The sequence below is a fragment of the Xyrauchen texanus genome, chromosome 9, assembly GCF_025860055.1.
Source record: "Xyrauchen texanus isolate HMW12.3.18 chromosome 9, RBS_HiC_50CHRs, whole genome shotgun sequence".
Lineage (NCBI taxonomy): Eukaryota > Metazoa > Chordata > Actinopteri > Cypriniformes > Catostomidae > Xyrauchen > Xyrauchen texanus.
This window is the reverse complement of record NC_068284.1, coordinates 44,468,494-44,570,294: the sequence shown is the minus strand read 5'-3', so window position 1 is coordinate 44,570,294 and position 101,801 is coordinate 44,468,494. Positions and strand designations below refer to the sequence as shown.

Genomic DNA, 101,801 nt, shown 5'->3' with positions numbered 1-101,801 from the left:
AATGCTGCCCGTATGGTTATTGAACATGCCTTCGGCATTTTAAAGTCAATGTTTCAGAGACAATGATGTGTGCATATGAAGAATGTAAAGAACATCAGCTTGGCAGTCACAGCCTGCTGCAGTCTTCACAACATATGTTCAGAGACAGGTGAGCAAATTGTTGAGGATGAGGAGGCAGCAGATTTCAGTGAAAAAGTGAGTTGAAGAAGTAATGTTAATTTTTGAATAACTTATTTGTAACATACCCAATTTGCTTTATTGCACACAAGCTGGAATGGACACCACAAGTTTGTGCAAAACCTGATGATTCATGATTTGAGAATGTTCCAAGGAGCATCTTCTTTGCTTAAGTGGAAGCAAGGAAAACAGACTTTTTATAGCCAGCAGCCATATCACCCTGCATCTCTTGCCTGGTTGCCAACTAAAGCTAAGTACATGTTAAACCGAGGTCCTGACTCTCTGTGGTCATTAAAAATCCCAGTGCACTTCTTGTAAAAGAGTAGTGGTTTGTCCTGGCCAAATTTCCCCCATTGGCCCATATGGGTTACTGTCGTATCATCTTGCACACTGGTGGTGGTTGAGAAGGTTCCCCCTATACTATGTAAAGCGCTTTGAGTGCCTAGAAAAGTCCTATATAAATGTAAGGAATTAGTATTAATATTTGTTCAAAGATCAATGGTCAACGGTCCAAATTTGCTTACACTTGATTAGTGACCAACAACAAATAATGCACAATCTGAAATAACTCTTATTTGGCGCAATGTGTCTTTATGCTTTGTTTTAAATTCACAAGTGTATTCACTGGTTTAAATGGATTTTACAATCCCAGATTTTCAATGGGGACTCAGAACTTTGAACCTGATTGTGCATTTTATTGGGCTGGTGGATGGTATCCCACAGGGTGATGTGAAGCACTTAAGATCAAATGATTGACAGTACTCCAGCCTATACTATTTTGTATTAGGATTGGCTGCAAGGCATCCTTTGATTTGAAGTGCCTCTTTATCATTATGGCTACTTCTGTGTCTCTATGTGGCTGCTCACGGTAACTGGGTGATTGAAGCACAAGCATCAGCAGGAGATTTCAGAGTATCAGTTGTCCTTCGAGAATGACTTACAAGATGAGAGTGTGGCCAACCAACAACTACCCCTACGTGTTTTGGACTAAAATGTAGCAGTGCTTGGATTTTACGACATATAAAGCTTTAGAAAGAAGCACACAATCTGAAAGACACGCTTTGGTACTAGTGCTCTTTATTTTTTTTAACAGATCAATTATCAGTTCTGTAGGGCAGTGGTGGCTCAGCAGTTATGGCTCTGGGTTACTGACCAGAAGGTCAGGGGTTCAAGTCCCAATACCACCACGACACCACTGTTGGGCCCTTGAGCAAGGCCCTTGAACCTATCTGCTCCAGGGGTGCTGTATCATGACTGACCATGATACGGCTGCACTCTGACCCCAGCTTAGCTGGGATCCAGAGCCATATAGAGATATATATATATATATTATTTATAGAGATATAAATAAATGCATTTATTTTATATATTTATGTAACACACCGACATATGTATGTAGCATGAGTATGTTGTTACAGCGATGTTGTTTTTTTAAAGATCAAATCAGCTAATATTTGAGGATTAGTGTTTGCTTACCGTTATTTGCCTCAACTTATTTCAGGCTAGGGTTTCTGTTGCCTTCTTATGCTACCTCATGTTCATTGTTTTCACTAATCTCATGGTAACTAATGTCATATTTATGACTTTTCAGATAGTACAGAGACAGGCTGGTGACAGGTGATTTCCAGCTCGCACCGCACAATGGGTCAATGAACTATTAACTATTAGCAGCAGTTACGTAAATGTAAAATGTTGTGAAATGAAGCTTATTGTTTACAATTCTTACAATTCTATATATAGTAATATAATTATTTATGTATTATAAATATTATATAACAGGATAAGCGGTTGACGATGGATGGATGGATGGAAATATTATATATCTAATGTATAATTCTTACAATACTTATTCATATACACAATATATTCAGCTTTAAAACAACTTAAGCATACTCGTATATAAACTGCCATTCAAAAGTAATGAGGCTGAAAATTCAGCTTGGCATCACAGGAGTAAATTACATTTTAAAATACATTAAAATAGAAAACAGTTATTTTAAATTGTAATAATATATTACGATATTACTTTTTTTTGTATTTTTATTCAAATAAATGCAATAACTATTTACAGCAATTCATGAATACATTTCTAATAAATTAAATAGCATGCCAAGCATTTTGTATGTGTCCTTTCTTTCATGTTGTCGTTGCATTGCTGCTACTTCCACGAGCCGCCATTGCTGTAAAAAAAACGTTCCATTGGAGTCAATGGAGTTGTCGCAACTCTCTCTCTATATGGCTCTGACTGGGATATGTGAAAAATAAATAATTTCACCATGTATATGCAGAAATGTATGTATAATGTGTGACAACTGATCTATTTATTCTTGTGTTTTCCCAATTTATTTGAGTTGTTCACTTCTCTTTTAGCCATCTCCACCGCTGCAGGTCAGGCCACACTGGTGTCTCCAGGGCTGCAGTTCTCCTCTCTGAATGGGCCTCGTTAAGTTCCTGAATGGATGGCCTAGCTGGTCTTTTTCTCTGGTTCTTTGTCATTCTCATTGAGGGACCTGGCTGCTCGTCAGGAAGAGGCCGTTCGGGAGCTGCTAGCATGCTCAGATGAAGAAAGCGGATCTGCTGTCTGGGATGAGGTTGGATTGCTTTGAAACAGTGGTGTAGAATATATGGTGCCTGGTGGAGCACTCCCAACCCAAGATATGCTGAACAAATCCTCCATTTGCTGTAAGGTTACACATTTAACAAAGGAAATAGAGAATTACAATGCAATTACACTTAATTGCAGTGCATTTGCAGTGAGATTAGAACACTTACCTTATAATAATCCCATGTTATCTTCTCCTAACCTGTTGCCCGACTCCGGTTGTTGAAAAGGCTTGCTATGCCTATATAGAGTCATTAGTGCCCATTGTGACTGTGAGACGAATTACATTGATAACTCAGCATTTTCCCCTTTAACAGTCAGTATTGACGAGACGCAGTTCGGAGAGCATGTATAGCTGCTTTGTTAGTCCCGCTGTTGTTGTTGTTGTTGTTGCGGAGTGAGTTCATATACAAAACCACTCAGACTACTTTACAATCCAAAGTACTCTGTACTACTCTACTGTACCCTCTGCTACTTGTACTACAATTGTTCACTCAACAAATTCTATGAGTGTAAATGCCTCTACAAGCTTCAAGCCACTTCTTCCTTATACCGATCTTAGGCCGCTTAAAGTGCATCTGGAAAGTATTTACAGCGCTTCATTTTTTCCACATTTTGTTATGTTAGAATTGATTAAATTCATTATTTTCCTCAATTCTACAAACAATACCCCATAATGACACCGTGAAAGAAGTTTCGTTTTAAATCTATGCAAATGTATTAAAAATAAAAAAACGGAAGTAAAATCAAATATAAATCACATAAGTAGTCACAGCCTTTGCCATGACACTCAAAATTGAGCTCAAGTGTATCCTGTGTTCCACTGATCATCCTTGAGATGTTTCTACAATTGATTGGAGTCCACCTGTGGTAAATTCAGTTGATTGGACATGATTTGGAAAGGCAACGGGACTCTTCCTAGAGCTGGCCGCCTGGCCAAACTGAGTGATTTCCCAGCTTTTTCCTCAACTTATCGTTGTAAATTAAGTTGTAAACTCTCTTTGAAATTTTGCTCTAACTTTTTATAGAATGCAGTTTTATTCCTGTTATATACGTTCATGTACATTCTTGTCACGTCAAGCAGCAGAAGTGTGGTCCTGTGTGTGAATTCTGCGAAGATGTCCATTTATAACTGAGTAAAATGTTGTATTTTTTAGACACTTACATTACATAATAATAGATATTAAGATATTGAATACCTAATTGGTTCTCCTGACATTCTGACCACATTGATTGTGGAGGATTGCAGTCAGTAACAACTTTCACTCTTGGGTAGTGTAATGGGAGCCAGCTGGTACAAAGCCTTTAGCCTCCTTGTTAGCGCACCCACCTCCCACGCCAGAGACGCCGGTTCGAGTCCCGTTCGGAGTGGGGCGATCAGGACCGGTTACAATGGTGCCGTGACCCGGATGGGAGTGAGGTTTAGGGGGGTGAATGTAACGGGAGCCAGCTGGTAGATAGCTGTGCAGTGTGTAAACCTCACTCTCCTGACCTCAAGCGGTGCACTAGCGACTGACGCTAAAGGCTGTAGCCTTTAGGCTCCTTGTTAGCGCACCCGCCTCCCATGCTGGAGATGCCGGTTTGAGTCCCGTTCGGAGCGGGGTGACAGGGGTGGTTACAGTAGCAGCAGAAGAGAGGGATGATTGGACTGTAATTTGCAGGTGATGTGTTTCTCTTGAGGCTTGCCAAGTTGAATGCATTACCCATTACCCACCCTCGGATGTAGCATAATTTCAAATCAATAGTTTCAGTTTCAGATGCCATTGTAGAAGTTTAGTATTCGCAGTCAGCCATGATTAATTTAATCATTGAGTGAGCATGTCCAATAACAGGACGGTTACTGAGATTAAGCGAGTAGTATTCGGCTGGTCATGCGGACCCTCTCCATGTAGAATAAAACAGCTTTTATAAGGTTACTGATATGACTGGAGTCTTCATTTTAATGTGGTCATGATTTCCTACATATATTGCAAAATTACAATTCATGTCTTTTGGAGTTAACATTTTTAAAGGAGAAAAAATTAATGAGTGCACCTTTAATGTGCATGATTGTAAACTAACTGTGGTTCTCAACCTTCTCCAGTCCAAGGCCTCCCACTGACCAAGACACAGGTCCCCTTCCACCCCAAAAATAAAATAAAATAATTAGAGTGACTGCTCACCAGTGCATTTTCCCAGTGTAAGAGATATAACATCAGTTTAAATGCATTTTTTTAAATTACGTTTTTTTTTTTTTTTAATGTAACTGATTTTAAATAATAATTTATATATTTCCAATATATTTTAAGTAATTTAAGGTCCCCTTCACTAAATAAGTCTATTTTCAAAATAGACTGGAATAGACAATATAGAAAATAAATAAGCTGAAGTAAAAAAATAAATAAATAAGCATAACTATATAAAGAAATGGAGGGGGGGAAATTAAGATAAATAAAAAATGTAAGGTAGCTTATGCAATACAATGGAAATACATTTAGATAAAATATTTTTAAGAGTAAAAATGACTCATAGATGGAATAATTTTTTAAAAACTTTGATTATTGATTATATAAATAATAATATGTTTTATAAATACAATATATGACTATATAAACTATATACTATAAATCTATTGAATTTGTATTTATATTATTTTATATTAATTAATAGAACATAAGATCAGACGCTAATCAAAATTTGAGTAAAATATTGAGTTAAATAAATTAAAGATAAAGGAATAAGGAAAGTCAATTTAAAATGAACAAAAATAAATTATATGTAAAGAAAACGTGTAGAGGCCAAAATAAAAACACAAAAGGAAACAGGCTAAAATAATGCAGTGTAATAAGTAAGAGCTTATATAGAGAATGCACAGAAAAACAGATGTATTTTCAGACCACATGGACTTCATTGTGGCCAGCAGAGGGAGAGGTTGTATAATCAATACATTTCTGGATGGGAAAGCGTTTTGTATGTTGCTTTCTCATGGATTTGACATTAAATTGCAACCTGTGATAAAAGTGTCATTTATAGGAGATCCTTCGCACTTTGAAATGACAACATGTTTCAAAAAGCTCATTATTACCTACACTAAAAGCCACAGCAAGAAATAGAAAGGAAAAAAGAGAGATTTTCCTAGATTTACTCGTCTCATCTTGGCGATATGATGGAGACTGGAGACACAAATACTTACTTTAAAGGACTAACCATGTTCAAGTTGTTGACTAGACACATCTACACACATTTCAATCAATAAATGCAACGAAAGAGTCTTACATTCATATACTATATTATTGCTTTTGTAACTCATTTCTCGTGCGCAAATGTCTGCCTTTGATGTGCGTAATCCTCTAGCTCAGTTCAAGGACGCGCACGGGGTGTTTGGCAGCGCAGCATTTTCTGCGCACAGAGACCGATGCTGCGCGCAAAATAAGAGGACGATCATCGCAAACGGGCAGAAAAAGTCTCCAATGAGGATCACAGACATTGTTTGGATACTTCTATTGATATGAAACGTTACATTTGGAGCGCGTAAAACTATTAACGGGAATTAAAACGCGTAAAATTAGCGTCGCGTGATTTAAGAGTAATGCACCTGCGTGGCATCTTGATTTCAATTGACAATAGTTTGCTTAAAACATCAGAGGCAATCTAATCTTTACGGAATAATTTTATCTGGGATTGGGTTTGTAACCATCATGGATCAGTTTTGGATTTTGGATTTACACCAACGTAATAAATGGAAAAGGCGCGGACGCAGTGCTGCATTTAATGGAGTTTACATGTAAGACAAATACTTTTTTTATTTTTCTTTAAACTATAAAAGTTTATAAAATTGCCTTTATTGAATACATTTAAGAGTTTAAATTTGGTAATCTGTGTTACTGAACAATTCCGAATAATTCTACTTTTCTATTCTTTATCCGATTATGACGAAAAGTGTGGATGACAGATGTATGTGCAAAGATAGTTCCTATTTTATAGGAATATTCTGGGTTTAATACAAGTTAAGCTCAAACAACAGCATTTGTAGCATAATGTTGATTAAATGAATTTCGACTTGTCCCTCTTTTTCTTCTGGGTTACAGTGAGGCACTTACAATGGAAGTGAATAGTGGCAATTCTTAAACATTTAAACACTCACCGTTTCAAAAGTATATCCACATAATGTAAACATTATACACGTTAACATGATATTAGTGTGATAAAATCGCTTACTGACCATTTCTGTGTAAAGTTATCTAAATATCACAACTTTGTTGCCATAAATGAACATACAAAGACAGTAAAAACAAACATTTTAACAACTTTAAAGTTTAAATAATACACACGTTTTAACAGAACAGAACAGTTAATGTTGGTGCTTCTATAAAATTATCTGTCTCTAAACCCTTCAAAAATTGGCCCCATTCACTTCCATTGTAAGTGCCTCACTGTAACCTCGATTCTTGCTTTTTTGAAACAAAAGGAGGGACAAGTCGAAATAATATTTTTTGGTTAGCAACATTATGCCACAAATGCTGTCGATTGAACTTAACTTGCACTAAACCTGGAATATTCCTTTTAAAAACAAAGGTTGTTCAATGGTTCTTTACAACAGGTTCAGCAATGATGCCAATTCTCATCAGGACCCAGTTTTGCTGAATAGAGTTGAGCTATATGGTTCGCTGGAGAGTAATAAGTTAAAGTTATAGGTTCTTCATATAAGTGTATTCGTTTCTGGGCTTTTTGAAGCACCTGCAGAAACAGTTGGGTTCACAAGAACTGAGTTATAAAAGAGATTTGACTATAAAAAAGTTAATAGGCAACAAAACAAATCTGTAAATAAAACACACACACACACACACACACACACACACACACACACACACACACACACACACACACACTTGTTGTGTTTCCATGTTTTATGGGGACTTTCCATAGACCTAATGGTTTTTATACTGTACAAACTTATATTCTATCCTAAACCTAACCCTACCCTAAACCTAACCCTACCCTAAACCTAACCCTACCCCTAAACCTAACCCTCACAGAAAACTTTCTGCATTTTTACATTTTCAAAAAACATAATTTAGTATGATTTATAAGCTGTTTTCCTCATGGGGACCGACAAAATGTCCCCACAAGGTCAAAAATTTCGGGTTTTACTATCCTTATGGGGACATTTGGTCCCCACAAAGTGATAAATACACGCTCACACACACACACACACATATATAAGCAGGTTTATGAGTAGTGTTGCTTATGAAACACAGTAAATGCATCTTTTTAAAAGAATTTTCTGATAATTTTAATGGAAAACAATGCAGAAATTCTCATCAAAAATAATATTGTTGCAGTTCATCTTCGCCATAACTTTAGTGATCTTACTAGAGATGTTTTTTTAATCATCTAATGTGGATTTTCTTTATAGAAAAAAATGTAATTATGCTTGATAAGAGGTGCATGTAAAAGGGCTACAAATAGCATTTTAGCTTAGCATAAAGCTAAGTGTTCACGTCAATTTACACAAAGTTAACCATTTCTGCTGCTCTAAACTTACATCAAAACTGAGTATACACCACCACATCTTCTTCTGAACATCATATCCACCTTTTCATTCATAACATTGTGAAAGCGCCATCTTTCTGCTTGTATGAATGTTAAACATCATGTGAAAGTGTTTCACGGCTGTTTAAACAGTCATCAGGCACCATTTATAGCCTATGGATGTATTCCAGCGGAGCAGATTAACAAATGACAATATAATGTAATCTCTTCTAGAAATCAAAATACTTCTTGAATATAACTTGTGACAGGGCGAAGGGCGGGGCAGGATCGTGATTTTACACACCCGGCCCCTTATCAGGAGTGTAAAGCAGTTCAATGGAAAGAAGGAGGCGAGAACCGGCTTGATAATGTAAATAATAGTTTAATGAAGAAATAAACCAAAAGACACAAACACACACATAGGACGGACATCTGCCCATAAACGCTCTCTCTCTGTCGCACCACCATCCGCGGTCTGCCTTTATCACTCTCGGAGGCTTAATTAGCCTGAGAAGGGGCCGGGTGTGTAAAATCAATCTAATATCTTATATTTTAAATACATAACACTGTTGTACTAGCAACTGATGCTAGGAGCTGTAGCCTTTAGCTCCTTGGTAGTGTACCTGCCTCCCATGCCGGCGACGCCAGTTCGAATCCCACTCTGAGTGGGTCAAGCATGACCGGTTACAGTGGTGCCATGACCCGGATGGGAGTAAGGTTTAGGGGGGTGATTGTAATGGTAGCGAGCTGGTAGGTAGCTGTTCAGTGTGTGAACCTGACTCCTCTGGCCTCAAGAGGCGCACTAGTGACTCACCTTAGAGGCTGTAGCCTTTAGCCTCCTCGTTAGTGTGCCTGCCTCCCATGCCAGCGACGCCGGTTCAAGTCCTGCTCAGAGCGAGTCGAGCAGGACTGGTAACACATACATGTTGTTGCATTGTACTTACATTTAAAGTAGCTGCATTTATTTAAATCTATAATTTCACCATTCACCTTACCCCTAACACAACCCTAACCCCCAAACCCTATCCCTAAACCTAACCCTACCTCTGCTTCTAAACCTACCATAAATCAACCAGGGCTGGACTGGGAAGAGAAATCGGCCCAGGATTGGCCCAAAAGTATGATGTCCTTTTCTGCATATCGCGGCGCCATTTGTGGTCCGTTCTGCATAACGCGGCGGCTCATTTTAGCTCATTTCGCGGCCGACCCACCGGCCCGCTCGGTTCTCCCGATGGCCGGTCCGCCCCTGAACCAAAGTGCGTCGGCCCACCGGGAAAATGCCCGGTATGCCAGATTACCAGTCCAGCCCTGACCTAAACCTGAGTAGCAGCAAATGTGTAGTTTTGCAGAATAACATGTAGTTACACAATAAATACATTGTATTGTATGTATTTTAAGGTTAAAACATTGTTGTTCTAGACACCTTATGTAGAGTGGGACAGAACCATAGAACATTAAAAAGGTTCTTTAATTGCTTCAGACACCAAAATCCTTTATGGAATCTTTATTTTTAAGTGTGAACTTGAATATGAATATAAATAGTTTGCTGGCCACTTGTTGAATTTTTGGGAGAATACGTTTCTCATGCAATGCTTTGAAATATGTGAATAGTTCTCTGTCCTTACTTTTACATATCGGTCCGAGTTTAGCAGCCAATTCAGATGGCCTGCAGGCTGGAAACATAATGCATTATGGGTGACCAGTGTACGTGACACCTCCCATTTAACCATCCTTAATGGATCTGTTGCTTTGATCAGAGAAGCCTGACCTCAGACCACAATGAATGTTGACACTGATGTTGAACAGACTTTTCGTGCAACTCATTTGCATTTGATTAGTTTTATTTTCATCTTTTCATTTAATTTCATACATTTTGTGTAATGTTTACATTTGTATGAGAATGTTTTTAAGATTTTAGTTTTTTTCTTAATCATAATGATGAAGTTGTGAGGTTTTAATCAGGACGTTGTCACTTTGTTTGTAGTGATCGCTATGGTAACATCAACAACAGGTGTGTGCAATGTTTTTCGACTAGAACATTTTTACATTGAAAATCAATGAGAAAAAAGGTCAGATGGACACAAAAACAGATTCGTAAATGAATATTTTTGGGTGAAGTAATATTTTATTTGATAGATTTTCTCTCTAACACAAAATCATCCAATCCAGTCTCAATTCCATTTAGGAAAAAATATCAGGTGCCTTTTTGAAATGAAAGAAACAAGTCACGATTTATATTTAGAGTTAATTTAGGTTAAGATGTGTTTGTCATGGTCACAATGCCCTGCCTTAATTACAAAAGAATGACTAATGATTTGTGAGTAATGAGCCAGTGTCTGGTCGGTGGAAAATTGTTGTTCTTCAAAAAATGTGTTACTGAAAGAATTGCTCATTAAATTTGATTAAAAACTGATATGTGTCTTTTATTAGATCCTTGATATTTTTTGAATTAGCTTGCAACAATGTTCTGTTTGATTTTTAGAACTTCTGGTGACCTTCTGTGAAAACAGGGTTCTTCTGAAAGGCAGTTTTATGTCTGTTAAAGGGATAGTTCACCCAAAAATAAAATTTCTTTCATCATTTACTAACCCTCATGCCATCTCAGATGTGTATGACTTTTTTTGTTCTAAGGAACACAAATGACAATTTTTAGAAGAATTATTCAGCTCTGTAGGCCCATACAATGCAAGGTATGTTACCAAATTTATTAAGCTCCAAAAAGAGCATAAAGGCAGCATAAAAGTAACCCATATGACACCAGTGGTTAAACCAGTGTCTTCATAAGAGATATGATAGGTGTGTGAGAAACAGATAAATATTTAAGTCCTTATTTACTATAAATTTTCCTCCCTGCCCAGTAGGTGGCGATATGCATAAAGAATGTGTATCGGCAAAAACAAGAGAAGAAGTATGTGAAAGTGAAAGTAGAGATATAGAGTAAAAAAGGACTATTATTTTTTTTCTCACCATATAACCATATAGAGGTACAATTAGAAAGAGTACAAACAGAGAGAGCATGTCCAAGGAGAGAGAGAGAGAGAGAGAGAGAGAGTAAATGACTAGCAAAATCCTGACTACTTTGATTGTATTACGTTTGAAAGAACATGATGGTCATTTAGATTTAAATCAGCAGACAAAAAACAAAACAGAAATAATGACAAACACACACACACACACACACACACACACGCACACACACAAACACACACACTCAAACAAACGCACGCACGCACGCACACGCCACGCACACGCTCACACGCACACGCACACACACACACACACACACACACAGAAAGAAAGATTACTTTTATATTTACATTAGGCCTATTAGCTGAAGAATGCGTCTAAATTATAAATACAGGATTTTAGAAACTTTCATTTTAGCACACATTAGCTTGATCAAATGTCAGTAAATAATATGGCTTTAGGTCTGTATTAAGATTCAGAAATGCAGGTGGATTGACGTGATTTTTTTTGGCAAACAAAGGCAAGCAAGATTATGATGCTGTGTTACTGACATTACTCTACATGCAGGTTATTGAGGCGACTGAAGAAATCTCTTTCATGCACAACCCTGCTGTAAAAAAAACATCGCCAGCCTAATATGGTTTGCTAGTCTTAGCTGGTCTGTTGGCTGGTTGTATTTAGGCAATTTTCAACTGGTAAGGCTGGGAGACTGTATTAAACGAGGCTAAGCACCAGCTTGTCTAGGCTGGGGACCAGCTTAGACCATCTTAAACTAGCTAAGACTAGCAAACCATCTTAGGCTGCTTTAAACTCTAAGCAACCTAGCAACCTGCCAGAACACCATAGTAACTACAACCCCAATTCCAAAACAAGTTGGTGTGAAAAATGCTAATAAAACCAAAAGGAGTGATTTGTAAATTATATTCACCCTTTGCTAAATTGATACACTACAACAAAATTTTATATATGGGGCGGCTGTGGCTCAGTTTGTAGAGTGGGTCGGCCACTAATCGCAGGGTTGGTGGTTCGATTCCCGGCCCACATGACTCCACATGCCGAAGTGTCCTTGGGCAAGACACTGAACCCCAAGTTGCTCCCAATGGCAGGCTAGCGCCTTGCATGGCAGCTCTGACATCGTGTGTGTGTGTGTGTGTGTGTGTGTGTGTCACAGTGTAAAGTGCTTTGAATACCGTTAAGGTTATAAGTGCAGCCCATTTATATGATGTTCTACTTCTTGAATTTCATAGTTTTTTTTTTTTTTAAATGTACAGTCATTTCTAATCAGATGATTAGAAAACTGTCTAAAAAACATCATTAATCTGTAATGGATATCATGAACATGGGCTTGGGACAACTTTAGTAAACCATTTAGTGCACTCACTGCTGCATCCACAGATGCACGTTAAGACTTTACTGTGCAAAGCAGAAGCCGTACATCAACACTGTCCAGAAGCGCTGCCGACTTCTCTGGGCTCGGTCTCATCTTAGATGGAAAGTAGAACAGTGGAACTGTGTTTTTTGGTCTGATGAGTCCACATTTCAAATGTTTTTTGAAAAGCACAGCCGTTGCGTTCTCCAGGCCAAAGAGGAAAACGACCACCCGAGCTGTTATCAGTGTCCGGTCCAAAAGCCAGTGTTATGGTATGGGTAACTCGCACATCTGTGAGAACACCATTAATGCAGACAGATATGTAAATATTTTGGAGCAACATATACTGCCATCCAGCACTGTCTTTTCCAGGGATGTCCCTGCATTGTCCAGCAGGAAAACTTCAAACCACATACTGGCTGAATAAGCAGAGAGTGCGGGTGCTAGATTGGCCTGCCTGCAGTCCTGACCATCTCCAGTTGAGAATGTGTGGCACATTATGAAGTGCACAATGCAGCAACGAAGACCTCGTACAACTGTGCAGCTGATGACCAACTTAATGGATGTTTGGGGGAAAATTCCACTTTCTAAACTTAACAAACTTGTGTCTTCAGTGCCCAAATGCTTACTACATAGAAATGCACAAAAAAAATAAATAAATAAGAAAAGCTTATCAACTCCTTGGCAACCACACACAATACCCTAGTATTGTGGCGATGTCTTTTGCACCACTCACATTTTCTTTTTATAGATGTTTTTTTATGCAAAGCGACAGCACACTTTACTGTTCACATTGCAAGTTGGAATAACCTGAGGTTAAGTGTGTTGCACAAAGGTACAATAATAACAGATTAGCAGTTGACACTTGTTAGGTTTGAACCCACGACCTTTCAGTGATCAGTCTATATCTTAAACCACTAGAAACACTCAACTTAAAGCTTGGTTCTACATTGTTTTTCTGCGTTCCGCATTCCGAATTGGATTGCGCCCTGCCAACCTAATTCCTTTGAAAGGAATACACTTTTCTGACCACAAGATAATACGAACATGTTCGACGCATGTGTACTACTATGGTTTGTAATACTCTTTTAGCACAGTCAATGGCCGGGACATGCACTGACGATGTGCACAGACACCCTGTCTACACCGGGCACGTCCGTTGATGCAATGCAACTGCTTGAGGCTGTTTACACTGGACGCATCGATACGAACGTGCTATACCATTTATTTGTGTTGTTGGCAGTGTAACAGTAGCCAGCTGGTATGTGCTGTGCAGTGTGTGTAATAATCACTCCCCTGGCCTCAAGAAGCGCACTAGTGACTGTAGCCTTTAGCCTCATTGTTAGTGTGTCCACCTCCAATGCTGGAGATGCTGGTCCCATTTGGAGCAGGTCAAGCAGTTTACAACCAGTTACAACAGCAGTAGCGCCAATGTATGCAGTGTAAAATTGAACGGGATACATGTTTACTATTGGCTCTACGCGATGCAGTGAAACGGGCACTTCCAGGGTAGACAGCATCATAGATTATAATGGGTTCTATTGCTTTTTGACATGACGGCCACCCATGTCCGGTGTATACAGGGTGTTACAGTTTTTAACAGTTGTCATTTGAATTCAGCCCGTTTGAACTTTCCGTTAATGTAATGCTGCGATCATGTCCTTTTGGAATTACTGTATTATGAAATGACCATTCGAAGCTGACTGAGAAATTATTTGTTTTTATGGCATAATGCTCAAATTGCTCCAGATAGGGGGGGCCTGGGTGGCTCAGCAAGTTAAGATGCTGACTACCAAACCTGGAGTCACGAGTTTGATTCCAGGGCGTGCTGAGTGACTCCAGTCAGGTTTCCTAAGCAACCAATTAGCCTGTTTGCTAGGGTGGGTAGAGTCATGTTGGGTTAACCTTCTTGTGGTCGCTATAATGTGGTTCTCACTCTCTGTGGGGCACGTGGTGAGTTGTGCGTGGATATTGCTGAGAATAGAGTGAAGCCTCCACACGCGCTAGGTCTCCGCGGTAATGCGCTCAACAAGCCACGTGATAAGATGCGCAGATTGACGGTCTCAGACACGGAGGAAACGGAAATTCGTCCTCCGCCACCCGGATTGAGGCGAGTCACTACGTCACCACGAGGACTTAGAGCGCATTGGGAATTGGGCATTCCAAATTGGGGAGAAAATCCAAAAAAACCTGGTAATTACTAAACAGTATATATGAAACCGAAATATGTTTAACTACCTTTTACTGCGGAGGTTGCTGCCATATTGGATCTTTTTACATTATGTCAGAGCTCATAGAATTCTGTGCTTACTACTTGGAATTAAAAATTCTACGAAGACATTAATGGATGTTACAAGTCGGAATCTCATAATTACGGTAATTCCCACATGTCGTGATCGCAACATTAGTGCAAGAAAACCATTAGTCCAATGAGTTAGGAAAATCATAGCATGCTATTCTAGAACCTGAAAGTCTGTGCCAAGTTGTGTATGTAGCTTGAAAGCTGTAGGAGGAGTTGTCTAATAATTGCTCTTTTATTAGGGATTTTGGAAAAGCCATAAAGTGTAGAACTTGATTATTTTAAACAGGCTTCCCCCCTTGCCATTCATTGAACAATATAATGAACGCATTGGCTGAGTCAATGTTGCTGTGTCAATGTTTTGATAGCGCCACAAAGCCAGTATTTTCCCCTTTCAGGGGAATCGACCCAATAATGGCTTATAGTTGTATATTCAGCCAGGATACGAGAACGTTTTTTAACACTGAAACAAATTACATCAGCTTTAAATATGATTATAAATGTCTAATCGGTTTGTCCACCAGTCATAAACATACTAAATGTAAATTAGTAATTTGACAATTTTATTAAACCTACGCTTTTGTCATTGTCTTGTGTTGTGTCCTGATCTAAGTAGATGGAAGGTACAGACAGAGGAAATCTGTGTCGTCATTATACAGGTCACAGAAACATCTGACCCAGCAACCCTGTACAAGCCATTATCTATGTGCAAATCTAATCTTCATTAAAATCCATTTCATATTTGACATTTGAAAGTAGACAACCATGTGTGCTCAAAGACATAATGCATTTTTTTTCCCTTCATTTTGATGGCAGTGGCACTCAACTTAAATACCCCATGTGGAGATATTTTAATGCCGTTTTGTTGTATTTTGTTGCATCACTTTCTCAGAAGGCATGCATGTCAGGTATTTTGGGTTTGTTTAACAGTAACTCAGCTAAATGTCTCATTGTCCCTCTAACTCTAAAATGCAATGAGTAAAAGTAAAATACAACAAGTATATGATGCTGAACATCAATAATGCTCTCTCATGACCTGAGAAAGTTTGAAGAATAGGAGCATGTCAATAATGAAGAATTTCACCCTTAATGTGTGTCTGAAATCAGAACAGCTGAAAATTACAAGTCAGATCAAGCCGCTGTAAGCCACTTTGAGGCTGTCGGTTAGATAACAGTTTCTGGCTCTGGTCTGCATTGAAGAATTTAAAACATGTCTGCCTTGAGAGGGACAGGGACTTCCGTCTCCATCCTAATCTAGACGTCACTCCAGCTTAGGGTGAGAGTGCAATAAAAAGCAGAGTTATTGATATTAATAATGAGTTATTAATTTGTACTTATATCATGCCTGGTACAAGTAGTATGGAACCGTACGAGTATGGTACAACTGATCTTTTAGTTTAAGAGATGTAGCAGGAAGTTGAGAAGGTCAAGGCTGGATAATCTTTTGTTCACACTGGATTTAGTGGATGATTCTTACACAACATGTAACTGTATTCAGCAACTCCAACTGAATGTTGCTTCTTGACAGGATAATTTTTTATCCTGTATTGCAGTATCTAATGCAAATCATCTTTGAAAACAAAGAGAATTATGTACCAAACTCAAAAGAAAAACATCTGGACATGTTACAGCAATGAGAACTTGAAAGGAAGTGCTAAATTGTCAATAAAATGATGCCACAAAGCCAAACAACTTTATGTTCCTAAAATATGCTTAATATTCTTTATGCAAAATGTTCTTATTTTTCTCCCTTACATTTTGGGGTGAAATGTGACCCTAGAGTTTATGGTGTTTCTAAAGAAACATGTTTGCTTGCTTCAGTTCATGATGAGCAAGAACATGTTACACAGTATCTCTACTAACACACGTTGATTAACAATACAAATTGCATTTATCAAACATTTACAACTGTACATTTACCACATCATTTAAAGACCCCATGCCATGGCCCCATCACTCGCATATGTGACCAAATTTCACACTATGCAACTAAAAATGTCTGTGATTAGCCACTGGCTATTAAATGTTCAGATCTCTCTCGCCAGTGATTGAGTAGTATACTGGAGAAGAGAAATTCAGGTTCAAGATCATTTCACTGTGTGTTGAGAGTTAAAGAGTAATGCGTGTCCAAAGATGAGATCCGAGCAATTAATTTGTCATTGAATAAGTTCTCCTTTAATACATCTTCATCAAACACAACAAAAATAGAAACATTTCGTTCTAATCACACATAGCAAGGATGCGGTAATGATGCGATGGGATTTCACTGTCATTAATGTGCACTCAGTTGAAAGACTCCTGTAAAACACACACACACACACACACACACACACACACACACACACACACACACACACACACACACACACACACACACACACACACACACACACACACACACACACACACACACACACACACACACACACACACACACACACACACACACACACACACACACACACACACACACACACACACACACAGCACATCTGTGTCAGTGATAAAGTGATAGGGAAAGGAGCTCTTAATGCTATTTGCTATACAAAACAAGCCAAGATGAGAATTGTGATAGAAATCCAGTATTTTTCAGCCTATGTAAGGCACATTTTAATTACCACAGAAGCATGTCAAGTCTTAAGTATCACTAAAATGCAGAATGAGACATTTACGCTTGACACTGGCATTGACGCCTTGAAACAATCATGAACACGGCTTCACAATTGCTGTAACAAAGTACAGTAGATCTACCGGCAGATTAATATTGTGGAGGATGAGAGCTTAAGAGATTTAGTGCCCATTGCAATGAAAATGCAACCTATGGAGAGACTAGTTCTTTCAATTAGTCAAACTCCCAATTAGACTTTGGGAAACGATTAATGTTACTTGAATAGGTGTAATTTTAGTGCATTTCTATCTTTATACAGTGGAAGGCTTTGTTTGGAAAATGTTATTAAAGCATTACAGTACATTGTTACATATTGCTTTTTCCCCTAATATGGAAATAAATGCATGTTGACAGGAAAACAAGTATATTTAGAGTCAAATGTATGCACTTTTAAAGGGGTTGTGAAATGCTCTTTTTTATAGTTTTTATTATCTTCTTTGAGGTCCACTGATAATGTTTTTAAGGTGTTTTTGCTCCAAAACAGGCATCATTTAATAATATAACATAGTCTCTGGCCCTCCGACTGAAACGCTCAGTTTTGGTCTAAGCACCTCCTTAAAACTTCATTATTACAGCCCACTTTTAACAGCCCTCTTTAACATCCTGCAGCCCCCCGAAATCAGCCATATTCGACACTCAATGGGAAGAGAATGAATATGCTCCACAACATTATAAAACTAAATTTCAGGGTTTACACATAACGCACATCCAACACATTGCATCCAAATATATTAAACTGTTTATCTCAAGCACAACAGTTAACACTCAGCACCATAAACTTTTAAAAAGTTATGACATTTGAAATATTCATGAAGGAAACCATTTACATCAGGTCCAAGTGTTTTAACTGCCCCATCCTACACACTAATTTGAGCAAAAAAAAAAAAGCAAACCATGATGAAATACAACAAAGACACGTCCACATGATGCACACATTGTCCAAAGCACAGTGTGAACTAGATGCACACATCGCTGTAAATGTTTAAAAACGGTCAAAGACGTCCATATAGCATATGCTTTCATACATCAAAAATAGTTCAAAGGGGCGAAAGAATGCATGCATGATGTGTTTGTGCTCAAAACAACAAGAGACAGAGCAGCTGAATGAAAGATAATTGCATATCCTCTTCAGAGTCGTAACTTGACACCGCATCTTTTTAAAGCAGACCGAGGTAAACGAAGTCCAGATGGGTCCCCTTTGGTGTTCAGGAATATTTAGCCCACAGCTTGTTTATCATCCTCTCATTGTGAACGAGTGGAGCGCAAGTGGGTGGGGCTAAGGGTGCATTGATGTAAAAGTAGGCGTTGATGTTATTGAGCTGTAGAGGTGGTCATGAATCAATGTACCCCTAGTTACGTAGGGTAGTCGTGGAAGTAGAGAACGAGGCATTTTGCAGCTTGGTTTCAGTTAATGATTTTATTGCTTTGGGGAATAAGTTTCGAGTTCTGAAATTAACAGTATGTTTTTATAGTAGAAAATGTGATTCCTCATGACATGACCCCTTTAAAATGTTGTTTTAATGCATAAAACTTTACTAGCATTATCAGTGGACCTCAGGGAATATAATAAATCTATAAAAAATGCATTTTACGACCCCTTTAAAATCTGCAATTAATCATGATTAACTATGAAAAATGATGTACCAAGTTAGAAGTTCCCCTGTATAATTAGCTAAGAAATAATTTTATATGTAAGCAACATTTTAACTGAAATATACTCAATTGAATCAGAATCAATTCAAGAGGTTGCGAATTAGCATTAAATCGATATCAATACCCAGCCCTAAAAGACACATTTAACAATTTGTCCAATGGATGAAAGAAATTAAGACACTTTAAAGACAAATGCATTCTAGAGACTGGTTGATGATTGAGAAAGGAAACAAAGTATGAGTGTTAGCTCAAACAAAGACACAAGACACATTGAAGAACCATGATTTGCTACATGGTAGTCAGAAGCAGGTGTAATTTATACTCTATGGAGAGGGACATTTGGATTCTAGTGAGGGTTTTATTGGACAAAAATGTGTATACGCCCCTGAGTGCAAGATGAGTCATCAATACTTGTGGCCCATTTTGCTGTATGTTTTAAATGTGTACATATGCTAAAAGATAACTTTTTAGGGGTACACTATCATATAGATCAGGGTTTTCCAACCGTGGGATCGTGATGAAACTCCAGGGGTTTGTTAGAGAGTGAAAATGAAAGGGGAATTTCCACCATTTACAGACTTTTAAAAAAGTGAAGGATAATTCCAAACATCCATCATTTGACAAATAAAAGAGCAAAAAAACACAACTTAAAACAAGAGCGTCAATTTTCCTTTTAACCATGCGGCTTCACTCTTTCTCTTCTTGCGTGTGCTGCATATGTGTGTGCGACAAAAAGTGAGAGAAAATGTTACTTTTTAACACAGAAGTAAATTGCATGCTACTCTCCATACAAAGTTATGACATAACATAATTACTTTCATTATCAGCAATGCAATCACGTTTTAAAAGTAACCTTAGTATCATAAACCTGACATTGTTTTCCTGCTTGTGCGCTGGTTCAGTTCACTGACAGAGGCTTCTGTTTTTAGTCGGCCGGCCACTATTTCCAAATGCAATATAATGTATAACTTCCTAAAAATATAAACAGAATGTTTCATTTCATAAAAATATATATTGAAGGGGACATGTCCCCCCACACCAGCTTTGTTACTTCTATGAATAGTTATTTTTATTTATTAAAAATGTATAATGTTGGTTAAACTTAATTCAATTGTGGACACTGGTTCCACATAATGAAAATGAGTATCTTTGATGTGAAAATTAAATGTAGGCTCTACATAAATGAATTGAGTCTACCTAACGCAAATTTTATCTGTTCAAATAACTCTATTAAACCTGGCAGATTGTTGCTAGCTAGCAACAAACGCATAATACACTGATGCAACAAATGTTATTCACACAGTCAAAACACAAAAGGATTGAGTATATATAGATGGAGTGTACACAATTAAATTAAGTTGCAACTTAATGCTAAATAACTGTTGCATTAGCTCATTTTAAATAAGTAAATTGAGCAAGCAGTAAAAATCATGTTGAGTGAACACCATCCAGGGCTGGACTGGGAAGAGAAATCGGCCCGGGATTTTACATGGCAACTGTCCCAAAAGTTATTTAGCGGGGGGAGTTGATCCAAAAGTTTTAGTCGCTGTCCTTTTCTGCATATTGGGGCGCTTTTTTGTGGTCCGTTCTGCATAATGCAGCGGCTCATTTTTGCTTATCCCGGCACATTTCACGGCTGACCCACCGGCCCGCTCGGTTCTCCCGCTGGCAAGTCCGCCCCTAATCGGCCCCAAAGTGCGTCGGCCCACCGGGAAAATGCCCGGTATGCCAGATTGCCAGTCAAGCTCTGACACCATCCGTTAGAATTCTGAATCCATTTGAACATTTCATAGCAATGTGATATATCACTTTTTTACTTTACGCAATATAATTATGTTCTCACCTCAAACATAAATGTATAAGTTGATTTCAAGTGTACATTTTTAGTATTTTCAATAGAGCCGCTTTTCCATTTTTCAGTGTATTAATTGTTTATATCAAGATATCAAATGTACATACACAAATTGAACGATATATATGTTTATAAAAATATCAGGGAAATGAAAACAGATATTAATTATCTGTATGATTATAAAATAATTACACAGATTTTTTGTTGTAAATTTTACAATTGTGATGGATAATGATTAAATGTAGCGCAATCTTTGATTGGGATGGAAATTCCAATGGTGAATTAAATCAAATAAAATTGATAAATATTATAAAAAGTACAATAGATGTAGTAAATGGTCAAATGGATTCAGCTGTCAAAAAAGTTTGGGAACATCTGATATACAATAGATGGCTGCAAAGCTAACAGACATAGACTAAAGGCCATACAATTATTTTATGATTTTATAGGGTCTTTAATAGTGGTTGCATGTCATTACAAACCTTCACAGACTTTGGTGATTTATGATTAAAGCTGAACTGGAGATTTAGATGTTACAGATCTGATCCCAAGTACATTGTATGAACTTGAGAGTTACAGAAAGAACAGCAATCTGCCCTTGAGTAATAAGCTACAACGTTAATACAAATGGAGTCATTGTGCTTTAAACTGTATTAATGAAAAGCATGCACTGTGTATAATGAAGTGACTTTCTAAAAAATGTTTTTCTCTTTGACTTATGGCCACCTCCATCCAGCTCTGAGTAACTTCTAGGACAGGACGATCAGGATGAAAAGATGGCAACCGTGCTCTTACCAGCGGGTCCTGATGGCTTGCGGCCGTTCACTCGAGAGTCTCTGGCGGCCATCGAGCAAAGGATCAGCGAAGAGCGAACAAAGAATGCGAAGGAATACCAGGCGGACCCTGGGAACACGGAGGAGCCCAAACCACGCGTCGATCTGGAAGCAGGGAAGCAGCTGCCTCGTATCTTTGGCGACATCCCCACAGGATTGGTCGGAGTCCCGCTGGAGGACATTGACCCATTCTACTTCAAAAATCAGAGGGTGAGTTGGTCTAACTGAGACTGACTGAGAGGAAAACATTTGAATTACATTAAAATGTATTTTTAGGCTTTAGCAATCAATATGAATCAAATGGAGTCCAAATGTTCTTTTATTTATGTATTGTTTCTGGAGACCCCCAGGGAGCCACTAGGGGGTCCCAGTGTGAAAACACCTTTTTCAGTGTATCTATAAGTAGAGATGAGTACTATAAATGAAGTCTAATGGATGTGCAGTTCATGTTTTTAGTTAATAATTGCCACAGTCAAATTTCAAAAATTCAGATTATATATAGTTATATGATAAGTGCATATGAGTACTTTATATTGCATAGCAACATACTGGTGCATTTTTAAGACTATGGAAAGACTGCAGCTGGTTCTTTTGCGGTTCTGGCATTTCCATTATCAAAAAAGCTGGTAGGTATTAATATTATACCAACAAACCTTTTACTAATAGATAGGATACATAAACAATGTGAATATGTTTGTTTAAATGAATGCTTTTAAGAATGCATCAATAAATACATTTGGGAGGTTATTATATTTTTGTTATGACCAATAACCAATATGACTGGCAATATTATAAATCTATATTGTGTTTGGATTATTCATTATTATTCTTGTTTGTACATTGCTTTAGATAAAAGTCACTGCTAAATGAATTAATGTAAATAAAAATAAACAAAGTTCACTCTAAAGCTAAATTTGAAATGCTCAGGTCTAATCAGGCATCACTATTTCATCATTATATTGTACAAGAGAAAGTATGTTGGTGAAATAGTGCTTAAAAGATTTGCATGTGTAGAGTGAGTTTGTAGCTTAAATGATGATACAAGTGTGATAGAAAGATTTGCGTGCAGATTTGTGAAAGTAAAAAATTGCATGCACACAGAACGTTTTGTAAAGGTGTAAATCAAGTTGCAAGATTTGCAATATTTTAATGCTTTGCATGACTTTGATTCATGTGTTTTGAATCTGTAACTTCATATCAAGTACTGTAAATTGGGTCTGTATGCTTCTGACAATTTTGGCACTTTTTTTCACCTCAGTATGGCCAAAAACATCGCAAACCTGCAATCAGCGACATTCAAACAAAGAAAGGGTGTCATGAACGGCAAAACAAATGAACCGCATAGAAACACTCTGTAGGTGTAAAAATGACTATTGCAAAATTATTTCCAGAATAAATCTGATATACATTGTTCCGTCTTTCCTTTTGTTGCGCTCACACCTTTGGCATGACTTAAAAGAGTTTTGCAAGCATGAGGCATGGGATTTGGATGGATGGATATTTCTGCCACAAACACAAGTCATTTATACTTTTGCAATAGTTTATTTTTACACATACTGTATATACTTATTCTATGCGGTCAATCTGTTTTGCTGTTCATGACACCCTTTCTCTGCTTGCATATCGCTGATAGTGGTGGAGCTAGGGGGTTGCCAGGGGTGGCCATGGCCACCATGAACCAAAGCCTGGCCACCCCATTGGCCACCCCACTCACAATTGCTGTTTAAGTAAATTTTGGGGTCATTTTTGGGCACAATTTAGTTCTTTAGAGGTGAAATCATCTCTGTACCAACTTAACATGTGCGCACACCAAGGTCGCCGCACCTCTCCGTCCCAGGTGTCATTGCATACAGATATGGTCACTGATATATGGTGCATCTACAGTACGTTTGATTGAAACAACTACTTCATTTGGTCAATGGAAAATTTTAAATCAGCTCTGAGGAATTTTCTTTTTAATTCAGTTTTTGTTCATTTCTGTGTAAAAATGTTGTGCATCTCTAATGTAAACATCTGGTCCCTGCCTTTATACTTTTAATCCACTGATTTAATGAGTATTTCATTTTGGACTTTTATATAAATGTAGCTGCTGAATACTGACAATGTGTCTCTCTTATCTCTGTTTCTCTTTTTGCAGACCTTTATAGTACTAAACAAGGGAAAAGCCATCTTCCGCTTCAGTGCCACATCTGCGCTTTACATATTTAGTCCTTTTCACTGCATTAGAAGAATCTCCATACGAATTCTTGTCCATTCATATCCTTTTCACAGCTTCTTACGAGAACATTTGTCTATGTGTGCATGTTTACATGAGAAATGCCAAGGAGAGTACATTAGAGAGATATTTGGCATGTTTACAACTGTTTCATAACTCATGCAGATATTAGTCCTTAAGACCACAATCTTTTCTATAAACACAGTTGCACTTAATAAGTGTCGTACAAGCAAACCTACAATTTCTCATTGGGTTTCTTTTTTTTATTGGTGCTAGCAAAGGCTTCAAATCTTGTGGTATGGAATTACATTTTTAAAATATAATCACAATGCATTAAAAGCCAAAAATGTCATTGAATGGTGATATCTAGTTGCACACACTGTGTGATGAAGTTAAAACATCTACCACTTCCGCTTCATCAGAATTCTGTTGGATTTGGTCTCATTTTTGAAACAGCTGGGTAATGTTCTTCCCTGCAGAGCATCGCCAACCAAATCCTCTAATATTTCTCTTCTAATTCCCCAAATAAAATAAGAGCAAAGTGATTTAGCGTCACGTGACAGCTGCATGCACAGATGTTTGAGTGTCCCTACTCGGTCACTGATGCACGCATGTATCCAGTGGCCACACAGATGTGTTCGTACTGTCACACCTAACAGGATGTGAGCCTTTTAGTGTTTCAACAATAACAGCCATTACAATTCAGTAAAAAATGAATACCCTAACTTATCACAATGAGTGAAATCACACAATAGCTCTGTCAACATCCTTTACCTATTTCTATATTCATTTACATTTATGCATTTGGCAGATACTTTTATCCAAAGCGACTTACAGTGCACTTATTACAGGGACAATCCCCCCGGAGCAACCTGGAGTTAAGTGCCTTACTCAAGGACACAATGGTGGTGGCTGTGGGGATCAAACCAGTGACCTTCTGATTAACAGATACGTGATTTAGCCCACTACGCCACCACCACTGTATATTCTATACAGTTTTTACATAATTATACATAATTTAAAATATATAAATAATTATATCAAATAATATTTTTTATTGATTAATGAATCATACATTAATGAAAATTACTTTTTGCTAATTACTTTAATGATCTGTTTAACCTAATTTTACACAAGGTCACGCTAATTGTAGGACTATACACATAAATATAATTTACTATTGGCTGTCATGCTCTTTTGTCAGTGGTTTAACATGGTTACCATTGATTAATGGGAAAAGGAACCTGTTACACCACTGATGAATTTAACGATAATGTTGATTTTCACGATGAAAATTAAATGGTTGACATTCATTTAAGTGTTTAAAAAAATTATTTATTTTAAATATTTCTGACATACAAAATAATAACAGTTTAAATTAAATTAAATTAAATTGTTTCAATTAATTATATTGTAATCTAATTTGAAAATAAACAGTTAATATAAAGACTATTTAAAAAATATATATATATATATATATATATTTGTATTATTTACAATATATATATATATACACACAACTGTTTCTACTCCAGGTCATTTAAGTGGTGACAATTTTTATTTTCATGTGTTAAGTAATTTACATCATAAAAGTATGCAAAATGTTAATGATACGATAATTTAAAATACTGACATTGCTTTTAACCTCCTGAGACCCGAATGTGACCGCTGTGTGCCAAAAAATAAAAAAAAGAAAGAAAAAGAAAGAAACGCTCTAGAACAAATGGTTTTCCTAAAAATTGATGTCCACATTTGGGACTAAGTTGTAAAATTGTAAATAATACCAAGCTATAGAAAATAGAAAGAAAAGAATTTTAATCAATTTTTTTATTATGTTTCAGGGGTGTTGATTATTCATGTTTTTGAGACATTACATAAGAAATTAGCATAATTAATTCTGATTCAAATTAATGTCCAGCATCATCCAATCACTGCCAACCATGTTAAAATATAATTACACATTATTAATTCCGAATCTATGTACTGATTAGCATCGTCCCATATCTGCCAAACATGTTGAGTGATCCAAACATCATCTGCAGCCTGAAACTGAACATTTGATATGAAGTTAGGTTTGAATGCTCCCTATTTAGTGAGTGACTTAACCTCCAGTGTGCTGTCTGTCTGCACTGGTCTAAGAACAGTTTCAAATAAAACGTATTTTCATCCAAAAAATGTTCCGTGTTTGGATGAACCCATTGATTCTCAATATGATAATGCACAGTAACTATAGGATTTCTAAGGAAGAAATGTGCTAAAGTACACAGTAGTGTACACCGTGTTTAGCAGCGTGGCGTTTCGTGAAAAATCGCTCATATTTTAAAAATGGCATATCGGATGAAACTAGAGACTCTAATCTTTTGACTCAAACAGGTTTCAATATAAAACCTTAATTAGGTTTCTTACCAGATGTAGTTTTGTTGCCACTTCTGCAAAAGACAAACTCCGCTGTGATCAGCACCATGTTGTTCTGTCAAATGAATCCGTCGAAAGTTTAACCCTTTACTGACATCACAGAGCCTCCAGTTTAAATTATGCGTTGCGTATATTGAAGCCAAAATACAACGTCCACGCATGTGTATGCAGTCACACGAGTTTAGCATTCTTTTAAAATTGATATGGCGATATGTTTAAATAGAAAAAACTATTAAACAGCAGTGCAGATGTACGCAAAAATGCATTCAGTGTGAAAGGCACTTTAGAAAGTACATTTACTGATACATCAGACCCTATATGGGAGTATTCCAAATATTTCATGACTTAAATAAATGAGTGATCATTTGCCGACGCAATTGTTCAGTGTCCCATTTATGAAGTTAAGTGAAGCCTTCTCTAGCAGCATTGGGTGTATGTAAGTCAGTTCAGTTTGGGCCAGTGATATCTTGTTCTGTCCTCAAATGCCACAGACTCCAAAAATCCCCCTACTGAGTCCAGGTTGCAGCTCTATTAAAAACTCAAACAGATAATACCGAAATTAGAGTTAACAGAACAGCTGCTTGCCTCTCATTGGGGTTAAATTCTTCCATATTTTTCAGCAAGAGTGAACTGAGATGACATCATGTCCTGTTTTCGTAAGCATTTAAGGACAGAAAGTTCTTACATCACTGTATTTCCTTAACTGTCCTTCACGTTGTTTAGCTTGTTCATCATGTGCACAATTTTGACAAATTGCTGCTTCATGGCAATGTCGGATCCTCCACTTTGGGCCAAGTACCTTGAGTAAGTAGCATCTTTATTCTCTTTGCAAGAGTCAGACAGTTTACAGGTGATGTGTGTTATTTTGTATGTAAAATACCTTCTCATACACAAGTATATCGTAATATGCAGAGACAAAATTAAGTAAGCCATTGATGGGTTTATTCCTCAAAAAGTGTAAACACAGTGGCTCTTTTTGAGCATCCCGAACAGCCCAACACAGCAACATTGGCTCAATTAATGGCTTGAGTTTGGGAGCGGAAATATATATATGTTTGTTTGACCAATTGAAGGTGGGGGAATAGTTCAGGAAACTTATTTTTGTAATTCCGATTGGTGATGTTAGTAGGGAAGAAATTACACACTTCACCATAAGGTGTCTAATGTATGTTTTTTTATTTTTTATAATTGAATATATTTATTTTTACTGCTGATATCACAATGGCATTATTTTTATGTTTTCTAGAACACGTCTGTATAGATATATTTATTAATATCAAATGGTCTGTATTTACAGAATTATATATATGCTTTCTATTGAACGAATTGGTAATTGGACAAATTGCACAATAATAGAATGTTAACATTCATCATAAAGACACATAATCATTGATTAGTGCTTCAAAATGTGTATTGAAATGCTAAAAAGAGTTTTCATCTTAATTTAATGCTTTTCTAGAGTCCTGATAACAGCGGTGGTAAGAATTGCATCTTAATAAGCCTGTTGTCACCACACTGCCTGCAACATCTGAAATGCCACATTCCCATGATGTCATTTCTTGTTATTTTTAGAAGAGCTATACTGTAACAATACAGCACACTCCCACAGGAGCGTGACATTGTCAAATTTAAGCTAAAGCTGCATCGCGCTGTTTTCTGGTGTCTAAGCCCTGGCCTAGATTTTAACAGATGACCAGAGGTTTCATATTCAATGATTATGCCACTGGATATTCTAATACAAAGCCATGATGACCTAGCTCTCATAAAACATCATATGCATGCATGCCAACAGACCGCCAAATGCAACTAAATGAAGTCACTGGGGGAATTTTTATGCATGTTTTTCTTTCTTTTTTTTTAAACAAATCTCACTTAGATAATTTACCAAGGGCTAGTCTTGACTGGTTCATGCATAACATTAATAAAGGGTGGCCCAGGGTCCAATATTAACATGGAACCGCAAAATTAATATTTAAATCGAATTGTAAGAATTATAGGCTGTGTCTCGTTTCGAAGGCTGCGTGCTAGGTAAGACACGTCCTTTAAAGGATGCAGTATATTGAACGTCCTCTTTCAAACAAGCCTCATTTGAACGACCTTCATTGGACAAATGGAAACGGACCGTATCATGGTTGCTATGACAGCACGCCACTCTTTAACAAGCAGGAGCGCTCTGAGTGAGATGAGAACAAAGTCCCTTTGGAAGGGAATGTATGAGAAACATTTTAGGTGAGATATATATGATGTAAAGAGAAAATAAAAATATTTTACAGGTGTACTTTTAGTCCAATACTTTATTTTAATTATATATTACTATAATTATACATATTATATACTCTGCACCCATCCACTGAGGTACTTCAACTTGGGAATTAACATTAATTGAGTTTGAACATCATATTTACGGGAAAATTGGCGTCATTGTTTTTTGTTTTTTTGTTGAAGCAAAGTATTGTGGGTTGTGAGTGCCCACGAAGGATACCCCTCATGCATCCTCAGAATTCCCGTCGCATTCGAAGGGTGCATTCGAAGTGTCCTACTCGCTTTTATTAAACGAGACTGCCTCAATGACGTATGCGGCCAACAAATGGAGGACGCATCCTTCCAAACGAGACACAGCCATAGTCGTACTTCTTACAATGGAAGCGGATTTAAAGGGATAGTTCACCCAAAAATTTTAATTCTCTCATCATTTACTCACCCTCATGCCATCCCAGATGCGTATGACTTTCTTTCTTCAGCAGAACACAAACAAAGGTTTTTAGAAGAATATCTCAGCTCTGTAGGTCCATACAATGCAAGTAAATGGTGGCCAGCACTTTAAAGGTCCAGAAAGCACATAAAGGCAGCACAAAATTAATCCATAAAACTCTTAAAAAACCCTTAAAAAACCCTTAAATCCATATATTCAGAAATGATATGATAGGTGTGGGTGAGAATCAGATCAATATTTAAGTCCTTTTTCACATTCTTCTTCTTTTGTTTTTGGCATTTCACATTATGTTTGTGTAACTGGAGCCAGCTGGTAGAGAGCTGTGCAGTGTGTAAACCTCACTCTCCTCACCTCAAGAGGTGCACTAGCGACTGACGCTAGAGGCTGTAGCCATTAGCCTCCTTGTTAGAGCACCCGCCTCCCCGATCACCCCTCTCCGAACGGGACACGAACCAACTTCTCCGGCTACTTCTCCGGTTACAGTGGTGCCGTGACCCGGATGGGAGTGAGGTTTAGGGGGGTGAGTGTAACGGGAGCCAGCTGGTAGAGAGCTGTGCAGTGTGTAAACCTCATTCTCCTGACCTCAAGAGGTGCACTAGCGACAGACGCTAGGGGCTATAGCCTTTAGCCTCCTTGTTAGCGCACCAGCCTCTCACGCCGGAGACGTCAGTTTGACTCTCGTACAGAGAGAACAGGAGCGTCACATGTGATGGTGCATATCACCATCTACTAGGCAGGTTTAGTAAAAAAGATTATACATTGATCTGTTTCTCACCCACACTTATTATGTCGCTTCTAAAGATATGGATTAAACAACTGGAGTCATATGAATTACTTTTATGCTGCATTTATGTGCTTCCTGGACCTTGAGAAATTCTGGCCACCATTCACTTACATTGATATTATAAAAAAATAAAATATTATTCTTTGTTTGTGTTCTGCAGCAGAAAGAAAGTCACACATCAGGGATGGGATGAGGGTGAGAAAATTATGAGAGAATTCAATTTTTGGGTCAACTATCCCTTTAAGTGATGTGCACAATTCAAATCAAATGCTCTACTAAAGACAAATGATCTGTTGCAACTCCTGTGCCTTCTTTCTTTTACCTCAGAAGAAAATTTGTCAACACACTCCTGTAAGAAAATGGCAGTCATTTTGGTGCCTGTAAATCTTACTGTTTACTACCATATGTATCATTAAATGATATAATGTTAAAATACCAACTTGGAAGAATATTGCAAGAATATTAGCTAAATAATCCTATTGTCATAGAAACAAAAATATATTTTGCATAATTTGTATTTATCAATGTAGCTTCACAGCCAGTAAGAATTATTGGCACCATTAGCAGGTGTGAGAAAAAGTTAAATTTGGACCCTTGGGTGGCCACTAACACAAATCAGCTTTTTGTATAGTTACATTTCTTTCTTGTACTCCTGTAGGTGTACATTCACTGGCATTTACACATTTGAATCATTGATTAAGATCTTGGCCAGAGGATTCTGCACAGAGCCCTTCACATTCCTCAGAGACCCATGGAACTGGCTGGATTTCAGTGTCATCGTCATGGCGTGAGTATGAGCTTTTAGTTTTGATAATTGCCATGCTACCAGATAGGTTAATGGAGAATGTGAGGACAAAGCTCTGTGTATTTGGAAATCAAACATATTAAAGGATTAGATCATCCGAAATAAAAACAAACCAGAGTTTGGAGTCTTGATCTGGTGGTCTTGAGTCCTCTCGAGGTCAAATGTTGAATCAAATGGACAGCCTGATTTTAGTTAGGCCTTGGTCTGGATCTGGGCCTCAGGGGGGGCTAGTCTTCGTGTAAGTCTGGGTCTTAGGGGGTCTGGTATTGGTGTGATGTCACACCAGATTCCTAACATCTCCATTTGTCTTCCAAGGAAGAAAGTCATACGGGTTTGGAACAACATGAAAATTATTACTGGAGCTGTCAGTGGTGCTGAAATAGAGACCCAGGAGAGGTCTATAGTTCATTGGGAGGTCACTGGGAAGAAAGAGAGAAAACAAAGAAGAAAATTATGTTATGCTGGTATTCAAAGGGATTTGTCAGGTGATCTAAATATCCATCATTACAGCTCAACAAAATCAGAGGATTTAACTGAAAAGAGAGAAAGAGTTAGGGCTCTATTTTAGAACAGCAGTGCTATGAACTGCATTATACTGTACGTGAAAATTCGGTATGTTGGTATGTTGGTGCATTAGTTCATGTCATGTGGGTTGGTGAAATAGCATGAATGCTGGTGCAATCTCCAAAGAGACTGAGATGAGACTTTGTTCTGAGAATAGACATGATTCTTAGATGTCTAAAGCGCAATGACCTATTTCTCACAAAAATAGCTAATTAGATTTTGCACCGCTTCATTTACATATACCTCCTATATATATACACCCTCAGATAGCACAAGAACTCCCACCTGCGCCCTTTTACGCTTTTCCCTGACACAAAAATTGCCCTTGGATTTAGTCCACCAAGATGAACATTTTCCTTTATTAGCACTCAAACTGCACTAGTTTGTCCTTCCAAGCTGTTTCAAAAGTTTACAGGGTTTATTGCTTTTTCATACTTTTCATCTGAACTTTTGTAGAGATGTTGGTTGATAATAAAAGGTTTTACTTTAGTTGACGATAAGAGATGATATACTGTTATACATAAACTTCCTGGCAGGGCACCACTTAAAGGAATATTCCGGGTTTAATCAAAGTTGAGCTCAATCGACAGCTTTTGTGGCATAATGTTGACTACGAACTTTAAACTTTACAGCTCAAATAATACACAAGTTGAAACAGAATAATTAATGTATGTGCTTTTACAAAATTATAAGCTTCACATTTCTGCTTTTAAACCTCCAAAAATGTTCCCCATTCACTTCCATTGTAAGTACCTCACTGTAACCTTGATTTTATTGCTTTTTGTTTGGGTTTAGATAATTGTTTGAGTAAATGATGGCAAAATAGGTGAACATTTTTGGGTGAACTACAAGTATAGGTGTGAAGTGCTCAGGAGAGATAGGGGCGATCTTTATGCGGTGTTGCCATGTGGTCTGGTATTCAGGTACTTGTTGTATCTTGGATTAATTGTGTGAGAGTCAAGCTCCCAAAAGGACACAAATGCACCATAAAAGTGCCATAATTGCTGTACATATGATGCTCTATTTTTGCGCTATATTAAAAGTCTTCCAGAGCTTTGTGAAAGGCACAAACCGTTTTTTAGTAGTTATTCACTGAAAATCTTAACTATGCCTTTAAAATCAGCATGAATCACAGTCTGAATGCACATTAAGAAATGTTCATTGGTTCCACTCTTCTGAAGATGTGAGCTAGATTAGAGAATGACTGCTTCTGGCTTTCACTTTGTAGGTATGTGACAGAGTTTGTGGATCTCGGCAATGTATCAGCGTTACGGACTTTCAGAGTTCTGCGTGCTCTAAAAACAATATCAGTGATCCCAGGTAAGAGAAACCATTTTCAGTCCCACAAAGCACTTTTATTTCATGCAGACACTAATACAGCAAATTCATTGAGAAGTTAAAGGTGAAGTGTGCCATTAGTATTGCAAAAATAGTTATTATTTATCTGAACAATGATAGACAGGAGCAGTGTTCGGGAAACCTGTTTTAAACAGAGTTATGTTTGGTTATTAGTATTAACTTCATTAAACAATTACCTCATAATATTCTCTTTCTCTCTAATTTTTTTCTGTAGGTCTAAAGACGATTGTCGGTGCTCTCATCCAGTCGGTTAAAAAGCTAGCAGACGTGATGATCCTTACTGTATTCTGTCTCAGTGTCTTCGCTCTGATTGGTCTACAGCTCTTCATGGGCACCTTACGACAGAAGTGTGTTCGTAGCCCCGCCCACTGTGTTAACTCCACCTACCCCGGCAATGGAAGCTTCGTTTGTAACAACAGGACCTGGCTTTCCGTGAAGGACTTCTTAACGAATGAAGGTTCAACCAGTTAACAAGATATCATGCCTCATATGCATTGTGAACATTAATGCATACTGTAAATGTTAACGTCACTTCATAGGTTGATGATATTTAAAGGGATAGTTCACCCAAAAATGATTATAAAAATGATCATAATTTACTCAACCTTAATGTTGTTCTAAACACCAAAACAAAACAAAACACAAAAGGAGATTTTAGGCAGAATGTTAGCTTCAGGCACCATTCACTGTATGATCACTGTATGTAATGAAAGTGAATGGTGACTGAGGCTAACATATACATTGAAGGAGACCCAAGCCATAGAGGCCTGGAGGATGTCTCTATTAACTTGAGCCAGTAAGCAGCCATGTAGAAACTACCTAGAACATCCTAGCAACACGCAATCAACCACTCAAAACACCTTAGCAACCACATAGCAACACCCTAGCAACCGCCCGCTACATACCTTCGCATGGGTAAGCACCACTCATATATTCTTGAGAAAATAAAAAAATATCAGTTGAATTTGACTGTTTTTATTTGAATTTTTTCAGACAATTTCTACAAAATCGAAGGATCCAAGGATGCCTTAATATGCGGATACAGCAGCGATGCTGGGTAAGTCATCTCTCTTCTTACACTGAGAAAGTCATTACAAAATACAAAAAGATAGACAGTCGATGGAAGTGGAGCGTAGTTCTAGCGGGAAGACCAGCAGGTGTACATCACATCATTAGCTGGATAACTCCTAGCCAATCGCATGTAAGCCATTGCTTTATAAGTCCGCTCACAATCTATCACATTGCTGTTTCAGTGTGCTAACACTGCAACCTCCACCTCCCCACCACCACCAGTTGAGCCCTGTCCCGCAGGGGGGTAGGCTCCTCGCCCCTGCCTCCTATCTCCGGCAGGACATGACGTTCCGGGTACAACTCCCTCGGACTTCCGGACGGGGCCTACGCCAAAGAGAGAGACATCACCTCCCGTTTTACATCTATCAAATTAATGGCATCTCAAACTTCACTCAAGCCTGCGTGTCTTCCCAATAGAACTAAACTTATCTATGAGCAATCATTCTCATATATTTCAAAGTGGCTGAAAAGCTACATTTCCAAGAGAACAGGGTCAAAACCAGGGATAAGAGCAACAATGTCACTAAATGAAATAAATGACTAAGTTCAGGCATGAAACTCTGAATGGCGCAAGCTGATAGATTCTTTGAACTTGTTATCTGTTAGCCAGTGTGCTCACTCACATATGATACATCAAGCCAATTGGCTCACATGATGTAAGCATGTAGGTCCTTTGACGTGTAATCTAGTAGCCAGTGAACTTGTGTACTCTCTCTTTGCCTTACATTTATATTTGCTCAGTTTGCAAGTAAGCCGTTTTCACGTGATCTGTTGTGAAACAGAGCTGTGGCTCAGGTGGTAGAGCGGGTCGGCCACTAATCACAGGGTTCATGGTTCGATTCCTGGCCCACATGACTCCACGGGCCGAAGTGTCCTTGGGCAAGACACTGAACTCCAAGTTGCACCCAATGGCAGGTTAGCGCCTTGCATGGCAGCTCTGCCATCATTGGTGTGTGTGAATGGGTGAATGAGACACAGTGTAAAGTGCATTGAATACCGCTAAGGTTAAAAAGGCGCTATATAAGTGCAGACCATTAACATTTATAATTAATGTTAAATACACTAGGCACTAAAAACATTAAATACCTATTCGTGTCCAGTGGGCATTACAGGATAGCAAAGCCAAAGCGTGATATGAGCGTGAAGCGATCGTCTGTGTACCGCAATGGCTTTTGGGTCCTTGAATAATGTATAACATGCTAGTAAGGGCAACCGATGGACTTTCTGGTGCCCTACGCAGGAGTTGGTGCCCCACGCAGACTGCATAGTATACGTGTAGGGAGAGGCAGTACTGACAATAGATTATTGCACCATATCAAAGAAAAATAAATAACAGTTTGCAAAACTGCAGCATCCCACAAATTGAAATAAATGTAAAAAAGAAGGATGCTATTTCACATGTGCATTTAAAGTATAACTTTTTAATGTATGTAAACAAAGTGTAAAATTTGTTCTTTGAATTAGTTAATTCTATACATTTAAATCTTTTGATTATTCATATCTTAATGTTTTTAAAATATTTTTATTATTAGATCCGGCTCACCTGATACGCAAGCCGGGTCCCAGTGTTCACCTACAATGTCCGGCTCTTAGAGCCGACTCGTTTGCGAACGACCCATCACTACAACCCAGCATCTGGATAACCAAGAGCATTAAAGTGCCAATATGAAATACGATGGCTTATTTACAATTAATTACACACTTATAATGTATTGTATTAAGTTTATAATAATTTTGGTGTCTAATACCTAACAAAATAAAAGAAATCCAAATAAGTAAAGCATAATAATTATTCATAATATGATTTTTTAATGTTCTGTTATTTAGAACAGCAAACCAGAGGTGCAAAAATAACCTTTTTTCCCCCTCAACATAAATTGTTGTGTTATCTATTTTTGTATCTTTTTATCTTCTATTTATCTTTCATTGTGGCTTTCATAAACATTTGGCTTGTCATGTGTTCAACAGATCCAATCCATGTTAAATGGAAATGATTTATTATAGAACAATAAAATAGCTTTTTGAATAAGTGGTATAATATCTGTATCGGCATATAGTTGTTTTTGTTCAGATCGGTATCGAATCGGCCTAAAATGTTCATATCAGTGCATCCCTTATTATCTGGAAAATATTTAGCTTACTTTGTAATATGTTGACAGTGCAGCATATCTTTTATTTATTTTTATTTATTAAAAATGCTCCTGAAAATTAACCCCAGAGGACACTTTCCATAAAAATTTAACATTTCTGACAATTCAACCGACTGCTTTGAAAATCATACGAAGCAGGTGAAAAGTCATTTTTTGGGTATTTTTGGCCAGTTCTGTCTGTAAACTTCACAAATGTGTGACAAAGCTCCAGGTCAACCCTACTGTATATGAAAAACTGCTATGATTTCATCCTCTCTGTTGCAGACCATTGTCATGAATATGACATGAAACGCAGCCGTGGCACTGGAGCCACTGGCTATAATTTCTATAATTCCTGAAATTGATGATGGTTAATCTGAGAGAACACATAGTCGTCTCTGCGTGTGAGGAGACAGAGCGGTCAGTGTGGTGGCATGTGGCGTATAATCGGATGTCTGTGTTAGGGATAGTTAAACACAATCCCTCACGATATGACTAAACAAGCAGATGTCATTAGGAGAGTGCTTCAGTTAAAGAGCTTCATAATGTTAGGAAAAGTTTGAGAGGGGAATTCACTAAACAGCTGGGATCACTTTTGCCATTGGTTCACTATATTTCCAAAACAATTCGTAATCCAGGTGCTAAATGCAGGTGAGTATGTAACTTAAAGGGATAGTTCAGTCAAAATACAAATTAGTCAAAGTCATAATTTACTCACTCTCATGTTGTTATAAACAAGTGTCATGTTCCACGGAAGAAAAGAAAGTCAACTTTGCACTTTTGTCTGAACTAACCCTTTAAGTCATTGTCATTCTCATGTATCAGGAGCCAGCTGGTATGTAATAGCTAAGAGGTATGTGTAAACCTCTCACCACTGGCCACAAGAGGCGAACTAGCATCTTTGCCCGCCTCTCATGTTGGCTGACGCCGGTTCGAATCCCACTCAGAGCGGGTTAGGCTGGACCGGTTACACTCACATCAATTTATTATGTATGCAAGCCTGATAAATTATGTTAATTAATGTTTTAGAATCTGTTACACTATCTGTTTACCTGTGGTGAGAAGAATATCGTCAGAATGCTATTCTGATATGCGGGTTGGCGCTATTTTGGCGGCACTAGGGGGACCTACACAATATTAGGCAGGTGGTTTTAATGTTGTGGCTGATCGATGTAAATCATGCCTCTGTGTTTGTCCTCTCAAATACAGCTCAATCACCATGTGACACCTAAAGGTTACTCAGTCCAATGCAATCTAGTAACTGCTGCCTTAACTAACGTCTAAACTAATGAGCATGCAGTAAATCTGCTAAATGACTAAATGTATCTTCCATGAGTGAGAAAGATTACCAGGTAATTTGCTACATGTCTCAGATTACACTGATGCATTGCATATTAGTATAATATAGGATATTATGATCACTGCTCAGCTGCCAGTTTTTTTATTGCAATTACACAATGTACTTCACTTTTATTAGGCAAGCATCACTTTTAAGATTGCTAATACTTTGAATTAGGGATTTGAACATACCCCCTTTGCTGTGAAACCCATTTCACATAATTGGATATACAATATCATCTGACAGACTATAAAACAGGTGAAAAAATCCCATAGATTCAAATTGAAGAAGGGTCCCAAGTCATATCAGAATGCCAATATTGAGACATTAAGGTTGGCTATTTTTACTTGAACCAGTAAGAAACCACCTAGCAACCCTTCAGAACACCCTAGCAACCACCTAGTTTAAGCACCTTCTTAAGAAAATTTAAAAACCTGGTTCCATTTCACGATATACCATACTTTTATAATGGATTTACTTCTATAGAATAGTGGTCAAATTTCAGCAAATGTATTGATTTATAAGGCTGGGTGCGGGCTATTTACATGAGCTAAATAATCAGAGGTAATTCATTAAAAATTAAAGGGAAATGTATTAAATTTAAGATATATACTCATAGTGTGCATTTGTTAGGGTATTGTATATGGTCTACACATTATGAATGCACAGTGAGGACTGTTGTTTGTGCATAAAAAATCCCATGCCAATAATCCACTGAATTAAGAGTGAAAGTCATTCATTGTATGTCTGGCTAACTGTCTCTCCCCCCATGCATTTCCTCTGTAGTGCACAGGGATTTAATCCCACAAATCCCTGAGGAACAGGGCAGTAGGCTCTGAAGAGCGCCATGGATGGGAGATGTTTACTGTGCCAAAGATGGTTCAAAACTACATACCCACCTTTGATAATATTCAGCAGTTTAATTAAAACAGATGATTGATTATTGCGAAGTATAGAAAAGGTTGAAATAAACTGAAAACAGAGAAGTGAGATTAATGAAAAAAATGGTGACCAAACATTGTTGTCAGCATGGGTTGCGCCTCAGTGGGGCTCATGTTTTAACCATCTTGTAGGTCAAAAGTACCATTGCTCAAGTCTCTGTAAACAGCAAACAAAAATGTATCTGCGGGTCGCGGTCTCGGACGCTTCTGACCTGTCAATCATTTTGCGCGTTCTCATAGTATTGCAGTTGCAGTGAATTATTGAGGCTTAATGCCATTTTTATGCCATGTTGCTTATAACAGTTGTCAGTTGAGGGCGCTATTTTGCTGCTGTTGTTTTTAACAACCGTTTCTGCACTATGTCGGTCTCAATAAAGCTAATTTGGTGCATTTGGAGTGCAGGATTTTTAGAAAGAGGGGGCGTGGCTAATTCAATGGCTCAGTCTCATGGAAGTACAATGCTTTAAATCGCTTACAGCACTTTTAAGGTTCATGGCACCAATTTTAGCCTATTTATAGCCTGTTAGCTCCTAACCTAACTAACACCTTGCGAATTAATGATATACTGTAAAACTGTCATTTGTACACAATGTGTGTTGAACTATGGAAAGCTGAAAGGGTCAAAAAGAGTGTTTTTAAGTTACATTTTACAGTGCATAGTGCACTTTGAGGCTGAGACAAAAGTTAGTGGGACCTTTTAGTTTTAGTTCCAGCAATATTTAAAGATTTTCTTTATATAAATGTGACCTCACCAATGTAACATTTAAACATTTAAAGTGTTTATTTTCCAATGTTTCATCAAAGGATGGCCCCATACATATTTGTCAGTTACAAAACGGAAAGGTAAAAGCTGTTGTAAAATTTGCACACCTGTGACCACACATTGACATTCTGTATTAATGCACATTGTTTGGCAACTGAAATTGTAGTGGCGGTGGCATAGTGGGCTAAAGCACATAACTGGTAATCAGAAGGTCGCTGGTTCGATCCCCACAGCCACCACCATTGTGTCCTTGAGCAAGGCACTTAACTCCAGGTTGCTCTGGGTGGATTGTCCCTGTAATAAATGCACTGTAAGTCTTTTTGGATAAAAGCATCTGCCAAATGCATAAATGTAAATGCAAATGTTAATTATGCTACGGTAAGGTTCATGAGCTATATAACTAGGTGAGTGATTATTCTGATCATTATCATTATTTAACTTTTAATAAAAACATTTTTAAAAGCAATAGTAAATGTAAAGAGGAAGTGTGTAATTTCTGCAACCCTAGTGGCACCGAACAGAATTGCAAAAATAATGAATGTTTTAACAGTTTTCCCCAAACAATCACCCTGTCTGCCATAGGTGGAACAATCAGATAGTCCTACCCCAAACTCATGCCATTGGTTGAGAAGATGTTGCTGTGTTGGGCTAGTCAGGATGCTCATACAAACAGAGTAATGTTATGATAGCAACATAGAGCAACAGTGTTTTTGCTTTTTGGGGATATGAACAAATAGCTTACTTGTCTCTGCATATAAAGCTGGGTTAGAAAAGGATTTTAACATAGACAATTACACACATCCAAAAAAATACTCTTTTCAACAGGATCAATTCCATTTTATTTCAATAGTGCACGTGATAATGGTATTGTCACGATTGCTTTAAAACAAAACCTATAAAATAACTCAGTAACTCGGAAGTAACATGTTAAACTGTTTTTTCTAAAAGAACAATCAGAGCAGGATTAAATAAATGTTGAATGAGAGTATAACTGCTTCCTGACCACCTGTGGTTTGTCAATTTCAACATCCTAAAATATGGATGTATAAGAATATACATTCTTAAAATACAGATATTTCAGAGAAAACCAATGAAATGCTATAGTTGTTTTTATTTTATTTCAATTGTTTAATGACCAACTATTAACTGACATACTTTTTTCTGATCAGCCGAAAAATATATATAACATAAAAATTATTGAGATATATCATCAAAAACTAGGCACACTACAATCTTACAATAAACCTGCCTTTATTAGACTTGGTTATTTTATTGTAGAAACAATTTCAAAGACAGTAAATAGATTCCTCGGTTTATTGCTAACAATAAAACAGAAGACAATAAAATATTGAAGTTTACATGCACTAAGTTTACTGTGATGTCAAGCCTTTAGACAATTAGCCAATTATCTTCTGATAGGAGGTGTACTGAATTGGAGGCGTACCTGTGGATGTATTTTAAGGCCTCCCTTCAAACTCAGTGCCCCTTTGCTTGACATCATGGGAAAATAAAAAAGAAAGCAGCCGAGATCTCAGAAAAAAGATTGTGGAACTCCACAAGTCTGGTTCATCCTTGGAAGCAATTTCCAAATGCCTGAAGGTACCATATTATTCTGTACAAATAGTACGCAAGTATAAACACTATAGGACCACACAGCCATCCTACCGATCAGGAAGTATATGCATTCTGTCACCTAGAGATGAACGCAGTTTGGTGCGAAAAGTGCAAATCAATCCCAGAACAACAACAAAGGACCTTGTGAAGATGCTGGAGGAAACAGGTTGACAAGTATCTATATCCACAGTAAAATGAGTCCTATATCGACATAAACTGAAAGGCTGCTCAGCAAGGAAGAAGCCACTGCTCCAAAACCACCATAAAAAAGCCAGACTACAGTTTGCAAGTGCAGATGGGGACAAAGATCTTACTTTTTGGAGAAATGTCCTCTGGTCTGATGAAACAAAGTTGAACTGTTTGTCCATAATGACCATCATTATGTTTGGAGGAAAAAGGGTGAGGCTTGCAAGCCAAAGAACACCATCCCAACTGTGAAGCATGGGGGTGGCAGCATCATGTTGTGGGGTGCTTTGCTTCAGGAGGAACTGGTGCACTTCAAAAAATAGATGGCATCACAAGGAAGGAAAATGATGTGGATATATTGAAGCAACATCTCAAAACATCAACCAGGAAATTAAAGCTCGGTTGCAAAAGGGTCTACCAAATGGACAATTACCCCAAGCATACCTCCAATGTTGTGGCAAAACGGCTCAAGGACATCAATGTCAAGGTATTGTAGTGGCCATCACAAAGCCCTAAACTCGATCCAATAGAAAATTTGTGGGCAGAACTGAAAAAGCGTGTGCGAGCAAGTAGGTCTACAAACCTGACTGAGGAATGGTCAAAATTCCAGCAACTTAATTTGAGAAGCTTGTGGAAGGCTACACAAAATGTTTGACCAATTGACCCAGGCAATGCTACCAAATAATAACAAAGTGTATGTAAACTTCTGACCCACTGGGAATGTGATGAAAGAAATAAAAGCTGAAATAAATCATTCTCTCCACTATTATTCTGACATTTCTGATTCTTAAAATAAAGTAGTGATCCTAACTGACCTAAGACAGGGAATGTTTTCTACGATTAAATGTCAAGAATTGTGAAAAACTGAGTTTAAATGTATTTGGCTAAGGTGTATGACTTCTGACTTCCTCTAAGTTACAATAATGAACCAACACAATCTGTTTTAACTAATAACACACACATGCTTTTATTGTTCTTGTGCATATTGAATACTGATGTGAACCCCTAGGCTAAAACATCAACAAAAGCAAATTAGAATCAAGAGTTCGAAAAACTGGCCTCCAATTAATTAAATGAGATTGGAGGTGTGGATTAGAGCTACTTTGACTTTTAAAAAGCACTCAAACATTTAGAGTTTGCTATTCACAAGAAGCATCTGCTGACGTGGACTAAGCCTTGAAATAATGAGATCTCAGAAGACATAAGATCAAGAATTGTTGCATGGCATTAAGCTGGAAAGGTTTACAAAGTTACCTCGACCCTAGAGTGACAGCTAAAGCCTTGAAGTAATCATTGCAACTGGTGAACATCTCTGTTCATGAGTCTACTTTATGGAAAACATTTAACAGGCATGGTGTCTATGGCAGGACAACACGAAGGAAGATGGTACTTTCCAACAAAAGCATTGCTGCGCACCTGAAGTTTGCCAAATACCAACTTGACACTCCACAACGCTACTGGGAAAATGTTTTGTGGACTGATGAAACTAAGCTTGAATTGTTGAAAGAAAACGCAGCACTACGTAGAGCATAAAAAGCGCATTGCAAACCATCATAAAACATCGTCCCAACTGTGAAATACGACATAGGGAGCATCATGATTTTGGGCTGCTTTGCTGCTTCGGGGCCTGGACCTCTTGTCATCATAGAGGGAAAAATGAATTCCCAAGTTTATCAAGATATCCTACAGGATAATGTCAGGGTCGCTGTGCACCAGCTCAAGCTCAGTAGAAGTTGGGTGAGTAAGTCCACTACAAAATGGCTTCAAAAAAAGAAAATCCTTCTGGAGTGGCACTTAATGGACCTTAACCCAATATTGATGTTGTGCAATGACCTTGAGAGAGCCGTTGAAGCAGTTCTGTAAGGAAGAATGGTCCAAAATTATTTCTGAACGTTGTGCAGGTCTAATCTTTATTAGATACAAACCTCATGCTCCAAGCCCTAATATAAAACTAATGTCATCCTAACTCTGAAACTATTTTGTTTCTCTTTGCCATCTTGTACAGTTAACACTTTGAGAACTCCCATCACTGTTCTCCTCGGCTGATGCTACACGCACCAGAGAGGATTTCCCCTCTAAATTCATATCTGATCCTTTTGATCCTGTAGGTTGGTTAATGGATGTTTTGATAACAACAGAACATTGGGGATTACGACTGTTCTTGTCTTTCTCTCCCTCTCTCTGATATTTAGAGAGAATGCAATGAAATAAGATAAAAACAGGGAACGTTTTATGGATATGTTGGCCAAAGGTGGGGGACTCGAGTTACATTACTTGACTCAAGACTGACTTGCGTCGGAAATTTCAAGATTTGTGACTTGCTTGATTAAATGCAGAAAAAGACTTAACTTTGACATGAGGAACGATGAATTGATGTGGAATTAAAGTGGATATTAATATATATATATATATATATATATATATATATATATATATATATATATATATATATATATATATATATATTAATATCAGGATCAGAATGAGCTTTATTGCCAAGTATACTTACATATTCAAGGAATTTGACATTCACATGAATAGCTGGACCCAGGGTTTCCCAGAACATTGCCTGGAGCATCACAATCCCTCCACTGGCTTGTCATCTTCCCACAGTGCATCCTGATGCCATCACTTCCCTAGGTAAATGGCACACACATCCATGTAAAAGAAAACAGGACTCATCGGACCAGGCAACCTTCTTCCACTGCTCCAAGTCCAATTCTGAGGCTCACGTGCCCATTGTAGGCACTTTCGATGGTGGACGGGGGTCATCATGGACACTCTGACTGGTCTGCAGCTACGAAGCCCTATTCACAGCAGGGTGCGATGCACTGTGGGTTGTGACACATTCCTCCCGTAAAAATTCATTAACATTTTCTGTGACTTGTGCCACAGTAAACCTGAGCCTTGGATCGATGAGCCTTGGGTGCCCAACACACTGTTGCCTGTTTATGGTTTATCCCTCCTCGGACCACTGTCAGTAGGTACTCACCACTGCTGATCGGGAGCACCCCACAAGCCTTGCCATTTCACAGAAGCTCTGACCCAGTCATCTGGCCATAACAATTTGCTCTTTGTCTTTACTCCTGCCCATTTCTCCTGCATTCAACAAGTTGACTACGTGAACTGATTGTTCGCTTACGATCTACACAGACCTTGACATGTGGCCATGATAGGAGATGATCAATGTTGTTTGCTTCATTATGAGTGGTCATAATGTTTTGGCCAAATTAATTACAGAATTAATCTGTGAACCTCTGCCATTTAACTGGCTGTAGTAGCCAGGCCCGGCTCCAGCTTTAAGTTGTAAGGTGGGCCAAGTGGCCCATCATCTCTTTAATTGCTCAATGGCTGCTCCTAGACAACAATGAGTGTGTTTACATGCACACAATGCACTGATAAAACAGAACTCAGACAAGGAAAGAAAACCACATTTACATGATATTTAACCTCATCAAGTTATTCTCTGCTTTTGACATTAAAGTCTAAACAGTCACGCACACAATACTTGCACACACTGGATAAACCGGTAAAAAAAACATGCAGAAATGTCTAGAGCTTCAGAAGAGATCTCAACAATATCTGAACCTCTGCTCAGATTTTCCAAGATTAATCAAATCAAAGCTATCTTATATTTAAGCTTCATAATTTCAACTTTCAGTCTGAACATTTGACAGATGGTGTGAATGAAACATAACTGATAACTCCATTAAGTCATCTGATCAATGCAATTTATCTTAAATGGAGTTTCTTTGTTTTTATTTGTTATTTTTACTTCACTTCCCCCCAATATTTCATTACGGCTATGTCTCCGACATATTTTAGGTTATATTTCCACAGTCCATGTTGTTTTACTGTACTGTATTATATAAACCAGTGTGTTTGTGTACACATTGTCAGGGAGATCATGATATACGGTCTCTTTCTGCCGCTGGGTGAGAGATTTACAGAGATTTGCGGCTCTGCTGTCCAGCTGTTGGCTGTTTCATTACTAAATGATTCCTCTGTTAGAATGATATGCGTCTGTCCTCTGCTTGGCCTGTCACTCAAACCTTATGTCACCATGGTAACGGAGAGAAAGAGAGGACGGACTGAGGGGATGGGGGGGGTTGTGGAAAATAACTGCAACTCGATACCCATCTGCTTCCTTTTAATCTTCTGTTTTGGGCCACAACGCTTGTAACTGTTGTCTTACTTTAATATACTGTCTTTATTATTACTGTTATTGTGTTTATGAAAGTGCAACGTTCAGGACAATAATGTTTCATGTAATTACTTAATAATAATATTTTTTAGTTCTACATCTTTTTCACGTCTTGACCTGTCAAGAACGTGTCCAAGTTTTTACCCCCAAATTATATTTTGCTTAAATAAAATGATGCCTATTTGTAGGACCATTAAGAGATTTTGCTTTGTGACATTATTTGACATATACAGTATTTTTAAATATATACTTACACTTATGGGATTGAGTCTTAATTGTCATGAAAATAATGTCACAATGCAAAAAATATTAGTGACACTAAAAATATGGGGGCGAAATCTAAAAAAAGTGAAAGTATTCGTAAGATTTACCCATGTTAACCCATTGTTTTTTGATCCTTTATTTCACATATGTAGTTTCCGTTGTTAAATATTTTCACATTTCTTCCCAATACAGGAAGTGCCCTGATGGGTTTGACTGTTTGAAAACGGGTCGGAACCCAAACTATGACTACACCAGTTTTGACACCTTTGGCTGGGCCTTCCTGGCTCTCTTCAGACTAATGACACAAGACTACTGGGAAAACCTCTACCATCAGGTACAAGTCCTAACATTAATGGAGCATTCAGGGTTAAATACAATGAAAGTTGTATTGACAGCATCTGTGGCCTTATGTATTACAAAAAAATAACAAATGCATAAACATTATGTCTTAGCACGAGAACGCTGAGACATGATCGCTCATCATGGTGGAGTGGTGGTGGCGTAGTGGGCTAAAGCACTGAACTGGTAATCAGAAGGTTGCTGGTTCGATCCCCACACCATTGTGTCCTTGAGCAAGGCACTTAACTCCAGGTTGCTCCGGGGGAATGTCTCTGTAATAAGTGCACTGTAATTTGCTTAAATGTAAATGTAAACCCTGTTTGTGCAAATGTTTACCCAATCTTTTAACTCTTGGCCAACTAAAGAGTAAACTCGGTTACTTTCGCTTGCACGGATAAAAAAGTAATGTCAACACGTCTCTCATTTATTTAACGTAAAGCAAGAATGGCAGTTTCAGTAAGGCACTTGCGTTAGAAATAGAGCCAGTGGAGATATGTTAAAATCAGGGACCGAAAATATTTCAAGGAACAAAAACAAAACGGAAAACGAACATTTGACGGTTTTTGTTATTTATTTATTTTGTAACGATTTTTGACACAAAACGTAACCAAAAACGGGAACTAAATCCCTCTTAATTGTTCCGGAGTGAAAACTTTACTTTTAAATGTTGGTAGCTGGTTTATAACTAGTTCATTACGTTTTGATATATATGAATTGTTTTATGAAACCAGCGGGTTTTCTCATTTTAGTGCATCGCACATTTCTTGCCTTAATGCACATTCTGGATGTAGCCTTCTGTGACATGCTGAAGACCTCTTTACCTATATATAATTACTACATATACTGTACATGCACAGTTCATCCAGATAATGCGGAAAAAAGTACATTTATCAGTAGTTTCCATGTCTTCACTGAATTATTGTTAGATATGATGCATTGATACAGATTTGATGCTGCCGGGTTCTGACCATGAAGCAGATCTGTAATTAAAACAAATAATTAAATAATTGTTACATGTTTAAAATAAAATAATTTGGCCCGCAAAAAACTGCAAACAAGCCCAAGCAGTGTGTGCATGCATGCAGGAGAGAGAGATTTTTGGCTATTAATTGATTTTAGATGGCCAGATGTATTTTTGAAATATTTTCAATATTTTGGGGGATATGTATAATATTAAGAAAACTTTTATTAAAAAGACGTCATTTTATAAATGCTACTATATATTTTTTTTGTTATGCTGTGTGTTAACAATTTTTGTTTATCTTCTGTTTCATCAGGGAAGGTTAACAACAGTTATGGCTGGTGTTAACAATTTAATATTCTTTTTTTCTTAATAATTTTAATCATAAAAAAAACCTAATTTATTTTATTAATTTTTATTCTTATTATGCATCTTTTATTTTCTTTAAAATGTATATGTAAAGCACTTTGAGTTGCCGTTGTGTATGAAATGTGCAATCTAAATATACTTGCCTTGCCTTATGATTTCTATGCTGATAATTCCCCATTTATTATAAATATTTTTATTTTATTTTGTGGTAGTCAGCATTAAGCTACAAATACTGTCGAATGAGCTTAATTTGTGTTGAACCCTTGAAGTTCATTTAAGAGGAGCAAACAACTAGATGTTCATCCACCTAGAAAAGTAGTCCCATCTGCTCTGTTGGACCTTACCGTGTTTTTTCTACTGTAACAAACTGGCTACACTGTTGCCAGCAAGTTGCTGTAAAAATCTGATAATTTTAAGCTACTGCAATTGACGTGTACAGTAATTTACAGATTACTGTAATTGGTAGCTGAGGTATATTACTTTAAAAATATAAATTGTACAGTAACTAGCCGTAAATATCCTCTACATGATTATGTTTTATATTTTGTTACTATTATATACAATTTATTAATAATAAAGAAAAAAAACCTGTATTTTATTTTATTAATGACAAGAATAAGGTAACTGGATCATGACATACAGTAATTCTATATAGTAAAACATTAAAGGGATTGTTCACCCAAAAATAAAAATCATGCCATCCCAGATGTGTACGACTTTCTTCTGCTGAACACAAACAAATATTTTTAGAAGAATATTTCAGCTCTGTAGGTCCATACAATGCAAGTGAATGGTGACCAGAACTTTGTTGCTCTAAAAAAAAAACATAAATGGTGCATAAAAGTAAAACATAAGACTTTTTTTTTTATATATAAATCTCCACCTTTGACCAGCCCCAAACAGTAGGAGTTATAAGCACAAAGAATGTGAATTGCCAAAAAACAAAAGAAGATGAACCTGGAAGTGAAAGTGGAGATTTATCCACTGGAGTCATATGGATTACTTTTGTGCTGCCTTTATTTGCTTTTTGGACCTTCAAAGTTCTGGTCACCATTCACTTGCATTGTGAGGACCAACAGAGCCTAAATATTCTTCATTGTTTACATTGATCATGGTATACATACTGAGGGGTTATACTTGCTTGTTTTGATTCTTGGGGGTACCTCCCACCCCTCCAGAATCTATGCGCCTGCACCGGTTCTTAAGAGTCATGTGATAATGAAAATTATTACTGGAATTTCTGAAGAAAAAAAAAAAGTGTATGAACACAGAAAGACGTAAACCCTTAGTTACCGTTTGTTACTGTATTAATTAGATTAAAAGTAATTTACTGTTATTAATGAGTGATGCCACAGAAATTACCCATGATGCAATGCATACTACTGTATGATTATATTATAGTAATTTAAAACTTAATTTTACAGTTATTTACCTGCTAAACTACTGTAAGGGTTAACTGTCTAAAGGGCAATTCAGAAAACTTTACAGTTCATGTGACGAAATTTTATAAGCACTTTAAACAAAAACAAGAGTGTTGCATTTCTGCTTTAAAAAACCTCTGGTGCACTTGCTACATAGACTTCCTTTTTAAGCGCATCACTGTGAACACAATTTTTGTTTGTTTTTACAAACTCATTAGCAGCATGCCAAAAATGCTTAATATAGAGATTGTGTTTAGCCCATGAAAGTTCTTTTAAAAATAAATTTCAACTCTATTATTATTATTTATTTTTTTGTGACGTTGTTCCATGAATAGATCTGAGGGAGCCATATTACCATTTATCATAAAGTCATATACTTCTCTTTCTTCTCCTTGGCAGACTTTGCGGTCAGCAGGCAAGACCTACATGATCTTCTTTGTGCTGGTGATATTTCTGGGTTCGTTTTACCTGGTAAACTTGATCCTGGCAGTGGTGGCCATGGCATATGAGGAGCAGAACCAGGCGACCATCGCAGAGGCCTGGGCCAAAGAGAGAGAGTTTCAGCTGGTAATGGAACAGCTACGCAAAGAACAGAGGGTATGACTCCTATAAACTAACGCAATCTGAAATAATCAGATGGGTAAACATTGTAAAGTACAATGGGTTGTAAACACCACTTCACGCTGACCTTAAGCTAATACAATTAATGATCAAATACAGCTAATATTTAAAATGCATTGCTTTACGCCTCAATTAAAATATATGTGGAAAGGTGGTAATAATTCTAGGGGCCCAAAGGTCCAGGGGGGCCCACAACAAATTCAAAACTGTATTTTGTAATATACAATATACAGTCACAAATCTTTGCTAGGCCTTGTTAGCAGCAGATACAATTATTACAATTCAATTTAATGAGTAAAATGGCAAAATTAACCCATGTATATGTGATTACATTTGTTCTCTTTGGTGTATTTTAAGGCATTAGCAAAACAACGTAGAAAAGAAGCTGAGCTTGCCCAGGAAGCGGAATTCCCCTCGTCTCCTTTCTCCCGGAAAGACTCAATAAAACCATGTCATAGCAGAACAAGATCGCACAGAATGCTATCTGAGGAGATAGAAGACGACTCAGATCTCCGGTCACTCAAGTTTGATCCGTTTGATGAGAAAGTAAGTGTTGTGGTCTTTTTGGGTATAAAGGTGCACTCAGTAATTCTCTCAATGCACGTAACTCATTAAAGGTGCTTTGTAACAGTATGTATTGTAAAAGTCCCATACAAATAAAATGTAAGTGAATACATTTTTCTTTCCAGTCAGCTCACCCTCTCCTAGCGACTCTCTCGTCTCATCCTCTGAGCACTCGTCGCGGAAGCCAAATCAGCATGTTCACCTTGCGCCCGCGGAACAACTCTGAGGCCGACTTTGCCGATGACGAACACAGCGTCCTTGATGATGGGGGGAGCAGGGCAACACCATGGCACAAGCGTCGTAGGGGCAGCATCAGGAGTCACTCATCACAGGTGTTGATGCCAACCCTTGCCCTCAATGGCATACTAAATTTTTCTCTGGACCAGAATGGCATGACCAGCATCAGGCCGCACACACCCACCACTATGCCTGCGTTCAGCATGGAAAGGGTGAACGAGGACATGGTCAGTAAAGCTTATGGTTTTACAGTAATAACTCTAAATGTTTGGTATATTTCATTGGTATAAGTCAGAAATGACGAAATGCATGACTTGCAGTTCAGTTCATTTTTGATTCACTAAAAAGAGTGTTCTGATATGTGTTGCTCCTTTCATAGGAAGCATTATATGTTTCATGCTTTTGATTCAAAAGAACTGGCTCATAAGGGTCATTTGTTCGGGAATCAGACTGCATTGGTTGTTCTGTATGTTTCACGCTGTAGATTCAAAGGAACCGGCTCATAAGAGTAATTCGTTCGGGAATCAGACTACACTGGTCAAACAGTTTGTTTCACGCTGAAGATTCAAAAGAACCGTCTCATATCAGTCATTGATTAGGGGATCGGACAACACTGTTCAAGCTGTATGTTTCACGCTGAAGATTCAAAGAACCAGCTCTTAAGAGTCATTCATTCGGGAATCAGACTAGATTGGTCATGCTGGAGATTCAAAAGAACTGGCTCAAAGAGTCAACTGTTTGGGAATCAGACCACGGTGGTCAAACAGATTTTTTCACGCTGAAGATTTCACGCTATGGAAAAAAAAAACGGCACTTAACAGTTATTCATTAGGTAATCAGATTACATTGGTCACTCTGTGTGTTTCACGCTGTAGATTCAAAAGAACCAGCTCATAACAGTCATTCGTTCGGGAATCAGACTGCATTGGTTTTTCTGTATGTTTCATGATGTAGATTCAAAAGAACTGGCTCATAAGAGTCATTCTTTCGGGAATCGGACTACACTGGTTGTTCTGTATGTTTCACACTGTACAATCAAAAGATCCGGCTCATATAAGTCATTCGTTCGGAAATCAGACTTCACTGGTCAAGCTGTGTGTTTCACACTGTAGATTCAAAAGAACCGGCTCTTAAGAGTCATTCATTTGGGAATCAGTCTCCATTGTTCACGCTGTGCTTCACGCTGTCGATTCAAAAGAACCGGCTCTTAACAGTCATTTGTTAGGTAATCGGACTACACTGGTTGTTCTGTATGTTTCACGTGGTAGAATCAAAAGATCCGTCTCAAATGAGTAATTTGTTTGGGAATAAGATTGCACTGGTCGCGCTACATGTTTCATGCTGTTGATTCAAAAGAACTGGCTCAGAAGAGTAATTAGTTCAGGAATCAGACTACACAGGTCGTGCTGTATGTTTTACGCTGTAGATTCAAAAGAGCTGGCTCTTAAGAGTCATTATTTGGGGAATCGGACTACACTGGTCATGCTGTATGCTGTAGATCCAAAAGCAACGGTTCTTAAGAGTCATTCATTCGGGAATCAGTCTACATTGGTCACACTGTATGTTTCACGCTGTATGGCTCATACGAGTCATTGTTTAGGGAATCGGACTACATTGGTTGTTCTGTATGCTTCACGATGTAGACTCAAAAGAGCCAACTCATACGAGTCATTTGTTTTGGTATCAGACTACACTGGTCGTGCTGTGTGTTTCATGCTGTGGATTCAAAAGAACCAGATCATAAGAGTGATTAGTTCAGGAAACAGACCACACACTGGTTATGCTATATGTTTCATGCTCCAACATCAAAGGAACCAGCTCTTAAGAGTCATCTGAAAGGGAATTGGACTTCATTGGTTGTGCTGTATGTTTCATGCTCCTGATTCAATAGTACTGTTGAGTGACAGCAGGAAACTTTGTCAGAGAATTTTAGCACGGTGTTGCATCCACATAAGCAGTAGAATGCACATTCAAGAACCAAAACTCATGAAAATCATTCGATTTCCTTGTATTTTTTTACAAAATGTAATTTTGATTAACAGGAGCCAGGGTGTCAGCACGACCAAACCACTGCAGCTCTCAAGCCAACTACTGACGTGCAGGATGAAGTCCCGTCACCTCGTAGAAAGAGAGGCATGAGCTCTGTTAGCTTCTTCAGTGATGCCATAGATGGTGAGATTCTCTTGGTCTTAGTCTGTCCAGCCATTGCATAATCTTTCTTTCTTAATTTTAACTCTGTTTCAAAGTACAAAGTTAGAAAACTAACTCAAAATTTCATGGTTTGTGTCATGGCTCCATGGTTGCTCATGATCTTCATCTCTCTGGTCCCTCTTAGAACTCGAAGAAGCTCATCAGAAATGTCCTCCATGCTGGTATGAATTTGCGAAGAAGTATCTAATCTGGACATGTTCTCCAGCCTGGTTAAGACTGAAGGTGAGAGTTAAAGTCATGGTGATGGACCCCTTCCTGGACCTGGCCATCACTATTTGCATTGTGCTCAACACATTGTTCATGGCGCTGGAGCACTACCCCATGACTGAGGAATTCAACAGCATGCTTAGTGTTGGAAACCTGGTAAGAACAATTAAATTTACGGACCAATGTATCAACCAGGTGTGCATTTCCCGTTTGTGATGAGGAGGAGGGCGTGGCCGGGCTGTGATGGAGCACTGCCGGCGCTGAATCAGCTGATCAGTGGGAGAGCGAGATAAGGGGCAGCCGGAGACGCTGTTTCAGGAGAGATAGTGTCTCCGGCTGCTCATTATCACGCTCTCATGCTGATCAGCTGATTCAGCGCCAGCCATACTCCAAAACAGCCTGGCCACGCCCTCCTCCTCGTCACACTCCTCCCCCACCCAATTCAGGCTGGGCACCACCGGTCTGACCTAACCCCTCTTGTATGTTCTCCTCCTCGTCACAACGTACAATGACGTAACTCACAGTGTAACCACCACAGTAATATGCATTGTTGTAGAAATTAACTAGCTAGTCACGTTGGTTGAGCTGTCGTTAATGACGTTACTTAGGGGGTGGAGTAAAAACATCCAAAAGCCGTTCAATATGAGAAAGCTGCTGAAGACACCAAAGCGGCATGCACTTTATAATGCGACAGATGCATTGTGCTACAATAGATGGGATTCCCTCTATATAACATGCGCACTCTTCAAAAACATATGAATGCCACTTATGCGTTAACATAAAGAAAACGTGTGATAAAGAGCTTACTCTTAACAGCCATCAGACTACATTGAATGTGCACACTAGTGTTTAAATGGTCTGCACTTATATAGCACTTTTTTAACCTTAGCAGTATTCAAAGCGCTTCACATTGGGTCTCATTCGCCCATTCACACACCAATGACGGCAGAGCTGCCATGCAAGGTGCTAGCTTACCATTGGGAGCAACTTGGGGTTCAGTGTCTTGCCCAAGGACATTTCGGCATGTGGAGTCTTGTGGGCCAGGAATCGAACCACCGACCCTGTGATTAGTGGACAACCCACTCTACCACCTGAGCCACAGCCGCAGCCGCAGCCACCCCACAGTTACTTTTCAGAATGTTCAGACTTTTTCAAAGTCTTTACAGTATGAAAGATATACTGTATATGGAATGAAAGATTATAGAAGTCTCAATGATGTCAAATGATGTCCACAAGGCAAACTAACAAGGAACTTTGCTTCTAACCACAGGTAAATAGCTGTAGTTCCAACCACGCAACTTTGCGATGCTGTTTACGATTGAATTTATAGTTACTGGGTGAACAGTAACATTTTAGTTTGCCTAAAAGTTTTGCTTTGCTAGGGTGTTTAATTGGTGATATTTCTCTTGTTCACACATATCCCTGACATTTTTGACCTTGGAGAAGTTGACAATTCGAAGAGCGTTGCTAATTGGTTAAAATGAATAGTGGTTTGGACGTGATGTCTTTTATTTACAATTACGCATAGCAACTGAGGAGCTTCTAGCTATCTTAACATTAAAAATAGTTAACTTTGAAGCACATCTCTTCAATGATATTCAAAAGTACACTTTTTTAAATGATGCTTTCATGAAAGCTTTTGTGACATTACCTTCAACAAACTATTTTTAAAACGACATAGTAGCCTATAAATGCAGACTTAGTTCACCTAGGGTGCTTTAGTACATTCAGGAGAAAAATTTTGACATTCTTCCATTGTATTAAAGGTGCTGTAAGCGATTTCAGCAATTCTAGAATTGCCACAAAATGAGATGTTGGATTAGCCACACCACCTCTTTCCAAAACACAGCACTCCAAAGATACCAAATGAGCTTTATTGAGACCGACATGGTTGTCCAAAACAACAGCAGAAAAATTGTGCCCTCAACTGACAACTTTATGAACAACATGTCACAAAAATGGCATACAGACTCAATAATTTGCTGCAACTACAATACTATGAGAACACATAAAATTATTGACTGGCAGAAAACGTCTGAGACAGCATAATAAATACCGCATAGAAAATAAGGGGCAAGTCAAAATTACTTTTAGTGGTTGGTATTCAACATTATGCCACAAATTCTGTCAATTGAACTTAACTTGTATTGAACCCCGAATATTCCTTTAAAGATCATTCAAAACATCAATTCAGGCACGTATGTCAAAACCTTTTACATGTAAAGTCTAACAAGTGAAACAAAAATGTCAAAATGAAAGGAGGAAAAAATACGATATAAATTATGCTCTGATACTTGATAGCTGCTATAAATGAAAGCTCTCAAGACTTGCGCCTACTGTTTTTAGCATCAGGTATTTTTATTGTAATGTAACATTCTGACGTGTTCTCTAGGTGTTCACTGGAATCTTCACAGCTGAGATGGTACTGAAGGTCTTCGCTCTGGATCCATACTATTACTTTCAGCAGGGCTGGAATATGTTTGATGGAATTATCGTGTGTTTAAGTCTGATGGAGTTGGGCCTTTCCAATGTAGAGGGTCTATCTGTCCTCCGCTCGTTTAGATTGGTAAGTTCAGATTCTGCTTCTTGGAAATAGACACTAGACTTTTGCCATGCTAAAGTTGTGTTGGAATGATTTCCCTGTTGATTTCTAGATAGTAAAGTCTCATTTAAGCATTTACACATCATCACTTGTTCATATGTACTTCATATAACTAAAAGAAACTTCTTTAAAAACAGTGCCTGAATTTAAAAGAAACACATAATTATGAGTTGAGTGCACATGAACACATTGAGTGCATGGTCGCGGGGGGAGGTACATCCCCATTCTAGAGAGCATTTGATTGGACAAAAGTCTGTGAAGTCCAACTTGAGTCGTAAATATATTTGTCTATTTCCCCAAGAAAAGAAAGTTTGTAAATTTTTTATGTGTGTATGTGCTAAAACTGAATTTTACCTGGGAAGTGAGGTTTACACCATGCACAGCTACCTACCAGCTGGCTTCCTTTACACTCACTCCCATCCGGGTCACGGCACCACTGTAACCGGTCCTGCTTGACCTGCTGCGAACGGGATTCGAACTGGCGTCTCCGGTGTGGGAGGTGGTCGTGCTAACTATGAGGCTAAAGGCTACAGCCACTATCGTTAGTCGCTAGCGCCTCTGGAGACCAGGGGATTGAGGTTTACACCATGCAAAGCTACCTACCAGCTGGCTACCGTATGCATATTTTGTTATACAGTAACTGATAGTGCCAAACACTATTAAAGTTTGATGAAACTACTCAACAGAAGCGCATAGCATGGACAAATCATTAACTTGCACAACCGCTACATATCACGAGCCGCTGATTGCTCAACACAGATCAGTTTGAGTAGCGCTACAGTAGAGGGTCGTGCAAGTAAACGTGTCAGCTTGTCGTTGGTGGTTGAGCGGATGACAGCCTACTGTTTTTTTTGTTTTCGTATTAGCTGCTTTTTGCTTTCAGATCAATAGCCTACATGGTGTAAGTAAATTGATACGGTTTGGATTATCAACCTGGCATAGGCTACACTGCGTTCCACACACACACAAACGGCAACAAAAATTATTGTAATTATTACAATGTTCACATTGCCATTAAAATAAGCATGTACATACATTAATTTGTACCATACATAATTTATGTTATTATTGGCCAGGCATAAAATGCAACGCTCAATTTTGTACAATATGTAACAGCGGGTCCCTGCATTGTCTTTCAACCCACCAAGGGGTTCTTGGCCTGAAAAAGGTTGAATAACCCTGCCTGCCTAATCTGGTGCTCCATTAAAGTTTTATGTCTGTGTTTGGATTGACTGCTATATGAAAACGCAACTGTATAGTAAACACTATTATGCGTGACTTTGCCAGACAGTAATAATGACAAATGCGACATGCTAATCCATCTAAACTTGGTTGACCCCCCCCCACACACACACACCAACCCAAGGGTCTTGCTATTCATTATCAGATTAAAGCTTTATAGAGCTTTTAACGTCCCTTTACACTGGGAAATTAAACACTGTTGTTCAGAAGTGCTGATTATATATGTTAAAAATTCTACATTCCATTGTCATGGTTTCACCCATTTATGTGGATATTTGGCAGAGCACTAATCCTTTATCCATTAGTGAGATCAAATACGTTAGTGTTGATATCTCAACCAGTGGTCTACACTTTCTTTTAGTTCTACATCAGTCGCATTGCAAAACAATATTCCCTATAGAACATGCTCAATTAAGCTAAAACAGTACCATTTTTTTTTTATTTATCTGCGAAAATATGAAGTTTGATTTGGTTGGTGAATTGTTTGATACCCAGTTTATCTTAATTTCTTATTTCTTGTACTTTTCTTGTCATTCACTTCAACATGAACTGCCTTTCAAAACCCATTTTACTTTCGTTATCTGATTTCAACATGACAAAACATGTTCAATGGCAAAAAATGTAGGGTGGGACTTGTTTTTTATCTATCTGCAATTGATAGGGTTGTAACAAGTAGTCTTTATCTGACAGGTGGTCGGTGGGAAGTGTTGAAAAGTAAAAAGGACTTTCTGACATCAGCCGAAAAGTACTGAAAAGTTGTTTCAAAGGTGGAGCATGTTATTAAATTGTAATTAAAGACCACAAAGAAAATACTTTTTTTTTCTCTGGAATAACATGCACTGATGAATTGCTCACAATAAAACCAGAAATGTCTGTTAAGAAAGTAAATATGGTCAGTATTGATTTTTAATATTTATATGTTTAACCATCAATAATTTTACCTCATGAAGTTATGAAAGTGGTCTTTTGATTTGTAACATATATCCATGATAAACCTCTGCAAGAAAATCCAGTTTAAGATGGTAGCCTGTTTTACATGGTTTCTAGCTGGTCATTTATGATTTTCTGCATGTTTCCCAAAATTACTCTCATAACTCTAAGATAAGTCAAGTCAAGTGTCAAGTGGTTTTTATTGTCGTTCAACCATATACAGTTAGTACAGTACACAGTGAAACGAGACAACATTCCTCCAGGACCATGGTGCTACATAAACAACATAGGACAAACACAGAACCACATGAGACTACACAGACTAAATAACATACCTATATAAAGTGCACGTGCAAACGTGCAAAAAGTACGGGACAGGGACAATATCACGCATGTCTTCATCAAACTACACTGGCTGCCATTGGTTGCTCACATCAAGTTCAAGGCATTAATGTTTGCTTATAGAACAGCCACTGGTTCCGCGCCCCTTTATCAACACTCACTACTTTAAGTCTGTGTGCCCTCCAGAAGCTTGTTGGGTGAATGGTGCCTCGTGGTGCCATCTCACAGAGGAAAAAAATTGCTTACTTTGACTTTCATTTTCAACGTTTCTCACTGGTAGAATGACCTTCCAAACTCCACCCGAGCAGCTGATTCTCTTTCTATTTTAAAGAAACATCTATCTCTTTCGTGAGCACTTGACCCAACTGGAGCAATTACCACATTCGAAAGCCTCCTTTTTGAGGGTGTGTATAACCTATTTGCACATGTAGTTATTTGCAATGTAAATCACCTGGAATATGCAAAAGATTCAATAAATTGCACATGCAAATTAGTACCTGTTATTTGGGATCTTAGTAACACAAAATGTGCACAAACCTGTGCACAAAATGTAGCAGAACAGAAAGAAAATAAAGAAGTATACTATATTTAAAATTAAAAAATGGTTGTCTTCATAATCTTTTATCAGAATTGTATAAATGGCTTCGCCTATGAAAAGACTTTCCTTTCCGGCTGATGTCACAGAGTCCTCTTACTTTTCTGGAATGCCCACTTTTGATGATCCAATAAATTCCTGATGAATAAAATCAAGCCCTTCGCTAATATTTTCATAATTTTTCACTCAGATAAACTGTACGTCATTTTATGGAAGTTAAATGGGATGTGAACGTTTTTAGCTGGTATGAGTAATGAGTGTTTTTTCTGCAGGACATATTTGCAAAAGATAAATAATTGATGCATCTTCTGTATTTTCTCTGCAGCTGCGAGTTTTTAAATTAGCAAAATCATGGCCCACCCTCAACACACTGATAAAGATCATCGGTAACTCTGTGGGTGCTTTGGGTAACCTGACGCTGGTGTTGGCCATCATCGTCTTCATTTTCGCTGTGGTGGGCATGCAGCTGTTTGGGAAGAACTATCAGGACTGTGTTTGTAAGATCAGCTATGACTGTACCCTGCCTCGCTGGCACATGAAGGATTTCTTCCACTCGTTCCTCATCGTGTTTCGGGTATTGTGCGGGGAGTGGATCGAGACCATGTGGGACTGTATGGAGGTGGCCGGACAGCCACTTTGCATTCTGGTCTTCATGCTGGTCATGGTTATAGGAAACCTGGTGGTGAGTACAATAATTAGTACTGTTTTATGCTCAGTTTGTGCTGTGATGTGATTAAAATGACATACTTGAATAGCTGGTAAGTTATTTAATAAATTAAACTGACTATGATGGATTTGCTTTACAAGTCAATCAGACAATCTTATCTTGTCTAAGTGGGCATTTCTTGGCCGGAATCAGATGCAATGCAGCCCAGACCTTTTACGGTATTCAAAAGCATGGGCAGACTGGGAAGAGAAACTGCCCCAAAAGTTGTTGATTGGGGGGTGAAATATCCCAGCTCCATTTCACGGCGCTCTTTAGCCAGTCACAGCCCGTTCGGCATAACGCTCTAGCCCATTTCAACTTATCTGCGCCCCTTCTGCCCCATTTTGTGACCGGCCCACCGGGATAAGTACCGTTCTCCATATGGCCAGTCTGCCTATGGTAAAAAGTTTGGCCACTTGATAGCCAGGTTTCATACATTTGAACTGTCCACAGAAGGGCACCAAAAACAAGTTAAGAAATAATACAGTCAAGATGAATGCATTTTTTATTAACTCTACTTCTAACCCAAACTCCAACCCTGAACTTTACTGTCAGTGTTATAAAAATTTCATTTATAAGCAAAAATGCAACCTCTGAATCATACTCAGCATTGTTTATTCAAATATGATTACTTCCTGTTTTTTTATGGGACAAAACCTGAGTCTTGAAGGTTGCGTAACGTGCTATCAGTACCTCTAGAGGGAAATATGTTCACAAAAATGAAAGAGAATAACAAAAATGTTTAGTTAGCTTCTAACCCTACTGGGCAACATTGGCTCAACCAATAACATGAGTTTATTACAGGACAATCTGTTGATGTTCGACCAATGGAAGATTTCATTATTTTTGCATTTTTGGTCAGAAATTGCACACTTCATCTTCACCTCCGAGTGTACACACTACACTGTTTTTTATGCAACTTAGAGGAGTAAAGAGCGTGGTTGTTCGGATATTTATTTGCACATGTATTTTGCAACAAGTAGGTCTATATTCCAGACTCTCAAACTCAACTTCTCTTTTTATAATGCCTGGATTAGTGCCTGGATAATATAAAACAAGGTGCAATTATACTATATTATGCACATTAAGACAAAACACCAAAAACAAACTTTCAAAAACAGAACAGGTTTATGTTTGCAGTACCAAGAGTTCATGAACTAAAACTATTTATTTTTTAAGTATATAATTTCCTGGGGTGTGAATAAACTGCACGACAATGCCAGTTGTTTAGCACCACCAACGTGCTGGATTGAGCAGCTGCAGCGTAAAAAAAAGTTATTAGCCAGACCCGCCATTAATAGCGTCATCGGAATCCATTGTTTACAAGGGGGGCGCAATTAACAGCGGGTCCGGCTAATCATATTTTTTGCTTTTCGCAGGTGTGGAGGTAAGGTCTGTGCCGGTGTGCTGGCGCTGTGGGGAACCGGGACTTTGGGTATAGCATGCCAGGTGAAGGAGAGGTGTGTGAAGGGGGATGTACACAAATACCCTTTAGTGCCTGTTATTGTTCACTTCCAGGGACAAAAACATAGAATAGAGACAGCGTTTATTCCCCGACACACCCATCTGCTGATTTTGGGTACAAATTGCCAGAATTTCAGACATTTTTAAGGGGAACGTGTGCGGATGGGTCCTGCAATAGAGTAATCTGGTGTGGAATTTGAGCAGCACTGGTTGGGGAGGCGCTTCCTGAGCTGTCATTGTCAGCTCCACGTCAGGGAAACCTGGAGGACTCCGCCCTGGGGTACTTCCGTATGGAGTAGAAAAGAGACGAGACTCTCAGGCATGCCTTTGACCAAGCGAGAGTAATTGATGGTCAAAAACGGTATACAGTACAAAAAGATACTTTACAAGACATAATGATCGTATACACAATGTCCTGGGGATATACATGTGAATTTATAGAACAGTTTGTCTATAATTTATTGAAGAATGTCTGTTGTGTCCATTTCCTGTGGAGGAAAGGAGTGTTTTAATCTTTCTGCATTCTTTGCTCTAGCATGCAGCTAAACTCCCCCCGCTTGGAATGTCACTGGTGTCACTATTCACTATTTGCTATCAGCAAAGACAGTGTAAAGGCTTGATAATGATCAGTGGGGGAGCAGACATAACGGAGTCGGCTTGGCCCTACTTAGACCTTTGCTTGTTACAGTCTTGAGACATCTGTTGGCTTATTCATTAAATAATGAATAATTGTGTGTCTGATTGGTCCAGATGCTACAATGTGTAGCATTCATGTAATTAATGGCTAAAGTATTTCTAAAAGACGAAAGGCTGTTCAGACCAACACAGTGCAACAAACCCAGAGAGCACACAAGTTTTTTAAATCTTTTCATCTGGAAAGCATCTCAAATCTGCTAAACATCTTAAAGTAATTTGCTGAATGTCTTATTGAAATCCGAGACATACTTATTGATATGTCTTATAGACGTATTGCAGAAGAGCAAACAATGTAAAATAGATGTCTTCCAGATGTAAACATACACATCAAATAGACGTCTGGGTGTTGTATTTATAAGATCAGGCTGGACATGTTTGTTGTCATATAACCAAACACCACATGTTGACAGTATATAGGCACAGCTCATCGCTTTTGGACAAACTCATCCATGAAAGGATGCCCATTTTCCTAACTTAAATGTAGATAATATTAATTATCTGATCCTTCGTTATTAGATCCTTAACTCTGCTTTGACCTTTTCGTAGATGTCAGATGTCTTCAGTTGGTTCAGCATCCTCTTTTCAATGGACATCAAAGCCATGCACTCAAGTGCTGTTGTACAGTAGCATTGTGTTGAAAAGTCTCAATCTTTTCAATGCCAAAAATGTTCTCTCTACTGATGCAGTAATAGATGGCACTGTTAGAAACAACTGCCAGCTGCTGCATAAAGCATTGTTATGATACATAATGTATCTAACGTAATGTTTACATTGACTATGTTTTTAATCCATTTTTCCAGATAATGTGTACTTTGTGTGTCAAAAAATGTGGGGGAATATGTTTTCAGAGGATTTTCAAAAGAAATTTGGTTTGAGAATTTACATTTATGGTTTACTTTTTGTTTATTTGATTTAATTGAGTTAGTTTGGCTTCAACTGCATTTTCTGTTATCGATATCTGGCAACAGTACATTGTTTATCCGCTTGGGCGAGCAATTCAGGTACAGGTTTTCTAGCGCATAAAATTGCCCACATGACAACCAACCAATGAGAACGCACAACAATTTTTGGGGGGATTTTCTCCCATTTTCTCCCCAATTTGGAATGCCTAATTCACAATGTGCTCAAAGTCCTTGTGGTGGCGTAGTGACTTGCCTCAAACCAGGTGGCGGAGGACAAATCTCAGTTGCCTCTGTGTCTGAGACCGTCAATCCACGCAATCTTATCACATGGCTTCTTGACAACTCACCACGCATCCCACTGAGAGCGAACCACATTATAGCGACCATGAGGAGTTTACCCCATGTGACTCTACCCTCCTTAGAAACTGGCCAATTTGGTTGCAATTTGGTTTGGTTGCTTAGGAGACCTGGCTGGAGTCACTCAGCACATCCTGGATTTTAACTCATGACTCCAGGGGTGGTGGTCAGTGTCTTTACTCACTGAGCTACTCAGTCCCCCCACAATGACAGGGATTCTTAGCAATAGAGCGTGGGTGCCAAAGCTATTGTGGATCAGCTTGTCTGAATCCCTCAGAAACTAGAACAGATTGCAGAAAACTACCATCATGACTACCGACAGTGACATACATATTTCCAACATTTTATTATGTAAATAATCTTCATGTTATACCACAAATGACAAGGAAATTGATATTAAGGTTAATATTAAGAAGCAAATCGCCACACACATTCTCTGGAATGCAGAGCATTCGCAGTTTATATGAACCACACGCTGCCGCTATATATATATATATATATATATATATATATATATATATATATATATATATAGACATTACTGTGTCAAAGTCTTGGGCACATAAGATGCTTCACAAAAACATTTGTCTTAAGATGGTTATTTATATTTTCAGCTTTAGTGTGTCAATAGGAAATATACATTTTAGACTCCCAAACAATTATTTTGCTAATAGAATAGGATAGAAGAACAGAGACCTGCAACAGATGCCCCACAGAGCCAACCACCGAATATCCAGTCAGTCTGGGATTGAGACAGCCTAAATAGATAGAAGAACTGTGGCAAACTCTCCAAGAGGCTTGGAACATCCTATCTGCCAACAACCAAGAAAAACTGTGTCCAGGGGTAAAAAGGAGAATTGATGCTGTTTTGAAGGCAACAGTGGTCACACCAAATATTGATTTAGCTTTTTTTATGTTCACTCGACTTTGTATGATGTTAATTGATAAATGTAAACAATTTATGGCATCATTTTTGAAGACATCCTCACTAACATTTTTCCCCAAGTGCCTAGAACTTTTGCACAGTACTGTACACCGATGAGCCAAATCTTTATGACTAATCAAAGGTGAAGCAAATAATGGTGATCTTCTCCAAAGATGGCCACATGTCAAGGTATGGGTAGATTTGATGGTAAACGAACAATCAGCTCTCGTAGTCAATGTGTTGAAGTGTGTTATTTTTAAAGAACTAAGTGACTTTTACAAGGGGCAAATTGTTATGGCCAGATGACTATGTCAGAGCATTTCTGAAACGGAAAGGCTCTGTGGAGTACCTACTGACAGTGGTCTGAGGAGGGACAATCCACAAACTGACTACAGGGTGTTGTGCACCCAAGGCTCATCGATGAGAGAGGGCAACAAAGGCTATCCCATCTAGTTCGAACCGACAGATGGACTACAGTGGCACAAGTCACAGAAAATTTGAATGATGGTTACAGGAGTAATGTGTCACAACACACAGTGCATTGCTCTCTGCTGTGTATAACTAGACCCTAGACCTTATTCAAGCTAGCGCCATTTTTGATTATTTTAATTGGAATGACAACAAGGCTGTGAGGGATAAACTTCCCATCTTTTCAGTGGCACAAACTGTATAACGCTGTAAAAAGCTCCTAGATCACATCTGATTTTCATGTCTAATGAATGTCCTTGAAAATATGTTTTTTCAATGATTTGTCTGCAGAACAATCCAAAAACACTTTAAACTGCAGAACAACCCATCGAAGTGATTGTATATCTGTCCCTCACAGCCTCATTGTCATTCCAGTCAAAAATCAAAGATGCCGCTGCTCTGAATAAGGTCTGCGTAGCCGCGTGCCCATAATGACCCCTGTCCACTGTCAAAAACACTTACAATCACCTGGTCCGATGAGTCCCATTTTCTTCAACATCACTCGGACGGCTGTGTATGTGTGTGCCGTTTACCTGGAGAAGTGATGGCACAAGGATGCACTGTGGGAAGACGGCAATCCGGTGGAGGGAGTGTGATGCTCTGGGAAATGTTCTGCTGGAAAACCCTGGGTCTGTCCGTTCATGTGGACATCAATTTGATACGTGTCACCTACCTAAACATTGTTGCAGACCAGGTAAACGCCTTCATGGCAATGGTATTCCCTGATGGCTGTGGCCTCTTTCAGCAGGCTAATGTGCCCTGCCACACTGCACACATTGTTCAGGAATGGTTTGAGGAACATGATGAGGAGTTCAATGTGTTGCCCTAGCCTCCAAATTTTACCAGATCTAAATCTGATTAAGCATCTGTGGGATGTGCTGGACCAACAAGTCCGATCCGCAGCATCTACAACTTGTAACTTACAGGACTTGGATCTGCTGCAAATATCTTGATGCCAGATACCACAGGACACCTTCAGGAGTCTTGCAGAGTCCATGTCTCTGTGGGTCAGTGCTGTTTTGGCACCACGCAGAGGATCAACAGCATATTAGGCAGGTGGACATTTTGTTCTGGCTCATCTGTGTATAGAAATTGCATTATATTTGGGTTGCCGATCAATTAAAAATGCATTTGGTTCAAATGTTTTGGCTCATATTTGGTATATTAGAACTGTCAAAGTTAATGCGATAATGCATGCAATGAATGAAAAACGTTTAACGCGTACATTTTTCTTAATCGCGATTCATGTATGTACCATTCGTAAAGCATAAACCAGAATGTACACTGGTCAAAAAAGGGCAGAACCTAGGCTATGTATCTGCCCAGAGTCATTGCACTGACACACAGATGACAAAACATACACACAACAGACGTTTCAGTGATCAAATGATGGGGAAAGGACATTGTAACACAGTTAAGGATGGGCAAGGAGGAGGCGAGTACCGGCTTGTCAATATAAATTATAATTTAATTAAACTCAAATCAAAAGCACAAACATAAACACACACATGACGGACATGCCCGTAATTCTCTCTCTCTCGAACCATCGTCACCGGCCGCCTTTATACCTCGCGCGCCTCATCAGGCCGTTTGGGGACCGGGCGCGTGATATTCTGACCCGGCCCCACCCCCCTCCGGTCCATAGACATCTTAACGCTATTTATTGTACAAAACAAGCTCAGATGGGACTTGTGACAGAAATCAAGTACTTTGCAGCCTCTGTAAGGTGCAATTTAATTACCACAGAAGCACATCAAGTCTTATCTCTCACAGAATGAGAGGTTGTTTGAAAGCGCTTTTCAAGTGGACATTAAAGCAGCGCTTGACTATAGCTTTGACACCCTGATGCGAATTGTGAACGAGGCTTCACGATTGCTATAACAAAGCTGATGCAACTTATGGTTGCATAGTTCTTTCTATTAGTCAAACGCTTAGACTTTGCTTAACTTTTAATGTAACTACAGTGCATCCGGAAAGTATTCACAGCGCTTCACTTTTTCCACATATGTTACAGCCTTATTCCAAAATGGATTAAATTCATTATTTTCCTCAAAATTCTACAAGCAATACCCCATAATGACAACGTGAAAGTTGCAAAAATCTTTGCAAATGTATTAAAAATAAAAAATTAAGTATTCACAGCCTTTACCATGACACTCAAAATTGAGCTCAGGTTTCCACTGATCATCCTTGAGATGTTTCTACAACTTGATTGGAGTCCAACTGTGGTAGATTCAGTTGATTGGAGATGATTTGGAAAGGCACACACCTGTCTATAAGGTCCCATAGTTAACAGTGCATATCAGAGCACAAACCAAGCCATGAAGTTTGGAACCACCAGGACTCTTCCTAGAGCTGGCTGCCCAGCCAAACTGAGTGATCGGGGAGAAGGGCCTTAGTCAGGGAGGTGACCAAGAACCCGATGGTCACTGACAGAGCTTCAGCGTTTCTCTGTGGAGAGAGAAGAACCTTCCAGAAGAACAACCATCTCTGCAGCACTCCACCAATCAGGCCTGTATGGTAGAGCGGCCAGACGGAAGCCACTCCTCAGTAAAAGGCACATGACAGCCCGCCTGGAGTTTGCGAAAAGGCACCTGAAGGACTCTCAGACCATGAGAAACAAAATTCTCTGGTCTGATGAAACAAATATTGAACTCTTTGGCCTGAATGGCCAGTGTCATGTCTGGAGGAAACCAGGAACCGCTCATCACCTGGCCAATACCATCCCTACAGTGAAGCATGGTGGTGGCAGCATCATGCTGTGGGGATGTTTTTCAGTGGTAGGAACTGGGAGACTAGTCAGGATCGAGGGAAAGATGAATGCAGCAATGTACAGAAATATCCTTGATGAAAACCTGCTCAAGCACTCTGGACCTCAGACTGGGCCGAAGGTTCATCTTCCAACAGGACAATGACCCTAAGCACACAGCCAAGATAACAAAGGAGTGGCTATGGGGACAACTCTGTGAATGTCCTTGAGTGGCCCAGCCAGAGCCCAGACTTGAACCCGATTGATCATCTCTGAAGAGATCTGAAAATGGCTGTGCGTCTGTACGCTCCCCATCCAACCTGATGGAGCTTGAGAGGTCCTGCAAAGAAGAATGAGAGAAGCTGCCCAAAAATAGGTGTGCCAAGCTTGTAGCATCATACACAAGACTTGAGGATGCTAATTGGTGCCAAAGGTGCTTCAACAAAGTATTGAGCAAAGGCTGTGAATACTTATGTACATGTGATTTTTTTTTAATTTTTATAAATTTGCAAAGATTTCAAACAAACATCTTTCACGTTGTCATTATGGGGAGTGTTTGTAGAATTTTAAATACAATAATGAATTTAATCCATTGTGGAATAAGGCTGTAACATAACAAAATGTGGAAAAAGTGAAGCACTGTGAATAATTTCCGGATGCACTGTATAAAAGTATTTTTGTCTTTTTTCTAGTGAAAATATCTAAACATTCTTAAAATGTGATTTGTTTACTTGACAAACTGAAAACTGGCATAAGATTGTAAGTCTTGTTTTTAGAGAAATCTAATCAAATTTATTGAACTTTAGACATAAAACAAATCTGCCAATGGGGTAAAGCAGACTGTCTGCCTGACATGTGCAATGAGATCTGCTCCTCTCTCTCTCTCTCTCTCTCTCTCTCTCTCTCTCTCTCACTCTCTCCTGCACAAGTCAGTTCCTGCACAAGGATTATCTTTGCTGTTTAGTGTAATTAAAGGTCAGAGTGCACGTCACTAATCGGGTTTCCATGACGACCCACAAAGTGGCTCTTACAATAGAGCAGACCACAAGAGAATAGCTTGTTGTGAACATGTGATGTTGTTTTTGTTGCTGTTGACATGACCGTGATAGAACAAGGGTTTAGCTCACAAAGACTCATGTTACCAGAAATCCTCACCGCTGTGGCAACAGTTGTTCATATAACTGATGAAAAGATTTGTACATAAACAAATGTTTGCTGATGTGCTGCTTACAGTCTCTTAGTCTGATATACATATGTTCTCCTGTTTCAATAACAACTGATGTCTGTTGTGTTTCCAAAGCAATGTAAATAGCAATTACTAAGGAGATACTTGCTCCTGTTCTTATTGGGTCTGACAAATGACAAAAAAGTATCTGAGATGCTTGGCTTTATGATATTATTAGCAAAATAGCCTATTCCCAACCCTAAAATATTACACCCCTGTTAGCAATATTATTTCCTTGTAAACAAGTCAATACTGAATTTGCTCAAAACTAATATAATATATAATATATAATAAAATATACACTGGCAGCCAAAAGTTTGGAATAATGTTCAGATTTTGCTGTTTCGGAAGAAAATTGGTACTTTAATTCACCAAAGTGGCATTCAACCTATCACAAAATATAGTCAGGACATTACTGATGTAAAAAAGAGCATCATCACTATTTATATAAATCTAGACAGGCCCCATTTCCAGCATCCATCACTCCAACACCTTATCCTTGAGTAATCAAGATAAATTGCTAATTTGTACTAGAAAATCACGTTCCATTATATCAAACACAGCTGAAAGCTATTTGGTTCTTTAAATTAAGCTTAACATTGTCTTGGTGTTTTTACCTTTTGTATCTTTTAAAGCTTAAATAAATGTATTAGTATATTATGCTTAATAGCCTAATTAGACATAAAACTCAATTAAATTATTTTGTATCCATAACTATTTTCCAAAATATGCTAAAGACGAAAATATATATGTTGGAATAAGTTGCACTATACAGAAAAAAAAACACCTTGGGTTTAGGTTCTCCTTCTGTCATTCACTCGATGATCACACTGAGATGGCGTTCATGGATGGTTCATGTTCTCACTGCGAGAACATGACCATGGCAACGTTACGGTCGCGGATCTCCTTCCTGAAGGTGAATGCCACTTCAGCCGCCAACCCCCAACCACCCCCCGTAGCTCCTTCTTCCCACGGGATTGAGGACGACCCGGCTGGCGATGAAGGCCAGCCGGGTCATCGGGGATGATCACGGGCTCGGTTTCGCCGGGTAAATCCCCACGAACCACCCGCCGCCCCCGACATGCTCGCGTGCTTCCGTCCGGGCTCGGGATGAGTGAGACTCGCCTCGCGGCCAGCCGGCATTCTCCCTCGAGCCCTCAGGCTTGGATGATGACATCATCGCTGCATCAGAGAGCGTCCAGGCATCTGACGTGGAAGACTCCACTGGGCTGCCGCCTTCGGGCTAGCCCGCCCAGTCGGAGGCGGCCACGCAGATGGCCGACATGCTTTCCCGGGCTGTTGTGAGCATGGGCTTGGACTGGAACCCCCCGTCCTCCACACAGCCTTTGTGGCTTGACGACTGGTACCTCGGCGTCCCCCTGGTACCATTCTTGCATGACGAGCTGACGCGGATGTGAAGGGCACCTTTAACTGCCCATATCCGGCCCCCTCGCTCGTCTCTTCAAGAGTTACTATCGTAACCTCCATTCCTCGAGGGAGGGAGCAAGACGTTGTGTCCCTCCTGCCACAGCACTAGACCTAGCACTGTAAATTACTGTGCTTAATTTTCAGCTCATCAGTGCAAAATCCTGACTGGCATTCGCGGCCCCGCTTCCCTTTATACCTGTGTGTCCAGGGCGGGGCATGCAAATTCTGTCTGCCAACTTGACATTGGCCTTTTCTCAGGTTCAGAGGTAAGATTCGGCATCCAAGGAAGACCCCTTGTGTCACTTCATTTGACACAACGTCTCGTTCCCTCCCTCGGGGAACGGAGGTTACGACAGTAACCATGACGTTACATTCACCAGTTCAAAGATAAGAAGGATAAGAAATGAATTGTGTTGAACAGAAAAATGCACAACTGTAACATTCTTTTTATTAATAGACTACAGGGTGATTTGTTCTATAATTTATATATATATATATATATAGTACTGTTGTTACGAATTATTGAACCAGAAAGAATAAAGGAGTGTAATGCCTAACTTTATGCAAAAAAACACAAAAAGACAGATAGTATACTGCTGATTATGCCTTATAATTGATTATTATACTCTGTAATGATACATCAAAGTTTCAGTATAATGTGATGCATTTTTACACCCCTACATACTTTTATAAAGCTTAAAAATGTATGTCATTTGGGTGTGAAAGCTTTCATTTTGGGTGGCATTTGCACACACTGGAACATTGCTCTGTCGGAGGGGCACCTCAGCAAAAGGGCAGGGGCTTATGTCCCTAGAGCCACTCCCTCTGCACATGCCTGTTTTTGAGTTCCCACAGTATGCAATAGACTGGCATGTCTTAAGGTAAATATTAGGTCAAAAATTGCAAAAAAGAAACAGTTTCTCTAGAAACTCATCAGTCAATCATTGTTTTGAGGAATGAAGGCTATATATATACAATGCTTGTAATTGCCAAAAAACTGAAGATTTCATACAAAGGTGTACACTACAGTCTTCAAAGACAAAGTACAACTGACTCTAATAAGGACAGAAAGAGATGTGGAAGGCCTCCATCATCCGTAAATGGAAAAAAATTGAACTCTTTGGCCTGAATGGCCAGATGTACAACTAAACAAGAGGATAAGTACATCAGAGTCTCTAGTTTGAGAAATAGACATCTCACATGTCCTCCGCTGACAGCTTCATTGAATTCTACCCGCTCAACACCAGTTTCACGTACAACAGTAAAGAGAAGACTCAGGAGTGCAGCCTTATGGGAAGAATTGCAAAGAAAAAGACACTTTTGAAACAGAAAAACTAAAAGAAAAGGTTTGAGTGGACAAAGAAACACAGACATTGGACAACAGATAATTGGAAAAGAGTGTTATGGATCTTAACCCTATTGAGCTTTTGTGGGATCAGTTAGACTGTAAGGTGCGTGAGAAGTGACAAGACAGACACATCTATGGCAAGTGCTACAGGAAGTATGGGGTAAAATATCTCCTGAGTATCTGGACAAACTGACAGCTAGAATGCCAAGGATCTGCAAAGCTGTCATTGCTGCACGTGAAGGATTTTTTGATGAGAACTCTGAAGTAGTTTAAGAAGTTCTGAAATAGTTTTTTTTTATTTATTTTTTTAATTGTAATAGTAATTTTTCATGTTATTAATATCTTGACTATACTTTGTGATCAGTTGAATGCCACTTTGGTGAATTAAAGTACCAATTTCCTTCCATAACAGAAAAATCTGTACATTATTCCAAACTTTTGGCCACCAGTGTATTTTTAGAAACATCTGAACATTCAGACATTTCAAATGAATGGTATTAACAAAAAACTAATTAAGAAATTAACTATGATTAATTACTGTTACCTGTGGACCTTATATTGGAGTGTATGCCATTTTTTATTTGACACAAAAACTCGGCTGTGATGGATAGTAGTTATCTTAGTCGTTAAGTCAATAAAACACTGAAAATATGTCTTGAAAATTAGACATGACCTAGGATATTAAAGCGATAGTACACCCAAAAATGAAAATTCTCTCATTTACTAACCATAATGCCATCCCAGATGTTTAAGACTTTTTTTGTGCTTAACACAACGATTTTTAGAAGAATATTTCAGCTCTGTAGGTCTTCACAATGCATGTGAATGGGTACTACAAATATTAAGCTCCAAAAAGCACATAAAGGCAGCATAAAAGCAACCCATTCAACTCTAGTAGTAAACACCATATCTTTAAAAGCAATATGATAGGTATGGGTGAGAAACAGATTAATAGTCCTTTTTTACTATATATTCTCCTCCCTGCCCAGTAGGTGGCAATATGCACAAAGAATGTGAACTGCCAAAAACAAAGTAGAAGTATGTGAAAGTGTAGATTGATAGTAAAAAAGGACTTAAATATTCATGTGTTTCTCACCCACACCTATCAAATTCTTTCAGAAGATATAGATTTAACCACTGCAGTCATATGGATTACTTTTATGCTGCCTTTTGGAGCTAAAACATTTGGTACCCATTCACTTGCATTGTGAGGACCTACAGAGCTGAAATATTCGTCTTTGTTTATGTCCAGCAGAAGAAAGTCATACACATCTGGGATGGCATGAGGATGAGTACAAAATAAATACTTTCACCTCCATTTAATTAATTTTAATTTAATTTAATATGTAAAATGACACATACACTGAATCAGTTAGTTCTTGACTCAATCACTACACAGCAAATCATTATTTCCCTCATGTCATGAATTCAAAATTCACTGAAAACTGTCTAGACCTTTAAAGGAATAGTTCGCTCAAAAATAAAAATTTGATTATTTTTACTCATCCTAATTTTATTTCAAACCTGTATGACTTTCTTTATTCTGTGGAATTTATAATGAGGTGTTCGACAGAATCAGTCACCATTCACTTTCATTTCATTCATCTTTTTTTCCATACGTTGAAAGTGAATGGTGACTGAGCTGTCAGTTTGATTTCAATCAGCTAAAACTCACGGAAGGTTCTCTTTGTTTATCTGTAGGTGCTGAATCTGTTTCTGGCCCTGTTGCTGAGCTCCTTCTGCTCTGATAATCTGTCAGCGCCTGATGAAGATGGAGAAATGAACAACCTTCAGATCGCTCTAGCAAGAATCCACTTCGGTTTCACGTGGCTGCTCAACGGCATCAAAGACCTTTGCAGTGGGAACCTGGTGCGGCGTGGACAGAAAGCCAAGGAGGGGCAGGGGACCCTGAAAATGAACCACACAGAGTGCAACGGCGGTCTGCGAAGGTTCACGCAGTATGGAGAGAAGTTCATCATAGCGGAAGAAGAGGACAGTTACATGACCAATCCAAACTTCACTATCTGTGTGCCCATCGCGCCAGGAGAGTCCGATGTGGAGTTCCCAGAGGAAGAGGACGAAGACACGGAGTCATCTGAGGATGAAAATCAGAAACAGGTGAGAGGTTTTGAGTGGTGAGCTATTGAGAAGAATCATTCTTTTGAGTCAGTTCTTTTCAATGGATCAGTTGAACTGGTTCACAAATTGGTCTGAATGATTCATTAGCAAATTGGTTTGAATTGGAGTAATAAAAAAAAAATTAAAAATAATAATAAAAAAAAAATATATATATATATATATATATATATATATATATATATATATATATATATATATATATATATATATATATGACTGGAAAGGTCATGGAAATTCATTGGTTAAAAAGAGTGGGAATTGGGTATTAGTATATTACATCTAAATAAAAATAAGCTAAACTTTCGATAAATCAAACCATATCTGTTTTGAGGGTAACATGTTACAAGAAACTTGGGTTACATAATCAGATCACTTTTTCAGAATAACAGGGAAAGTAAGGTGTTACATATGTACAAATATCCTGAATATAATATATTCAGGATTTTCATTTATATAATTAATATTTAGAACTATACCCAGATGAGCCAAAACATTATGACCACTCACAGTTGAAGTGAATAATGTTGATTCTCCTTTCATGGCCACATGTCAAGGTCTGGGTAGATTAGATGGTGAGCGTATAATCAGTTCTCATAGTCAACTTGTTGAATGCAGGAGAAATGGGCAGAAGTAAAGATCTGAGTGACTTTGACAAGGGCCAAATTGATATGGGTAGACGACTGGGTCAGAGCATCTCTGAAACGGCAAGGCTTGTGGGGTGCTCCCAGTCAGCAATTGTGAGTACCTACCGACAGTTGTATGTGGAGGGACAAACACAAACCGGCGACAGAGTGTTGGGCACCCAAGGCTCATTGATGTGCAAGGGTAACAAAGGCTATCTTGTCTGGTCTAGACTGACAGAAGGTCTACTGAAAGTCACAGAAAATTGTAATGATGGTTACATGAGGAATGTGTCAGAACACACAGTGCATCACACCCTGCTGCATATGGAGCTGCATAGCTACAGAGTGGTCAGAGTGCCCATGTTGACCACTCTCCACCGTTGAAAGCACCAACAATGGGCGGAGTGTCGGAACATGACCTTGAAGCAGTAAAAGAAGGTCGCCTGGTCCGATGAGTCCCATTTTCTTTTACATCACGTGGACGGCCGTGTACGTGTGCTCCGTTTACCTGGAGAAGTGATGGCACCAGAATGCACTGTGGGATGACGACAAGCTGGTGGAGAGAGTGTGATGCTCTGGGCAATGTTCTGTTGGGAAATCCTGGGTCTTGCTATTAATGTGGACATCAATTTGACACGTGACACCTACCTAAACACTGTTGCAGACCAGGTACACCCCTTCATGGCAATGGTATTTCCTGATGGCAGTGGCCTCATTCAGCACTAGAATGCACCCTGCCACACTGCACACATTGTTTAAGAATGATTTGAGGAACATGATGAAGAGTTCAAGGTGTTGCCTTGTGGCCTCCAAATTTCCCAGATCTCAATCTGATTGAGTGTCTGTGGGATGTGCTGGACCAACAAGTCTGATCCAAAGCAGCTCCACCTCGCAACTTACAGGACTTGAAGGATCTGCTGCTAATGTCTTGGTGCCAGATACCACAGGACACCTTCAGGGGGTTATATTTGGGTTTCCGATCAATTAAAAATGTATTTATTACATAATCCAAATCAGAATGAGCTTTATTGCCAAGTGTTCTCACGTACACAAGGATTTTTTTTTTGGTGATTGGAAAATCAAGAGCACACACAGAACATTACAGTGAGACACAGAATATAAAACAAGGTAAGAGTATAAATAGACATACAAATAGCAGGACATATAACAGAATGGCGTATGTACATGTGCAAGTGGTAATGTATGTGAAGGGTGGGGGTATGTACAGTTATTTCATTAAATATGATAATTTACATATGTACATGAGATATGTATTTACATTGCTGATTTATTCATATATTCAAATGAAGTGCATACATCAATATTTGCAGAAGAAGAATGAAGATATTTAAAAAAAAAAAAAAAAAATATATATATATATATATATATATATATATATATATATATATATATATATATATATATATATATATATATAATTATAGTGGCAGATGGGTTAATCTATCACCTTCCAAAAGTTCTCAGAAATCCATATTGCAATTGAGTTTGTCAATCTGTCCTATGAAAACTTAGAGGCTGTTACAAAGGACTTGTTCTTGACTTCCGTTTGCATTATTTGTTCTTGTCTAAGAACACCCCTTACCTGTGGTCATTTAAATGCAGACTATATGTAGGGGGACAAACACACAAAGTACATTTCTGAATATCTGAAAGGACCAAATCTATAAATGTCAAATACTAAGCCTTACGAACATCAGGACCAATTAGATATACATTTGTAAATCCTTCATATAGCCCACATAAAGGTTTAGTCGTTTATCCCTATTGTGAGTTTGCTCTGCAAAATGAAAGAGTGGTGTCAAAGGTCAGTGAGATGATATGATGACACGTGTGAGTGAGGGAGTGGGCGGCGGTGGAGGCCGTGGACATGCATTGGGAGGAGGGTGGGCGGGGGCATGCAGAATCATAAGATGATAATCTGCAAAGCAGACAAGGTGAACTCACTGGACGGCTATATTTGTTATAAGAGAAACGTCCAGAGGAAAGGAAAGACGGAATGAGAAAATGAAATGGTGGGTGAATTTAGTGCAATATTGAGAAGCATTAGATAGCATCATGACTTCAGGTTAAAACGTTTCAAATCTCCAAAAAATTCTGTCATTATTTGCTCACCCTTATGTCATTCCAAACCTGTATGACTTGTCTTACTTCTGCGAAACACAAAAGAAGATGCTTTAAAGAGTGGATAGTGACTCACTTTAAAACTTGTGATGTCATGACGCAAGAACCAATGGGGTTTGATGTTATTGATATGTTGCCATATATGTGTACATTTTCAACCAAAAATGAAAATTCAGTAATTGATTACTCATCCCTTTATTGTTATAACCCTATATTACTTTCTTTTTCATAACACAAAGGAAGAAATTGTGATAAAATGCATGACATAACTGAGCACAGCAATGGCAGTTTATGGTGACCACCTCTTCAAGCTTCAAAAGGACATAAAAGTATAATTCAGAAGTCTAATGAATGATTTCATGAGACTCATGATTGTTATGAAAGCATATGATAAGGTTTGATGAGAAACCCAATATCTAAGAGGTAGTCACCATAAACTGCCATTGTATGACATCACTGAGCACAAACTTTTTTTCATAATTTCTTCCTTTTTTGTTAAGAAAAAGAAAGAAAGACATATAGGGTTATAACAACACAGGGGTCAGTAAACAATGTCAGAATTGTAATTTTGGATGAACCAATCCTTTAATGATTTGATTTGATTGTAAATGACAACATACATTTTGCTTTGCTCTGCTCATCTCATCATACAAAGTGACTGTAGGTCTTCAGAAGACTTGGAATATAAAGCACGAGTCACATGGACTACTTTTATGACACTTTTTGGTACTTTTTTAAGGTTTAAAGTGAGTCAGTATCCAATGCTACTGAATGGAAATCAACAATCTTGACATTCTTTAAGATATTTACTTTTGTGCTCAACGGAAGTAAGTCTTATGGCTTTGGAACGATGGGTGAGTAAATAATGAACTATACGAATTATTATTTGAACTGCCATTTGGCTTCTGTAAAGGATATGATCCATACAGAGAGAGTGAATCTAGTTCAGATAGGTAGATTTAGCTGCAAAGTGTGAGATAGTTTGATATTAAGCTCTTATGCAAATATTTGGTATTCACTAAATTTGCTCTATATTGAATGTGAAAAAGCTTGAAATTCATTTGACACATTAAACCTCTCTCAAACCCCTTTTTGACGTCTGAGGAATTCAAATTTAAGAGTAATCCTGCTTTACACAAACACACACACATTGCTTGCCTCAGATGTGGGATTAAATAAACAGCACTATTGGATTGTGCTGGCACCTTTGGGCCAGTAATCTCTGTAATTCATTTTAAATATGCTGCCATTACACACAGGGAAAATCTCATCAAAACTGTATTAAGAAGGCATGTGCTATCTGTCTATGAAGAGAAAGAACTAGGGAGAATGAGAGGCAGATTTAAAACAGCTCTGTCTCTTTCTCTCTGTCTCATATTATACTTGGGGTCAGAAACCTTGACTTGTGCACTCTTGGATTAGATATACAGTAGTATATGCCAATATCATGCCATGTGTTTCTTGGGATGCGTGCGTTCTATTAGCTTTCTGCTTCTTTCGTGCCAAAACCAGAGGATTTGAATAAATCTGAATTTCCTGGCTTATATGTGCAAAGCTGTGTATGATCTATAATAATATTGTGCAATTAAGATAAATACAATTAATGAATTAAAAGCTATGATATCAGATTATACTATATTAGCAGGCCTACTTGGAATATGGGCCTGCAGAACTTTCAGAGAATTTGTATGCCGTCCTTCACAAACTTTTACACATTCCGCGTCCTTTGCATTTTGTTTATTAAATATTTTGGCTAATTTGTTCATGTTTCCAGCTGCAAAGAATTCTTCAGATTCTCCCCCAGAATCAGTGCCAAAACTCTGCAACTCAATGCAAGCTTTGCTGTTTTGTTTACCAGGAAGTGATGAGCTGCTCTGAAGGAAGTACTGTAGATCTGAGGAAGCCTGGAGATGATGAGGAGGAATATTCTGAGATGGCAGAGGATGCCATGGACCCAGAAGAGTGTTTCCCCGAGTGTAAGCAAATAACGTAGTAAAGTAGTCAAAAGAAGTCAAATATTGTACTGTGATGGTGATGTTAATACCATGCAACTTTGATAAATACCATGATACTGAGTGATTACCTTATTCACATAATATGCACTGTAGAAAATCCAACGTACAATTATCAACGCTCCTCCTTGATAATTTCGCTTTGGTTGGTTCCCTTTGATTGTGTTGTCCGGGGGCATCAGACGTTTCAGTGGAGGAAATCATGGGGGGCAATGCTGTTTCCCCAAATAATGTTTCAGCCTGCCAAACTTAGTCGTCTGAACTGTTTATTGATTGGTGTTGATTGATTGAGGTTTGTGTGTGAAGTGTTGAACTCAATGTGAATTCAATTTCAACAAATAGACATAATATCTTGTATTCTCAAGATAGTATCTTAGTCTCTAGTGTGTAGGAGCAAAAAACTCTCAACATGTTGCCAAAGTCTTTTTTTGGCAACACGTGCTGAACAAACATTCTTTAGTTGCCTTGACAAGAATGTTTAAATTCCATTGACTGTCTGTATTAGATGAACAAAAATAATTGAAATTGTCAGATTTCTTGGCTACTCAACCATTTGAGTTGGACAGCTGTATTTAAGTTGAGTTTACTCAAAGTGCTTGTAATAAGTAGCCTATTTTTTTAAACGTTGGCTCAACTATTTTTAGTGTTGCATATTCATAGTTCTCCAAGATACCACGCAATTATCAATGTCATGCAATGCGTTTCACTACTTCCTACTTCCTGATGTTGGGATGCTTCAACAGAGGCTAAAGCAAAGACACTGGTCTTCACAGGCGCAACATCTCACATCTTCCATGATCTATTTAATCTGGACGAGACGCGGTTCTCCCATCCAGCAGCAGCAAAAGAATGGAGCTGAACAGATGCCTTTTTTAAAGTTGTGCTTGCACCGCTCTTAAAACACTGTGCACATTGCCGGAAATGCATCAAAATGGTCAAAGACGTCCATCTAGTGCATGTTTACATAGACCAACAATTAAAAATAGCGTGAATGGGTGCAAAAATTTGTCCATTATGTGTTTATACCCAAAACAGCAAGACACAGAATGGGGGTCCTTAAGTTATAACTTGGCATCACATCTTTGAAAAGTGGTGTGAGATTCATGATAACGGTTGAAGTAGTTTGTCTATTGCATGTTTATGTTGAAAAATTTATAAAAATAGTCCAGATAGGTACAAGAAAGTGTCCTGTGTAAGTCCCCTTTGGTGTGCCAGAATATTAGGCCCATCTGTCTTGTTCTCTCCTCTTCACCTTTTTGATTGAGCGCTAGTTTGAGGGCCAAGGTTGCGATGATGTAAATGTAGGCATTTATGTATTGCTGTAGAGGCAGTTATGTGCTGATGGATTCATCTGTGTAAGGTCACAAAGAAGAGAAAATCCAAATGAGCTGATTTAGCAGCTTGGTTTAAATAAATGCTCTTTTACTATTGAGGAGGAGGTCTTGAGTTCTGAAACTTACAGTATGTTTTTGTAATACAATTAACTCTGACATGTCAAAAGATGAAGGAACATTTGATTCCTCAGGTCATGACCTCTTTAAGACAAGTTGCCTTACAGTATCAATTTAAATACCATGGTATATGAATATGGTAATCAAATAGTAATCTCCTCTCTGTTTCTCTGTAGTTTGCATGCAACACTGTAAGTGCTGTAACATTAATACTACACGAGGTGTAGGACAGATGTGGTGGAGATTGAGGAAGACCTGCTATCAGATTGTGGAGCACAGCTGGTTTGAGACCTTCATCATCTTTATGATTCTCCTCAGCAGTGGAGCTCTGGTGAGGAACCATACTCACAACTACTAAAGCCCTGTTTAACCATTATTCTACTATTTACATCAAAGCTGTTCACAAATGTCATCCACAACACTTTTACTCTTTTACTTTCACTTTTACTTTTACTCTAACCACTGTCTTAAAAAATGTCTTCTCCTTGTGGATGAAAAATCTAGCCATTGTTGAAAACTTGAAGTCCACGATCTTTCAAATGTCCTCCCGGTGTCACACGGTCTCAACTCTCTTACTATCAAACTTGAGTTTGGTCGATTTTTTGACTCCATTTTGATTGAAGCCTAGGATAAATATTTACCCTCTCATACATTTCCTGGTCTAATTCTATATTCTGGCATGTACCTTCTTATCACAGGCATTTGAAGACATCTACATAGAACAGCGAAAGGTGGTGAAGATGGTGTTGGAATACGCTGACAAGGTTTTCAGCTACATCTTTGTTCTGGAGATGTTTCTGAAGTGGATCGCATATGGCTTTAAGAAATACTTCACAAACTACTGGTGCTGGCTGGACTTCCTCATCGTTGATGTGAGTAGAGGAGTTTTCTCTCCGAATCCTGGATTGGGGTTGAAATGTTGCGGTTTATTGCGTGTGAATCTGTTAGTACATGGTTTAGTCATTTCTTTCAGGCCCAGAAGAGGTAGTAAACATTAAATTGCCATTCATCTTCCTCATGTGCATCCAGTATGCTTCGTACTAAGCGCCTCAAACAAAACTCTAAATATCAACCTAGTCTCATAGATTGAACCTTACTACAACTGCATATTTGCAAACTGAGTTTTACGTGCCGCATTCTATGTTTAGCTGCAGTTTTCTGGTGAAATTAACCCTAAAGGGACTACAAAAACGCAAAAATGACGACTACATAGGCTGATTATGACTTTATAAACCCTTTTTTCTCTCTTTTTAAATCACACCCTGCTATGTTATGATATGGTAAATGGTCTGCACTTATATAGCACCTTTTTAACCTTATTGGTATTCAAAGAGCTTTACACTGTTGACTCATTCACCCATTCAAACACATATTCATACACTAACAGCAGCAGAGCTGCTATGTAAGGTGCTAGCCTGCCATTGGGAGCAACTTGGGGTTCAGTGTCTTGCCCAAGGACACTTCAGCTTGTGGAGTCGTGTGGGCCAGGATTCAAACCACCAACCCTGTGATTAGTGGCCAACCCGCTCTACCAACTGAGCCACAGCCACCCCAAAAATATTTGTATTTATATTGAAGCACTTTTACTCTAACGCAGCTTTCGAAAAACTATACATTTTAACGCTTGCATTGCAGTCCAACCTACATTTACACAATTCTTCCAATGTGATTAGCTTCTGTGGTAGCTCACCTTACAGAGTGTTGGACTTTGGACTCGGAGGAACGAGGCTGAATCCCAGCCAAGCACGGAAGCTAACACGTGAGCCGAAAGTGTCATAGAAGCGATACGAAAAGACTGTATAAAACGTGCTTTTCATGTGGCATTTGCTTTTACGACACTATCGGTTAGGTTTTGGTGTTGGTTTAGTGTAAGGATGTCTGTTTTGTTCACATCTCATTTGCTTTTAGGACACAACTTTTTAGGTTAGGGAGGTACATTTTATTCATTAAAACTTCCATTTAATATAATCTTAAAAACCTTGTCTGATTATGACACCATTTCACTCACTTTAAGTGCCCCCCCACTGGAGACTTCGCTGGGAAACTGCAGTGAAATGTGTAATGAAGCTTCTCGGCATCAGACGGGTGGCGGTGGGGGGAGGGGGTGGTGTGTGGTTGAGGTTGAGGTGATGGATGGTCCTGGTGTGCGTTGCTGTCACCTTCGGTAGTGATCATGTTCTGGGGTCCCCCCGCAGTTGCGAGGTGGAGGTTAGACGCGATCGCCTGGTGCACCACCCTAAAGATGGCCCTGCATGACACAATGCGTAGTTAAATATTTGAAGGAAGAACGCCAGCATAGGAAGTGCCGGCAATACATGTTGCATGTATTCCAGAGCATGCCAGCAACGCAGAGGCCTGCTGTCTGATTTACGTAAATACATGCTGGACTATGCCAAACTGCAAGTCCAACTTTGCGAAAATCAGACTGGTACGATTTCAGCCTGACTGAAGCATTTACATCACAATTTAGAAGACAAATGATTGTTTTAGTATGACTGAAATCTAACTTTTAAAGTGCATGTACACGTACCGAGTGTCTCACTTGATGTCACCTGCTCCTCTGACCCCACACAGATCTCCACACACACCTTTAATGATAGGGTAAGTTCATAGGTCAAAGGTCAGAGGTGAGTACAGGCTCAAATCTGTATGTCAGTTGCAGTTCTCCTCTCGTTCACTCAGAGATATAAATGCCACCGTCTTACAATGACTCTGAAACAATTTGAATATATTTATTTCACAAGTATTTTAGCCTTTAACATGTTTGATAAGGCCACAGGACCTTGGCTTTTATATCAAAATATGCTCATTGTATCAAATAATTATCTAGAGAAGATCAATCACTTTTAGGACTATAATTTAAATCATACTAGCATTTTAAACACATTATTGCAGTAAAATAATTTTTACAATCAGTTTCGTTAGAATGGAAGAAATGGCCTGTTAAGTCAATTTAAGCTGAAATCTACATTCTAGACTCTGGCCTCTTAATGTTGTTGAGTGTAACTTTTATTTTGATCATTCACTTTCTTCTGAAGTTTTGTTTTAGAGCCAATTGCACAGAAATATCCTTATATATATAAATAGAGAGAGAGAGTATATCTTCTTTAGATACATTGCAGAAACAAGAACATTCTTAGAAAAATGTTGTTTATGAAGAATGGACGATTCTTGGGACTTTTGCATTTTATATACTGTATATTTGATATATTTAATGTGAACTATGAAACAATATCCTAATTGGACATTCAAAATACTGTTTGGACTTAAAATAGACTACAAATTTGAAAAAGATAATCTGATCAAAAATCGAATTCTTTATAAAACTTCACTCTATTTTATATATATGCATATAGATTATACATATATTTAAGTATGTGGATATGTACAGTGATTGGCATGTACATATGTGCATACTTGTCAATGTTTTGTCATCATTTCACCTCATTGGAAATCTTCCTGTATGTATAGCCACATTCCTCCATAACAGGCCATTTAACAGCAGCAAATCCACTCTGTTCTACTTTTGTCTGTTCATTTTGAATGTAGAATAGAGTGAAAACCTATTTGTGAAAACAAATATTTTAACCATTTGTATGTCCCAATAAGCATATTTCTGTAGAATGTCCCAAAACATATAAATATTGGCTTTACAATTGTACAAAAATTTAAAAGTTTGGCAAAAATTTTGATTGTTTCCTAGTTTTGGTTATTTGTTTATATATTACAGGAAGTTCATTTTTTAAATAACTCATTTATAGCTCATTACATTTTTAACTTAAAAAAGGGTTACAAAATTACCAATTCTCATGCAAATATTACCATTATTATAATATGTATATGATATGATATCATGTCATATTTTAATATTCCAATGAGAATATGACAATATTTAGTTCAAACCCCACTCACAGAGGTCTCCATGTGTCTCTTCCTATCGCAGGTGTCTTTGATTAGTTTGGTGGCTAACTCTCTGGGCTACTCGGACTTTGGGGCCATTAAATCTCTGAGGACGCTAAGAGCTCTGAGGCCCCTGAGGGCTCTGTCTAGATTTGAAGGAATGCGGGTAAAATGCTTTCATCTCTCGTCACCTCAACTGCATTTCTAAATGCAACATTATAAAACAAGAAGCTCTTTAAAGCAAAGCTTTCAACTGGTTCTACATGAATATATTACATATTTATATATTTGGACTGTTGAGCAGATGAGCAGGGATTAAGCCAATATATTTGTTTTTCTTCTTAACTGTATGGACTCATAATCATATAAGGATAAATTTACCATCTGAAACTCTAATTTAGCTTTCTCAATAAAACAGCATTGAGCTAGAATGAAAAATATGCCAATACTGTATTTTTCCAATGACTTTATTTAGTATTTAGCATAAATTGTGAGTTTGTTCTGATTAACGTTCTGTTTCAATTTATTGCCAATTTGTTAAACTTACACTCACTGAGAACTTTATAAGGAACAATATGGTTTAAATAAAGTGCCCGACATGGTCTTCTGCAGTTGTAATCCATCCGCCTCAAGGTTCGAAATGTTTTGCTTTTGTAGTGAGATGCTTTTCTGCTCACTACAATTGTACAGAGTGGTTATCTGAGTTACTGTAGCATTTCTGTCAGCTCGAACCAGACTGGCCATTCTCCGTTGACCTATCTCATCAACAAGACATTTCCATCCGCAGAACTGCTGCTCTCTGGATGTTTTTTGAATAAATTCTACTAGAGTCTTTTGTGTGTGAAAATCACAGGAAATCAGCAGATACAGAAATACTCAAACCAGGCCATCTGGCACCAACAATCATGCCACAATCGAAATCACTGAGATCACATTTTTCCCCAATTCTGATGGTTGATGTGAACCATTAACTGAAGCTCTTGACCCATATCTGGATGATTTTATGCATTGAACTGCTGCCGCACAATTGGCTGATTAGATAATAATAGGTGTACAGGTGTTCCTAATAAAGTGCTCAGTGAGTGTATATTGCTAGCACTGTGGTCTGTTGCATGCAGACACACAGGAATAATTGCTGGTATAACATCAGAATTCCTGTTGTACAGGTGGTAGTGAATGCTCTCATTGGGGCCATCCCGTCCATTATGAATGTCCTGCTGGTTTGCCTGATCTTCTGGCTCATATTTAGCATAATGGGCGTTAATCTTTTCGCTGGTAAATTCGGGAAATGCGTCAACAGGACAGGGTACATCCACAATGCAACGCTGGTCAACAACAAGACTGAATGTCAAGCCATGAATGACACACAGTTCTACTGGACCAAAGTCAAAGTAAACTTCGACAATGTTGGACTTGGCTACCTCTCACTTCTGCAAGTGGTGAGTGTCTGATTAATGTGCCTTTATGGTGTCATCTGGTGTCAAGGGAAATGTCACCCCAAAATGTAAATGTAATAATTACGTTGTTTTAAACCTGTAAAAAAAAAAATCTTCTTCTGTGGAACTCAAAGAGAAATCAGCAGAATTTCCAAGCTATTCTTTTGCATACAACAAAAGTAGATGGTGACCCCAACGGTCAAGCTCCAAAAAGGTCAAAATAGTACCATAAAAGTAGTCTATGTGACTTATGCACTATATTTCAAATCTTTTAAAGCCATTTGATAGCATAGTGTGAAAAATGGACTAAAATGTAAGTCCTTCAGCCCTAGCTGACCAATCTCATGGACTTTTGCCCATTTAAACCCGGTACGTTCACGATATATGCGAGAACCAATTAAGTTTGTATACAGTTTCTTTTCCTTTTTCTCTTTCTATGGTGTCGAGTCCACTTTACAAAAATTTGTAAGCAAATGTATTTGTTTGCATGTATCTTGGTTTGAACTGGCAGCTGAAAAATTTTCAAGGTATAACAGGTTCAATTTTGTTCTGTTCCTCACAGAAAGCTATCATATGACTTTGAAGACTTGAATATAGCGCACGTGTTGTTTGGATTCATTTTACTGTACTTTTTTGTGTCCTTTTCAGAGTGTGACAGTGCAACAGGTTAAATAAAAGATTATACATATTTGGAACGATATGAGGAAGAAGCTGACGACTGAATTTTCATTTTTGTGTGAACTCTTTAACATTTTATTCTAAGAAACGCTAGTTCCCCTTCTGTCGCTCTCTCCACGTTGTGTCGGAGAAGCAACACTAGGGGTCTCTCTTGAGCGCCGATATTCACCTCTGATCTTATTGAAAAGGGCCAATGGGAGTTGGCAGTCAGTATTTGCATACCCGCCCCGGACATACGGGTATTTAAGCGGGGCAAATCACGGGAGTTCATTCAGAAAATTTCTTCGAGCCGATGGTCTGTCTGCAGTTTGCTGCGAGTTACACGCCACTTAAGCGTTCCTGTTTTCCTCTGACGATCTGCATGCTGTTGGATCTTGACGGCGCACAACAGCGGCTTTCTCCTTCTCAGTGCACGGCGTGCATTGTTGCCCCTGAGCGCCGACAAGCGCGAACACGTACACACACACACTGTGTATTAAAAGAGTTTTTACTAAAAGAGTAATTTTCTCTAAAAGAGCAAACACAGCGGCGTTGAGCGTCCTTTTAAGGGCGCGTCTTTTTCAAGATGCCTTTCCGCCCCTGTGTCGTTCCTGGATCGCGGTAGAGTGCTCTCTGCTTCAGGCGGCCACAGGCGCTGTCTCGTGTGTTTGGGCGCGATCACACGGCGGCGTTTGTGGATGGTTCATGTTCTCACTGCGAGAACATGACCATGACCACGTTGCGGTCGCGGCTTGCTTTCAACAGAAAGCAAGCCACCCCAGCTGCACCCGCGTTGCTCCTTCTTCCCACGGGATTAAGGACGGTGCGGTTGGCGCTGGAGGCGATTTGAGGCGGCAGCGGGTGCAGTTTCGCCGGGTAACCCCCTCGAACCTCCGTTCCCGACCGCTCGCTGGTCTCCGTCCGCTCGGCGATAGCGGCTCGCCTCACGGCCCGGCTGTCTATCCTCCGAGTCCGAAGCAGATGAGCTCGCCGCTGCATCGGAGAGTCGCGGTGTCTGATGCCGAGGACTCCCCTGGACTGCCGCCTTGGGCCAGCAGGCCCAGGCTGAGGCCGGCAGCTCAGATGTCCGACATGCTTGCCGGGCCGCCTTGGCGTGGGGTTGGACTGGAACCCTCCATCCTCCCCACAGCCTTCTCGGTTGGATGATTGGTTCCTGGGGGCAGCGCCGTTCGCGGCCTCGCATCCCCGGTCCCTTTCTTCCGGAGGTGCATGATGAGCTGACGTCTACGTGGAGAGCCCGGCTCTCCGCTCGTCTAGGTGCCACCCGCTCCACTCTCTCCACCCTCGACGGCGAGGCGCCACGAGTACGACGCGATTCCCCAGGTTGATAGGGCAGTTGCGCACCATCTATGCCCTGGTAGCCCTACCTCCTGGTGGGGTAGCCCGTACTCCCATCCAAGCCCTGTAGGACAACATCCTCGCTTAACGCGAGGCCTACACTACGGCTGGACGCGCTGCCTCCGCCCTGCATGCGATGGCCCTCCTGCAAGTCCACCAGGCCAAAGCTCTCAGAAACATGCACGGGGTGGACCTGATCCTGATGTGCTGCAGGAACTGCGCTCAGCGACCGACCTCGCCCTGAGGCGGCGAAGGCCACAGCGCAGGCACTTCGGACAGGCGATGGCCACCCTAGTGGTCCAGGAGCGCCATCTTTGGCTCAACCTGGTCGAGATGCGTGAGGCTGACAAAAACTGCTTCCTGGACGCACCTGTCTCCCAGATTGGCCTTTTCGGTGACACCGTCGAGGACTTCGCCCAACAGTTCTCCGCGGTGAAGAAGCAGGCGGAGGCCATTTCAGCACATCATGCCCGCCGCCAGACCTGCCGCTCACGGGCCCTGCCCGTCTGACCGCCGAGGCGTCCCCTGCGAGGAAACCAGCTCCTGCTCCGCCTCAACCCGGGCCCAGCTCTCAGCCCCAGCGTCGAGCACTCCGCAGGCGGCGCACGCCCCTGTCTCACGAACCCCCTCCAGGACCCGGAAGGCTCCCAAGCGTTCCTGAGACAGCCGACCCAGAGCCGAAGCGTTAGCTCGGAGGTGGTAAGACCGCTCCGTCCCCGGTGGAGGACGCGAGGAGAATCCTTTGTTTTTCATTTGCCACACCCCTGTCAGGGGCTGTGGTACCCACATTCTCAATAAAGCATGCTAGTTCCTTTGCCTCTGGGTCACCTGGCCCTTAGCAAATGCGTTGTCACAGCAATGTGCCTTCAGATCACAACAGTCAGGTACACGGTTGCGACAGCCCTTACTTCACTGTACCCAACGACTGTCCGCGGCCGGCCAGTTCAGACTGAGTCAGAGGTCGTCAACATCGGACCTCCTCCTCAGTCAAGAACCCGCCCACATGCGTACGCGAGCAAGGTAAGTGTTCTGAGTCTATGTCTCAGCACCTCAGCCTCAGGCTCGCAGCGAAGCTGCCCGACGCTGCATTACCTGTTCCGCCCACTGCGAGGCCCGCCGGTACGTCCAAATACTCGTCCCTTTGGTGCCCTAAGCGCAGAGCTGAGGCGTTGCAGTGCACAGTCCTCCCCTTCAGGGCGCTGCTCTCTGAGTACCGCTGCACGCCAGTTCCTCATGAAAGTCGCAGAGGCGGCCCTTGCCCCGCTACGAGTAGCCGGCATCCGCATTCTCAACTACCTCGATGACTGGCTCATCCTAGCACACTCTCGAGAGTTACTATGCACACACAGAGACCAGGTGCTCCGGCACCTCAGCCGCTGGGGCTTCAGGTCAACTGGGAAAAGAGCAAGCTCACTCCGGTTCAGAGCATCTCTTTTCTCGGGTTGGAGTTAGACTCAGTCTCAATGACAGCACGTCTCACGAGCGGCGTGCTCAGTCGGTGCTGGACTGCCTCGCTTCCTTCAAGCCAGGCACAGTGGTCCCTCTAAAACTTTTCCAGAGGCTCCTGGGGCATATGGCGTCCTCCCGGCGGTCGCGCCGCTGGGGTTGATGCATATGAGACCACTCCAGCACTGGCTCCAGACTCGAGTCCCGAGACAAGCATGGCACCGCGGCACGCATCGGGTAAGGATCACCCCGCCTGCCTCAAAACACTCCGACCCTGGACAGACCTCTGCTTTTTACGGGCAGGAGTGCCCCTGCAGCAGGTGTCCCGACGCGTCCTGGTCACAACTGATGCCTCCGGTCTGGGTGGGGTGCGTGTGCAGCGGACGCAGCAGCGGGCGTTGGAAAGGGCCCGCTGCGTTGGCACATCAATTGCCTGGAGTTGCTGACCGTCCTTCTTGCTCTCAGGAAGTTCCTCCGTTAGTTCGGGACAAACATGTCCTCATGAGATCGGACAGCACCACGGTGGTGGCATACATAAATGCCAAGGCGTCGCTCCGCCACATGTCACAACTCGCCGCCTCCTCCTATGGAGCCAGCAGCGACTCGCTGCGTGCCACTCACATCCCGGCAAGCTCAGCGTCGTAGCGGCGCTATCTCGACAACGCCTGCCGGCGAGTGGAGGCTTCAGACCTGTTTGCCTGCCCAGGAAACCTCCCACTGCCCGCTCTGGTACGCCCTAACAGAGGCTCCCCTCGGGACAGGCAGCTGGCACACAGCTGGCCCTCGGGGCTGTGCAAGTACGCATTTCCCCAGTGAGCCTTCTTGCACCGGTGCTGTGCAAGGTCAGGGAGGGCGAGGAGCAAGTCACGTTGGTGGCCCCCTACTGGCCCACTTCGGACTTGGTTCTCGGAACTCAGGCTCCTCGCGACAGCTCCTCCCTGGCGAATTCCCTGAGAAAGGACCTCCTCTCTCAGGGGCGGGGCACGCTCTGGCACCCGCGCCCAGACCTCTGGAACCTCCACGTCTGGTCCCTGGACGGGACGCGGAAGAGCTAGCCGGCTTACCGGCGACCGTTGTGAATACCATCAACCAAGCCAGAGCCCCCTCTACCAGGCACCTTTACGCCCTAAAGTGGCGCTTGTTCGCAGATTGGTGTTCTTCCGAGGCGAAGACCGCAGAGATCTGCGATTAGGTCAGTGCTTCTGTTCCTACAGGAGAGGCTGGACAGGAGGCTGTCCCGTCCACCCTCAAGGTGTATGTTGCTGCTATCGCCGCCCACCACGATCCTGTAGGCGGCAAGTCTTTGGGTAAGCACGACCTGATCCTCAGGTTCCTGAGAGGCGCCGGAGGTTGAATCCCTCCCGGCCAGGCCTAGTTCCCTCCTGGGATCTCTCGGTAGTCTTGGCAGGACTCCAGAGACCTCCCTTCGAGCTGCTCGAATCAGTTGGACTCAGGGCCCTCTCTCTTAAGAGCGGCCCTGCTGATCGCTTCGCCTCCATTAAGAGGGTCGGGGGACCTGCAAGCGTTCTCTGTCAGCGACACTTGCCTGGAGTTCGGTCCGGCAGATCGTCTGTGATCCTAAGACCGCTGACCGGGCTATGTGCCCAAGGTTCCTACCACACCATTCCGAGATCAGGTAGTGAACCTGCAAGCGCTGCCCCGGGAGGAGGCAGACCCAGCCCTTTCGTTGCTGTGTCCAGTGCGCGCCCTGCGCATTTACCTGGACCGCACACAGAGCACCAGATGCTGTAGCAACTCCCCCCTTTCGAGGCTGGATCTACCACCGCACCATACTTTCCACACGAGCCCTAAGACAGCCGTGTGACGTGTCTACCACTTTTCCTCCCCAAGAAAAAGGGCAGGTGTGGTCTCCGCAGGGTCTGGGTAAGACCCCCTTCCCTATATGCGTGTAAGGGCCCCGGCCGTGATTGCTCTATGCGAGAAACATAGAGAGAAAGAGGCCCAGCCAGGCTGGCCCGTTCCCATGTTGGCAAACATCGCCTTGTTCCCCTCCCAGGGTAACTAGAAGGACTCCGATGTTCTTATGGGGCATTGGGGAAGAGTGCGTGCAGCCAGGTACAGGCGATGCGTGGCACTGGATGAAATCCCTGCCCGCCTCTGTATCGGCGGTCCACGTACAAGGTTCAGCGCATGGCAAGATTGGAATCGTCCCCTAGTGTACGCTTCTCCGACACAGCGTGGAGAAGGCGACAGAAGGGAACGCTTGGTTACGTATGTAACCTCTGTTCCCCGAGGGAGGGAGCGACACGTTGTGTCTTTCCTCCGCCATGTCGCTGAACCGAGCCACTGTTGTGGCCGGACCATTTCGGCTCCTCAGAAAAATCCTGAATGAACTCCCGTATTTGCCCGGCTTAAATACCCGTATGTCCGGGCGGGGTATGCAAATACTGACTGCCAACTCCCATTGGCCCTTTTCAATAAGATCAGAGGTGAATATCGGCACTCAAGAGAGACCCCTAGTGTCGCTTCTCCGACACAACGTGTCGTTCCCTCCCTCGGGGAACGGAGGTTACATACGTAACCAAACGTTTCTTGGCCATCAATTAAGGTGATTATGCTGTAGAATCATCCCTCATATTGGCTTAATTTTGAGGTAGCCAAGCAACCAGAGATCTTCAGTGTTCTAGCAACTTCTCACTGTGCCTTAACCTATCATTTACCTCTAGGAACAGTCTCTCAATTATTGTAGGCTATAATTTTTGTAACCATGCCAATGACATCCCAAAATGGCCTCGGTTAATAACATTCATGCTGACTCTTGGTGAGTCACAACTCTTTGTGAAACTTGTGATGTAAATGGATAATTAAAGTTTTGCTATGTTCGGCATGGGAAGAAATATACTCACATAGAAGCAGAGCACAATGTACTTGAATAAACTGGTTTGAAGCTTCAATGCAGTACTGTATGCATTAAGAATATAATAATATTTTAATATTCTTTCCAGGCAACTTTCAAAGGTTGGATGGAAATCATGCATGCCGCCGTCGATTCTCGTGGAGTAAGCATGTTCTTTTCACTACCCAAAATCAATTAATGGTATATCAATTCCCAAACACATGAGGCCAAAAAAGGAATCCTAGTTTTAGACTACAAGCTATTTTTACACATCAGAATTATTTGTTCTTCAAATAAATACATAAATAAAATAATAATAATGTAGAAGTTTAAATTTTCATCAACAAAGCTGCATATGGATCCAGATCCCTTCTGAGTTTTTGTTCCTTGCATGTTAGGTTGAAGAGCAGCCCATCAAAGAGATAAACCTCTACATGTACCTCTACTTTGTCATCTTCATCATCTTTGGATCATTCTTTACCTTGAATTTGTTCATCGGTGTCATCATCGACAACTTCAATCAACAGAAAAGAATGATTGGTGTTTATTAATGACATCTTTGCCAAAAACAAATATAGATTTTTATCTACATTCTATGTAAATAACAGGTTTTTTTCCCTCTATACTAAGGTGGCCACGATATATTCATGACAGAAGAGCAGAAAAAGTACTACAACGCGATGAAGAAACTTGGATCGAAAAAGCCACAGAAGCCAATCCCAAGACCAGTGGTAATGTGTTAATATTATATTTCCATAACAAAAATGTGGAAGTTGAGTTGAGTGATTCTTTTTCATATGATTAAAACAATCAAATCAGATTATTTGAAGTCATCTCTGAAGTCACTAGTACCAAGGCAGAACGATGGTATTAGATGGTACTTTTATATATGTCATGGTGCTTAATTATTACAATAGCCATGCACCATAATATTTACATGGGACTCCAAAGTGCTTCAAAAAATACTATGGTTCATGTCCAATGTACATGTGTTTCAAGTGATTTCATGAAAACGTTAAGCCGAATTCATCAACATAAACACATTTCTGTCTAGAACATTCTACAAGGATTCTTCTTTGACTTGGTGTCCAAGCAAGCCTTTGACATCACAATCATGATGCTCATCATCCTCAACATGATAACCATGATGGTGGAGACAGACGAGCAGTCTGCTCGCATGGAGTCCATCCTCAACAACATCAACCTGGCCTTCATCGTGATCTTCACCACTGAATGCCTCATCAAGATCTTTGCCCTCCGCTGCTATTTCTTCACGATTAGCTGGAACATATTTGACTTTGTAGTCGTCATTCTGTCCATCATTGGTAAGCAAACACATTTCGACCAGCAATGCATGTTCACAGGCCAGCGGTGGCTCTGCGGTTAAGGCTGTGGGTTACTGATGAAAAGCCGGGGGTTCAAGCCCCAGCACAGCCAAGATACCACCCTTGAGCAAGGCCCTTGACCCTATCTGCTCTGACCCCAGCTTAGTTGGGATATGTGATAACAACTGCATTTCATTGGCTTTGCACAATGATGATAAAGTTGAATCTTAATCTTAATTTCTCAGTTCTTAAATAGTCTTTCAAGAGTTTGCAGTAAACCTAAATTCTGATTTGTAAATGGATAAGTACAATGTACAAATGGATAAATGACCTGTGCAAGTATGCCACCATGAGGTTGTATTAACTGCATTGATAATTCATCTTTGTTCCGGTCTTTCCTCACAGGAATTGTCCTGGCTGACATAATAGAAAAATACTTTGTGTCCCCAACTCTGTTTCGAGTGATCCGGTTGGCAAGAATAGGACGAGTTCTCAGACTAATACGAGCAGCCAAAGGAATAAGGACGTTACTTTTTGCCTTAATGATGTCGCTACCGGCGTTGTTCAACATCGGCCTTCTACTCTTCCTGGTCATGTTCATCTACGCCATTTTTGGCATGGCAAACTTCGCCTACGTGAAGAAGCAGGGCGGAATCGACGATATGTTCAACTTCGAAACTTTTGGGAATAGCATGATCTGTCTTTTCCAGATCACCACATCCGCCGGTTGGGATAACCTACTGGATCCCATTCTGAACAATTCTCCTGAAGAATGCAACGCAAATTACGTCAACACAGGAACCAATACTAAGGGCAACTGTGGCAATCCCTCAGTAGGAATCACCTTCTTTGTCAGCTACATCATCATTTCCTTCTTGATCGTGGTCAACATGTACATCGCTATCATTCTCGAGAACTTCAGCGTGGCCACTGAGGAGAGCACGGAACCACTCAGCGAAGACGACTTTGAGATGTTCTACGAGGTTTGGGAGAAGTTCGACGTCGAGGCCACACACTTCATCGAGTACTCCAAGCTCTCCAGTTTTGCGGACAGCCTTTCGGAACCTCTGCGGATCGCCAAACCCAACAAAATCAAGCTCATCCACATGGACCTACCCATGGTGAATGGAGACAGGATCCACTGCTTGGACATCCTGTTCGCCTTCACAAAGAGGGTTCTCGGTGAGACTGGGGAAATGGATGCTCTCAAGCAGCAAATGGAGGAGAAGTTCATGATGGCAAACCCCTCCAAGATATCATATGAGCCCATCACCACAACACTACGGCGAAAGCAAGAGGAACTGTCAGCGACCATGATCCAGCGCGCCTACAGGGGGCACCTGGTTAAACGGCAAATGAAACAGGCTTCTTATCTGTACAGGCAGATACATCAGGACACAGCTGTGAATGAGGATGGTGCTCCAGAGCAGGAAGGACTTATAGCCTCTATGATCAAAGAGTACTATGGTCCCAAAAGGGGGGTACATGTAGGCTCTCTGTACTTTGCATCCTCTCCCCCATCTTATGAGACTGTCACTAGGTCTCCTGGTGACCATTTCCAGGTGTTAATAACTACCTGTAGCGACTCTGCATCCTGTGAGCTTCATACCTCGGAGGAGACGTATGACGAGACTTTTCTTTAGAACCTTTTTTTAAGACTGGTCTTTTTGGTAGACATTTTTTGCTTTTTTTAAACCACATTTTGATGTGGAAATGAATAAGGACTTACAGGAATGTTCCACGTTCAATTCAAAGAGTTAAGCTCATTTGACAGAATGTGTGGCATAATGTTGATTTCCAAAGAGTTATTTAGACTCCATCTTTATTTAAAAAAAGGAAAAGAATTGAAGTTACAGTAAGGAAGTTACAAAGTAAGTGAATGGGACCAGTCCAAGTCAATGATAAAAACGTGATACATGTTTACATGATTTTTATTTGATAAAATTGCTTTTTTAACCATATCGGTGTAAAGTTCTATCCAATATTACAACTTTGTTGTCATACCGACATAACATGGTAAACCATGTAATCTGGTAAACCGCCTTAATGCCAGAAAATACCATCCCAAAATTATTTTTCACACTAAATTTATGTTATAATGATATTAGTATAAAATTACAATGTTTACATCTTTTGACTATACCTTTGAAACAGTGTGCATTTGAACATTTATGGACTGGCCACATTCACTTCCACTGTAAGTGCTATACTGCATATTTTTTTAAATCATTTGTAGTTATTTTATGCCACAAATGCTGTCAATTGAGGTTTACTTTAATGGAACCTGGAACATTTATTTAATCAGGAAGAATTCTACCGCAATGCAAACAAGATTTAACTTTTTTAATGTCATTTGCTTTGTCAGAATATGCAACAATCTGGAGTAACTCCTGGGCGTGTATTGAAATACATCACGCATCCTTCACAGACATGTTATTTTGTAATAAATCTACTGTCGAGATGAAAATATCAGGGTAAATAAATAGAGGCATGTAGAGAATTTACTGTATCTCAAACGACTTGTTGCACTTATCACAGTGATAATAGAACTATTATATATTGCTCAGCTGTTATTTTGATTGTTTCCTGTTAAGCTTAACAGACCACATATTTTTCCCAGGATTACAATATCTAAGCAGAGTTTTCCGTTGCTCAGGATTAAGTGACGAATGTTATCACTTTTTTATACTTGATGAGAGTGACTGGATGCTTGGTCTAGAGTAACTGTATAAGTAAAAGACCCCTAAATGTGCTTGGAATGAGGAATTTTCTTTAAAAGTGAGTGATTTAGCATTTTATCAGAAAGGGGTGTGTGAGCACTTTTCCTCCAGTATAAAATGACATTTAAATCAGGTAATATTACATTGACTTTTTGTGTTTTATTCATGGGCTTTTCAATACAACATTCTCAGTTTATGACACATGGAAATTAGAAACACTTATTACACTCAGTTTAATAGTTAAAGGAATGGGCCTGGTTTGTACAAGTTAAGCTCAGTCGACAGCATTTGATGCATAATTACCACAAAAAAGTGATGTGGACTTGTCCATCATACATTGCTGTTACAGTTAAGCACTTACAATGGAAGTGAATGGGGCCAGTCCGTAAACATTAAAATACAAACTGTTTCAAAAGTATAGCCACAAAATGTAAACATTATACACGTTAACATGATTTTAGTCTCATAAAATTGATTTCTTTCATATCTGTGTGAAGTTACAACCAATATTGCAACTTTGTTGTCATGGCGACATAATGTTGGTAAAACCTGTAATTTGGTAACACCCTAACGCTGGTAAATCCAACATTTTATCGCACCTAAAATCATGTTAACACATCTAATGTTGATGTCTTCTGGCTATGCCGTTGAAACGGAGTGTATTTTACTGTTTATGGACTGGCCCCATTCACTTTCATTGTAAGTGCCTTACTCTAACTGCGATATTTTCTTTTTTAATTAACAAGGGACAAGTTGAAATATTTTTTTTTTATTTTGTGGTAATCAACATTATGCCACTAATGCTCTCAATTGAGCTTAACTTGTTTTAACCTGGAACATTCATCGGATCATGTTTGGGTCATTGTGATATTTCACAAGCAGTGTCCGAAATACTGGTAGCCACAAAGCTATGTGACTGATATTTGCTAATAGAATAAACATACTAATCACTGTTTATATATATATATATATATATATATATATATATATATATATATATATATATATATATATAATTAAAGACAAGAATATAAATGAATGTGCATCAAATGAATTTACAAGTTGTTAACTATATTTATATTTACCAATAAAATGTTAAAATGACAGAAACAAGCAGGAAGGAAAGCAAAGAAGTATCAACATATATGAATGACTGTGTTCAACAAGACTGCACCTTTTATATGAAACAAAGCTATCCTTTCCACAACATGTTCACTGTGTTGTATTTCATGGGGCATTTATGAAACACATTTTGATTTTCTAATGAGAGTAAATTCAAATGGCACATCAAACCATTTAGTTAGCAGAGATTTTGAGTTTGTAACTGTATGCATAGTGTTCTTGGTTCTCGGGTTAGGGAGCCAATTTGGCTACGTCCCCAGGGAGCTTGCCCTTTCTCTGGTCCATGATGAGGGTGTTCAAATCCCCGACGGACCAGCTGGACCTCAAGGATAATCCCAGCATAAAATAATCACTTGTTTTAATTACACACAAATGCGCTCATACTTTAGCTCTCTCATTTGTGGACACAGTAAAAGCTTTAGGTGTAGTTCAAAAATGAAAATTATGTCATTATATATCCACCCTCATGTTGTTCCAAACCAGTACGAGTTTCTTACATCCTTGGAACACAAAAGGAGATGTCCATTGTCCGTTTCCTCATAAATCGCAGAAGAATTTAAACACGTTAATCGGAGGTGCCTTTAACAATGCGAGCTAAAGCAGATCGGGTGAATTCCAATTGAAAGTAATCATCCCTATACCCTACTCACTCTGTAGGGCCCTTCGAGAAAGATTTTATTTTCTCACTTTCATTTGAAACAACACTTTGTGTTGCATCCCCTTCCCGCAGTGCCCTTCAAGGATGCAAAAATGACCATTAGATAATAACAATAACAATAAGCCATTAGACTAATCTCTTTCCAAAAAGTGCAATGGTATTACCATTTTTTTTTTGGACATGGAGGCGACCATGACAACCATTCAGAACCATGGTTTTAATTTGTTGATACCATCATTTTACAATGGTTCTGCCACAATGCTGTAAGGTCCTAAATATTAATGACAGAATATAAAGGAAATGAAGTAATAGTTCTATAAAAAGTGTTCTTTAAAGTGGATGATGAGGTCAGAGTGGAAGCAGCAGAGATAAATAATTGCATTGTGAAGCACTGCAGTTTTACCAGTGTAATACCATGGTACTGAATGGTGATTATATGCATAATTAATTACATTTTCATGATGTCCCTAGATACTTACAAAAAACCATGGTAGATGTCAACAAACATGGTATTACCATGGTACTTTTTTTAAGAAAGACAACATAATAGTCTATTATTTGTGATGAAGTAATGAAAACATTAGTATATGTAGGCCTTTATAATAAATTAATAATGCATAGAAAAGAAAATGAGTTAAGTATAGATAAGTCCCCTCATTCAAAACATTTCAGTGTCCATTATTTATCCTTCCGCCCCTGCCACTGCTGAGGTCTGAGAACACCACTGTCTGGATCACTTTAATGAATGTGCCTGTGTAAATGATCTGATGTTTAAACATCTGAACATGTGGCTGGGATTAAGCGTGACTAAAGGAAACCCATTATTAAAGATTAAAATGCACTATAACTAATTACATAAATGAACACGCAAATGCTCCTGTCATTTGAAAAAATAAAAAATAATAGTTTTATATATTTTTTAAACAGTATAACAGAAATTGCTCCAGTAACAATCTTTTGTACACTCTATTTTTGATTTAGACTGGCAGGAAATGAGTAAATGTGATTAGTACTAGAGCAGTGACATGGCTACACTGATGAAGTTCATCATGTGATCACTTCCTGGATTTAAGAATGTGAACATTCTTAATCTGGATGCACCTGTTTGCGTTCCTGTTACCATGGCCACCGTGACCCTGTGCTAAGGATGGAAAAGCTCAGATTGTTTGGTCTTGCCATCTGATTAAGTTCTCAAAATAGACTAAAAACGAATAATAGGAACAATAATCCAAAGTGCAAAATATGTAAGAAATAGGTATTATTGATAAGTTTTGCATAATTAAGTTCACAAGATCTGGCCTACTTTTTATTTTATTTATTATTTTATATAATTTAATTCGAAAAGGTTACTGCTGAACATTCAAGACATTCAGATTAGTGGTCAACAAATAAGGGGCTTTTCAATGGCCGATAATTAAACTATCCTAATCCTAAATATGTGGTTGCGAAATACAGTTATTTACAAATTGGTATGCTGTTAATATAACTTTTAAGAAAAAGTTCTTTATGATGCCACTCCCTCATATATGATGTCAGAATGATCGTTCGTATGCTCCATCATAAAACAGGATCAATCAGTGCAAAAGGAGACAAAAGATCAACAGAAAGATGTGAAGTGAAATATAAGGAGGAGAAAGATGTGTATGAATGGTATATTTATTAATAACTCTGTGCAATAACCGAAACAGCAAAGCGGGTTTAAACCCCTGAGTTCCTTCAAAGCCATTAGACTCATTTCAGAAAAAAAGATAATAGTCATAAAGTGTGGAAGAGAGAGAGAAAAAAGTATGCATGTGTATGTGAAAGAGAGAGAGAGAGAGAGAGAGAGAGAGAGAGAGAGAGAGAGAGAGAGAGAGAGAGAGCGACTATCAAATGTCATCATGGACTCATACTGGCTGTACAAAGCTCTCAAATGCATGAAATCTCTATGCACATATGTGACTTCTGACCTCATACAAATCCAAACATCCTAAAGTACATCATTACCTTCAAAGCGCTCACTGTGACAGTCAAACGTGGTTGGATGCCACCAAACAGACATGCAACATTTGTATATTTATTGCCATATTAATGTAATTCCTTTAATGGACTTTTTTGGAATATATGCATCATTTAGCTCTATGTCTTAAGAACATATGAAGAATATTTGAACAATATAATAAAAAGAATGAATAATGTATTTGATGTATGTGATGACATAATTTCATCTTCCACTACAGGTGAATTATGATTTGAATTGTTGAAAAAAGCAAATAGGTAATGCATAGCACCTCCTTCCGAGAAAAACAAAAAACAAAACGAAAAATGCAATTAACGCTGTCCATCTGCTGGTGCAGCGATGGCTTAGAAAGGCTTTGAGAAATCCTTCCACTAAACTGAAATAGGGACTTTTCCTGAAACAGGCTTCGAAAGGGCAAAACATTTTTTTTTTTTTTTTTTATATATTTTACATTTTTCTTCAATGTAGCCTATTTAACCAGAAATTCCACTGATTGATAAACCTGAAGATACACTGATGAGCCAAAACATTATGACCACCTGCCTAATATGCTGTTGGTCCTCCGTGTGCCGCCAAAACAGAGCCAACCCGCCAGTGCATGGACTTTACAAGATCCAAAAGGTGTCCTGTGGTATCTGGCACCAAGACATTAGCAGCAGTCCCTTCAAGTCCTGTAAGTTGCGAGGTGGTGCCGTGGCGGTGCCGCCATGGATCAGACTTGTTGGTCCTCCAGCACATCCCACAGATGCTCAATCAGACTTAAATTTTGAGACTAATTGAGACCTTGAACTCTTCATCATGTTCCTCAAACCATTCCCGAACAATGTGTGCAGAGTGGCAGGGTGCATTATAGTGCTGAAAGAGGCCACTGCCATCAGGGAATCCCATTGCCATGAAGGGGTGTACCTGGGCTGCAACAGTGTTTAGGTAGGTGTCACGTGTCAAATTGATGTCCACATGAATGCCAGGACCCAGGGTTTCCTGGCAGAAAATTCCCCAGAGTATCACACTCTCTCCACCGGCTTGTTGTCTTCCCACAGTGCATCCTGATGCCATCACTTCCCCAGGTAAATGGCGCACACGTACACGGCCATCCATGCGATGAAAAGGGTCTAGTTCTGACACCTTCTTCCACTGCTCAAAGGTCTAGTTCCGACACTCACATGCCCATTGTAGGCACTTTCGATGGTGGCAGGGGTCACCATGGGTACTCTGACTGGTCTGCGGCTAGGCAACACCAAATGCAGCAGTGTGTGATGCATTGTGTTGTGACACATTCTTCCCTTAATCATCGTTAAAAAGTTCTACGACTTGTGCCACAGTAGACCTTCTGTCTGTTTAGGCCAGATAGGATAGCCTTCATTACCCTCGTGCAGCGCTGATCCTTGAGCGCCCAACACCCTGTCACCGGTTTGTGGTTTGACCCTCCTCGGACCACTGTCGGTAGATACTCACTACTGCTGACTGGGAGCACCCCACAAGCCTTGCCGTTTCAGAGATGCTCTGACCCAGTCGTCTGGCCATAACAATAAACCTATAAACAATAAACAAGTAAGAATGTAATTGCAGAGCTCTGTAATTAAATTAAAGGACTCTGCCATTAAATATATCTTTAATGCAATTTGTCACTAGTAACATTTTAATTGTAGAGCTCTGTAATTGGAATTCTTACTAGTAAAAATGCATTTATGACGAGTAACTCTGGGAACATTTAAAGATAATTTGGCCTTCCATAGACTTTGGTTTAACTGCGCACATTGGCACGTGCAACAGCATTCAGCCATCATCAGTTGCCCAGACACGTGCGCGTGTTTGAACTTTTCTGGTGATAGTTTAGTTACACTGCTTTGCTAAACGTGGATCGCACCGTTAAGGTGAGCATTTGATTGCGTCTTTTTCAATCAAATGTATTTATATAAATTGCTTAGTTGTGTGGAGTGCGGTCAAATCTACAGATCACCACAGTTGTTGCAGAAATGTTGTCAGCACATGCACCTACAGATGTTCTGATTATATTTGGCTCTATACAGCTGTGATGGCTAGCAAACCTCAATCATGAACAGCATCAACAACAATGTTTTTCCTTCTTTTGCCAATGATTATCTGCACAAAATTCTGGCTCCTGCACTGGCCACTGTGTGCAAATTCAAAATATTTGCAGGACTAATTTTCTTCACTAAATATCAGAATCAGAATCGGATGATACTTTATAGAGAAAATGGAAGAATAGACATTTTATCTATTTTTTATTATTATTATTATTATTACTATATAAAAAAAAATAATTTAAATGCATTCTCAAGTAAATATGACATTTCTATATGATCATTGTTTTCATATGTGGGTTGATATTGTGACAGGGCTTTAACAGATCTAAATGTTTCTCAGTTTTCATAAGTTGAACAAAAAAAATACTTGTTAGTTAAGAGTATAAGTCATGTTTATTGTTCAGCCAGATCTTATCAAGGAATTTACAGCCAGACCTTAAAATATTCAATATACAGTATACCATGTGACTATTTTATAATGAATAAATGCATTGTATTAAAGTGTTTCATTTTTTATTTCATGTACTTGCAATGAAAGTGCGAGGTAATGAATACTGAAAAAAATGTTGGCCCACGCAAAGTTTTCATCTGGATAATCTGGCACCTGCAAGAAAGTAGTTGAAGAGCTCTGGCCTATATGTTCTGTATGAGTGTGTTTGTAATTTATACTTTTTTGTTGTTGTTGTTTTGAAAGTGTGACATTTAGAGAGACAGAAACATGAAATGGTGGCTATTCCCTTTAAAGAAAATAGCCAATAGCATTTAATGTATAACACTGGCTGCTTGCCATTTCTAGTTAAACGTATGCGGTATCATTAGGAGTTCTAGAGAGCATTTTATTGGAGTGCAACATCATCCATTTTTTTTAGCTGCTTTTCCAGAAGAGAAAGACTGAAAAATGTATAATTCTCTCATCACTTACTCACCCTTATGTCATGACTTTCTTCTGCGTAACACAAATTGATAATTAAATGGAAATTATCATGTATGTTTGTCCATATAATGCAAGAGAATAGTGGCCACATTTTCAAGCTCCAAAAGGGACGTTAAGGCAGCATAAATGTAATCCATAAAACTCCAGTGGTTTAATCCATGTCTTCTGAAGTGATACAATCGGTTTTGGGTGCAAACAGACCAAAATATAACTACTTTTTCACTATAAATCTTGACATCAGTGGTCCTTGGCAATCATGATTTCCAACTCGATTACACTTCCTAGCGCCATCAAGCATTAGGAAGTGTAATCGAGATTGAAATCATGATAGTGCCTGTATACTGCAATGGTAAGATGAACATTGAAAAAGGAGTTACACTTTGGTCTGTTCTCCCCCAAAACTGACTGGATTGCTTAAGAAGACATGGATTAAACAAATGGAGTCTTATGGACTACATTTATGCTGCCTTTGTATGCTTTTTGGAGCTTACTTTTTGTTGTTGTTGTCAACATTCACTTGCATTGTATGGACAAACAGGCATCATATGCCTATTCAAATATATTTGATTGTGTTCTGAAGAAAGAAAGTCGAGATCGAGACGTCATAATGGCGAATAAATTATGAGACACTAATCCTTTCAATGCATAGCAAAAATGTTGTCATTTTCGGGGAGTACACTAGCATATAGATGTCGTCACAGGTAATAAACATGGTCTACTCCCATTTTGATTTAATGGGTTAGTAATTAAGTTCACACAGTTGTTTT

General features: G+C 39.4%; 1 protein-coding gene across 1 annotated transcript; it reads left to right on the top strand.

The window, feature by feature from the left end:
- Positions 1-6,452: 6,452 nt before the first annotated feature.
- Positions 6,453-94,497, top strand: scn12aa (sodium channel, voltage gated, type XII, alpha a). Its single transcript, XM_052133704.1, has 27 exons — positions 6,453-6,542; positions 21,835-22,141; positions 24,069-24,187; positions 27,276-27,365; positions 30,717-30,845; positions 32,656-32,747; positions 33,001-33,243; positions 33,780-33,843; positions 45,490-45,631; positions 48,787-48,984; positions 49,366-49,554; positions 49,698-50,036; positions 51,852-51,981; positions 52,145-52,383; positions 54,620-54,793; positions 58,264-58,620; positions 71,908-72,324; positions 76,969-77,086; positions 78,750-78,904; positions 79,272-79,445; positions 82,517-82,639; positions 83,640-83,912; positions 90,338-90,391; positions 90,627-90,768; positions 90,859-90,959; positions 91,283-91,553; positions 91,959-94,497. Exons 2-27 carry the CDS (start codon positions 21,875-21,877, stop codon positions 93,194-93,196), a joined length of 5,838 nt encoding a protein of 1,945 aa, XP_051989664.1. The 5' UTR covers positions 6,453-6,542; positions 21,835-21,874; the 3' UTR covers positions 93,197-94,497.
- The last annotated feature ends 7,304 nt before the right edge of the window (positions 94,498-101,801 follow it).

Excerpts from the sequence above, each read along its gene's own strand:
- scn12aa (XM_052133704.1), top strand. The coding sequence starts at position 21,875 with ATGGCAACCGTGCTCTTACCAGCGGGTCCTGATGGCTTGCGGCCGTTC. Across the intron at positions 48,985-49,365 it reads AGCTACGCAAAGAACAGAGG|GCATTAGCAAAACAACGTAG; the intron begins GTATGACTCCTA and ends GTGTATTTTAAG. Across the intron at positions 83,913-90,337 it reads ACCTCTCACTTCTGCAAGTG|GCAACTTTCAAAGGTTGGAT; the intron begins GTGAGTGTCTGA and ends TATTCTTTCCAG.